The sequence below is a fragment of the Falco cherrug genome, chromosome W, assembly GCF_023634085.1.
Source record: "Falco cherrug isolate bFalChe1 chromosome W, bFalChe1.pri, whole genome shotgun sequence".
In the NCBI taxonomy this organism is placed as follows: Eukaryota; Metazoa; Chordata; class Aves; order Falconiformes; family Falconidae; genus Falco; species Falco cherrug.
Genome location: NC_073719.1, coordinates 17398014 through 17539307, shown reverse-complemented (window position 1 = coordinate 17539307; position 141294 = coordinate 17398014). Strand labels below are relative to the sequence as shown.

At 44.5% G+C, this 141294-nt stretch overlaps 4 protein-coding genes, 1 long non-coding RNA gene and 1 pseudogene across 7 annotated transcripts; all 6 read left to right on the top strand.

Annotated features, from left to right (window-relative positions):
* Positions 1-5956: 5956 nt before the first annotated feature.
* On the top strand, positions 5957-15313 carry LOC129734552 (translation initiation factor IF-2-like). Its single transcript, XM_055698164.1, has 4 exons — positions 5957-6050; positions 6708-7556; positions 14100-14326; positions 15168-15313. The coding sequence occupies exons 1-3, from the start codon at positions 5957-5959 to the stop codon at positions 14102-14104; spliced, it is 948 nt and encodes a 315-aa protein (XP_055554139.1). The 3' UTR covers positions 14105-14326; positions 15168-15313.
* A 5748-nt stretch (positions 15314-21061) lies between these two features.
* On the top strand, positions 21062-23597 carry LOC129734551 (ankyrin repeat domain-containing protein 26-like). Its single transcript, XM_055698163.1, has 3 exons — positions 21062-21241; positions 21700-21846; positions 22995-23597. Exons 1-3 carry the CDS (start codon positions 21161-21163, stop codon positions 23595-23597), a joined length of 831 nt encoding a protein of 276 aa, XP_055554138.1. The 5' UTR covers positions 21062-21160.
* Positions 23565-27709, top strand: LOC129734492 (ankyrin repeat domain-containing protein 26-like). Of its 3 annotated transcripts, none has more exons than XM_055698052.1 (4): positions 23565-23948; positions 25261-25416; positions 25838-25972; positions 27574-27709. In XM_055698052.1, exons 1-4 carry the CDS (start codon positions 23751-23753, stop codon positions 27619-27621), a joined length of 537 nt encoding a protein of 178 aa, XP_055554027.1. In that variant the 5' UTR covers positions 23565-23750; the 3' UTR covers positions 27622-27709. The 3 variants fall into 3 exon arrangements, with proteins under 3 accessions (XP_055554027.1, XP_055554025.1, XP_055554024.1); XM_055698050.1 differs by having other exon boundaries at positions 27562-27709; XM_055698049.1 differs by lacking the exon at positions 27574-27709 and adding an exon at positions 27046-27319.
* Positions 27710-29206: 1497 nt separating this feature from the next.
* On the top strand, positions 29207-30084 carry LOC129734518 (uncharacterized). Its single transcript, XR_008730090.1, has 3 exons — positions 29207-29387; positions 29808-29865; positions 29954-30084. It is a non-coding gene; the product is annotated as an uncharacterized LOC129734518 (long non-coding RNA).
* A 706-nt stretch (positions 30085-30790) lies between these two features.
* On the top strand, positions 30791-88220 carry LOC129734550 (ankyrin repeat domain-containing protein 26-like; annotated as a pseudogene).
* Positions 88221-116748: 28528 nt separating this feature from the next.
* LOC129734549 (heat shock factor protein 5-like) lies at positions 116749-140425 on the top strand. The gene is made up of 5 exons (XM_055698162.1): positions 116749-116959; positions 120143-120517; positions 123758-123855; positions 128875-129393; positions 140144-140425. The coding sequence occupies exons 1-5, from the start codon at positions 116749-116751 to the stop codon at positions 140195-140197; spliced, it is 1257 nt and encodes a 418-aa protein (XP_055554137.1). The 3' UTR covers positions 140198-140425.
* The last annotated feature ends 869 nt before the right edge of the window (positions 140426-141294 follow it).

The window sequence follows — 141294 nt, the reverse complement described above, 5'->3', positions numbered from 1 at the left end:
ACTTACTGAAGTCCTATCTCCTGTATTAAGAGAAATGTTGATACCGTGAAAACTTACTGTGTGACACCCTTGCCCTCATGAAAGAGGAGGCAGAGACTCGCCGGGCCGACCCTGTCTGTGATGCGGTGGATGTCTCTGTCCTGCAGGGCAGTGGGTGGGAGTGAGCCATCACCCCCCATCCCCCCCGGGCAGCAGGCAGGGAGCAGCAGGAGCAAAGGCATCTGGAGGGGCAGGAGAGGAGCAGCAGCGAACTGCTCTCCCTGCCTGAAATCCTGAGGCTGCAGAGCAGGCAGAGAGGCTCTGCAGGAGAGTTTTACTGCAGGTCGATGTTTGAGCGCATTCAGGTGAGAGAGTGGCTGGGGAAATGGTAGGTGAAGAACTAATTGCTTAGTGAAAAGGCTGCTTATTCCGTCTGACGTGCGGAATTAAACTGCGTAACTCGGGGTAAGTTATAAAGCGGGGTGTTTATTGCGGTGCCGGGTGCAAGGGGGGTCGCTCCTCCTGACTTGCACACGTAGTTTTACTCACAATACATGTTTACACAGTGAAGTTGGTTAGTTCCGCCCAAAGCCTACACCTACGAGCTAATTATTGGTTAGTTGCCTTCTCGCTGCAGTTTAAAGGTAGAGTTCATTTTAAATTTACTCCCCGTGCTCCCCGGGCGGGGGGATTCGCTCTCTTCGGGGGGCCCATTTGAGCAGGAGGTCGGGATCTCCCCCACCACAGTGATTGTACCCCGGTGTCCTTGAGCCTTACCCCTTCAGCAGCCCGTTTCTTCCAGCGGCTCGCAGGCCCCTGCAGCAGGCTCCGTATTCCCACGCCGGTGGGCTCAGCTCCCCCTGCCCTGGCTGCCCCCCGAGGCGCTGAGCGGGCCGAGCCCCAGCCCTTCTCTGCAGGCAGGGAGGCTCCTGCCCGCCTGCCGACGGCTGCTGGCCCCGGGGCGGCTCCTGCCTGCAGCCCGGCTTTCGGGGGGCACCGCGCGGTCTGGGGTCGGGGGGGCACAGCCCTGAGCGCGACAGCTTGCCTGCCGGAAGGCAGAGCCGCTCGGCGTTAAGGTCAGCGTCGGTTTTGCGTGTGTTTGGTCGTGATTTGGCTTCCGGAGAATAATGCTTTTGAGGTGTGATGGCATGAAATCATGACTGAAACAGAGTAGGCGTTTGCAGGAGAAATACCAGCTTGGGTGTAAGTCGCTGAGCTGTTTTGCCTCTCCCCAGCATTACCTTTAATGTTCGTTGTTGGAGGGAAATCGGTCGTGCCAGAGGTATTGTTAGAGTTTACCTGTCCAATGAAATGGCAGAGACTGGCCAATTAGAAAATGTGATTTATTAAAGCAAGCGACAAGTAAGCAAAACAGCGCTGGGCGGCCGGGGAGTCTCCTGCTCCACCAGCGGCGCGCAAATTCAAGCAAGCTGAGCAGCTCTTTTTCTCTTCCCCGAGGTCGCTTCTGACACCTTCAGTAGCCCCTCTGCTGCTTCTGTTATCCTGGTTTCTCGTCAGACAGGACGTTCCCATGTTTGGTGCAGCAAGATAACATTGTGGAAACGTCTCTTCTTGTTAAACAGGACGTTCTTAAGGCCACCACGATGGGTTCCTTCCTCTTGCTTACCTTGGTCGATCAGCAAATTACCTTTAGTTACTTATTACAATTCCCCCCTTCTTTTATTTATAAGTAATTTGCTGATCAAACCTAGACAATACCTCACAAGCTGCATCTAATTCAGGATTTTCATTTGGTATGATTTTCATCTCTAGTTCCGATTGCTTCATCACCATTAGCTGCACTTTTTCCAACCTGTTTTTCACAACAGTTACAAATTTATTAATGATACAGGGTCCGAAAGTCAGAACCAATAACAACATTATGAGGGGTCCCACCAAAGTAGAAATTAAAGTAGTCAGCCAGGGTGACTGTGGTTGTAAAAGTCTTTACCTTGAGCTTTTCCTTTTTACCTTTTTGTTCTTTAATAACTCTGTTGGGTCCCACTGCTTGTGGCGTTTTTAGTTCATGTTTCTGAATAAATATTAAGACCCCTCTATCAGCTCCAGGTTCCCAATATCTTATTCCCCAGGTTCGTCCTAATAGCCATCCGTGGTCATTAGGCTGCAGGATTTCTAGTACATAACGTGCTTACAGCTGCCAAGATGGGGGTCCTCTGTGTGTCTATCCCAGCTAGGAGCTGGCGGATTGCATCCTCTGGGTCCCCATGTGATATTTAAGAATCTATGTTTAATGGCTACGTCCCAGTTTGAAGCTATGGTTTCACATCCCCGATATGCACAGTAATAGTGACTAGGGAAATTGCAATAGCTTTTCCCTGGATTCGAACTGGAGCAGAGATAAAAAGGTTTTATTGTTCTTTCTTGTTGACTGGGTGGGTCTAGTTCATAAAAGACTAAATCTTCCAATTTAACTTGGAATTTTGGGGATCCGGCTGTCACGTTATACCGAACTTCTATTGAATCTTCCCATCAACCTATGGTCCAATTGAAGGGTAATGCTCATTTTCTTTTTTTTTTTTTAAAGTCATGGTAACCAATACCATTAATAGGATACTAGCTTTCATTTCCCCACTGTTCAGTACCTCTCTGCCTTCCTCGTCTACTCTTTTGCAGAGAGCAACGGGATATCAATATCTTCTCGGCAGCAGCAGGTAGTCTTGAGGGGAATTTTGCTGTTATCCTGTCAATAATTTCCAAGGTCTAAAGAGTTAGTTATCTCTTAAATATATTTCCGCCTGTTTGCTTGTTGTGCCCGTTTCCAGGCGAATCTTATAGTACACTGTCTTAAAACTCTGCACCAGTCTGTTTCATGTACTTCCCAAAGTTCAGGTACTGACAGTTCCCATCCACAAAATAATTTACGAATTTCCACTTGATCCTCTGGTCCCCTGGTACGTATCGAATCATTGTGACATTTCATACAGTAAGGTTATCTCTTAAATGAAACACAGGACCAATCCCTCTCACAATTTAGACATCGGCAAACAACCCAACATGAATGTCCGGAAGTGGGGTGTTTTAAGCAGGGTATTCCCCGGAGATCTCCTCTTCTGGGTGATTTGGGTATCTCCGTCTCTGTGTTGTTTTGCGGTCAGCCAGCAATGGTGAGACAGATAGCGATGTCCCAATAAGGTCCTTCACACCGCCCCGTGGCTCAACAGTGCTGCTCCGTGGGTGGCATAGATAGAGATAGAGAAAAGATTCTGCCAACTATACAAAGGAGGTTAACAATCTTTATCTAAGCATTAAACCCATTTGCCATTATCAATAAACAATAACAGGCAATAACTACAAATGACTAACAAGAACTACAAATCCCTAACAAACGTTAGCTAACAATTCAAAACTCAAACATGTCATAAGCTAGTTTCAAAACATTATCATAACAGGATGACATAACAAAACACAATACAACATTTCTTAGCATATATAAGGTTTGTTTGTGGGGGTTAAGAATCAAGAGCCAAGAGGGGCATTTAAAGGGGTAAATTTTCATGCCCCTTTAAGGTTAGGCTGCGCATGCGTTTTCATTGTGCAGTTTTGGTCAGGGCATTAGCCTGAATCTTGACCAGGAGGGTCACGGACCAATTTGTTTGTCTCGCCACAAACAATCCTTATCATTTTGGAAAGGATGGGAGCAGGAGACGACACGCTCTGTACGGTTTTGCTGTTCAGCCTTGGTCTCATCGTGACTACAGTAACCATCAGCATGTGCTTTTGTGAGTGTTTTTGGTCACGCCGGTACAGAAGAGTGGGATCTCTTCCTCGCAATCCGCCCCGAGTAGTGGAACCCATGGGATACCAAAGCAGAGTGCGAGAGACTGTTACATAAACAAAAGAAAACTGTTGATCTCCAGCAGTTACCACGTGACTTGTTATTTGTTTCTGTTCATCTTCGTTACCTCGTGAAGAAAATTACCAAGGACCAGACACAGACTATCGTGGAGGGAACAGAGGGAGTTACCACCCCGACATTATTCAGGACTGTGCTGGACTCACGAGTGAAGAAGCCTGTTTTCCACCTCACATGAGACTTTGCTGGACTGTTATTCTGTTATTCAACTTCTAGTTCATGTTTGTTAAGAAATTGTTATTTGTTGTTTACTGGTTGTCAAACGATTCATTGAATTTACTTTACATCTAACACACGGTTTTCAAAATAGATCAAAAGGGTTGGGTAATACATATAATAACCTACAAAAACAAAACCTATAAACAACACTTATAACTATACATGCCACTTAAGTAATAAATGAACTATAAATACTATAGTTTCTTTAAACATTCTTTTTTTATTAATATATATGCGTTACTATCATGGCTAGACTATAGGGATTTCGCATGCGCGGTCTTTCCAGATTGTTCCAGTACATTCTGTGGGGTTTAAAATTGCGCGTGCGCATGTTCAAAGGCATACACGATAAAAGATGGCTGCTGAGTGTCCAGATGAAGTCCTGGACCCATTTCCCGAGCTTACCACTCCGGTAAGTTTGTTAATGGTAACATTTGTGGCACTATGGCCAAATGACAGGTCCTTGCTTTCAATGCAATGTTTTCTCACCATCAGACCGCCACGTCACCTGCCAGGGAGGAAGGCTCTGGAGTGCGCATTTCCCCCTCTGAACATCCCGTAAGGTGAGTGTTTCTTAAACGTCTAACCTGTATGGTTCATTATAAAGGGGAATCAAACCCCTTTTTTTTTTTTTTTCTCGTTGTTTAGGCAGAGGGTGCGTTTTTCTACTGTCACACGTCAAGAACTTACGGCGGAGGTGGAAAAGTATAAAAGACGTTACCACATCCCCATCTGTGTGTTCCTGACGGTTGTTTTCTTTGCTATTCTACTTGTATTCTTCATCAGCCTACATTGTTGTATGAATTGTTAATAGTTAATTATTCCCAGATTCCTGTTTGCTATTAAATTGTTATTGTGCTAACTATATAATCTGTATTGTCGACTGTACATTTCGGCGTACTACTCGAATTTGTTTAACGCCATTGGGTGAAATCATAGTAGCAAATTGCATGTTAGTTATAACGTGTTGAATTAATCTTATAAAACGTGGAACAGCACATGGCAAAAACAATAAGGTGGCTAATCCACATAACAAATAAAATAGGATTCGTTTTACCCAGGGGCTCCCGAGAAGCCAGGAAAGCAAGTCAATGTTCCAGTCTTTCCAAGTTCGGACGGGAACATGGGCTAACTTCCCTGTCTCTGATGTGATTTGTTTAACTCCCTCACCATTGCCATCAATTTTCAAACAACAGTTGGAAACATTTCATTTACCACAAACACTTCCTTCTTCGGCTAGCAGGAAATCGAGAATCATTAGAATAGTTTGGCTCCTGATCTGTACTTACAGTTTGGATTTTACCATCTGGTATTAAGGATAATTCCTCCTTTCCTACCTCCTCTGCTGCTGCAGAGTTTCACCTGCACATCCCATAACAAGTCACCGTCATGGTAAAACACACAGATTTACATTAGTAGAACTGCTACAGAGTGTATTTTATTTCAGTTTTTCTGCCAATATTCCCCATAGCCTTGCTGAGCAAGGGATATTGTTTTACCTGAACTAGGCAGGCCTTCCCCTTATCATTTTTACTGTAACAGGTAAAGCATTTTTTCCTTACCTGGAATTTATTTCCAGATATACCTGGTTAAGGATGTCTTTTACTTCAGGGAGGTCCTCTTTTCCACTTAAAGATTTTGGTGAATTTGGCATTCTTACTTGTTTTCTTAGTTTGTGCTTTAAAGGTTTCAGGATGTTTTCCTGGTGGCCAGCAGCTGCCACAACTGTAACAAATTCTTTTCACTGAAGTTTAACACCAAATAAGTTCGTTTTGTATTCACAAAAATTCCACCTCATTTTTCCTAGTCCCTAGTTCACCAGAACCCCTTGCTGGTTCTTTAGCTCAGGGCAATCTCGCTTCCAGTGTCCACTTTCCCTACAATATGCTCATTCGCTTCTGCCTGATACTCCTCCTCGGCCTCTGCTTCATCTCCTCTACCAGTTTAGCACGACCCAGCTCTTCTTCTCTCACCTTCTGTACACGTCCCCTGTTCCTTCTATCAACTTTTCTACATCACGATTACCTTAGTAAAAATCAACTCAAACCTCTAGCCAGGCCTATTCACAACCAACTTTCCAACATCTAAATTTCCCCATCCATCCGAGATTCACCTCTACTCTCCTCAGACCCGCTGCCTGCCCTAGAGGGGCCGTTACCGGTCCTGTTGTGCTGCAAATGCTGCAGCAATCGGGGTGACATTGTCAGGTCCTTCTGCTCAATTGTCAGCAAGAGCAACCCCCTCCTCCCCACCAGCAGAAGGGTTCGGGGCAGGAGATGCTCTTCCTGCTCTGCAGGTTACACAAGCCTGCCTCTGCTACAGCACTTCTGTTTTAACTCTTTCTGACCCTGAATGCAAATCTGCTCCTTGTTGCTTTAAGTCTGCGTTCTTACATACCATGCCTTCGCAGGGGGCTGCGCTTTTCCAGCGCCGGGTGGGCACCGGGGCCCGGGGGGCAGCGATCTCGCTCGGGCTCTCGGCAGCGGAGCTCGGCAGCAGCCCGGGCTGCGAGAGGGGGGCGGCTCGGGGGGCGCGGGGCCACCCGGGGCGGGGGGACACCCCTCCCGGCCGGCGGGCGGTCCGGCACCGGTGCCGCGGGCTGGAGCGACCCCGCCCGCCCCTCCGTCGGGGCCAGCCGGCGGCTGGAAGCCGGTGGCCGCCCCCCGCCCCCCCGCGCCGCGGTGCGCTCGCTGCGGGGTGCGCCGGCGGGGCCGCTGTGCCCGGGCCGCAGAGCCCGCACGGCAGCCGGGGAGGGCTCCGCCGTCCCCCCCCGCCCTGCCCGGGGGCGGCTGCGGGAGCGGCGCGGGCGAGCCGGGGGAGCTGCGGGTGACGGGCGCCCCCCGAGCGGCTGCGGAGGACGGGCACGACCGCGGCAGAGGCCGCGAGTGCGGCGTGAAGGTGCCGGTCAGCCGGAGCCGCCTCCCGCGGGGGGCCCGGGCTCGCTGCCGGGTCTCCGCGCGGTCGGGGCTGTCGCTGCCGAGGTTCGAGACGTTTCGCCGCCGCCCCTCGGCCCGACACGCTCCTGCGACGGCGGCGCTGGCCGTGCCCGGCTCGGGGCAGGCGTTGGCCAGCCGGAGAGCGGACCCCTTCTCCGGGAGAGGCCGGAGCGAGGCGGCGAGCGCCGGGGAGCGCGCAGGGAAGGGAGCGGGCAGCCCTGCGCAGGGGGCGAACCCGGGGGCTGCGCCGCGGCTCCGCACTCGCGGCTCCGCCTCAGCCGCCGGCAGCCCCCGCAGAGCCGCCCCCGGCCCCGCACCGCGCCGCGCCGCAGGCAGCCCCCGGCGCCCCGGGAAGCGTTGCGGACCGACGGCTTGCACGTCGGTGGTCAGCAGAAGGCAGCTCTGCGCCTTAAGTGGCAGCGTAGAGGAAAGATGTGTCTGCAGCGAAGCAGCGGAGCGGGTCCGGAGGACAGCGCGTGTCGCAGGCGCTTGGCAGCACACGGCCTCGGGACGGGGAACAGACGCCATGGGGCAAGCTGGGGCACAAGGTAAGCTCAAGGAGAACCAGTTGGTTAATGGGACCAAACAGAAATTACTTGAACTGTGCATGAACACTTGAGTGAAAGTAAAGACCGCTGTGCCTTTAAATGGGGACGAGGCTCGTAAGACCCAGTGAGGATTAGGTGTGAGTAAAGGTCATCGTAAACGGTTTTTCCAGGGGTATAAAGTATTTTCCTGTCGCGAAGAGCTGTGCTAGCTTTGTGGGTTTGCCCCCCAGCTCCCGTCCCCGCAGACACGCGTAGCTGGTCCCTCGGCCGTGCGGGTGCTCGATCCGTTGCGCGGCGGGCGATGGGATCCGGCCGTTGGCCGGCAGCATCAGGTCCCGAGGAGACGGTCGCTGCCAGCCCCGGCCGGGCTCGGCGCTCGGAGGGGCTGCGCGACGTCCCGGTGCGGCAGCGGCCCTTCCCGGGGCTCGCCCCCCGTCTGGGTGCGAGGGGGGTGGCGGCCCGACGGGTGGCGGGCCTGCCGGGGTGGGAGATGCGGCTCCAGGTGCTTTGCCCGCCGGCCCGGACGGTGCTTTCGCCTCTCGTTACGCGTTCGGGGGAGGCAGGAGGGTCGCCGTTACCGTCAGCGAGCCCGTGCTGCCGCCGCTGCCCGGCGCCGGGGCTGTGTGGCATCCCGGGGTGGCGGGGAGCGGAGCGATGCGCCTCGTTCTTGCAGGGTGCTGAGCTGCCCTTCCCCGGGGCCAGGGCTCGCTGCCGCTTCCAGCTGCACAGGATTTGGTCCCGCAGCCTCAGGGTGAGGGCTGGATTTTCGCGAAACGAGGAGGAGCTGCTGGCACCTTCTGTACTGACGGGCGGCTTGATTTCTTGCTGTGCTTTTCATAGATTTTTAATAGCCCGGTGGAGTACAAATTGTAAAGGAAACTTGATACGCAGAGTTTTAGAGTTTGAAGAGAGATTATTCACCCTCCAGCTGTCGTGAGGTTTCACCTCTCCTTCCTGGCAGGACTGATCTTCCAGTTAGAAGTGAAACAAGGTCAAACGGTTAAGAAAAAAGGTTTCCTTCTGTCAGGGCGAATCTAAATCAATCAAATTCCCGGGCACCAAAGTGTGTTGTGTAACAAATGTGAGTGCAAAGGTAAGCACGTAGCTACCGGTAGCAGAAGAGCATGTGCGAGAGAAGTTGTGGGTCTTCTCTCTAAGTTCTAACACTTTGCGCTTCTACACTTCTAACTTCTAAGTTCTAACACTTCTCTTTGCGCTGTTCTGCAAATTTGCCTGGATTTTAAGTATGGACGGAAGAGGGAGAGACCGAACATATGCATTTGATTTACTTAATAGAAAATCTTGGCAGAAAGACATGCTTGTGCTGTGTATTCTGTTAGAGTTTGGCTTTTTAAAATACCCATATGTTCTGTCTAATGAAAAGCTGGTAGTATCTCCCATTCACCTAAGAATATATGTTCAAACATAGCTTGAGGTATGCTGCTAATCACGTTAAGAAAAATGTCTAGCTTAATATCAAACTGGCTAAAGTGCAGTCACTGGGGAATATCTCGGTGCTTGTAAACTTTAATTTAAAGAGTGCTATGAGGCTGGATTACCCGATAACCAGAACAATTGAAACAGCAGTATAAACCCTCTTTTTTGAAGGAAGACTGTAGGTCACTTTGAACAGCATAGAATCATAGAATCATTTAGGTTGGAAAAGTCCTTTAAGAAAAAGCCCTGTAAGATCATTGAGTCCAGCCATTAACCCAACACTGCCAAGTCCATCACTAAACTGTGTCCCTGAGCACCACATCTACACATCTTTGAAATGCCTCCGGGGATGGTGAGGCCACCCTGAAACTTCCCTGGGCAGCTGGTTCCAGTCCTTGACAACCCTTTCAGTGAAGAATTTTTTCCTAATGTCCAATCTAAACCTCCCCTGGGGCAGCCTGAGGCCGTTTCCTCTTGTCCTATCCCTTGTATCCTTGTTGGATCTGGTAGAAATGATCCCCAAATGGCAGTGTGTAAAGGATTAATTTAAATTCCAGATTCTGGTTGCCTGGCATTAGCAAAAATAAAGCTTTTGTGTTATTTCTCTTAACAGTTAAAAATTAGATGCAGGAAAAATAAAGAGAAACACCAAGTACTGCATTTCCACACACCCCCCCCCCATTTACCTTTTGGTAAGACAGAACTAATTTGCTCTCCTATCTGCTGTGCATCCTGGTGCTGAGCTAATCTTTTCTATGCCCTAGATTGTTATTAGCCTTGCTTGCTTATTACTGAAAGATTTACTTTCTAGGACTCCTTTTAATTCCATTTGGTCCTACACTGCCTTTTGTCTTAAATGTTATTTTTTTGTAGTGTCCTTTGAAAGATTCTTGGCCTTTTCTAACCTGGGACAAATTTATAGTAGCCGCGTCGAGTTTTCTAATCGTTAATGATCTTCCCAGCAGGATACGTTCTTGGTCTTCTTCCTAACTTGATTCAGGACACATTCTGTTTTAAAGTGCCCTTACCCTTGAGCCATTGTGCTGGGATTTAGTGTATTGACCCAAACTCTAGTAGATTTTTCTTGAGGCTTTTCTGTGTCACTTTGCACAGCACTGGTAAGATACCTGCTGTCAAAGTGCTTGCATTTTAGTAATAACTCCTTGGCGTTGTTAAAGTAAGTATGTTTAAATTTTCCTTTGGCCGACTCATCTGTTTTAATTCCTTAAGTATTCAGATTTGTTCTGAGACAGGTCGAGGAAAGGAGCACTTGTTCTTTACAGAGGATGAAATAGCAGAAATAAATGTGTAAATAGGCATGACCATTAGGCCGTTAGGGGTGTTTCTATGGGTGTGTCTGCTATGCCCAGAATGGTGTAAGAACAGTAATCCGCTTTGCAGATTTGGCTGTATGACCATATCACTATGTTTAGAGGTGCAGGCATCAATAGATGCAAGTGTTTTCACAGAATTAAGAAAACCATCTTGTCCATGCAGTCCAGCCATAAATGATGCCGAGAACAACAAATAATAGAAAAAAAAATGTCTTTTCAGAGGCATATGAGTAAATAGAGTATTCTGTGCTGTCCTGTACACGCATGTGTGTACATGCATTCGTAGCCAGTGAGTCGTGGCTCCTAAGCCTGATTTAAAAACTGAATGAGTTCATTATAATCCCCTCCTCCCCCGCCCTCCCCCCCCCCCCAAAAAAAAAAATCTCTGAGGAATCAATCTAATCTGCTTTGCTAAATGAACATGTGAAAGTGCTTACCAGGGATAAACCTGGGGACTCTACATACTTCTCTCTTTTTCCTCCAACAGAATGAAAACACCTTTGAGACAATAAAGGAGTTGGAAGAGGAGCCAGTGTGTCCCATTCAGTATTCTCTGTGTATCTGCATGCACCGCTTCCCCTGTTTGGTTTCTGATCGAGACGGGAAGGACAGGGAGGGTGTAAGGACATTGCAACTCTCAGAGAGAAGATAGGCTTTTGTGCTGGCTTCAGCCAGTTCTGAGCTCTTTGGGGCTTAAATCTCCCCAGGATGGGTGTAATGTTGAGTTCGTCTACTCCAGGGCACATGCAGAGGAGGAGGGGCGCCTGGAGGGAGGACCCAGGGCGCAGGGGACACCCTGAGCATCAGAAGTTGTTGGAACCAGTGATGACTAGAGCTGTGACCAGGGGGGACCTCTCAGATTTCTCTGCATGTGGTACCCCAGTTGCTGGGACATATATTAAGCAGAGGTTGTGTGGTGTGGCGGGAGGGTGACTTGGTTTGCAAAGGGGGAGCTCAGGCCAAGCCCCTGCAAGGCAGGTAGAACTGCAGATCCTCCCTGTGCTTCGTGTTCACCTTGCCTGTGACAACGTGCCGCAGAGAAGCTGAGCACAGCCCTTTGCTGACGCCCAGCAGCTTGTGCTCCCTGCTGTGCCCCTCTGAAATATTTTGGTTGATCGTCATTTCATGGCGAGCTCTATTGTCCCCACAGCCAGGGCTACTGCAGCAGTAGCAAACCAGGGCTTCTAGTTCCTCCCCGACGCCTGCCTTCCTCCCCCTCTGCATCTCCCCAGCTCTCACAGAGGAGGGGTTGCCAGTGGTGCCTTCTCCAGGCAGGGCACGTCTGCAGCTTCCATTGAATACCCTCCTTCCCTTTGAAAGCCCTGCCTCTTTCTGGCGGGTGGGGTTTGCTCATTTCCGTGAGCGCTTTTGCAGGTGGTGGTGACACGGGAAGGAAAGGGACATACAGTGCTGGAGGTAAAGAGCCGCTGCGCGTCTGTTTACACCGTGTTTGTACAGCTGAGGTGGGTACAAATCGGGGGTGGCTTTGCTGGAGAACTTTGCCAGGGCTATAACTGACCGCCTGTTTGGGAGTCCCAGAGCAGCACGTTCGGTAACAGGAGATCGCTGCGCTGCCTGCCCTTGCCGTTGCTGTTGCGCATGCGGCAGTAAACACCTCCTCTGCACAAAACTGAGTCCGGGTAGAGTCCACGGAGACAGTGTTGGTAAGAATCCCAGGTGCTGCAGAAAAGCAGTCTGAGGTCTCAGCTGAGCTGTACTGCTTCAGAAGGGAGATTAGCCATAGATAGGTACGTGCTTTCTTTCTCAGAGAGGGGGAGGATGGTGTGGGATAGTCCTTTGCTCGGTGGTCCTGTGGGCATGTGCACTGGAGAGGAGCCATCACAGGCCACCTCTTCCTGAGCAAGCCGCCACTGTGGGAGGCACCGAGATGCTCAGCAGAGGCAGTTTAGGAGCGACAGGGGTGATCTGTCCCGCTGCTTGGAGGTAATCCCCTCCATACAACCCTGAGATGCAACGTACCCAGCTAGAGGGAATCCCAGTAGAGGTGGACAAAAAGATGAACACGTGCAGGTATTGCTCCCCAGCAACATGCGGAAAAATTCATCAGCAGTACATATCCTGGCATGTACCCGTTCATATGGAAGGTGAAGATTTATGGTTTTTAGTGTAAGTCACAAGTTGTTGGACAGTCTGTTTTGCCTTGGAACGAAACCATACAATTAAGTTTCGTGAAGCAACCCGTGTTTCACATCCGTGGACAAGGTGAAATGCCATGTGCATGAGAGCGTTTCTCATCAGTGCAGATCTTTGCTGTCTCTAAAGCAGTGCAGGCTGGGGCTGTGGGTGCTACTGGAGATATGCAGCCCGCCTGCACTGCAGGAAGGTCATTCTGGTCTGACTGTCAGCTGGAGCTGTATGTTGTACAATATTGTACGTGTTGTGCCAAGCTTTCTGCAGGTAAAGAAAGCAGCAGTCATGTATTTGACAACAGCAATCATAGGTGACGCTGTGAAGAAATTCAGGGAAAATCTGCGGCGCATGTGATTTTGACTACAACCGAGCTGTAGTTCTGACTTGTCTTGGTCACTTTAATTAGTAATGTGTCATTAATTTAAAAATAACCGGTGCAGTTAAAGAGCATGGGTGTTGGTCAGAAAGGCCTGGTTTCTCATGTGTAAATTCACCAAGTCAGAGGCACTGATGCAAGTGCCTGGATGAATCGGTAAAACAGGGCTGGGCTAGCCAGGGCTGGCACGGGCAGCGTGTGCAGCCTGTAGTGGTTTAGGCAATAGCTCTAATTCAGAGTTATGGTGGAGGCGCTGAATGTGCTTGGGTTTGAAAGCACACAGTCTTCGTTAGCTTCAACGGAAACTGCAGGATTCTGCTGTGCAAATCAACGAAACTGTGAGATACAATCCGCTGTTCAGGAAAGTCAGAACATGTTTTTAAGGAAGTCTCTGTTGGGAGGTAAAACCGCTGCTGAAGCGATAGCAGCGATGGAGCGTGTGTAAAAGAGCCTGGGGAGACCCGCAGCCTTCTGGAGCCAGGCAGAGTATTTCCTGTTCACTTGAGCTATTGGTCACGATGGGAAGATGCTTCCTACAAACTGGGGTTTGTTCTAATGGGAATAGGTGACTTGTGAATAAAGAGGGCAGTGGAGAGTTGTCTTTTTCCCCATTTTTGGAAAACGGAATGCATTATTGTTCCAGTTTAACAATAGGTGGCACTTGGTTCCAGTGCAAGTAGTTATCTCTTCATTGCCATAAAAAGAAATCCATACAATTATATCAGTTCTGATTCTTAATCAAAGAATGAAAATAGCTTCTAAACAGGGTCTTGACTACTAATTCATGTGCTGTGCTATCTGCGTGGTGTGTCTTCATTGCCTTTCACTAAAATTCCTCTTTCCTGTGAAACCAGTTGTGTTTGTGGGTTTGGGATCTTTTTTTCTTTCCTCTCCTTGTTCACAGTTCCACTTGATTTTTTTCTGGTGGTGTTACAACGAACATTGTGCAGTCCTCCTAACGCTTTGTCCATCAGTAATGTTTTCACTTTTTTCTTGTTCCTGTTTTAAGAGACACTATTGTTTTCTTTCTAAGGGCTGTATTTTTGTTATGTCTTGCATGATGAGTGAATTCAAAGTACTTTCAATGGCATAATACACTTTGTAGTGTAATTTTGTGAAAATGCTTCTGTATGAATTAAAAAAAATAATTTTATATTATTTCAGGGGTAAACCCTGAATTAATCAATCTTGGATGTGGTGTTTCTGTCTTCTAGAAATACGTGAAGCTTAACTTTGTTTTTATAGGTTAAGAAGGAAAAAAGCAAACAAAGATGTTCAAAAGTGCAGGCGGTGGCAAAACAGGAATGTGTGGATAAATTAAATAACATCACTAATCAGCAAATGAAACAAAAGATTAGTGTAAGGAAGAATGACTGTTTGAAAATGGAGAGTGAAAACACAATAGAAGAAAAAGACAAAAGGAGTTTTTCATCTGGGGAGAGCTCAAAATTAATTAAAGTGCCAATGAAAGGGTAAGCTAAGGAGATAATCTCTAGCTCTTATATGTAGTGCTATGTAAGTGTCTTAGGTTTTCTGATACTGTGGTAGTTGAAGTAGTTTCCTCAGTGGTGAAAGCCATAGTGAGTAGTCCACTGCTTCTCAAAAAAAGAAGAAAAATTCTTTTTTGACAAAATGAAGCGCACGATGGAGGTTCAAATTTATTGCCTGCTCTAAAAAAAGAAAAGGGGAAACCAAAAGAAAACCCCCACCTAAATTCCTGTGATTTCCATGTCAACACTGAGGTAAAATGCATCTTCAAAACCAGAACTGAAGACTGGAGAAAGCAGTTATTTTTGTAGGAAAAGGCCACCTAGAAAAGAAAAGTAGGAACTTGGGGTTTGCTACTCCTCCCTTTTCTAGGTGATTTTAGTGATCTCCGTGCAGTTGGTGTTTTCCTTTTCATTAAGTTAATATGCCCTTTGTCAGGAGAGGGGAAAAGATGATATTACCAAACCAATCTCAAAAGTCTAAAGAAGGCACACGCATTTTTATGCAGACCTAAGCAGGAGCTTTTTCTGTCTGTCCTTCAAAGGAATCTCTGCTCTAGGTGCTTTCTGTACCGTGGCTATTGGATATAGTCCAGCTTAACCTGGATCTAGCTCAGATTCCACGTGTCCCCCTCACTCCTAGGGGAAGGGTTTTAAATACTTGGGCATATTCCACGATCTTTACAGTCAAGTCTGTGATTTTATCATAGATATTTTTTGTCTCTGTTGTTTCTGGACATCATCTTAAGTATGTCTGTTTCACAGAAATATTTTTTATAAACCTATTCACTTGGTGATTTTTTTTCTTTCTTTCTGTGTAATGCAGTAAAATTGCCCTGAATGCCAAAGGTGCAAAGAAAAGTAAAAGACAGCCTTCAAAGCAGAAGGCTCATCAGCAGATGAGCTCTTCCAGTGGCAATCATGGTCAAGTACCGGATGAGAGCACTTCCAGTGAAACATCTGAGGATGAAGGAAGGTATGCCTATAAGGAATGTTGAAAATAAAACTTACTTAATGACAAAAATTGGCCTGAGAGCTAGAGGCTAGTTTGGGTTTTTGTTGTGTGTTTAGGTTTTTTGTAAACCTGACGCCTATGAAGATTCTTGTTCTTTCATGTGACCACCTGATGTTCTTTCTTGTTCTTTCTTGTTCTTTCCTGTGACTACCTGATGCGCTTTGTGTTGACAAAGACTTCACTTTTGTTTAGAGTGCTTTTGAACATGCTGGCCAAGTCAACAACGAGGTCACGTGCACAAATTCTGATTAATTACATGAGTGTGTGCACAGGCATAGAAGTATTTCATGTGTTTAAAAAGGGTGAGGTATCTCAGTTTTTTTCACTGCAGGTACTCAGGATTTTTTGCCCTGCTCCCCGCTCCACCTTTTCTCTTGCAGCTGTTCCCTCCTGACTTCTTGCCCACCCTGAACTTACTTGTGTGGGTTGTGGCAAAGTGCGAAAGAGAAGTTGTTGACACTGTTCAGCCCTAGCTAAAAATCTGGTGTGTTAGCAACACTGTTTTGGTCAGAAATCTAACGCACAGCCCTGTGTGGGCTGCTGTGAAGAAAACAAACTGCATCCCAGCCAGACCCAGGACACCAGAGAATCCAAAATTACAGTTCTTTGACCTGTAGGAGAAGGATTCTCAGTACTGAAGGGAGCTGAACCCCTGGTATTAAACAGGGAATGCACGTAACCGTAGAGCTCCATGTCTGTAGCTGTAAGATTTCTGTCACTTTGCGTGAAGTTTAGGGAACAGTTATTTCAACTATTTGCTTAATATCTTGCGGAAAAATTAGCCTTCCAGTAGACATTAATAGCACACAATAATTGTTTCAGTCTTGAACTATATCTAGCAAAGTTACTATACCAGATTTTAGTTTAATTCAGTTCTGCAATTAAGTTTTCAAAGCTACGGTAGGTATTATTCATAATGCAAAGTAAGCATTTCAGTACTGAAATATATTTCTGTTTTCTAGACCTGCAGCAACAACCAGGAGTGAAAGGAACGAGGTACTGTAAAACTAGTTTCTTGGTAAACAGTCTCTATCAGCTTTTAATCACTTCGATGGGAGCAGTGTTTATGTAGTGATCAACCAGATGTACAAATTGCTGCTGGTACGCAGCTTTATTGTATTTGAGACAAATCTGTGGGCTGTGAAGGAGAGAATGAATCATTCCTGCATTTGTAATGGTCTGTAATACTAGACAGTGGAATTACAGAAAGTACTGTATTTTTTGTAGGTCAGCATACCAATGGAAGTAACTGATGGCCCTGGTTTAACTCACTCATCTGACCCAACTTCAGAGGATGTCCGGTTAGAAGCTTCAGCCTACAAGGAGACTATGCTGCTGTTGGAAGAGCTTAGCGTGGTTCATACGGGTATGTTTTCAAGTCTCTGTCTTCAGCTGTTACAAGTTCCCCTTAAAACATGATTTCTTTGTAGGCACTCCTAAGTATTTTAATTTCATATTTTGATATAGTATCTCTTTGTGACTAGAGATCCCCCTCAAAAGCTGTGAAACTGTCACCTAGCCTGAGATGTTGCCTGCATTACCAGCCGATGTGCCTTACGTTATCATTGGTTCTCTGTCTAGTCAGAGCTGGAGAAGCAGTTTCTTGCAAAGTACAGTTCAGCTCCTTCTAATGCGGTCATCAAAAGTCAGCAAGAGCTTTTTCTTCTTTATATCCCCTTGATGTGGTTTAACCCAGCCACACCTAAACACCTAAGCACCACACAGCCACTCACTTGTTCCACCCCAGTGGGGTGGGGGAGAGCATCGGAAAGGGAAAAGTGAGAAAACTCATGGGTCGGCATGAAAACAGTTTAATAGCAAAAGCCACGCACGCAAGCAAAGCAAAGCAAGGAATTCATCCAGCACGTCCCATGGGCAGGCGGGTGTTCAGCCATCTCCAGGACAGCAGGGCTCCGTCACGCATAACAAATACCTGGGAAGACAAAGTGCCGTCACTCTGGATGTCCCTCCCTTCCTTCGTCCTCCCCCAGCTTTATATGCTGAGCATGATGCCGCGTGGCATGGCACATCCCTTGGGTCAGCTGGGGTCAGCTGTCCCAGCCGTGTCCCGGCCCGGCTCCTTGCGTACCCCCAGCCTGCTGGCTGGTGGGGTGGGGTGAGGAGCAGGAAAGGCCTTGGCTCTGTGTGGGCACTGCTGGGCCATAAGGAACACATCCCCGTGCTACCAACCCTGTTTGCGGCACAACTGTAAAACATGGCCCCGTACCAGCGACTGCGAAGAAAATGAACACTATCCCAGCCACAACCAGCACACCCCTCAACAGCTAATGACAAAGAGTACAGCAAAATAATGGCTTTGCTTAAAAATAATAAGTACATATATATAACAAATTTCAACTGTCATAAGATGCTTGCGTATATGCACAAGGCATTATATAAACATAAGCATCACTTACTAGGGCTCTTAAACTATGCTAAAATTTCATTAGGCAAGTGTTAACATTGGCCGAAGGCCAAACTCCCCCCCCAGTGCTGCCACTGCCCCTCCTTGACAAAACGGGGCGAAAAAGCTTGTGGGTCAGTGTGAAGGCAGGGCTGTCACTTCCCAGTGACCGTCACTGGCAAAACAGACTCCGCCGATTAAAATACATTTGGATAGTGAGAAACAAAGACCCCAAACCTGAGAAGGACACGTCGGCACCCCCCCTGCTCAAGCTCTGCTGCGCTCCTTCCCTGCCACCTCCCCAGGCAGCGCGGGGAGGCTGCGGTCGGCAGTCGGGACGTAGCAGTTTCTCTGCTGCTCCGTCCTCGTCCCTTTTCCCTGCTCCAGTGTGAGTCCTCCCCCAGGCTGCAGTCCTTCGGGGAAAATCTCCTCCAGCCTGGGCCCTCCATGGGTCGCAGGTCCTTCGGGAAGGATCCGCCTGCTCTGGCACGGGGTCCTCCGCAGCACTGCGCTGTGGGTATCTGCTCCAGCATGGTTCTCTCCGGGGCTGCAGGGGAATCTCTGCTCTGGCACCTGGAGCAGCACCTCTCCCTCCTCCTTCGCTGACCTGGGTGTTCGTTTGCGGGGCTGGTTTTCACATGCTTTTCCCCTTCTCTGCCCGTGTGGTGGTTTCGCCCTTTCCTACGTTTGTTTTTCCTGAGGAGCTGCCAGCACGGCTGAGAGGCTCAGCTGTGCCCTGCGGTGGGTCCATTGAAACCGTCCATGGCCAGCACGGGGCGACCCCTGGCTTCTTCTCACAGGGACCTTCCCACTAACCTGCCACCTGCACCTAATGCAGCAAAGCACTGAACAGCTTATACATTGGGCAGTATTTGTGCAGCTTTGTGTCTTTTCTGTCTCAAAACAGGTTCTGCTACTTTGTTGAAAATGCAAAACATGCTTCTTGAATAGGAACAGAGAATAGAACGTCAGAAAAATCGGAATAAAGCGCTCTCAAGAGAAGTAAGGAAATTGGAAGATGAAAGGGAGGAGTCACAGTTCAGAGCGGAGAAGACTCGAGATTTGAAATCCGTGTTGGCTCACCAAGAAGCGGAATGGAAAAGGGGTATCCAAAGCCTTAGGTATGTAAATTGTGGTCTGATAATGTATTATCTTGTCAGTGGTTTTGTTCCGAAAGACACTGATGGTGCAGGCAACAGGATGAGAAGTTCCCAGTCTTTTGGGTTTGGGTTTTTTGAATCCCGTGGGCCAGTTATGCTATGAAGTACATAATGTGAGAGGGGAAAAACGTCCGGATACCAGCTCCATGTACAGTCTTCTGGATGTTGTTCTAACTTTGTTTTCTAGCAAGAAAAGAGCAAGAGAGTGTGTACGGGGAAATCAGATTTATAAGAGAGATTTGCGAGGTGGTTGGGTGTGGGTTTTTTTTTCATTTTGTCCTCGCAGCTTCAGTTGGCCTATAATACTAGGATTTCTGGTAACTCCACCCAGTGCAAGTCAAACCAGAGCTTAGAGCATTTGTTTGCTTACCTGTTTGTTTGTTGGAAAGGTCAAGTTTGGGATTGCCCCTTTCCCCACACTCCTGAGCTAGACCCGGAGGTGTGAGGTTTCTCATCGCTGTTGACATCACGTCCGACAGGGGTGGCCAGCAGGCACCGTAGGCAGTTGAGCAAGGACAACTGCAGAGCCCTGGCCTGGGAGGGGAGATCTCCTCGTGGTGATCCCCGGTGGGATGGCGTGGCTGGGGAGCTGGCCCAGCAGGGCCAGGCGGCCCAGGCAGAGCGCGAGCTCAGCAGGAGCCACCGTGAGCTGGCAGCTGGGGCGGCCCGCAGCGGCCTGGGCTGTCTGGGGGGCAGCAGTGCCAGGGCACTGGGGGCAGGGAGTGCCCACCCCTCCTCAGGGCTTGCTGAGCTGTGTCTCGAGCCCGGGGTCCGGTTTTTGGCCGCCCAGCCCAGGAGATCTTGCCCAGCCCGTGTGAGGTCGGCAGGGAGATGCCGGGCTGGCGCGGGGGCAGGAGCACCAGCCCTGTGAGGGGAGGCTGCGGGAGCTGGGCCTGGGGGAGTTGGGCCTCCCAGCGCGGGGGAGGGGAGTACGAGGAAGACGAGGCCGGTCCCAGCTTGGCCTGGGTTTGACTTCAGCAGGTGTTCAAAATCCTCAAGCATCTGTCAAGTATAAAGAAGTAGTATTTTCATTCTAAGTGAATTCTCCAAGCAGCGTTAATTTGTACTTTCGAAAGTTACACTTTTTATGAAATTACACTAGAAGTTATATGTAAAGCTTTTTCCTTGCAATATACGCCATTCAAATACAAACGTTTGTCAGTCTTTCAAGTAATTTTAGTGGTGGTTGATTCTTGTTTTGCAGAATTTCTAAAGCAGGCTTTCAATTGGCAGTTCTTCCCTTACGCTGACACTTGATTTTTTTTTTTTTTTTCTTGTTGACTGTTGCGAGTATATGGGAAAAAATAGTCAAAATAATGATCAAACACAAAGCTGCTTTCTTGTTTGGGTACCGTGGGCACACCATGGACCGTTTTTTACCATGTCAGTGCTTATTGCTGATTGTTTCAGTTGGTAAAGAAGCTGACCTTCCATAAGGCTTTCCTTGTAAGTCAGCTTCAAAATGAAATTGCTGTAGTTTCTCCCAGAGGTAGATCCGACTGGGGTTTAAAACTGTTTTTAATCGTATTCAGCTTAAACCCCATGCATTTCTGAATCTGGTTTTGAACACTGACATCCTTCTGGAGTAAACAGAAGCTGCTTGTTCTGCCTGTGGTCAGCAGTTGTTTTAGACTTACAGAAGGCTTGCTGAAAAATTGTTGGGTCTGCCATAGGTAAGTGGCGTGCTGATTCACCAGTATTGCTTCTGGTCACTGAATCCGTAATGTGTAGGCAATGCTCAGTATACTAAGAAAATGTATACTAACCATAGTAAAAGTTTACGATGCTTTGATCTGATGAGACAACAAACTCCTTTTTCAGCAAAATGGCTGTAATATGAAGATGGATTTTTTAAATTTTATTATAGAAGTGTGCACACTGGTGTGTGTTTCCCTATACAAATTTAAAAATAACTGATAAATCACTCAAAGGTTTTTTTCTGTATCTTGTACAACTGATACCATGCACAATGGCATGAAGTTAGAATTCTTTAAAAAGTTGAAAAGTACAGTAAAAATATGAACTCTGAAAACGTTTAACATTTTTTATGGTTTGAGTTGTCTCTGCAAGTTCATCATGTGGAATATCTACTTTTATATCAGTGCTTTTATTTCTCAAATACTCCGTTAAATCCCAGATCTTCTTTGAAACAAGAAGAAGAAAAGAGGCTCAGAGTAGAAGTGCTGTGTGAGAAAAGGAGAGAAGACCTCCGAAGGAAAGAAGATCAATGTTGTAAAGAGATGGAGGAGAAACAGAAACTTGAGTTACAGTCTAGGAATTTAGAAATGGAGTTAAGAACACTGAGAAAGCTCTTGAAACAGGTATATTAAATAATGAATTAAACTCTTTGTCTTATTTTCTGCTTCTTTTCAATTGTATTCCAGTATGCCTAGAGAAGGAGGCGCTTTGTTCACGGAAGAGGCGTTGGATAACAGTTGTCAAATTTTGAGGACAGTAGAGTACAGTTGGTTCACAATTGGGCTGTTCTTTTTTTTTTTTTTTTTTGCTTTGCAGTTTATTATTCCTTTTTTCCTTTTTCAAAATTTAGGTTTCATTTGTATTTCAGGCAAAGCCTGACCTTTTTTTGAATTACTACAAAACATCCTGTATTTCGCCTTCTTAAATTTTCATAAGAAAATTTAAATTTATTTATTTATAGGTGGATTATCATAACGGTGGGGAATCAAAAATGTTTTCAAGTATGCAAGGGAGAATGGGAAGATGTATTGCTAGCTCTGTTTTTTCTTAAGATGCAAGCAGTTTTATTGTATTACTGTAGGTTGAAGAGGAACGTGATGAAACACAGAGACAGCGCTCTCAGGAAAAGAGGGCCAGAGCCCTTCAAGAAGGAATTTTGAACAACCACCTTGGGAGACAAAAGGAACTAGAAGAAGAGACAAGAAGATCTATAGGAAAAAATTCAGAGGTAAGCAGATTTTTTTTCTAAGAAATTAAATTTCACCATGTTTGTTTTAAAGTCATAATAAATCTTACATAACTTTTTCTGTTTCTTGATGTTTATTTACTGTTTACCAGTGTAACTTATCTGGGTAAATACCTTTCTTGTTTTCTCTTATGTCTAAAAGTTCTGGAAAGCAGCATCACTCCTGTATGTACCTGAATTACTTGTGCAAGTCGGAAGCTAATAGAAGACACTATTTACCCCGTTTCTTAACCTATCTGTTATTTTCCATTTCATAGACATTTTGTCATCGCTTTTTAGGCTTTCTAGCAGTGAAACACCTAGCTACCTATGGCAAGGTTGACCAGGAAGAAAGTTGTTTGACAGTGTGTTTCCATTGCTTTTATTTTTTAATTAGTTATTCCCTTATTGAACTTACTTCAAGTATGCCTTTCTTTGCCACCTCCACATAACTAAAATTTTATGATCGACTATCAGCAACGAATTCAACTCTCTGTAAGAGTTAGAGTCACTGGAGGAGAAAAAGCAATCATAAACACTGTATTAAAAACGATCTTGAAAAGAGTTTACTGAATTTCCTAAAGAATGTGCAGTGCCTTGAAGCCTTTTTGTTCTTGGCTGTGCTGCCCAATAAATGTAGGGTGAATGTGTTTAAGTGGGAAAAAGTTATACATACAATAAAGAGGAAATATACAGGACTATTGCATTCCGGGGGTGATTGAGTCTTACAGCTAACTTTCAGTAATACAAAAGGATAAGTGTTCAGAAGACATTTGAGAAGGAAAATACCCTTTCTGGCCTTGTTTTTACCAGATCTGTAGCACAACTAATTCAACCTTAAAGGCAGTATTATAAAGGCATGCACATACAAGAAAGCGCTGTCACTTTAAAAGCTTTGGTTGCTGGTTTAAGGGGGGAAAAAACCGTAACTGTATATTTGGGATGTTCATTTAGGTTTTAAGGCTATGTTGCACTTCCGTTGGGTACGTACGTTGTACATGTGCATGGGTTCACAGAGTAGCTTATTGCCTGAAACTTCATCTTTGAAGTCATGCTTCGGTACTAGAAATGTTAAAATGCAGTTTATTGCTGCAGGTTTTTTGTAGATTCATTTCCCAACTGGCTCTTTATTCATTTTCCCTGTCATTCAGGAATCCCGCACTGATAGAGAACAGGATCTGTTGTACAAGAATCAGTTACTACAAGATGAGATTGCTATGCTAAGGCTAGAACTCACTCAAGTAAGACTTAGGCACCAGGAGGAACAAGGGAAATATTTAAAGGAAAATGAGACCTTGAAAGAAAAAAATGAAGCTCTCAAAAAGGAACTTAAACTGCACAAGGAAGCATTAAGACAAATGTTTTTTCAGTTCAACGCGGAGCTGGACTTAGTAAAGAGAGAATCTGCAGTGCTGACTTCCAAACTTGAGCAGACAAACAAAAGCAAAGACAGACTAGAGACAGAAATTGAGTCATTGCGTTCCTCCCTGAACGCTGCAGTTCAAGAACTTGAACTTCATTTGTCATCAGAAAGCAATGCTGAACGAAGATTTCCCAGAGAACGTGATGAATGCCTTTGCTTGCAAGTCGAGCTCCATCGTGACCTCTCTGACGTGCAAGAAACCAACAAGAGCTTGTCTCTGCAGCTGTGTAAAGCTAAAAGCAAAGCTAATAGGCTAGAAAATGAGCTCCACCAGTTGAAGCAACTGCTCGGAGAAAAAGCTTTGCTTTTAGAAATGACAAAAAAGAATTAAGTCAAGGCCAGTGTCGGGCAAAGGAATGTGATCATGCTCGACAACTTGAGAAAGATCCAGTAAGCAAACTTGTAATAAAACAGGAGTCCCTGCAGGAGCGATTGGCCCAGCTCCAGAGTGAAAACCTTTTTACTCCATCAGCAATGGGAAGAGATGCAGAACAAGAGGATCATGAAAGAAAAAATAGCGGATTATGGGCAGGAGCGTTTTAAAGACATTTTCAACAAACTTAGAGCTGATACAGAAAAGCAAGTTTATCTAATAGAAGAGCGAAACAAGGATTTAAATGCCAAGCGTACTGATTTAAGGGAACAAGTCTTTAAATACGAGACTGACGTAGTAGAAAGACAGGTAAAGTATATGCGTAGAAAGAACAATTTAAAGTTTGTCCGTTCTTGAAATTAGTTTGTTCCTCCAATGTATCCGGTGCAAGTTACATGCATGGGACCAAAGAATACTCATTTGTTCTGGTTTGTTATGTTTCCCTCGGAATTGCGGAAAGTTTTGGCAACGGGGATATTAGTCCTCAGATCTAAGCAGAGAACAGAAAAAAGGTATCCAAGTCTAAGCTTTGATCAAGAAAGGTGATTCTTCTCTAGAACTTTTTTCCATCTATTTTCCTTAGTCCATGTTATGCCCTATAGAATAGTCTAAAGTATTTGATGGTTTTGATGTAAGTATTGCACTGATGACATGAATGAGAGTGGTATAAAAGGAGGAACCATCCAATACACGAGGGCTGAGAAATGAAGATGCAGAGAAGTGAAGTGGTTGGGGACAGATTTATATGAAGCTTCTATAGAGGGGAAAAAAGAGGTTCTCTGTAAGCTGCTGTCAAGATTGAAGAGTATTAGTAATGTCCAGCTGTTGATTTCTGTATGTGTTTTGAGGGTTCTGAGGGGCCTGCCTGTTCCTCAAAGTTCATGTCAGACGGTGACCTTAAGCTTTCTCTTCTATGATGTGTAGCCACACTCCAGCAGTACTGTCAATCATTGTAAACTGTGACTTGCTTTGTATTCTTACTACCAAAACAATGGGTTCCTTTTGAAGATCATGTGAGAGAGTGTGTGTGTGTATATGTATATAGCTATATATATATATATGAGCTATCCAGATTTTTGTAAACCTAATCTATCAGTATTTCTAAAACGAGCTGAGTAAGAAGACTACAAGAGGATGTGATTCAACATACCCTTAAAGTGTATCTCAAAGGAGCTTTCAGATATTTGTATTCATTTAATTGTATTTGTATAGTGAAGAAACAGAAGAAAGAACAATCTAACACAAAGTCCTGCCTTCAGTCACCAGAGTAATATTTGCAGTCAAACTGTGGCTCTTAGATCACAACAGATTTCTTTGGGTTTTGTTAGAAAAAAATACCCGATTGCAGTGTGTTCCTGTGTATTGTTCAAGGAAGAACAATACCTGAGCCTTTTTTATGTGTTAGGAAACAGGAATCCTCATGAACAGCTGCTGATAGTCAAAGGTGCTCAGCTGAGAAAGATGACGAGAGGTCATCATCTGTGCAGATGCCTGCTGGTGGCAGGCAAAATTTCATACTTTTGGGTTCAATCTAGACAGGTCTAACCGTATAACAAAATAAGTTAAAGGCGTATTTCGTGTTCTTAGAACTTTCTTCATGCTAATTTAACTGTTTCGTTAGGGCATGTTTGGACAACTGCAGCAGGAGCTTGCTGCTGCACTTAAAAAGCAATCTATGCCAGAAGCTTCACTTGAAGTTACTACACGCTACCACAGTGACCTGGAGAGAGACAAGCTGCGCTTGCAAAAGGAGTTGGAAAAAACGGTGAAAACTAAGGTAGTTAATGTCTGTAACTATATGAATAAATCTGAGCGTAGCTGTTGAAAGCAGGAGCGAATGTTGTCCTTTTGCACCACCTTTTGCAGTGTTCTTACGAAAACTGAAGTATAGAGGGAACCAGAGGAGCTTTGCAGGAAAGCTGTAGGGTGATTCTGTGTGTGTGTGCATGTCATCTTATCCCCCAAAGTTGTAACCTCATCCTGTCGCTTCTAGAGTATTCCTTCTTCCCACCAGCTCCAGCTGCTGTTCTTGGTTATGGTTCCTAAGGTGTGTTTTACACTCCACACCAACCTTGGCCATAGGTCTTGGATGGGTGGAGGAGAGCTTAGGCCTGTTTCTGTGTAAGTTACTGCATTCTCCTGCGCTCTTGTCTTTTCCGGCCACCTTACTTTTTCTTCTGCCACTGTTGCTTTCACAGACGCAGAAGCAGAACATGCTGGCTCTGACATCCAAGGACTTGCACAGCACGTGGGAGGAGCACTTGAAGTCAAGATCCCACCTTGAAGAGCGCGTTGCTCAGCTGGACGAGGAGAAGGCTGAACTGTTGCAACAGGTGAGCCCAGAAAATTCTCCAGGCACCGAGCCAATACCCAGGAGAACCACATGCACCTTCTGGTCAGGTTCTTACGTATCATTGTTTTCTGTTATCCCTGCCATTCAGGCTGCGAGTACCTTATCGTTTGGGGGTCATGGAGGAAGCAAATAAAAGCTAGATGGGTATCCTTGTGTAAGTTCTGGAGTGGCTCTGTTGGGAAGAGTTCCCAGTGTGGTTTGCTATCAGTTGAGCACATCGAGCAAGGCCACAGTTCCCAATTCTTCCTTGGATTTTGTGTGGTCATCTTCTGACCCCTTGGTTTCTGGGCAGGTTTAAAATGCTTGATGTTTCCAGTGCGTGTGTGGAGGAGCTGCTGTATGTTTTCAGCGTAGCGGGAGCTTAAAAGCCTTGCCGAAAAACATACTGAAGGAATGCTGGGTAAATGAACGAGTGCTTGGGAAACAAGCAGCGCCTGCCAGTTGCCAAGGGACAGCCTTCCCCTTTTCTCCTTTTCTGTAGAGGGAAAATGGAAGTACAAAGTGAAAACAGCTGCCAGCTCTCCTCTGGTGTGGCTGAGAAAACACCAAGAGGAGGAAAACCAGCATGTGGCTAAGTAAATGGCCACACAGAAGAGGTGGAGGTAATGGCCGAGGGGAATAAAATGTTGAAGAACTCCAAAAGATCAGATTCCTCCACAAGCCCCTGCCTGCTGGTTGCTGGAAGATCCCAGGAAAGCTTTGGATGGATCCATGTTCTCCCATGAAGTGCATACCTACGTAATCCCTACTACGAGCAGAGGCACTGCCAAAAGTGTTCTCCAGCATCTTTTCCACCTGTTATGTCTAGAAGAGGATGGCCTTTGCTTCAGCGAGGGCATCTGTTTCTGTAGTTACGTATTGGTCTGTTTGATGTGAAACCTGAAGGGATGGAATATCCTCAGGAATTCCGTCCCGTGGCATTCTGTGGAACGTGGCTAACGGATAGAGACGTCCGGCAGCTTCTCTGTGGAGAGCGCTAGATGCACAGACTGTACGTAGGTATTTTTCCTGTGCTCTGTGTGTGTGATAAATCTTTCTTTTCTCTTTTGAAAGTGCGAGAGTGAAAGAAAGGAAGTGAAGAAGCTGGTAGAGTTGAAACGCCCAGCTGAACTACGTCTGGCCCAAGAAATGAAAAGAAACCTCGATCTGCAGAAAGACTGTAAGAGGGACGGCTTTTTAGCATGGTGAAGAGGTATCCCTGCGTAGAAGTCATGTTTTATTAAACTTTAGTGTAAAAATAGGTGTACCTAACTGTGAGCAGATGCCGGCCTCGTGTTAGTTCTTGCAAGGTACTTCTGTACACCAGCCCCTAGTTTTCACTAGCTGCCAAAACAACTGCAGGTGCAGGTAGCCCTGCAGTTCTCCTGGGAAAAAGGGAGTCTTTCATTCCTCTTTTCAGGTGAAATCTGGACTCTCCAAGTGTATGTGGCGCAGGAATACTGGTTTTTCCTGGTAATTCCTAGTGTGTCAAGCACGTTAAAGATGAAGCAAGCTGTGTCTGTGCTGTTTACATGAGAGTATGTGAAAAAGTCCAGTTTTGTTCCTTTGCTTCATTGTTTTCATGACTAGTTTGCTGTGCAGGTTGAAGAGGCTGCTGAGCAGAGCTACGAAGGAACTAAGGGTGTATGAGGAGAGAGGGGGACTGTCCCAGCTTAATTTGCAGGGAGAAGTGAAGAACAGGTATTCTGAAGTGGTCAATGAAATTGGCAGATTAAGAACAAAGGTGAGCTTTGCTTTGTTTGGGTTATTGTGGTGTTTTTTCTTGTGAAACCTTTGTTCTTTCTTTATACTTCTTTTCATATTGTTGACTTTTTTTCTTGGCTGTATTTCTGAAATTATTTGGCTGTTTTTTGATGTTCCTTCTATGGTCACAGTAGTAGGCGACTGTAATACTGTTGTAGCTCTTAGGGGTAAAGACGGAAGTGTTACGTACACAGCAGTATCTGCGAGGGCACATCAGGGGTAGGCTGTCCTGCAGAGGAAGGGCAAAGCAAGAGCCACAGCAAGGCTGGCAGGGTCTGTGACCACACAGGCCAGGGATCAGCCCCACAGGCCCTCACCAAGAAGAGCAGAAGAGTTCTGGGGACAGTAAGCAGAGTGCGCCAAGAGTGCAGATCACCAGGCCGGTCCATAGGGATGGGCAGGTCTGCAGTCCTACTGGGCCGTCACGTCCATGGGTGAGGGTCAGGGCTGAGAGCAGTGAAGGCCCAGCACAGGCCTGGCTGCAGCTTGAGGCCGTGGCAGCATCGTCGGGCTCCGACGGATGCATTCCCTCTCGGAAGAGAGGGGAGTAACGCCACCATCACTCGGAACAGCTCTGTGCAGTTGGCCTTGCCCAAGGTCACCCCCTGAAGGCTGTCTCGGGCACGAGTTGAGCAGGAGGCAGGTGGGGGTTTGCTTTTCGGAATGGTGTCTTTGCTTCCCAGGGCACAATGCAGTGTGAGGTGGTGCGGAAAAAACCCTGTAACTTGTTGCTTACTAGTAGCTGACTCAGTCCGTCTTTCCCTTGTCATGGAGGCCCAGAAGTAGAGTTCCCAGAAGTGCTTCTGAGGTTGCTCTGGGTGATAGATTCTGGTTTTTAATTTTGCATCCTTTCTGTCTAATAATAAACAAACAGTTCCTGTTGTGCCCTTAACACTATATCCACAGGACCCATCAGCACTCCCTTATCTTCCAAGCCTGAAACTGAATTTCAGCCCAGGCAGCTACCAAAGTCCCTACCAACTAAAACTGGGTAATCACGGGGGGGTTTAATACCATTCTGAAACATTTGACATTGCACAGGAACTGTAGGGTCTCCTGGTCTTGGCTGGGGAATGACCTGTAAAAAACCCAAGTTTTTGTGGCTGAGCATGCGTGCACTTGAAAAAGGACTAGAGAAGAAATACTTCCTCCTGGAAAGAGCACAGAGATGGATTGTGTTTACTCTGTATTGCCACCTTGTAAATAAATTCCTGCCTTTCTTCTAATGTTTGGAAGAAAACAAATACACCCAATTAAAAAATGCATTTTGCTCTCCATTCCCCCATTAAATGGTCAGACTGATTACAGAGGTGCTCTTGAAATGGCTGCTGCTCATAGCCATTTCCCAAAACTCATAGAATTCAGGTTTTGCAACCTGAATTTACTTGGCTGTGTTTTCAACAAAAGTCTTTTTTCTGTCTTTTTAAAATTATTATTTATTATAGCTTTTCCTTCTAGGGATCACATCTACAATAACAGAACGCTGCTAATACACTGAGGATCAGCTAAGGAAAGTGACTGTACATCAGCCACTTTGGTCGGCGAGAACACTGCCAGAGCGAACAGGCTTGATAAAGCTGTGAAGGCTCATTCCAGAAAGCAAAATGAAGGTTTTAGGAGCTGTACCATTATTAGCGATGAAGAAAAAGAAGGTATTTCAAAGGGCTGAATCTTCTCCCTAAAAAGTGGTACCAGATTCCTGTCCTGTTGTCATCAATATTTTCACTGCTAATCACAGTGAAGTGTGTCCCTCTCTCTGATTGAGGATTTCTTTCCCATCTCTCTGTTTTTCACAAACTCATTGGCAAGAGACAGTTTCTAATAGGAAGAAGTGTGCTGCCAAGGTGTTCCATGAGTCAAACCATCTAGGGTATACTGGACTGTGACATCACCCCAAAACCTTATGGTACTTATAATAAGGTTTCACCACGCTGAACTACCTAGCGGCATCACCGCAGCAGTAGAATAGGAGGATGGTTCCCAACTTATCTACACCAAAGGCGTGACCTGTCTTTTGGTTTCTGGACCACGTTTCCATACCCTCAGTGCGCGTTTGTGTTCTTTTGTGGCAGTGCCAGCTCGGCCACATTTACTGGAAAGTAACTTTCTGACCCTGTCATGGCAAGGCAGGTAACTAGATGGTGCCTACAGCCCCCCCCAGCCCCCCTCCCGCTGTATTAACCCTTGCTGTTTGTTCCTTTGGCATCCATTTGCCCAGGGCTAACGATGGCACACAAGCAGGACTGCTCAACAAGCTAGGAGGCAAATTGCTCGCAGAGCTGTTTTGGCCATAACTCCCTGACGAGATGCCCTTGCCCTGAACGACAAGCGCTTTCCCAGTTGGAGCCATTTGCTTTTAAAACCGACTCGCCCGAGCCGCCCCGCGAGCTCGCAGCGCGGGCCCCGCCGGGGCCAGCGGGGAGCTGCTGCTGCCCGGTACGCCGGCACCCCCCGGGCTTCCCGGCAGCGGCCCGAGTGCTCTGCGGGGGGCGCAGCGCCGCCGCCACCCGCCGCGCCTCTCGCTGCCCCCGGCCCCGCTCGGCAGCGCCGCGGCCGGGCACCGCGCAGGAGCCGCCGGGCACCGCGGGGCAGGAAGTGACGTCACTCGCGCTGGACACGCGCCGGAGCAGACCCCGCCCCCGCCAGCAGAGCCCGCCGGCCGTTTAACCGCCGCGCTCGCCGCTGAGGGAGGCGCTGTCCGCCGCTGCCGCGCTGAGGAGCAGCCTGTGCGCTCGGCTTCCCGCCCTCTGGTGGTTCGCTCCGTAGACAGCCGTACCGGGCCGCTGCCCGGGGCCCCGACCCCCCGATCCCCCTGCCCCGGGGTCCCCCCCGATCCCCCGTCCCTGCCCCGGGGTCCCCCCCGATCCCCCGTCCCTGCCCCGGGGTCCCCCCCGATCCCCCTGCCCCGGGGCCCCCCCCCGATCCCCCTGCCCCGGAGGCCCCCCCCGATCCCCCTGCCCCGGGGGCCCCCCCCGATCCCCCGATCCCCCTGCCCCGGGGGCCCCCCCCGATCCCCCGATCCCCCTGCCCCGGGGGCCCCCCCCGATCCCCCGTCCCTGCCCCGGGGGCCCCCCCGATCCCCCGTCCCTGCCCCGGCCCACCGGCTGCCTCCCGCCGTCCCTTCCCTGAGGCGGGACCGTGCCCGCGCCCCTGCCGCGGGATGAAGAGGTTTTTCGGGTTCGGGAGGAAGAAGAAGGGGCGTCCGGCAGCGTCCGGCAGCGCCGCCAAGCCCTTCCCCACCGGTGCCTACGAGCTCCGGCTGCAGGAGCTGGGCAAGCTGCACCGTGCGGCCGCCCGTGGCGACCTGGGTCAGGTGCGGCAGAGACTGAAGAAATGCGGCATCGACGAGCGGGACACGGCGGAGCGGTAAGCGGCGGGGGGCAGCAGCGCCGGGCGGTGCTGGGGCGGGGTGCGGGGGGGTTGCGGGCAGCGCCGGGACCCGCAGGTGCAGCTGCAGCCGCCGGCAGCTCAAGGGCGCTGGGAGCGAACGGCAGCATCGCCGCGGGGAGCCTCAGCCTGGGCGGGGAGCCAGGCCTGTGCTGCCAGGAGCCCTTGGAGTCGGCCGAGCATCCCCCGTCTTGCCCCGGCCCCCTCCGTGCCCTCGTTCCCGGGGGTGCTGCCTTGCCTGGGGGCGCAGGAGCGGCAGGGGGCCGGCAGCAGCCTGGCCGGGGGGGTTGCAGAAGGAGCCTCAGGGCCATTCTCCAGGCTCGCTTGGAAGGCAGAGTGCATGCACCTCCGAGGCCTCGGCGTGCGGGGTTAGTAGTTGAGCTGAGCAAGCTGCACTGCCTCAGCTGGAGTAAAAGAGGGTAAGCACTGCGTTTAGGAAAGGGTAAGTGTGCTGTGTATTGGTGCTGTGTGGACGGTTGCCTGATGTGCCTTTTGTGACTGTGATGTTGCAGCCAAAGCAACATCAGTCTGATTTTAGGTGGCAGTTACTTTGCTGTTTGCTCTGTGGCCTTGGTACAGCTAATTAGTGCCTTGGATTGGAAAATCTGGGCAGTGCCATGCAGAGGGAGCTGCTGCTTCTGGCAGGTGGTGTGATGTGTGCTTTTGAGTCAAGCACAGCAAGTACTTGGCAGTTATATTTTAGGGAGAAGCCCTGGGCTGCAGCATAGCTCCTCATGATCCACCGTAAGCATAAGGGAATCAGCTGAAGTTTTTGGGTCTTGGATGTGTCGAGCTGTTAATGCCTTTTCTGAAAAGACTCTGAGTCAAAACATCCATGACATTCAGAGGAGATGCTGGTTTAATCAGAGTACTTCAGCATCCTGGGCTGTCTTTTTCTGAAGACTGGACTTTTGCCAGCCAGCTAGCTTATTGCCCTGAAAACACCTGAAACTGTCTAGATTTGTAGGAAGGCGATGAAGAGTGCAGTCAGCACGTGGGCTGTGTGCCTGAGTGTTGCCAGCCAGTATTTGTTTATGCAGCTGCAGGTGGGGGATGCCATTTAAGGTGGCTTGAGTGCACTTTTGTGCATAATTCAGCTGCCAGAGTCAAGGTGCCCGATGGCATTTATGGAAATAGTTCGGAAAGTTTCTCTCTTTTTCTTCTTACTGCTTCCTGATTCAGTCAGCAGTCAGTCACCAGCTCTTAGCAGACCCTGGTACGAAATTTCGCTAGTTTTTGCGTTTCAAGTTCATCTTGTCTAGAAAGCTTCTTTTCCTCTGAAGGGTTTCCTTCTGTGTGCCAGGCAAGTATCAGTGTTATAACAGGACAAATAAAGTCACAAACTGTAAAAAACCAAGCCGGGGGCGGGGGGGGGGGAGAGGGAGGGAAGAAAGAAAAGGCAGCATACTATGATGAGCACGGTGGTGGTTTTGCCGTGATAATGCCCAGTGCTGAAAAGCGAGGCTGAGAGCAATTTGGTGGCCAGAGCCTGCCTACTTGCTGCAGCCACTGCCCTCTGTACCAGCCATGAGGGTTGCAAGGCCACCTGTGCCCTCTTAGTGCTTGTGGGTGTGATGTGTGTTGTGAGTGACCACCAGATGCAGTTGCGTTTCAGGGCTTCGTGTTGGAAGACTTGGTATCATTGGAAATAGAGGTGAAGAGTAGGAAATAATGCAAAGTAACGGCAACAATGTGTGCGTTGGTTGTATGAATATCTCAGGTTTGCTGCTCAGGATTTCCAAAAGCAAAATCCTGCACCAGGAGCATGGCAAGGATCACACCAACAGGTTCCTTCCATAAAGTGGGTCCTGTAGCCCATAAGACCTCCCGAAAGTACGCTTGATACAGCATCAGTTAGGAGCAGGCAGCTTTCAGAGGTGGTCTAGCAAAACCTTCAGCCTCACTGACAGAGAGACGGGCACAACTCTGTAGTTGGAAGCACTGTGGGCACAATGCCAGCTAGTCATGGATCCTGGGTCAGAGCCCATCGCTAAGGGAGATTGACCCTGTCAGCTGCCTGTCAGACTGAACTCCAGCGCTTTCATTGCTTGGCTTGTAGCTGCTGGGTTGTCGGCTCAAGGGCCATTCAAAGTGTGTACTGCCAGCCTGCTGTTTCCCAGTGGGGTTGTTTCGTGGCTGCTCAGGCATCAGCAGTTCTCTTCTACTCTGTAGGTGATCAGCGTAGCAGCAGCAGGAGCAGGAACAGAATCTGGGCAGTGTCCCCAGGGCTGGGTGGCAAAAGAACTTCGGTGTTACTGGAGGCCTCTTGCAGGGACAGGCAACCCTGAGCACTGGTGTTCTCTGCCAGCCTGTTCCCTGAAGCGGATCTTCTGTGGAGCACATCAGGCCTCGCTCCAAGCAGAGCTGTCTCCTGTTGACAAACTGAGAGGCTTGGTTGAGGAGGACAGCAACAAGTCCAAGTTTTCTGAAGGCTTTTCTGTTTGCAGAACTGATAGTGACTACTTGACGTCTGTCATGCTTCCTAGTGGTTGGTAGTAGCAGCTTTCAGATGATTGTGGACTCCTGAAAGCTAACCAGGACCGGTTATGAAGATAATCTCAGTCAGTCGTTTCTTCAGAGATGAAGAATCCCGCATGTTTCCATGGGAATTTCTCAAAAAGTGGTGGTAGTTGCTCTTGAGCTACTCCTCTGTCAGTGCTCCAGTCTGTTCCCTGTCTGTAGCAAGACATTCCAAATTCTTTGAAGTTTTCTGTATTTCTCTCATCCTCATCTTTGTTGCAGTGGAGGAGGATGTCAGCTGCCCTGTAGCAAGTATCTGTGTTACAGATTACTGTGTTTCTGCATCACCTGCCACTGCATTTGTGTACCTCTCCCTTTGCATTCCCCCTTAGCCAGGGAGCTGTTGTGCTCCTGTCTCAGCAAGGTACCCAAACAATTGCAAGGCTAGTTGAGCTTTCCTAAATACAGAGAAGGACCTGCCTGCAGCGATGTGGTTCAGAACCAGTGCTGGTGTTCCCCTCAGTTCTTGAGGAACTGTGGGATTGTTACTGCATCACCTTCAAGGGAGGAAGGTCCCAGCTGTTTTCTAGCTTGTCTTCTGCTCTGTTGGGACAGGTGTCCTGCAGAGCAGCAGGTGCTTTGCTTCTGCACAGAGTGAAGCTTGTGCTGATTTGTGCCTCTGATTTAGGGGGAAACACATGCAAGGACTTTCTGGGCAATTTCTTTCAGTATAAGTAGGCTGGTTAATTGACATCAGACCTAAGATGTTCTGTGGTTTGAAGGAGGGGTTTTTTGTTTGTTTTTTTTTCCTCTGGCAAGGCTTTAACTTGAAGAAAAGAGTTTCATTTTCTTATGCTGGTCGTGTATTATGGAAACACAGTATTCCCTCCCTGGAGAGGACTTCCTCTGTAGTAGGCTTATTATGACTATCGTAGTTACACGTGTCTGAAGGGTCGGGTATTACTTTCCTGTACTCAGGCTTACAGTGTTCTGCTGTCTGGTTTGCTGCATGTAATGGGGGGCACTTTGGTGCAAGTGAGTACTTGGTTTTGTTGCAGTAGTAAGCAAGCTAGAGAAAAAGCAGAAATCCTCGAAGTGCAGGGAAACGCTGATACTCTTTATATAAAGCCCATCTACATCTCTGAGACACTTCTGGCACGTGAATAATCCTAGAACGTAGAGGGTTGCTTGCCATAGTTCTCAGATTCCCAAGCTTTGGTCTTTTTTGCTGTGCCACAGGCGTAGTCCTGCTGGAGGCAGTGACCACCACCTGGGCACGGGAATCTGTGCAGATTAAGTTCTAGAGTGAAGGAAATGGCAGCTTACTAAGCAGATGCTGCGGAGGGGTTTTGCTGGCCAGTCTCGGGTGTTTGGTGCGCAACTGCTGTTACTGGTAACGGAATGAGAAATCTTTCCTTAAGCTTGCTTTGTGCAAAGTGAAACTTGTGGTCATAACAATTTACCACAGCCTGAAATTATTTCTCTAGTTGTCTGTTTGTGCTAATTTAATATGTTTTACTTTTAGGACACCTCTGCATCTCGCTTCTGCGAATGGCCATGTGAATGTTGTTACATATCTCATAGAAAACAAGTGTAAACTAAACCTTACTGACAGTGACAACAGATCACCACTGATGAAGGTATGTGGAATATGTTATGCTCTTTCAAGTGGGGCTTGTCAACTGTGCATTAAATGAGAGGTGGCTGGAAGGATTCTTTACACAGCTCTGCGTAGAAGCATGCATGTTGTAATCAGCGTGGAATAGGCATATGTTAGCTCAGCTTTGAAGGTGCTCTTATTTTCCAGCATTGGGAAGCTGGGGCAATTGTAACAGAGTGCTGGCAGTTCTTCCTTTTTTGCGTGTTGTTCCCAGGCTGTACAGTGCCAGCAAGAAGAATGTGTAGCTATTCTGCTAGAGCACGGTGCCAACCCCCATCTGGCGGATGCTGACGGCAACACTGCCCTTCACCTTGCTGTCCGATCTCCTAATACAACCGTAGCGGGGCTGTTACTTGAGCATAATGCCAATATTGATGCTCGGAATAAGGTAAATTTTTGTATTTGTTGAAGAAGTTCTTTCAAAAAGTTGTACTAGTATTTCTCTTGTAGGGTTTTTTTTCTTTTATTTTTAAATGTATTTATCTGTCCTTTCAGGAGGGAAACACTCCGCTTATTCTTGCTATCTCTGAACGTCATGAAGATATAGCAGAGTTTCTTCTGCAGAGAGGAGCTGATGTGCATGCTCGAGATCACTGTGAAAGGTGAGTGGTTTGTCAAAACTCTGCATGGGTCTCTTTAGTATTCTTTAGGTTGGATTAATCAGAGGCATGAGAGTGAGCTCTGAAAAAACCGGGGGAGCCACATAGCAGCTATTTCTGTGTGACTTGTGAAAGCACATCTGCGCTTGGCTGTTGTCATACCTCAGTGGGTGCTTTCCTCGTTGAGGGTTACAAGAAGGCATTGTCTGTGGTGGCCCTTCTGGCAGGAAACATGCTGTTAGCTCAGCAGCACTGCCTCGATTTGAAAAAACATCTCCTGCATAGTGGCGTAGTTTGTACGTGAGTGTTGTCTATGTGGAAGCTTTGTCTGAAGATTGAACGTTTGCTTGTTTTGACTCCCTCTTGCATTTTATGGTTGCTCTTAATATTTAATGAAAACTGCTTTTTCTTTTGCTCATTCAGTAATGAGGAAAGTAGTTTTTGAGAGCAAACAGGAATAAAAATAATTACAGTGTCTGTGTCAAATGATCTACTTCATAACATATTTTTGGTGTTTCAGAACCCCACTTATGACTGCAGCATCTGGTGGACAGCTTAATTTAATAAAAGTTCTTCTTCGATATGGTGCTGATCTTTTCCATAAAGACAGTAACGGATGGACAGCTGAGGATTATGCTGTTACTCATGGATATTCTAGGTAAATTTTTGACTTTATTGTTAGAATAGGTTGTCAGTTGTCAGTGTGGCTTTTGAATGTTTTTGGTAATAGCAGCAAGGTTTAATGGTGTGTTGAAAGCTTCAGGACAGACAGTGCTCGGTGACGTCTTCTGATACGTATTGTTCCCTGTGTCTACTATTAATCTGGATGTTGAAGAAAATTTCCGCCCCGAATTGTCTGTTAGATTTCAAGTTTTGATGCTAAACTTGCACCTGCCCAATACAAACTCTAAAACATGTCTGCATCCTACAGTTACCCAGAGGTAGAATGTGGCAAACTGAAATGCATGTCGGTCCTCTCCTCAGACCAGCACCATTGTCCTTACTGACTTCCACTACAATGAGCAGGAACTACCAGCCTTTTCTTTCAGAGATCTAACATATCCCTTTTGTTAAAATCTTAAGCAGTTTCACCCCTCTTATGGATAGCTTTGTACCTGTGCGTATCCCTTCTCTAAGGTGGTTATGTGTGCTTAACAGCTAGGCTGAAAATATTGTGCCGAGCTGGAGCTAATAGCTTCGTAGGTGTGGATATGCACCTCTAGAGTGAACGTGACTGTAGTGAATATTGAAGTAGGTAGTAGCCGTGCAGTAAGTTCTGTGTGTATTACTCTCAGTGAATGCATACAAGTATATGAATTCCTACGGCTATGAATACGTGTAGGGTGGATAAGTGGCTGTTAACTGTGCTATTAAACTGTATAAGCAAGTATGTGGTTGTTTTTACCAAATACGTTTCTTCTCTTTCCCTATATAGTCTTTGTAAACAACTGGTGGCATACGCATTCTGGGGAGACAGAGATGAAGGTGGTGCACAAGGCAACACAGTACCTGGCATTCCTCACCGGGCCGGAGCTGCTGGCTTGACGTTGGGTGCACCTGCTGTGGACAGAGGAGGTAGGATCTTTAATCACGCAGGAGCTCACGAGGAAAATCACTGTGGCCTTTTCTTTAGGGGGTTTGTGTTGTCAGCGCTCGCTGTGTTCGCCGTTGACTTTAGTGGAGGCATCAGGTGGGGTAGCGCAAGAAGCTTTGTGAATATGCTGACTTGTTGCTGGTTGGAGGTGCTTCTTGTCAGGGGTGAGGACAGCTGCGGTTTGTGTGCTACGGGCCCACGTACCGGGTTGTTGCGTTCTGCCTGCCAGATTGCCCATCTGTCTAGGTTTTCATACCGAGAGAGAAGGGGGACAGGGAAGGAACTAGGTGAGTGGTTTTGGGTTTGGGGTGTGTACTTGTACCTGTAGATGGCCATTCAGATTGTGAAAACAAATTGCAAAAGGTTCATCCTGAGTAGTTGTGCATCTTCCTGTGGTTGGGAAGCAACAGATGAGTTAGCAGGACTGTACATGTCTTGTTGATTTCCACTGAGTTTGTGCAGTGGTGTTTTAATATTAATAGTTTCACCTGCACTAAGCTGCTTTTAGTGAGTTGTCTTATTTCTCAGCATCAGTTACGGTTGTTTCTGTGTAGGTGCTGTAGAGACATACTTAGGAAAAATCGTCTTGGAAAAGTCACTTGGTTAGAAACAATAATGCAACTTCTGTGTGTACTGTATCTTCATGGACATAGTTTGATTCCAGTAAAAATAAATAGCACTTCTACTTCCAGTAATTTTATGAAATAAACGTTAAAAAGTCCATATTAACTTGTGATCCAGAAAAAAAATTGAATTGCCTTGTTATCAAAAAATTAGCTCCTTCAGTGAGTTCATTTTAAATTAAAAAAACCAACCAAACAACTCCTTAATTTTTAAGATCCAGTCTATGCTTATGAGCTCATATAGCCCTAGAGGAATCTTAGAAAACTAATCTTTTAATATAGATCGAACTTCTTGTACTTTACATCTCAGGCCCTACAGTGGGAAGTTCTATCCTTTCTGGTTTTTTTAAGGGTGTTACATGAGAACTTTGTGGCAAATGGGCAGCAGACAGTGTTCAAACACAGTTTATTACTCCTTTTTTAAATATGTCGTGAAATATGAGCAAAACATGGGCTATTTTTCCGAGTTCACTTTTCCCAGATAGGGGAATTTAATTTAGAGCCAAACTTTGTTCCTTTGACTTAGGACTAGTTATTTTGATCTAGTCAGCGATGTGTAAAGTTTCTTGATAGACTGAAGGAAGATGCGGAGGTTTTTATATTTTATTTTATTTTTGGAAAGGGCTTGGTACAGGTAGTTTAATCAACAAAATGTTGCTTTTACCCAAACAGCACTCTGTGGCTGCCTCCTGTGCACATAGATAATTGCTGTGGTACCACATTGTGATGACTGACAGGCCCGGGTTATTTTAAAATATGTGGCTTGAAGAAGAATACTGTTGTGTGATTCCAAAATTGATATGCCCTCAGGGAAATAGGGGTTCTTGAACCAAGTGATTTGCTCGGTTCCTTGAAGACAGTAATACTACTAGCATAAGTCCACAATGTTATGGGAAATCCTCACTTGAAGAGGCATAGTAAGTGTGAAGAGCATATTTACGTGGGTTAAGGACTTGGGAAGAGAAAGTGTGCTGTGTTCTCAAACTGTTCATAGTAGGGCTTGTTTTTCTTGAGTAGTACGAATCTTTTTCTCCTTGTGCTCAGTCTCCTGGAAAATGACCCCGGCCTGTTGAGTGAGAGGGATTAGTAGCATGCAGGGAACACTTGGTGGCATTGATTCTGCGGTCTCTTGCTTGCACCCACAAAGCACAGGTCCTGCATCCTGAGTCCCTTTGACAGGCTGCAGTAAAAGCTTTGAAGCCCCTGTTAGAGGAGAAGCTAGACTGATCTTGAGACAACGGAGGAATACCCACTTTGAATTCTTTGTTTTAATCTTGCTCTTCATTCCTATTTTTCTGGGATCTTCAATGTAGTCCTTCCTCCTTTTGCTACTTTTGCACTTGTTGAACATTGTTCAAAATACTCGCCTCTAGTGAGCAAGTCGGTATATTTAAGAAGTTGGCTCATGCTTATTTGAGTGTATACTTTTTGTCAGAACACGAACCTTTTTGTTGATTACAGACAGACTTGCAAAAACCTCCAAATGAATGGCTTCCACCTCTAGCATATCGAATGACAGACTTTTCAGATTTGAAGTTGAAATTTCTTTGGCAAAAAGTAATTATGCATTTTTTCTAAAAGCGAGGGTTCAGATTTCTAGTAGGTCTTCAGTGGCAGCTTTTTTTAGCTGCTGCACTGTGTATTGGTGTATTGTTCCTACAGAAACCATTGGTTTTTCGTCATAGAGCTCTTGGAAAAGAAACGGGTGCTTCAGTGTGCTTTATATCTGCTGTATCACCTTTTAAGAAAATTGAGAAATAGAGAAGGAATGAGAAACAATCTTGAGGTCCTTTTTTTCACTCTTACATGTGTGTTTTTGATAGGAGTCCTCTTGCCACGTCCATTCCATGTATTTGTGGTAACATCAATATAAGCAGGACTCCCTGTTGCTCTGAGGCAAATGTTATGGCCTTGTCACACAGACGTTTGGTGTTGGGTAGCTGCAATAACAGAACCACACCATTCTTACTAAGTAGGATGGGTAGAGCAGGCAGATGGTGATTTGTATTCTAAAGCTTCTGTTCCACAACATAGACATGCGTACACACACAAGCACACATGCATGACACTCACAGCAGTCAGTGCACCCGTTCTGGTCCAGTTGTGGCCTGCCCTATAGCCCTGGGGGAACAGGGTATTCACTCTGACTGCTTGTCATGCCTGCGTTCTGGCTGGTGGCGTAGCTTCTCTCTGTGAACAGTTCAGCATGGTCAAATCAATATATGCAGGGCTTTTACCTCAAACTGAGGTAGGAGGGGGCTGTGTCTGCATCAGGCACCATCTGACACAACTGGCTAGCATATCTCCAAAGTTTGTTGGCACCTACAGATTTTTGGGATGCTTAGACGGAGGGATTTTAAGTGTGCTGTATGTATAAAACACTCTACAAATACGAAGGAATTGCATTGGTAGTCAGTGCTGGGCAAGGACTAGTCAAGCTGAGAGAAATGCAAAGTTGGCAGGACAGTAAACTGCCAAGAATCTGTTTCGGTGTTTCAAAATATTGGAATATATGTTTTCTACAATGGAGCAAGTAAATGAAGTTACACTGTTTGACACTGTCCCTTAAGAGTAGAGTTCTGTAGGTTGTGATAGGTTTGGCTTCTACTTCTTGTAACTGTAGAGTAGGCTGATGGTCACAGTACATTCTCCCATTGCTACAGCTTTGTTAATGTACTGGTTAGGTTTTCTGAATTTCTGGGAATTCACATTTATTCTGGTGTCCTTGTTTGGTCTGTCCTTGACATGGCTTTCCCTAAATGGATATAGGAATGCCACAATCTCCTAGCCAGACATCAAGAACGGGAAAACCAAAGAAAGGTATTCTATACAGTAGCATTTCAACTGTGAAACATGTTGCGTGATGTACAAATACTAACACACCTGTGATGTTTATTATCTTGGAGGTCTCTATTCTGATGGTTTTGGTTTTATAAATTAGGTTTGAGAGCAGGCTTGGGGTGCTTTTTGTTGGCATGTTTTGCACAGGTCCTTTATTACTGAATTGAGTGATTGCTTTGTGTCATTAGTGATAGTAAATAATATTATTTAAAAAAAAAAAAAAGCTCTTCTGTTACTCCAAAATGAAAATGGACTTCAATTAAAGTAGAAACAAGTGATCCCTAGATACTACTTTTCTAGATCCCACTTCTACGGTAGGGCATCAAGATCTGTCTGAAAACTATCTCATAAACTTTCTCTCTTGCTTTTTAAAGGAGAATGGGAACTGGTTTTGATCATTGCTTGAAGTTACTATACATGGAAAGCAAAAGTTCAGATAACTTACTCAACATGATATGCCCTTTGTTTTCTTTTCCTTTTAATGATTTTGTCTAAGACCTCGGTTTGGCTGTCATCATACAACTTTATAGAAGGCTACCAATCTCCTATTTATAAGCAACTTCATTTTGTGATGATAGTTAACGAGAACTAATTATCGAGGACTTGAGGAGTGCTGAAATAGATACGATGTGGAGGCTCTATTTGTTTTTTTCCTTTCTGTCCTGGGAATTGAAGAGGCCTTTTATTTCATCTTAGTTGTTGATAATTGAGAGGTTTTCGCACTCTTCAGGCTGGATTCCTAGAGTTCAGGTTTCTTTAGTACATCGGTGGTGTGCTAGAGTGCGCTATGGTTGAGTTTGCAACATGTGCATCTGGGCCACGCTGCCGTTCAGAGGGATCTTGACAAGCTGGGTAAATGGGCTGTCAGGCCTGTCTTAACAGAATTCAGCAAGGGCAGATGCCAAGTCCTGCACATGGAAAGGAACAACCATCTGCTACAGCACGTGCTGGAGCTGCCTGGCTGGAGAGCTGCTTTGCTGGGAATAGCCAGAGGGTCTTGGCAGAAAGTGAGCTGAGAATGAGCCAGCAGGGTGCCCTGCCGGCTGAGAGGGTTAACGGTGTCCTGGGCGGTATGAAGAGCAGCGTAGCCAGGAGACTGAGGGAGGGGATTGTACGCTGCTACCTGGCCGTCCCTGGCTTGTGTCCAGCTCCCTGGGTATAATTTTGAGCCCCCAGTGCAAGAGAGAGTGGTCTTTCATCCGTGAGCGAGTTCAGTGGAGGGCCATCAGACTTTGCCAGGAGCAGGACTCCTTGCCTTTTGGGGAGAGACTGGGGGAACTGGGCTTGTTCAGTGTAGAGAGGAGATGACTTTGAAGGGGACCCAGCAGCAGCTTGCAGCACGTGTAAGGAGAAGCCGGAGACAGGTGCCTCCCAGTGGTGCGTGACAGGAAGCAAAGGTACAAGAGGCATAAATGGAAACAAGAGAATTTCTAATGGAATGTGGGCAGCTTCACCATGGTGAGAACAGTAAAACAGAGAGGTTGTGCAGTCTCCCTCCTTGAATGGTTCAAGATCAGACTGGAGAATTCCTGTGAGCCTAGTCTGACCTCAGAGCTGAGTCCGCTTTGAGGAGGCGGTTGGCTGAGAGACTTGCCGAGGTCCCTTGTGACCTGATTTATCCTGTGGTCCTGTGTGCCAGTTGCTTTCTTAATTGATGAAAGCTTGGAGCGTAGTATAGATTGCCCTGGTTGCGCCTGTCTTGCCTGTTGACTATCCTTTTTGGTGCAGCATAGAGACCTGCTGGGGATTTTTCTACCTGAGGATAGGCATTAGATCTTGGTTATGCTTTTTGATGTTTTTTACCTTTTCAGGATAACCTGTAAGTGGGTAGAGCACCAGCTAGTAGAGTATATAAACCAGTAAAATCTCTGTCAACAGTGTGTGCTTGTGTGTGCAGTATGAGTACTTCAGCAGTTCATTTATTTACTGTCTTGCTAAAGCACCAGTATTTTGTTAACTGTTTATTAACGTAGCCTATTCATGCTATGCTGGGCTTTTTTTAGTTTAGAGGTAGTTCTTAAACTTTTAGGTATAAAAGTTCAAAGGAGATATAACTCTAGTCTTTTTTGTTTTGTCAATTCAGTGTGACTTGAAAAAGCAGTTGTTTGGAAATGCATGCATTCATTCATGCTGTCTTACGTAAAGTTGACTCCCCAAAGTTTCATTCTGCTATGACATGTAGAGTTGTCCAGGTTAAATGTTTGTATGTGCTGGTTGGTTTTTAGCATGCCAAATCTAATTTCAACATGTCAATTAATGTTTGAACAGCAATAGACGACTTGTCGCAAGGAGACTCAATCGGGTAAGACTTTAAACATACCCAGCACATACCTGAGGAATGATTGGAGAGACACGGTACTCATTTTGCTTTACTTTTTAAGAAGCTTGGAGAAAGAGGGGAGCGATGTCAGTTGGCGTGCTTCTGAGGAAGAGCTCGATTTTTCTCCCAAGGTACGGTGTATTTACAGTAAATGTCCTGTAAAAATAAGTGATCTGAAGGCAAGTTTTCTGGGGGATTGAAAGAAACTACAGTTCTAGCCAATATTGTTTTCTCCTTAGAAGCAGTCTCTGACCTGCCAGCCTTCTTTCTGCTGTGAGTTTTTCCTAAAAGACCTGTAGCTGTGGCAGAGCATGCAGCAGATTTGTGGTTTGAGGCAAAAGAGCCATAGGCGACGAGATAAACCCCCACAGTTTTGTTTGTTCTTGGTCATTTGAGTCAGATTTTAAGTTTGTAAGTTACTAATATAACCTGCTCTGTTCTTCCTCAAACACTGTTAATGTTTCCTGTAGATTTCGTGATAGAATCCTAACTGATAAAGGGCACTTTTTAATGAAGATGTACTGAAATTCTTCATCACCTAGTTCTCCTCTCCTCCTCCTCAGGTTACTCAAGAGTGCTCAGCGGATGAGTTACTCAAACGGGTCATCTTTTTTTCTTCTATTGAGATGGCATTCTGTGCTTGCATGTAATCTCACACTGCATGTTTTCCCTCTTTTTTTTTTTTTTTTTTTTGAATATACTTAGGCAGTATTCTTTTTGTCAGCTACAAGCTCTCAGGCCTATTTTTTTTTTTGCTAGTGTTCTGAAGAATTATTAACTTCTGCAGTGATGTCTGGAGCATCAGTTCTGTTGCTCTGGGATTCTGCAGCGATGAGGAACCGGTGTTCTAATTCAACCTACTCTGCAATACTGGAGATGCAAGCATGTTTAGTTTTAACATGATTTCATTTTCTTGCACTGATTTAAATATAAATTATGCATTTTTTGGGCATGTTTTTGAAATTTCAGGATATTCTGGTGAGTGTACTTGCAGGGACTAATTAACGCAGTAAGTCTAGGGTTCTTAACAGTTACTTCCCTTGTGCACACTTGCAAGTAAGCATCCAGAAGCTGCGATCTTAAATATAACTGAATTTTACTGAAGTACTACAAATATTAAACCCAGATTTTTTAGAACTGCTATGCATGTAACCATAGTTTTGGGCACAATTTTCAGAAGGGTGCCTGCACGGTATTTTGGGGGGTGAAATACTCACTGAATTGCATACGTGAGGAGTGTTTTTGTACTTAGAAGTACAGGATGGAGCCAGCACCTGACCATTATCAAAAGGACAGCCTGATGACATTTAGTGTTCAAGATTTGATGTGAACAAAAGATTTGTTGTTGTCGTTAGTGGTTTTTTTTAAAAAAAATAATTGTTTTTTGGCTTCTTTATTTACAGAAGCTGCAGAAGCCAAACTTGACATTCTTAATGAATGTTTCCCAGCAGTTCAGGAAAAACAGTAAGCTATTTGGAAAAGATTGCATAGTATGCTAATATATAAAAGTAGATTTGCTAAGTAGTTTTTTAAACATTTCTTTTCCTATGGTAAATGAGAAAAGTAGCATTTTGAAAACACAGCACTTAGTCACTTCAGAAAACATAAGTCATGTTGTTAAAACGAAGCTATTAATCCCCTCCTAAGCCTTTGTCCCTGGCCAAGTCCTTCCTCCATCCTGCCCATCCTTGACTTGGTTCCTTTTCCAGACATTCCCAGGTTACTCCATTAATCTGGTAACATGCCTGTTGCCATTTCCATAACTCCTTTTGTTGTTTTGACATAACTGCCATGTCTCCAAAGACGGTGAATAATGAAGTATCTTGCAAGTCGGTACCAAAGCAAACTGTCTTTCAAAATCTAAATAATTTGCAAGATAAACAAGAAAGTTGGAACAAGAAAAGCATGATTCGGGTGAAGTTTCACAGAAATGATGACTCTGAGATGACAAACTGGAAAAAAGAGACACCTCAGCTTCTCTCAGATAGTTGTGGTCTTAAGGAGAAAAAGTCAAGCTTCAGTAATGGCTTTGAAAGTGATAATAGTTCTTTGTCAGCAGGAAAAAAACCAATGCTTGAAAGTCAAAGACCAAACTCTGTCTTTCTTGAACATGTGGATGATGAAGATACAGAAGAAGAGCAATGTGAAGTAGATAATAAAGTGTGTGAAGCGCCGAAACAAGGAAGTGAACACTTGTGCTTGAATAGGCATGAAGAAAACGTAAGAGCAGCATTTCACTCGAGCACCAAAGTAAGTTATATAAGGATGATTCAATCACAAAGGTATTTTCTAAGGGTAATAAAGGTAAGAACCAAAAGGTAAACTGGATTTCTGTTAATACTTCACGTATATCCATCTTTTGATCTTCCTTTTTTTATATTAGAAAATGCCTTTACTCCTAGCCAAAGCAGTTTCTTAGGTATAAGAACAGCGTTGGGCAGTATTTTCAATATTTTTTTAATTGGTTGCAGTGGTTTTGCAGGAAAACAAATAGGCAGTATAATTTTTCTGAAATAAATTCAGTTTTTCTCAGCTGTATGTACAGTTTTTTATCTGTCAAGATTTATTGCCATTTAGTAAAATACCTGGTGTGATGGCTGAAAGTGAGGAACCAACAAGTTTGAGTCAGATTGAGAGCAGGAAGTTAGTGATTTTCCTGGAGCAAAGTAGAGGAAAAGGAGCGTGTTCCAAAACAATGTAACTGAAATGAAAGCTAGAGTTAGGCTGACAGGAAGAATTGCTTCTCAGGAGCTTTGCAGAGCCAGGGCTAATGACTTAGGGCTAATGTCATTGCTGTCTCCTCAGAGATTCCCATGGAAAAACTGAAGGTGTTGTAAAACAAAGCTCGACAAAGTTTCCCTGTTGTCTTACACAGGAAAAGCATTTTTAAAGTTGTCGATGGGTGGCTAAGAAGGTGCTTGTTTCTGCTATTTCCAGCTGTTTGGTCAATCTCTTCTAGGAAAAATCACCTGAACGGGAAGAAGAGGAGAAGGAGCAGGAAAAGGAAAACACTGGTGAAGAGCTACGAACTGCAGTTGTTGAGGGTGTGAAAAATTCTATTTGTAATGATAGCCATCAAGTCCACAGTGCTTCCAAAGACGACACTGGTGAGAGAAGTGAGTTAGTAAATACTGATCCCAGTTCTTCCTCTATAAATATTAATGCACAGTAAATGAACTGAAATGGTGCTTGACTTCTGAAACAGTAAGTTTTTCCCTTGCCTGTGAACCCTAGTGGGCATTGGCAAGGAGGAAAGTAGCTTTTGTTCCTTTTCGTTCGTTCCTGAAGAACAAATTGTGGCCTTGGATTCCAAACGATGCTAAATGGAGCAGGTGTCATTCTTGGTTTTGTTGCTGTGTTCTCCCTGAAGCGATCAGAACAAAACGCACGGTTGAAAAAGAGGAGGATTAGAGAGTCTTGGTGTGACAGTAGTATTGCCCTTTCTGGCCCGTACTGTCAGACTGAAAAGTTGTGATTGCTCTTGGCTGAAGCCTGGGAAAGATTTGAGTCAATCTGAGAGAGAGCTGTTCTGTTCCAGTGCCTCACCTTGTCCAGTTTTAAAACGTAGAAAGTCTCTCCAGTGCCACGCTTGTGTGTGCTCGAAAGCATTGCCCCGTCAGTCAGGGCTGAGCACTCCGGTACTCACCTCGGGTCTTGGAGAGGAGGAGAAGGCACACTTTGCATTGTCTGTCTCCAGAGAGTAGAGTGGTGTGGTAGATGTTACCAGAGCGTGTGTAGCTGCTGATCAAATGCTACAGAGCGGGCCTGGCAGAACCTGCTGTATTCCAGGTGTTGTGCCTATACGTGCTCTTCTGTCGGTGCATTTTACCATAAGCCTGCATTTGGCACAGTGTAAGTAGTCCTAGCTGAGGCTGGAACCAGCAGTTCCCCTCTGCTAGGACGGGTGCCCTCACTGGTCTCTAGCTCCTTTCCCGTTTTTGTGTGCGTGTCTCCACAAGAGCGAATCCTGAATCCGTTTTACCTAACGGACTAGCTTAAAACAGAGAAATGAAGATAGTTTAATCTGGCCGGGAACCTACTGAGACTGAGCCTTGCGTGTGCCTAGTAGAGAAGAGATTGGGATGTTGGCCCCTGAGACAGAGACAAGTTGTGTGTTTGGGGTGAGATTTTGGGCTGTGAGCCTCTCCTCTTTTTAAATGGCAATGCTTAGGTGTCTACCTTCTGGGAAGGTGCAGGGTAAAAACTGCTAGGCAAGGAAGATCTTTTCTGGTAGCGCTACAAAAGGAGCATTGTTTCTTGCTGATCTTAGCGTGAAGATGTGTCGGGTGGTGTTTCTATGGTACTTCTTGTACAGTGGATAGTGGTAGTCAGTGGAAAATTCTGGAGCTGTAGACTGGAGAGCAGGTGACCTAGAACACTATGCCACAGGGCTGCAGCGTGGGGGAGCCTTTTCCTGAGCGTGACACAAACCCGTGTTCACTGCTGCTTGTAGCTGTGTCAGCTGTTGTGCATAGCCATCTCCTGCTGGAGAGGAGGCAAGAGAGGTGGCGATCCAAAGGAAATAGCGTGGTATGTTGTGTGCTGGGTGTGAAGAAACCCTCGAATTCAACACTCGCTCCTTAGTTTGTCCTCGGCAACAGAACCGCTGTGCACCTTTTGGGCGCAGGGGTGATGGGGAAAAGCAGAGTGAAATAGAAGGGCTCAGTGTCTCCCCTCTTCCTGCATTTGTAGGTGCCCTGACTGCAGTGGGAGCAGAGGAAGAGGAAGATGCTGAATCTCCCTGGGATTCTGAGGTATTCCCTGCGAAGGACACCGGGGTTCCCAGTGGGGCGGGGGTGGGGAGCGAGATCCAGAAGCACTCGGAGCTTGGGCTCTGCCGCGGCTGAGGCTTATTTCCCCTTCTCCTGGTTCTGCTGTATGTTTGTAACTGGGGGCCCTTGAAATACTTGTGCTGTGTGCTAGCTGCTCAGCGAGGCTTGGGGTGAAGGTAGGTCGAGCTAATGATTTGGGTCTCGTGGCAACTGGCCCTTGCAGTTGGGTTTCTAGTACAGTATTGCGGCAGTGAAGTTTCTTGCTGCTTAAAATAGCCTGAGCTTCTCAGCGGGGCTGGCGGGATTGTTGCTTTTTCACCACACAACTCTGTTCCGCTGACGTGTTCAGTGGTTGCCCTTAGGGTCTGCAGCCTAGACGATGAGCTGCTTTGGGAAAGAGCCTTTCTACCTTTTTGGCCCTTTTTGAGAGTAATGTTCAACAGAGATACCGCACGTGCTGGCTGTGTTTGCCCTTTTAGTTCTTCCTGTCTGTGGTAATGGGTTAGAAGAAAGCGAGCAGAGTCTGTAGCTTACGCCCTCTGACTTTTCTTGTGAGGAAGAAGGAACTCTTCCCCACCCGCTTCTTAAAAATACAAGGCTCAAATGCTGCTGGGTTGTTTTGGGTTTTTTTTTTTTTGTAGAGCCTTGGTTTCTGTAAGCTTTGTCTTGCTTGTCTTTGTTCAGCCCTTGCAACCGGGAGTAGCAATGTGTTCGCTCCCCACTGCAGGACGTGTGCCTGGGGAACATCAGCACAAATTTGAGTATCGGGTACGAGTTCAGTCGAAAGTTGGGCCCCCCCCAGACCTGCGGTTACGGGTTTGCAACCCACAGCTCGAGTTACCGTGTTAATTCTCTCTTGCGGCTGTGCAGTTTGCCAGCGTGACAGACTAGTTTAGATGAGTTGTGAGGTTTTTGCCCAAGATCTGAAAACACACAAGTCTGCTGTGATTTTCCAATATACTGTGCCTTGACGTGCCCTTTCCAAGGGGCTGATCAAAGGCTTTTGTGATTCCATGCTGTGCGAGTTGGCTTAGCAGGAACATTTTGCGTAGAAATGAGTTGAGAATTTGTACCGATGCTCACGCCCGTGTGTTATGCTCTACAGACGGATTCTGAAAGCCCGGAAGAAGGATCACCTGGTGTGTTGCTTCCAGCTGCAGACAGACATGGAGCACGCTCGCGGATTGTTTCAGGGGAGCGCCACACTGGTAACTTCGTGGTGGACTAAATGTTTGTCTGTAAACACGTATAGGCTGAAGTGAGCTTTTATCGATGTCTGCCTTAGGAATGCGCTTACGGTGTGGGTGCGCGCTATAGCAGTGAAGTGCTTAGTATTTGTTAATTAACACCAGCTCTCACGGCGCTTGCTGGCAAGTTGTAAGGGAAGTTACCTTGTTTGCGTTGCGTGTGTCCTTTGGATGTGTTTGTATCTCCTTGGGTTCGGGTTCTTGTGGCATAGTGCTGAAAGTGTATGTGGTTTAGGGCTGACCTGTCTGAACACCTGAACGTTCTTGGATGATAACGTAGCAGGAGAAAGCTATGATCTGGCCAAGCACTTTCCCCCCGTCTTAATTTTTGATACCTTGCTGTTATGCTTTGCCTAGGAGCTAAAATGTGACTGAAAGTTCAGGGTTTGTTGTGAAGGGCTTCTGCCTGTAGTTTGTGCCGCTGTCTCCTGAGCATCTGGAGTGTAGAATGGCAGGGAAGTTTTGCTGTTGGCATAGAACTCTCATCTGAAGGATTTCTCCTTTACTAAACGGTCAGTCCTGCTTGTAGTGTAAGTATGATAGAATAGCTGAAGAAGCGTGTCCAGTTTTAGTTTAGTAAGCTGGAAGCAAAACTTTAAAAGCTCCTGGGAGCTTGTAAATCCCCTTGCTGAGTAGTTGTCATGCTTTGTATGATTCTACTAAGAGAAGTTTAAAGTCAGCGTAAAAAGGAGGTAAAAGGTGATTACGCTAATCTTTCTAAGGTTTTTCTGTACTGCTAGACCACCAAGTTTACTGAAATCAAATGCTGTTTGCTTTTTAACCGCTTTTGTAAACATGAAAATTTTGCTGTGGAGCCCTTCTTAGTAACATTTCGTGCACTTCTTTCATGAGAGGACTCAAACTGTAAGATGACTAAAGCAGAGGACTTGAGAAATATAGGTGGGCCAGTAGATTGTGTGGGTTTGTAAATGATTTCCATGTTGGACAAAAAATTTTTTAAAAAATACATATTTGGAACTGTGCTATAAATGCAGATTACAACCAAGTGTAAGGTGTTGGTTTTTTTCCTTTCCACACAAGCTAGACCCGAACAACCTGATAAGAACTAGTTTGCTTCTACCTCATTGAATGATGTGTATGAGGTGTCTGTGTCCGCACCCACGTTTCCTCTGTCCCATCAATGGAAAGGAAAATACTCCTCAACATTAAACACTTGTGGGATAATCGCAGTCGTAGTGCTGCTGGCCTGTTTTATGGTAATTCGTTACAGCAGACCAGCTTTGGCTTTTGAAATAATCTTTGTAGAAGGCAGGATTCAGCTCCTCAAAATAAGTATTTTGATCTTGTTGTTGTGTTAACAAGCATGTCCTTCCTGCTTCCTATGGATTGTCCTAGTTCTGTGAGTATTATTTCTTAAATCCAAGGCGCACGATGGGAAGCGTGCGTTGTCCATTTCTTGTATACCGATACAAATGCTGGATGTTGAAGTGGATTGAATGTTAAGTATCGCAGTCTCGATGGAATAAAGCTTGCGAGTAATACTTAGTTGTAGAAACTGCTGATGTTGAATGGAGTGAAAGGTACCTTCAATTAAATGAAGTAACACTTCCCAAAACATTTTTTTACCTCCAGGCATTTTGGAGAACCCCGACAATTCCCAGGTAAGTATTTGTTTGTGTCAGACCGACTACTTGTCCTGCTCGTTAAATATTATGTAGTTACTTTAAGTTTGATTTGATTTTTTTTTTTTTTTTTTTTTTTTTGGTCGTCATTGGGTTGTCTTTCATAGCTGAAGACCCCTGCACCTGTTTTGGAAATGAATGAAACCTCTCCTAAAAAAATGCAGCAGAAATCAGGTAATGTTCACGGCATGTAGTTCTGGGTTTAGCTTCGTAATCTTTCTAGACGGGAGTATTTAATAAAGCATCTGATTGATTTGTTTTGCGGATCTGTTGGAGGAATTTGGTTTAGGACACGCAGAAGATGTTGAAGGTGTTCATAACAATCTCTTCGTAGTGTTCTTTTATGAACAGAGCCATTGTACTTGCAATTTTCTTTCTAATATGAAATTAATGGCTCTAGCAAGGCATCCCGGGAGCAGGTGGTGTGCTGAAATATACCTCGGTGTATGCGTTTGCTCCCTCCTCTAGCCTGCTGTTCAGCACTGTCCACACCCTTCCATGATGTACGCTTCCTACACCGTACTTGCTGTCATCTCCCCTTTTCAGGCAGTCCTGAAAGTCTGCTTTTCTTTCAGGGGCTCAGACCCCCCCCCCCCCCCCCCGTTCCTGATTGTCTTGGTCCTTTGAGCATGTGCTGTGGCTGATTCCAGGCTAGGGGGCTGTAGGCTAGGCTGTCCAGGAGCTGCAGGTGAGCCACAAAGGGGAATTCTTGGGCTCGTGCCGTAGCTGTAGTTTGCAGGAATTATTACTTGCCTGGCTTTATCTCTACCTGTCTGGCAGTCGTTTTGAAACATGTACAAACACGTTCCTCTGAGGCTTCCCTCTCTTGTTTCATGGAGAATGACCAGCAGGCTCAGAGGCAGGGGAGGGAGGTGAGGAAGAGAGGCAAGATGGGAGGAAATGAGTGTCAGCGTGTTGTCAGGAATTCTTTTTTCTTTGGAAACAAGGCTAAAGTTGAGGCGGCTAGCTGGTCGGCTATGTATTGGGGAGAGGGTATGTAACCTTAATGGGGTTTTTTTGTTTCTTTGTTCTGAGGTTTATTGGTTTGTATAGTTGATAATTTGTGTTGTATTTTGTATTAATCGCGCTTGTTAATCGGATGAGAAACAATTTGCCATTCAGGTTTTAGAGTTTCTACAATTGGCTATTGACAATATAAACCAGAGAGAGGTGAACAGATATGCAGAAAAGTAAGCGGACTTGGAACTCTTTGTATTCTCTACTTAGAAGTTACAAGTTCTTTGGCATCTGTGCTTTAGGCGAAGAAAAAACCCAGTATTGTTGTTCTTTTGACAATAATAGAGATGAAACTTCTCTCTAGGAGATGTATCTTCCTCCTTCTCCTCTCGCTCTTCTCCCTCTCCTGTATTTGCAATGGGTAAGCGACAGGTCCTCTCTTGCCCTTTATTTTGCAGTGACGGTGTTCTGGTAAGACACAGAAATACTTGTTAGAGGTTGTTCAGTTAAAACTTGAGTTTTGGTTATGCGTGTATTCCACAGTAATGTGAAGCGTAGCCCCACAACGGACCAGTATGTTACGATATTCCCGACACAGAAAGGTTGCCTTTTCGTGGCTCATTTCATGTCGGCTGTTCTTCCTGCGTGGCTTTATTCAGCTGCGTCATGCTGGTTTTTAGCCATATGTTACCTTGAAGGTCAGGTGCCAAGAAGTAGGTGTAGATGTAAAAATTTCTTTCTTTCAAACATTTTATGTTTGGATTTGGGTTTAAGGAATTTAGGTTGCTTCGGCAAAGCATCGTGATTCCTGCAGCACAAATATTTCTGACTCTAAAAGGGTTGAAATGCCATCCTTGACAACTTGATTTCATAAATCTGGAGAACAGGTACAGTATCTTTCACAATTAAATGTTCAGTGAGGGCTGGAATTTCCCATTCTATTTACTTTGTTACTGTCGCATAGTAATACATTCTTAAAATCTATTTTTGAGGCAAAGTAGTGGTGTTCTCGTGTTTTCTGTATAGAAGAGTAGCTGCTGTCCACTGCAATCTGCAAAAAGTCATTATGTAAGAGAGTTTATGAGGAGGGAAGCCTCAGAATAGAGTGGAGAGGTGAGGACTAATTGGAAAGAACTCAGATGACCAGAAGTCATTTTTCAATGCTAGCTAGAAGAGCAGACAGAGTAAAAGGTGGGGGATTCGCATCTTTTTGTGTGCGCTGCACTGCAGGCATCCGTTAATAAAAATGCATGGTAGCAATAGATGACAGGCAACAATACTGGAATCTGGTTTACCCTGTGAATTTTTTATATACGTTTTTTTGAATGGTGGTCTCTTCAGAAGCCTTGGAGTAGGGTTCTGCCAGTGTTCTAACTAAGAATTTCTCCCTGTGCTAAAAGTGAAGAACTCTTGACAGCGAGGAGTCATCCTCTTTCACAATGTTGACAGAAGCCAGTGTTGGCAGAAAATAGACTCGTGAATTACTGCTCCAAGGAAAGAAGAAATTTTACTTGCAACAGCTAATGGGAGAAGTCCTTATCTTTTTAGCTGATGTTTTTGAGTTATTTTTCCAGTGGTTGGAGAAAATAATTACGGACTGGAGTTACTGACACGATGAGAACTGGAATTTTGCAGGTAGAAGAACACTGTAGCCTTTCATCTTTCCTGCTTCTTCCTTGTTCTGTACCCATCATACAGAAATGTCAAGATTGATTAAACCCTATGGAAAAGGGTTCTTAGGGGCTCCAACGTTGTTAAAATCTTACCTAAAAAGGGAGACTTCAGGCTCAGATAGCTGCTGCTGAAAACTTTCCCGTTGACCGTGATGGGCAAGGCTGCAGAGGAGTTAAGGGTTGCTTTTCATTCTAGCAGCATGGCGCCTAATTTTGAAGTGACTGCACTCTGAAACAGAATCCGAAAGACGAAGACACCTACGTACTCTGAACAGAGAATGTGACTTGCATCCTTAGAAGGCCCGTACAAAAGAAAACCCTGGGTGCTCGCAGGTCTGCTTTTATCCAGCTTTCAGGCAGATACGGTTGACCAGAAAAGCTGGTCATTCAGCCTGTGCTGTGCACAGGGGAGGTGTCACAGCTCTCCTGCATCCACAAAATATCTAAGTCTATCTTCTAAGCAAAATTGTGGTGCCCATGTTACATGATGGGAGTGATGGCGCATATCAAGTTGTATGGTAGGAAGCTGCCTGCATTTTTCTGTTTGTGACCTGAGTGAACACTGGTGAAGTGACAGAAGAAGTCTGGTAAGCGTACCTTCATGGAAGCAGAGTAGGAGCAGCCCCATCTGTCTGACCGACTGACCACCCGCTGCTGTCCTTGGGTGGAGAGGCTTCTAGGAGTAGCACATAGACAATGAAAGTTTGTGAAAGGAGTCACCTACAGGAGAAAATGCCAAAAGCGAGGTTGGCCCTGTGATTCATCAATAGTAGACCCTTTTGTATTTTTATGATCATCTGGATTTTCTTCCTGTCTTGCTCGCTTTTCTTGTGCGAAGAATGTTGCGTCCCTCTCTAGCAGCAAAGCTTTGTGCATAGCCGTCTCCTGCTGGAGAGGAGGCAAGAGAGGTGGCGATCCAAAGGAAATAGCGTGGTATGTTGTGTGCTGGGTGTGAAGAAACCCTCGAATTCAACACTCGCTCCTTAGTTTGTCCTCGGCAACAGAACCGCTGTGCACCTTTTGGGCGCAGGGGTGATGGGGAAAAGCAGAGTGAAATAGAAGGGCTCAGTGTCTCCCCTCTTCCTGCATTTGTAGGTGCCCTGACTGCAGTGGGAGCAGAGGAAGAGGAAGATGCTGAATCTCCCTGGGATTCTGAGGTATTCCCTGCGAAGGACACCGGGGTTCCCAGTGGGGCGGGGGTGGGGAGCGAGATCCAGAAGCACTCGGAGCTTGGGCCCTGCCGCGGCTGAGGCTTATTTCCCCTTCTCCTGGTTCTGCTGTATGTTTGTAACTGGGGGCCCTTGAAATACTTGTGCTGTGTGCTAGCTGCTCAGCGAGGCTTGGGGTGAAGGTAGGTCGAGCTAATGATTTGGGTCTCGTGGCAGCTGGCCCTTGCAGTTGGGTTTCTAGTACAGTATTGCGGCAGTGAAGTTTCTTGCTGCTTAAAATAGCCTGAGCTTCTCAGCGGGGCTGGCGGGATTGTTGCTTTTTCACCACACAACTCTGTTCCGCTGACGTGTTCAGTGGTTGCCCTTAGGGTCTGCAGCCTAGACGATGAGCTGCTTTGGGAAAGAGCCTTTCTACCTTTTTGGCCCTTTTTGAGAGTAATGTTCAACAGAGATACCGCACGTGCTGGCTGTGTTTGCCCTTTTAGTTCTTCCTGTCTGTGGTAATGGGTTAGAAGAAAGCGAGCAGAGTCTGTAGCTTACGCCCTCTGACTTTTCTTGTGAGGAAGAAGGAACTCTTCCCCACCCGCTTCTTAAAGATACAAGGCTCAAATGCTGCTGGGTTGTTTTGGGGTTTGTTTTTTTTTGTAGAGCCTTGGTTTCTGTAAGCTTTGTCTTGCTTGTCTTTGTTCAGCCCTTGCAACCGGGAGTAGCAATGTGTTCGCTCCCCACTGCAGGACGTGTGCCTGGGGAACATCAGCACAAATTTGAGTATCGGGTACGAGTTCAGTCGAAAGTTGGGCCCCCCCCAGACCTGCGGTTACGGGTTCGCAACCCACAGCTCGAGTTACCGTGTTAATTCTCTCTTGCGGCTGTGCAGTTTGCCAGCGTGACAGACTAGTTTAGATGAGTTGTGAGGTTTTTGCCCAAGATCTGAAAACACACAAGTCTGCTGTGATTTTCCAATATACTGTGCCTTGACGTGCCCTTTCCAAGGGGCTGATCAAAGGCTTTTGTGATTCCATGCTGTGCGAGTTGGCTTAGCAGGAACATTTTGCGTAGAAATGAGTTGAGAATTTGTACCGATGCTCACGCCCGTGTGTTATGCTCTACAGACGGATTCTGAAAGCCCGGAGGAAGGATCACCTGGTGTGTTGCTTCCAGCTGCAGACAGACACGGAGCACGCTCGCGGATTGTTTCAGGGGAGCGCCACACTGGTAACTTCGTGGTGGACTAAATGTTTGTCTGTAAACACGTATAGGCTGAAGTGAGCTTTTATCGATGTCTGCCTGAGGAATGCGCTTACGGTGTGGGTGCGCGCTATAGCAGTGAAGTGCTTAGTATTTGTTAATTAACACCAGCTCTCACGGCGCTTGCTGGCAAGTTGTAAGGGAAGTTACCTTGTTTGCGTTGCGTGTGTCCTTTGGATGTGTTTGTATCTCCTTGGGTTCGGGTCCTTGTGGCATAGTGCTGAAAGTGTATGTGGTTTAGGGCTGACCTGTCTGAACACCTGAACGTTCTTGGATGATAACGTAGCAGGAGAAAGCTATGATCTGGCCAAGCACTTTCCCCCCGTCTTAATTTTTGATACCTTGCTGTTATGCTTTGCCTAGGAGCTAAAATGTGACTGAAAGTTCAGGGTTTGTTGTGAAGGGCTTCTGCCTGTAGTTTGTGCCGCTGTCTCTTGAGCATCTGGAGTGTAGAATGGCAGGGAAGTTTTGCTGTTGGCATAGAACTCTCATCTGAAGGATTTCTCCTTTACTAAATGGTCAGTCCTGCATGTAGTTTTTTTCTTATTTTGTGTTAAGATTGTTGTCACAAGTAGGGTGATTCAAGATGCACTTTAGGTGTAAGTAAGTAATATGAAGTCATGCTGTTTATAAAAATGTGTGGTTTTTCACTGCAGGTGAGAACTCAGGATCTACCTTTCATATGTCATCATCAGGTGAAAAAGAAGACATGAAGGATGGCATTGAATATTATGGTGTGCAGGTATGTAAACCCAAATATTTTGGATTGCAGTCTGATTCAGTAAGTTGTACTATACACTAAGGTAAAGAAAACTTACCAGTCAGTGAATAATGCTGAAGGGAGAGTCCTGTAGGTGAAGGCTGTATTACAGTCTGAAGGAAAGCTGGATACAGTCTTCTTATGGTGGGGTAAAATCCTTGTCACTATGCCGGATGCTTGCTGTTACACTGATTTTTTTTCAGTTGGTTTGCTTAAATTTTGAGGGGTGTTTTTCCTCTTGTGCACTGCTGAGAAACAGTGCGGGCAAATGCGGGTTTTATTGCCTGTGCAAAATGCACGTTCAAGTGAAGAGGGAGATTTGTCTGTAATAGGCTGATCTGTTTGATGAAACATGCCGGTCTTCCTCTTTGTAAGACAAGGATCAAAGAGAACACCTTGAAATGTGGTGACCTTTCTGAGGCTTCCCCAGCCTCTGCAAAATACGCTCTTGTTTGGCCACGCGAAGTGTTTGAAAAGGGTTTCTCAGAGGGTATCCTAGAGGGGAATAAGGCAGGCGTCCTGCTTGTGTTGGGCGTGCGGGGCAGGGCTGCACAGCGGGGTCTGGCGTCCTCTGGAACACCCGAAGGGACAGCGTAGCAAATGATTTCCACCCCACAGCCGGGCATCACGAGAGAGGGACGTGCCTAATTCTAGCAGGCAAAGCGCAGGACTTAAGGCTGTTGCAAGGTGGTAGTAGTTGGCCAGTGAGCTTGGGAAGGGGGAGGGTGAGACAGGTGGTGGCTGGCTGAGGTGCTCCTTCCCTCTTGTGAGCGGAGGGGTCTTTGCCGCGGGGGAACAGGGCCTGGCTGACGAGAGGAGCGCGAGGAGCGTGAGGGTCTCAGCCCGCTGGGACACCAGGGCTGCAGGCCCTGTTCAGAAGGCACCACGAGCCGAGGAGGCGTGTGGGCAGGACTGTGACACGGGGCAGAAGCAGTCGGAGCTGTTGAGAAACAGCGTGGGGACAGGGGCTTGAGGGGGCTGGGTAGGGTTAAGGCGTGGTGCGGTTTTCCTGCGAGCTTGGGTTCCTGATTCCTGGGATGAGGGCAGGAGCAGGCAGGTTTCCCTAATAAATCCTTTCCTTTGCACCTTGGAGTGGAATTTATTATTTCTGAAGCTTGGGTGAAGAAATAATCCTCCCTTAGCCAGTTCTCTGTGTGGTGAACGGTAAGAAGCTTGTCATGTTCATTCCCCTTGGGTTAGCTTAGACGGCCGGGGACTGTGCAATGCCAGACGGTAGAGCGCGATGGAGGGAGGAGGGTGGGTGAGGAAAATGTTGGCAGTTTAATGAAAAATGGTATTAAAGCAATAAACCGTGAAAAATAAACATGCTCTGTGACAAATGCCGGCGGTTACAGAAAGCAAGCAGGCTAAAAGGTAAAAGCAACCCTAATGCCTAGGCAAACCTAACCCAAGAAACTGCTGTCTCTGAGTCCTTCTCTTGTTAAGAAGATGGTGTGCAGTGAACCTTTCATTTAGTGTCCCTTGATTTTTGTAGTGAAAATGGCTTTCAAAATGCCTTATTTCTATTATAGGATGAGTTTGCAACAGAAATTGCATAGATTAACTGTAACATTTTTTCTTGATAATCTTTCTGTCTGTACCTGTTTACTTAAGGATAAATATATTTTAGAAACTACCAACTTGATAGAAAAAACCAGCACATGAAAATCACACTGATAAGGCAGAAATTTTACATCAGAAATTTCACAGCAGAAAATGAGGAATTGCACAGTGCTGACAAGCAGTTAAGTCCAAAACCTTGGGAAGAAAGATATGCAAGAATGTGAGTTGAAAATGAGAAAAGGGAATTGAAAACAAATTGTAAAAATGTTACAGCAGAGCTAAAGCAGCTGCCTAGTGAAATTCATGAAACTGGGAAAACTCCTTCCCTTGTGGAAGAAATGTCAGAAGATGGCTTCAGTGCTGAGCTGAAGAGTTCTCATGTTGTTTTGTCTCATGCAACAGAATCAAGTAACAACTTAGAAAGTAAAGGTGAATTTGGAGATACTAAACTTATGCTAGGTGGAAAAGTACCCAAAATGGAAACTGTAATCCGAGTCTTGGTGTCCTTTCTGATCAAGATAACTGAAATGCAAACATGGAAGATACCTGGAGTACAGATGAAGAAGATTGCACAACCAATATCAGTGATACAAAGATGCCTCTAGCAAAAGGAGAGAGAGAAAAAAAGCGCCTCCTATGGAAACGGAAGAGAATGAAAATGGAAGTAGTAGAAATGCAGTGGGAGGTCCTGAATACTCCCCGAGATACAGCTTTAAAACAAGTCTTTTGGATGACATTTCTAATATTATTCCTAAAATAAGACAGTTCCTACACGTGGTGAAAATGCACTTCTTGTAACAGAGAGGGAACTTGGAAAAGACTCTGGATTTAGTGATGATGTTCCCAGGGACTGCTTTATCGACAACAAAATAGGAGAAACAGAAATGGAAAGTCTTTTTGCAAGTGCTCAGCAATCATGTGTCATGCTGAAAAGGAATCTTGATGAAGAACTAAACCAAGATACGGGAAGATTTAAGGGTAAGGTAGGAATGCTGCAAATAGTATTCCTGGCTTTGGAGAAAGAGAAGGTACAGCTGCCAGAAGAGGTGGTTCACCTGCTACTCTTTAATCTCGCTCCGGATCAACGGTGCTGCTCACTTTAGCTATTCGTCACGAAGGGGAGATGGTTCCTACAAACTGGGGTTTGTTCTAATTAAATTGGTGACTGGTGAATAAAGAGGGCAGTGGAGAGTTGTCTTTTCCCCCATTTTTGGAAAACGGAATGCATTATTGTTCCAGTTTAACAATAGGTGGCACTTGGTTCCAGTGCAAGTAGTTATCTCTTCATTGCCATAAAAAGAAATCCATACAATTATATCAGTTCTGATTCTGAATCAAAGAATGAAAATAGCTTCTGGACAGGGTCCTGACTACTAATTCATGTGCTGTGCTATCTGCGTGGTGTGTCTTCATTGCCTTTCACTAAAATTCCTCTTTCCTGTGAAACCAGTTGTGTTTGTGGGTTTGGGATCTTTTTTTCTTTCCTCTCCTTGTTCGCAGATCCACTTGATTTTTTTCTGGTGGTGTTACAACGAACATTGTGCAGTCCTCCTAACGCTTTGTCCATCAGTAATGTTTTCACTTTTTTGTTGTTCCTGTTTTAAGAGACACTATTGTTTTCTTTCTAAGGGCTGTATTTTTGTTATGCCTTGCATGATGAGTGAATTCAAAGTACTTTCAATGGCATAATACACTTTGTAGTGTAATTTTGTGAAAATGCTTCTGTATGAATTACAAAAAAGATCATTTTATATTATTTCAGGGGTAAACCCTGAATTAATCAATCTTGGATGTGGTGTTTCTGTCTTCTAGAAATACGTGAAGCTTAACTTTGTTTTTATAGGTTAAGAAGGAAAAAAGCAAACAAAGATGTTCAAAAGTGCAGACCGTGGCAAAACAGGAGTGTGTGGATAAATTAATTAACATCACTAATCGGCAAATGAAACAAAAGATTACTGTAAGGAAGAATGACTGTTTGAAAATGGAGAGTGAAAACACGATAGAAGAAAAAGACAAAAGGAGTTTTTCATCTGGGGAGAGCTCAAAATTGATTAAAGTGCCAATGAAAGGGTAAGCTAAGGAAATAATCTCTAGCTCTTATTTGTAGTGCTATGTAAGTGTCTTAGGTTTTCTGATACTGTGGTAGTTGAAGTAGTTTCCTCAGTGGTGAAAGCCATAGTGAGTAGTCCACTGCTTCTCAAAAAAAGAAGAAAAATTCTTTTTTGACAAAATGAAGCGCACGATGGAGGTTCAAATTTATTGCCTGCTCTAAAAAAAGAAAAGGGGAAACCAAAAGAAAACCCCCACCTAAATTCCTGTGATTTCCATGTCAACACTGAGGTAAAATGCATCTTCAAAACCAGAACTGAAGACTGGAGAAAGCAGTTATTTTTGTAGGAAAAGGCCACCTAGAAAAGAAAAGTAGGAACTTGGGGTTTGCTACTCCTCCCTTTTCTAGGTGATTTTAGTGATCTCCGTGCAGTTGGTGTTTTCCTTTTCATTAAGTTAATATGCCCTTTGTCAGGAGAGGGGAAAAGATGATATTACCAAACCAATCTCAAAAGTCTAAAGAAGGCACACGCATTTTTATGCAGACCTAAGCAGGAGCTTTTTCTGTCTGTCCTTCAAAGGAATCTCTGCTCTAGGTGCTTTCTGTACCGTGGCTATTGGGTATAGTCCAGCTTAACCTGGATCTAGCTCAGATTCCACGTGTCCCCCTCACTCCTAGGGGAAGGGTTTTAAATACTTGGGCATATTCCACGATCTTTACAGTCAAGTCTGTGATTTTATCATAGATATTTTTTGTCTCTGTTGTTTCTGGACATCATCTTAAGTATGTCTGTTTCACAGAAATATTTTTTATAAACCTATTCACTTGGTGATTTTTTTTCTTTCTTTCTGTGTAATGCAGTAAAATTGCCCTGAATGCCAAAGGTGCAAAGAAAAGTAAAAGACAGCCTTCAAAGCAGAAGGCTCATCAGCAGATGAGCTCTTCCAGTGGCAATCATGGTCAAGTACCGGATGAGAGCACTTCCAGTGAAACATCTGAGGATGAAGGAAGGTATGCCTATAAGGAATGTTGAAAATAAAACTTACTTAATGATAAAAATTGGCCTGAGAGCTAGAGGCTAGTTTGGGTTTTTGTTGTGTGTTTAGGTTTTTTGTAAACCTGACGCCTATGAAGATTCTTGTTCTTTCATGTGACCACCTGATGTTCTTTCTTGTTCTTTCTTGTTCTTTCCTGTGACTACCTGATGCGCTTTGTGTTGACAAACACTTCACTTTTGTTTAGAGTGCTTTTGAACATGCTGGCCAAGTCAACAATGAGGTCACGTGCACAAATTCTGATTAATTACATGAGTGTGTGCACAGGCATAGAAGTATTTCATGTGTTTAAAAAGGGTGAGGTATCTCAGTTTTTTTCACTGCAGGTACCTCAGGATTTTTTGCCCTGCTCCCCGCTCCACCTTTTCTCTTGCAGCTGTTCCCTCCTGACTTCTTGCCCACCCTGAACTTACTTGTGTGGGTTGTGGCAAAGTGCGAAAGAGAAGTTGTTGACACTGTTCAGCCCTAGCTAAAAATCTGGTGTGTTAGCAACACTGTTTTGGTCAGAAATCTAACGCACAGCCCTGTGTGGGCTGCTGTGAAGAAAATAAACTGCATCCCAGCCAGACGCAGGACACCAGAGAATCCAAAATTACAGTTCTTTGACCTGTAGGAGAAGGATTCTCAGTACTGAAGGGAGCTGAACCCCTGGTATTAAACAGGGAATGCACGTAACCGTAGAGCTCCATGTCTGTAGCTGTAAGATTTCTGTCACTTTGCGTGAAGTTTAGGGAACAGTTATTTCAACCGTTTGCTTAATATCTTGCGGAAAAATTAGCCTTCCAGTAGACATTAATAGCACACAATAATTGTTTCAGTCTTGAACTATATCTAGCAAAGTTACTATACCAGATTTTAGTTTAATTCAGTTCTGCAATTAAGTTTTCAAAGCTACAGTAGGTATTATTCATAATGCAAAGTAAGCATTTCAGTACTGAAATATATTTCTGTTTTCTAGACCTGCAGCAACAACCAGGAGTGAAAGGAACGAGGTACTGTAAAACTAGTTTCTTGGTAAACAGTCTCTATCAGCTTTTAATCACTTCGATGGGAGCAGTGTTTATGTAGTGATCAACCAGATGTACAAATTGCTGCTGGTACGCAGCTTTATTGTATTTGAGACAAATCTGTGGGCTGTGAAGGAGAGAATGAATCATTCCTGCATTTGTAATGGTCTGTAATACTAGACAGTGGAATTACAGAAAGTACTGTATTTTTTGTAGGTCAGCATACCAATGGAAGTAACTGATGGCCCTGGTTTAACTCACTCATCTGACCCAACTTCAGAGGATGTCCGGTTAGAAGCTTCAGCCTACAAGGAGACTATGCTGCTGTTGGAAGAGCTTAGCGTGGTTCATACGGGTATGTTTTCAAGTCTCTGTCTTCAGCTGTTACAAGTTCCCCTTAAAACATGATTTCTTTGTAGGCACTCCTAAGTATTTTAATTTCATATTTTGATATAGTATCTCTTTGTGACTAGAGATCCCCCTCAAAAGCTGTGAAACTGTCACCTAACCTGAGATGTTGCCTGCATTACCAGCCGATGTGCCTTACGTTATCATTGGTTCTCTGTCTAGTCAGAGCTGGAGAAGCAGTTTCTTGCAAAGTACAGTTCAGCTCCTTCTAATGCGGTCATCAAAAGTCAGCAAGAGCTTTTTCTTCTTTATATCCCCTTGATGTGGTTTAACCCAGCCACACCTAAACACCTAAGCACCACACAGCCACTCACTTGTTCCACCCCAGTGGGGTGGGGGAGAGCATCGGAAAGGGAAAAGTGAGAAAACTCATGGGTCGGCATGAAAACAGTTTAATAGCAAAAGCCACGCACGCAAGCAAAGCAAAGCAAGGAATTCATCCAGCACGTCCCATGGGCAGGCGGGTGTTCAGCCATCTCCAGGACAGCAGGGCTCCGTCACGCATAACAAATACTTGGGAAGACAAAGTGCCGTCACTCTGGATGTCCCTCCCTTCCTTCGTCCTCCCCCAGCTTTATATGCTGAGCATGATGCCGCGTGGCATGGCACATCCCTTGGGTCAGCTGGGGTCAGCTGTCCCAGCCGTGTCCCGGCCCGGCTCCTTGCGTACCCCCAGCCTGCTCGCTGGTGGGGTGGGGTGAGGAGCAGGAAAGGCCTTGGCTCTGTGTGGGCACTGCTGGGCCATAAGGAACACATCCCCGTGCTACCAACCCTGTTTGCGGCACAACTGTAAAACATGGCCCCGTACCAGCGACTGCGAAGAAAATGAACACTATCCCAGCCACAACCAGCACACCCCTCAACAGCTAATGACAAAGAGTACAGCAAAATAATGGCTTTGCTTAAAAATAATAAGTACATATATATAACAAATTTCAACTGTCATAAGATGCTTGCATATGTGCACAAGGCATTATATAAACATAAGCATCACTTACTAGGGCTCTTAAACTATGCTAAAATTTCATTAGGCAAGTGTTAACCTTGGCCGAAGGCCAAACTCCCCCCCCAGTGCTGCCACTGCCCCTCCTTGACAAAACGGGGCGAAAAAGCTGGTGGGTCAGTGTGAAGGCAGGGCTGTCACTTCCCAGTGACTGTCACTGGCAAAACAGACTCCACCGATTAAAATACATTTGGATAGTGAGAAACAAAGACCCCAAACCTGAGAAGGACACGTCGGCACCCCCCCTGCTCAAGCTCTGCTGCGCTCCTTCCCTGCCACCTCCCCAGGCAGCGCGGGGAGGCTGCGGTCAGCAGTCGGGACGTAGCAGTTTCTCTGCTGCTCCTTCCTCGTCCCTTTTCCCTGCTCCAGTGTGAGTCCTCCCCCAGGCTGCAGTCCTTCGGGGAAAATCTCCTCCAGCCTGGGCCCTCCATGGGTCGCAGGTCCTTCGGGAAGGATCCGCCTGCTCTGGCACGGGGTCCTCCGCAGCACTGCGCTGTGGGTATCTGCTCCAGCATGGTTCTCTCCGGGGCTGCAGGGGAATCTCTGCTCTGGCACCTGGAGCAGCACCTCTCCCTCCTCCTTCGCTGACCTGGGTGTTCGTTTGCGGGGCTGGTTTTCACATGCTTTTCCCCTTCTCTGCCCGTGTGGTGGTTTCGCCCTTTCCTACATTTGTTTTTCCTGAGGTGCTGCCAGCACGGCTGAGAGGCTCAGCTGTGCCCTGCGGTGGGTCCATCGAAACCGTCCATGGCCAGCACGGGGCGACCCCTGGCTTCTTCTCACAGGGACCTTCCCACTAACCTGCCACCTGCACCTAATACAGCAAAGCACTGAACAGCTTATACATTGGGCAGTATTTGTGCAGCTTTGTGTCTTTTCTGTCTCAAAACAGGTTCTGCTACTTTGTTGAAAATGCAAAACATACTTCTTGAATATGAACGGAGAATAGAACGTCAGAAAAATCGGTATAAAGCGCTCTCAAGAGAAGTAAGGAAATTGGAAGATGAAAGGGAGGAGTCACAGTTCAGAGCGGAGAAGACTCAAGATTTGAAATCCGTGTTGGCTCACCAAGAAGCGGAATGGAAAAGGGGTATCCAAAGCCTTAGGTATGTAAATTGTGGTCTGATAATGTATTATCTTGTCAGTGGTTTTGTTCCGAAAGACACTGATGGTGCAGGCAACAGGATGAGAAGTTCCCAGTCTTTTGGGTTTGGGTTTTTTGAATCCCGTGGGCCAGTTATGCTATGAAGTACATAATGTGAGAGGGGAAAAACGTCCGGATACCAGCTCCATGTACAGTCTTCTGGATGTTGTTCTAACTTTGTTTTCTAGCAAGAAAAGAGCAAGAGAGTGTGTACGGGGAAATCAGATTTATAAGAGAGATTTGCGAGGTGGTTGGGTGTGGGTTTTTTTTTCATTTTGTCCTCGCAGCTTCAGTTGGCCTATAATACTAGGATTTCTGGTAACTCCACCCAGTGCAAGTCAAACCAGAGCTTAGAGCATTTGTTTGCTTACCTGTTTGTTTGTTGGAAAGGTCAAGTTTGGGATTGCCCCTTTCCCCACACTCCTGAGCTAGACCCGGAGGTGTGAGGTTTCTCATCGCTGTTGACATCACGTCCGACAGGGGTGGCCAGCAGGCACCGTAGGCAGTTGAGCAAGGACAACTGCAGAGCCCTGGCCTGGGAGGGGAGATCTCCTCGTGGTGATCCCCGGTGGGATGGCGTGGCTGGGGAGCTGGCCCAGCAGGGCCAGGCGGCCCAGGCAGAGCGCGAGCTCAGCAGGAGCCACCGTGAGCTGGCAGCTGGGGCGGCCCGCAGCGGCCTGGGCTGTCTGGGGGGCAGCAGTGCCAGGGCACTGGGGGCAGGGAGTGCCCACCCCTCCTCAGGGCTTGCTGAGCTGTGTCTCGAGCCCGGGGTCCGGTTTTTGGCCGCCCAGCCCAGGAGATCTTGCCCAGCCCGTGTGAGGTCGGCAGGGAGATGCCGGGCTGGCGCGGGGGCAGGAGCACCAGCCCTGTGAGGGGAGGCTGCGGGAGCTGGGCCTGGGGGAGTTGGGCCTCCCAGCGCGGGGGAGGGGAGTACGAGGAAGACGAGGCCGGTCCCAGCTTGGCCTGGGTTTGACTTCAGCAGGTGTTCAAAATCCTCAAGCATCTGTCAAGTATAAAGAAGTAGTATTTTCATTCTAAGTGAATTCTCCAAGCAGCGTTAAATTTATACTTTAAAAGTTACACTTTTTGCGAAATTACCCTAGAAATTACATGTAAAGCTTTTTCCTTGCAATATACGCCATTCAAATACAAACGTTTGTCAGTCTTTCAAGTAATTTTAGTGGTGGTTGATTCTTGTTTTGCAGAATTTCTAAAGCAGGCTTTCAATTGGCAGTTCTTCCCTTACGCTGACACTTGATTTTTTTTTTTTTTTTTTTTTTTCTTGTTGACTGTTGCGAGTATATGGGAAAAAATAGTCAAAATAATGATCAAACACAAAGCTGCTTTCTTGTTTGGGTACCGTGGGCACACCATGGACCGTTTTTTACCATGTCAGTGCTTATTGCTGATTGTTTCAGTTGGTAAAGAAGCTGACCTTCCATAAGGCTTTCCTTGTAAGTCAGCTTCAAAATGAAATTGCTGTAGTTTCTCCCAGAGGTAGATCCGACTGGGGTTTAAAACTGTTTTTAATCGTATTCAGCTTAAACCCCATGCATTTCTGAATCTGGTTTTGAACACTGACATCCTTCTGGAGTAAACAGAAGCTGCTTGTTCTGCCTGTGGTCAGCAGTTGTTTTAGACTTACAGAAGGCTTGCTGAAAAATTGTTGGGTCTGCCATAGATAAGTGGCGTGCTGATTCACCAGTATTGCTTCTGGTCACTGAATCCGTAATGTGTAGGCACTGCTCAGTATACTAAGAAAATGTATACTAACCATAGTAAAAGTTTACGATGCTTTGATCTGATGAGACAACAAACTCCTTTTTCAGCAAAATGGCTGTAATATGAAGATGGATTTTTTTAATTTTATTATAGAAGTGTGCACACTGGTGTGTGTTTCCCTATACAAATTTAAAAATAACTGATAAATCACTCAACGTTTTTTTTCTGTATCTTGTACAACTGATACCATGCACAATGGAATGAAGTTAGAATTCTTTAAAAAGTTGAAAAGTACAGTAAAAATATGAACTCTGAAAACGTTTAACATTTTTTATGGTTTGAGTTGTCTCTGCAAGTTCATCATGTGGAATATCTACTTTTATATCAGTGCTTTTATTTCTCAAATACTCCGTTAAATCCCAGATCTTCTTTGAAACAAGAAGAAGAAAAGAGGCTCAGAGTAGAAGTGCTGTGTGAGAAAAGGAGAGAAGACCTCCGAAGGAAAGAAGATCAATGTTGTAAAGAGATGGAGGAGAAACAGAAACTTGAGTTACAGTCTAGGAATTTAGAAATGGAGTTAAGAACACTGAGAAAGCTCTTGAAACAGGTCTATTAAATAATGAATTAAACTCTTTGTCTTATTTTCTGCTTCTTTTCAATTGAATTGTATTCCAGTATGCCTAGAGAAGGAGGCGCTTTGTTCACGGAAGAGGCGTTGGATAACAGTTGTCAAATTTTGAGGACAGTAGAGTACAGTTGGTTCACAATTGGGTGGTTGTTTTTTGTTTTTTTTTTGCTTTGCAGTTTATTATTCCCTTTTTCCTTTTTCAAAATTTAGGTTTCATTTGTATTTCAGGCAAAGCCTGACCTTTTTTTGAATTACTACAAAACATCCTGTATTTCGCCTTCTTAAATTTTCATAAGAAAATTTAAATTTATTTATTTATAGGTGGATTATCATAACGGTGGGGAATCAAAAATGTTTTCAAGTATGCAAGGGAGAATGGGAAGATGTATTGCTAGCTCTGTTTTTTCTTAAGATGCAAGCAGTTTTATTGTATTACTGCAGGTTGAAGAGGAACGTGATGAAACACAGAGACAGCGCTCTCAGGAAAAGAGGGCCAGAGCCCTTCAAGAAGGAATTTTGAACAACCACCTTGGGAGACAAAAGGAACTAGAAGAAGAGACAAGAAGATCTATCGGAAAAAAATCAGAGGTAAGCAGATTTTTTTTCTAAGAAATTAAATTTCACCATGTTTGTTTTAAAGTCATAATAAATCTTACATAACTTTTTCTGTTTCTTGATGTTTATTTACTGTTTACCAGTGTAACTTATCTGGGTAAATACCTTTCTTGTTTTCTCTTATGTCTAAAAGTTCTGGAAAGCAGCATCACTCCTGTATGTACCTGAATTACTTGTGCAAGTCGGAAGCTAATAGAAGACACTATTTACACCGTTTCTTAACCTATCTGTTATTTTCCATTTCATAGACATTTTGTCATCGCTTTTTAGGCTTTCTAGCAGTGAAACACCTAGCTACCTATGGCAAGGTTGACCAGGAAGAAAGTTGTTTGACAGTGTTTGTGTTTCCATTGCTTTTATTTTTTAATTAGTTATTCCCTTATTGAACTTACTTCAAGTATGCCTTTCTTTGCCACCTCCACATAACTAAAATTTTATGATCGACTCTCAGCAATGAATTCAACTCTCTGTAAGAGTTAGAGTAACTGGAGGAGAAAAAGCAATCATAAACACTGTATTAAAAAAGATCTTGAAAAGAGTTTACTGAATTTCCTAAAGAATGTGCAGTGCCTTGAAGCCTTTTTGTTCTTGGCTGTGCTGCCCAATAAATGTAGGGTGAATGTGTTTAAGTGGGAAAAAGTTATACATACAATAAAGAGGAAATATACAGGACTATTGCATTCCGGGGGTGATTGAGTCTTACAGCTAACTTTCAGTAATACAAAAGGATAAGTGTTCAGAAGACATTTGAGAAGGAAAATACCCTTTCTGGCCTTGTTTTTACCAGATCTGTAGCACAACTAATTCAACCTTAAAGGCAGTATTATAAAGGCATGCACATACAAGAAAGCGCTGTCATTTTAAAAGCTTTGGTTGCTGGTTTAAGGGGGGAAAAAACCGTAACTGTATATTTGGGATGTTCATTTAGGTTTTAAGGCTATGTTGCACTTCCGTTGGGTACGTACGTTGTACATGTGCATGGGTTCACAGAGTAGCTTATTGCCTGAAACTTCATCTTTGAAGTCATGCTTCGGTACTAGAAATGTTAAAATGCAGTTTATTGCTGCAGGTTTTTTGTAGATTCATTTCCCAATTGGCTCTTTATTCATTTTCCCTGTCATTCAGGAATCCCGCACTGATAGAGAACAGGATCTGTTGTACAAGAATCAGTTACTACAAGATGAGATTGCTATGCTAAGGCTAGAACTCACTCAAGTAAGACTTAGGCACCAGGAGGAACAAGGAAAATATTTAAAGGAAAATGAGACCTTGAAAGAAAAAAATGAAGCTCTCAAAAAGGAACTTAAACTGCACAAGGAAGCATTAAGACAAATGTTTTTTCAGTTCAACGCGGAGCTGGACTTAGTAAAGAGAGAATCTGCAGTGCTGACTTCCAAACTTGAGCAGACAAACAAAAGCAAAGACAGACTAGAGACAGAAATTGAGTCATTGCGTTCCTCCCTGAACGCTGCAGTTCAAGAACTTGAACTTCATTTGTCATCAAAAAGCAATGCTGAACGAAGATTTCCCAGAGAACGTGATGAATGCCTTTGCTTGCAAGTCGAGCTCCATCGTGACCTCTCTGACGTGCAAGAAACCAACAAGAGCTTGTCTCTGCAGCTGTGTAAAGCTAAAAGCAAAGCTAATAGGCTAGAAAATGAGCTCCACCAGTTGAAGCAACTGCTCGGAGAAAAAGCTTTGCTTTTAGAAATGACAAAAAAGAATTAAGTCAAGGCCAGTGTCGGGCAAAGGAATGTGGTCATGCTCGACAACTTGAGAAAGATCCAGTAAGCAAACTTGTAATAAAACAGGAGTCCCTGCAGGAGCGATTGGCCCAGCTCCAGAGTGAAAACCTTTTTACTCCATCAGCAATGGGAAGAGATGCAGAACAAGAGGATCATGAAAGAAAAAATAGCGGATTATGGGCAGGAGCGTTTTAAAGACATTTTCAACAAACTTAGAGCTGATACAGAAAAGCAAGTTTATCTAATAGAAGAGCGAAACAAGGATTTAAATGCCAAGCGTACTGATTTAAGGGAACAAGTCTTTAAATACGAGACTGACGTAGTAGAAGGACAGGTAAAGTATATGCGTAGAAAGAACAATTTAAAGTTTGTCTGTTCTTGAAATTAGTTTGTTCCTCCAATGTATCCGGTGCAAGTTACATGCATGGGACCAAAGAATACTCATTTGTTCTGGTTTGTTATGTTTCCCTCGGAATTGCGGAAAGTTTTGGCAACGGGGATATTAGTCCTCAGATCTAAGCAGAGAACAGAAAAAAGGTATCCAAGTCTAAGCTTTGATCAAGAAAGGTGATTCTTCTCTAGAACTTTTTTCCATCTATTTTCCTTAGTCCATGTTATGCCCTATAGAATAGTCTAAAGTATTTGATGGTTTTGATGTAAGTATTGCACTGATGACATGAATGAGAGTGGTATAAAAGGAGGAACCATCCAATACACGAGGGCTGAGAAATGAAGATGCAGAGAAGTGAAGTGGTTGGGGACAGATTTATATGAAGCTTCTATAGAGGGGAAAAAAGAGGTTCTCTGTAAGCTGCTGTCAAGATTGAAGAGTATTAGTAATGTCCAGCTGTTGATTTCTGTATGTGTTTTGAGGGTTCTGAGGGGCCTGCCTGTTCCTCAAAGTTCATGTCAGACGGTGACCTTAAGCTTTCTCTTCTATGATGTGTAGCCACACTCCAGCAGTACTGTCAATCATTGTAAACTGTGACTTGCTTTGTATTCTTACTACCAAAACAATGGGTTCCTTTTGAAGATCATGTGAGAGAGTGTGTGTGTGTATATGTATATAGCTATATATATATATGAGCTATCCAGATTTTTGTAAACCTAATCTATCAGTATTTCTAAAACGAGCTGAGTAAGAAGACTACAAGAGGATGTGATTCAACATACCCTTAAAGTGTATCTCAAAGGAGCTTTCAGATATTTGTATTCATTTAATTGTATTTGTATAGTGAAGAAACAGAAGAAAGAACAATCTAACACAAAGTCCTGCCTTCAGTCACCGGAGTAATATTTGCAGTCAAACTGTGGCTCTTAGATCACAACAGATTTCTTTGGGTTTTGTTAGAAAAAAATACCCGATTGCAGTGTGTTCCTGTGTATTGTTCAAGGAAGAACAATACCTGAGCCTTTTTTATGTGTTAGGAAACAGAAATCCTCATGAACAGCTGCTGATAGTCAAAGGTGCTCAGCTGAGAAAGATGACGAGAGGTCATCATCTGTGCAGATGCCTGCTGGTGGCAGGCAAAATTTCATACTTTTGGGTTCAATCTAGACAGGTCTAACCGTATAACAAAATAAGTTAAAGGCGTATTTCGTGTTCTTAGAACTTTCTTCATGCTAATTTAACTGTTTCGTTAGGGCATGTTTGGACAACTGCAGCAGGAGCTTGCTGCTGCACTTAAAAAGCAATCTATGCCAGAAGCTTCACTTGAAGTTACTACGCGCTACCACAGTGACCTGGAGAGAGACAAGCTGCGCTTGCAAAAGGAGTTGGAAAAAAAGGTGAAAACTAAGGTAGTTAATGTCTGTAACTATATGAATAAATCTGAGTGTAGCTGTTGAAAGCAGGAGCGAATGTTGTCCTTTTGCACCACCTTACGAAAACTGAAGTATAGAGGGAACCAGAGGAGCTTTGCAGGAAAGCTGTAGGGTGATTCTGTGTGTGTGTGCATGTCATCTTATCCCCCAAAGTTGTAACCTCATCCTGTCGCTTCTAGAGTATTCCTTCTTCCCACCAGCTCCAGCTGCTGTTCTTGGTTATGGTTCCTAAGGTGTGTTTTACACTCCACACCAACCTTGGCCATAGGTCTTGGATGGGTGGAGGAGAGCTTAGGCCTGTTTCTGTGGAAGTTACTGCATTCTCCTGCGCTCTTGTCTTTTCCGGCCACCTTACTTTTTCTTCTGCCACTGTTGCTTTCACAGACGCAGAAGCAGAACATGCTGGCTCTGACATCCAAGGACTTGCACAGCACGTGGGAGGAGCACTTGAAGTCAAGATCCCACCTTGAAGAGCGCGTTGCTCAGCTGGACGAGGAGAAGGCTGAACTCTTGCAACAGGTGAGCCCAGAAAATTCTCCAGGCACCGAGCCAATACCCAGGAGAACCACATGCACCTTCTGGTCAGGTTCTTACGTATCATTGTTTTCTGTTATCCCTGCCATTCAGGCTGCGAGTACCTTATCGTTTGGGGGTCATGGAGGAAGCAAATAAAAGCTAGATGGGTATCCTTGTGTAAGTTCTGGAGTGGCTCTGTTGGGAAGAGTTCCCAGTGTGGTTTGCTATCAGTTGAGCACATCGAGCAAGGCCACAGTTCCCAATTCTTCCTTGGATTTTGTGTGGTCATCTTCTGACCCCTTGGTTTCTGGGCAGGTTTAAAATGCTTGATGTTTCCAGTGCGTGTGTGGAGGAGCTGCTGTATGTTTTCAGCGTAGCGGGAGCTTAAAAGCCTTGCCGAAAAACATACTGAAGGAATGCTGGGTAAATGAACGAGTGCTTGGGAAACAAGCAGCGCCTGCCAGTTGCCAAGGGACAGCCTTCCCCTTTTCTCCTTTTCTGTAGAGGGAAAATGGAAGTACAAAGTGAAAACAGCTGCCAGCTCTCCTCTGGTGTGGCTGAGAAAACACCAAGAGGAGGAAAACCAGCATGTGGCTAAGTAAATGGCCACACAGAAGAGGTGGAGGTAATGGCCGAGGGGAATAAAATGTTGAAGAACTCCAAAAGATCAGATTCCTCCACAAGCCCCTGCCTGCTGGTTGCTGGAAGATCCCAGGAAAGCTTTGGATGGATCCATGTTCTCCCATGAAGTGCATACCTACGTAATCCCTACTACGAGCAGAGGCACTGCCAAAAGTGTTCTCCAGCATCTTTTCCACCTGTTATGTCTAGAAGAGGATGGCCTTTGCTTCAGCGAGGGCATCTGTTTCTGTAGTTACGTATTGGTCTGTTTGATGTGAAACCTGAAGGGATGGAATATCCTCAGGAATTCCGTCCCGTGGCATTCTGTGGAACGTGGCTAACGGATAGAGACGTCCGGCAGCTTCTCTGTGGAGAGCGCTAGATGCACAGACTGTACGTAGGTATTTTTCCTGTGCTCTGTGTGTGTGATACACTTTCAAAAGAGAAAAGAAAGATGTGAGAGTGAAAGAAAGGAAGTGAAGAAGCTGGTAGAGTTGAAACGCCCAGCTGAACTACGTCTGGCCCAAGAAATGAAAAGAAACCTCGATCTGCAGAAAGACTGTAAGAGGGACGGCTTTTTAGCGTGGTGAAGAGGTATCCCTGCGTAGAAGTCATGTTTTATTAAACTTTAGTGTAAAAATAGGTGTACCTAACTGTGAGCAGATGCCGGCCTCGTGTTAGTTCTTGCAAGGTACTTCTGTACACCAGCCCCTAGTTTTCACTAGCTGCCAAAACAACTGCAGGTGCAGGTAGCCCTGCAGTTCTCCTGGGAAAAAGGGAGTCTTTCATTCCTCTTTTCAGGTGAAATCTGGACTCTCCAAGTGTATGTGGCGCAGGAATACTGGTTTTTCCTGGTAATTCCTGGTGTGTCAAGCACGTTAAAGATGAAGCAAGCTGTGTCTGTGCTGTTTACATGAGAGTATGTGAAAAAGTCCAGTTTTGTTCCTTTGCTTCATTGTTTTCATGACTAGTTTGCTGTGCAGGTTGAAGAGGCTGCTGAGCAGAGCTACGAAGGAACTAAGGGTGTATGAGGAGAGAGGGGGACTGTCCCAGCTTAATTTGCAGGGAGAAGTGAAGAACAGGTATTCTGAAGTGGTCAATGAAATTGGCAGATTAAGAACAAAGGTGAGCTTTGCTTTGTTTGGGTTATTGTGGTGTTTTTTCTTGTGAAACCTTTGTTCTTTCTTTATACTTCTTTTCATATTGTTGACTTTTTTTCTTGGCTGTATTTCTGAAATTATTTGGCTGTTTTTTGATGTTCCTTCTATGGTCACAGTAGTAGGCGACTGTAATACTGTTGTAGCTCTTAGGGGTAAAGACGGAAGTGTTACGTACACAGCAGTATCTGCGAGGGCACATCAGGGGTAGGCTGTCCTGCAGAGGAAGGGCAAAGCAAGAGCCACAGCAAGGCTGGCAGGGTCTGTGACCACACAGGCCAGGGATCAGCCCCACAGGCCCTCACCAAGAAGAGCAGAAGAGTTCTGGGGACAGTAAGCAGAGTGCGCCAAGAGTGCAGATCACCAGGCCGGTCCATAGGGATGGGCAGGTCTGCAGTCCTACTGGGCCGTCACGTCCATGGGTGAGGGTCAGGGCTGAGAGCAGTGAAGGCCCAGCACAGGCCTGGCTGCAGCTTGAGGCCGTGGCAGCATCGTCGGGCTCCGACGGATGCATTCCCTCTCGGAAGAGAGGGGAGTAACGCCACCATCACTCGGAACAGCTCTGTGCAGTTGGCCTTGCCCAAGGTCACCCCCTGAAGGCTGTCTCGGGCACGAGTTGAGCAGGAGGCAGGTGGGGGTTTGCTTTTCGGAATGGTGTCTTTGCTTCCCAGGGCACAATGCAGTGTGAGGTGGTGCGGAAGAAACCCTGTAACTTGTTGCTTACTAGTAGCTGACTCAGTCCGTCTTTCCTGGTCTTAGAGACCCACAAATGGTTTTGAGGTTGCTCTGCGGCGAATGAAGAGACGGGACGCAGCTTGATGCAAGCAAATGTCAATTTATTGTACAGAAGCACACGTTTTTATACACTTTCAGAAGCTGCGCGTTTTAAACTAATTGGTTCTTGAAGCTAAGCCTTGCATACTAGGCAATCCCTGATTGGTGGTTAACTGCCATCAATTAACAGCAAGGTGTTACCTTTCCCTGGCGCCATCCGTCTCCCACTCCCCTGTGCTCTGCAAACATGCCTCATCATGTTACTTGTTGTCTAGACAAGCTCGAGCACATTCCCCTCAGCTAACCGATTGCCGCGCATGGTCCTAGTTTCCAGCCCGCTCCTGCATTGCTCTGGCCGTTCGGTAGCATGTGACCTTTTAGCTGCTTCTCCGCTCATTACTGAGATAGCTGTGTTTCAAAGTTATGCTCCTTTTTAGAAGATATTATTGTAGAACGAGTCAACTGCCTTGAGAGTGGCTCATTTTTAGTTCACAGGTTAGCAGCATATTTGTGTTCCTGTTGGAAGAGTTATTTTGAATGACAGGGAATGGAATTACGTTTGGGCAATTTTAAATAAGTGTAAAGTTTCTACGTATTTTAGAGACTTTCAAGTGTTGACTCTGCTGGTTTCCCCCACTTTTTTAAAAATAAAAGATGATGGGATATCATGTTTTATGGTTAATAGGTATAGACGATGGATGTTTCTGGAGGGGGAAAGAAGGGGATAGAGCTGTAGTTGACCATTGGGACCTATGGGAAGTCTGATATTTCCTGGAAATCTTTTGAAAACAAACTGCAGCTTTGACCTAAAGAGACTGTCTTCTGCCACCACTGCTGCAAAAGCGGTGTTCTGAACTGCTACTTCCAGATCCATTAGCGTAATGGAAGAGAAGGGTACCCGTTTCTTGCCTTGTCAGTTCTGTGACAAAGCTTTGACCGTGTGACAGCATGTGACAGTTCCTCTGAAGCGTGACACATGGTTCTTTTTCTGATGAAACCAGAATGTGGCTGTGATGTAACTGGGTATGGGTGTGTTTGATTTCCTATGATCGTATGAACATCTCGCAGAAGAATAGCCCTGGTGCTTTTCAGCCTAGCCCTGCGGGTGTCATGCCGCTGGTTTGGTACCTCTCGGTCCGTGACCCACTGCAGAACTGAGGAAGGATGGGAACCTGAGGAATGCTGTCAGAAATTATGTGAAAGCTGTTCTTGTTTTAAAAGAAGAGCCTGGTTTCACTTTTGTTTTAACACTGAATCAGCAGATGGTAAATACAGTGTTGATGGCCAACTCCTTTACCAATTTTCACAGATTTGACTAATTTTAGATCCCTCTGAGTTCCCTGTTTTTTTCCCCTTTCCTGTCTACAGGTTGATGAACTTTCCCAGCAGCTGGAGATAGAGCCTAAAAAAGGCATGCAGCTAGAAGCACAAAATCATGATTTGCGAGAGGAGTTGTCCACCATGCGTGGGAACCATGAAAACCTGGAGAAGAGCAAAAGCCAGCTGAAAGAAGAGGTGGCTAATCTCAAACACCATATGGAGACTAACATGGTGGATCGCAGCCAAATAGAACAATCCAAAAGAGAGGTGGAAGAGTGAGCTGAACAAGAAATAAGACAAAAACTGCAAGAAGTCAACCTGATTTTGCAGGTAAGTTCATTTCTTATGTGTGTCTGTTATAGACTTCTGTTTTGGTTGTCATTTTTAGGGGCGGGGGGCGGTGCCTGATTCCATGTGTTACGCTGTACTTCTGTTTTTCCTGAAGGGCAGTGGGAGAAGGGAATATGGTTGGGCAAGATGCTTTCATGTGCGTGCAGTGTGCCTGCAGGCCCTGAATCAAAAACTTGCCAAGGTAGAATTTCATTTTGCAGTTCTTGGAGGGGTATCACTGTCCACTGGTCTTGTTCTCATTGTTTATCCTTGAATGGGTATTGCAACTTAGAGTTGTCACAGCCAGGCATACGCATCTTCCTTAGTCATTGCACAAGGGGCAACGCTCAGAAAAGAAGTCACCAAAGCTGCAGGGTGGGGGCTGGGGGTGCGGCATCTCCATAATTTCTTTGAGGAATGCTATGCCCTGTCCTACAGAGATTGTGTTCTTCCATCAGTAGCTTTGATGAAGAATAGTGCTAAGATGGGGGTTCTTTCTGAATGAAAAGAATCATTCAGTGTGGTAGTTCCAGGGTTCTGCCCTGGTCGCTGATGGCAGTGAGGAGGCACAGTTGCCTCGCTGAATAGAGCTGGGCCCTTGAAACTGGGTACGTGCAATTGACTGCCGAGGGGAGTTCTCTTTTTCTTTGCGGTGGTTGAAAGTGTGTATCTACTTCAGATGCAGGCAGCCTCCCAGGACAGATTAGAACAAATCAGAGCCAGTCGTCATGCTTTGCTGACAAGCCAGCTAGAACACAGAATTGGAGACCTCGAACGTGAATTGGACAGGATAAAAAATACCCAACGAGACAGTATTTTTCAAAAAGAATCTGTACAGGCAGAAGCGGAAAAGTACAAAGACCTGTATCTGGAGGAAGTTAAAAATGGAAGGTGCCTAGGAAATAAACTGGAAGGGTAAGTCCATGCATTTTTGGCGTGATAATAAGATACTACTTTTTCCTCAAGCAGTTTTCTTCGTTAAATACCTTTTCTACATCTGGTCAGCATTATGCATAAGATAGCATACTTGTGATGAAAGTACCTTAAGGCTCCCCCCTGTTCATTGGAACTATCTTCGTTTCTCTTCAGTGTTCCAGCAGTAACACCACCGATCATGGGCATTAATAGGATATTTTTGAAGTTGAGTTTGTTTTAACAGGCAGCCTTTTTGCCAGTCTCTAATCTCCTCTTCTTATTCTAAGTACGGCAGAAAAGAGAATGTCATGTCCTTTACTGCTTGAATAAGGATAGGCCCTTCAGAGAACGGCATTTGGTGCTATGAAGAAGAACAACAAAAATCTTTTGGCTTCCATTTTAGCCGCATGTCATAGGTTTCAGCTTGCTTTGGGAAAGGAAGGGAAGCCCAGAGTTCTTACGCCGGTGATGTACCTTTCAGGAAGAGCTATGTAAACACACGGTGTGCACAGACTGCTTTGAGGCCTTAATGCTGAGAAGTCCAAAGAATTGGTTAACTCTTGCTGCTTCCTGCAGGTAGTGTGGCTACCTAGAAATAGGCTCTTCAAAAAACCTCAGATCAAATTATGGACATTTTTTTTTGAACTCTCTTAATCCCTTCCACTTTCAGAAGTCAGATAATAGTCAAAGACCTGGAGGGTAACTTTGCGGAAGTGTTATTACCAAAGATAATTCTTTGTATGCTTCTGAATGTTTCAGAGCTAATGAGAGATGAGCAGAAGCCAACGCTAAGCTCCTTCAGGAGTGCCATGGAAGCAAACCTTTAATTGCAAGCAGCGCTGTCAGTGGTCCAGTTCTGTATTCTACTGAACTGGGACATATTAGCAACAATCCGGCACTGAATAGAAGTCTAAATCTAGGAGGAAGCTTCCTAACCCCGACCGTGAATACGTTACCATCAAGAAACAGAGTTGAAGCCTATGTGGCTAAGGTAAGCGTTTTTAAATACTGGTCTCAACTAGTGTTGAAGAGTATCTGTAAGCAAGGTTGTGCTTTTCAGTCTAAAGTTAGAATCCATTTCTAGTTCCAAACCATATGCTCTAATACGCTAAACCAAATTGCTCATCAAACCAGTATACAACTAGGTGGTAGAAATGAAGACTTCTGGTCATTAGGGTTATAAAATTTCCAGAAGCGCTCAAAGACCAAAAAATACTGAGTTCTAAATGATGAACTGCGTAACAGGTTTTTTTTGCAAGTTCTCTTTTGCAAGAGAAACTGTGGTGAAGAATACTGTGGCATAGGAAGCTCCCAAATAAGCTCTTCAGTAAAATTTAATGCGGATGCCCCATCCCTGGCAGTGCTCAAGGCCAGGCTGGGTGGGGCTTGGAGCAACCCGGTCTAGTGGAAGGTGTCCCTGCCCATGGCAGGGGGGCTGGAACTGGATGATCTTTAAGGTCCCTTCCAACCCAAGCCATTCTGTGGATGACCTTTTTTAAAACAGCTATCTTTATGATGAGTGCAAAATCCCATCAGACTTCTTTGTTTGAGACACCTTTTCCCCCTTCACTGATGTTCATGCTAGCAGTTTCTTCACCGGAACTGGTTTTAGTACAATACCAACAAAGGGATGCTTCAAAACTAGGATGGTATGAACAGGGCACGTTACTTCTCACTTGAGTGCGGGACGAATGCTGTGCCTCGGAGGCATTTGATTTTGTGGGTCCTGCTATGTGGTGTTATATGTAACTGCTCCTCAGGAAGTCTACAGAGCTTTCTAATTTGGTAAAAAGCTGCAACCTCTGCAATACCTCTGGTCAAAATATGCCCTGTAATTAGCAGTCAGCATGATAGCACATCCCTCACAGAATGGTAAACGTGATATCATGAGACTTGGAAACAGATGTCAGTAGTTGTAATCGGTTTCCCACCTAGCATAGGACTGAGGCATGGGCAAGCTTGCCTGTTCAGTCAGTGTCTGTCCCTCGCACATTCTGTTGTTGAATGGATGTGAGAAGCATTTGGTCACCTTTAAGCCTTACCCTGGTTCAGTGGTCCCACCTACATTGGAAAGAATCCATTTAAAATAACGTGTCTACATACTGCACCTGGTTTAAGAAAAAGAAAAAACCAAACCAAACAACAAAACAAAAATGGACAAAGCAGTGTGTAGGTAGTGCGTAGCAGCGGCAGTTAAGAGATGAACTTTTCTGTATCGTTGTGAATGTGGTTTTTGTGTCAGAGGGGTGGACATAACACTACCTAAAGAACGTGGGAGGCAATTAGTACTGTACCACCTGCAGGGATTATTCTGCACGCAAGCAGCAGAAAGGAGGCGAAATTCAGGGATCCACTGCAAAACTGAAGTAAGAAGAAAGCCAGGACAAGGGAACAAGAGGGACAGGGAGCAGGGAGCAAGTGAGGGCAGGGAAAAAAGAGAGAGAGACGGGAGCGAGATGTTACAAGAAGAAAAAGGCAAAGGAGGAAACCATCCCACTTCTAGGAAAAAAGCTGTCCTAGTTTAAAAGAAAAGGGTTTAACAGTTGTGGTTTCTTTTTTTGAAGAAGAAACAGGAAAAAAAAATAACCTCCCTGTTACTAAATCCAGCTGCACATCTTTTTATGATATTTCTTCCTGTAATCACCAGTTAGGGAACGACTGAGACTAATTGTAGTGTCACTGCTTGTAGCCTCGAGTCACCTGACGTTCAGTGTATTCAGGGAAGTCTTAAAACCTGATCTTCTCTGGAGTCCTTCAGAAGAAAGGAACTGAGTTCTCAGAGGTGCAGTAGTTGCTAGAGGACTAGGCGAGTATTTCGCTTAGAACTGCGGGCTTAATTGTTCTCAGTCGGGTGCAGTATGTCATGTGCATAACATGCATCTGAGAAAAGAGGATTGAATTGCAACATAAGACTTTGAAGTCAGGAAGTAACAAAAGGGAAAAACTGCAAGTATCCCTCTGCATACAATAATGGGTGGCAAATCTCAATCAGTTTCCAAATGCAAAATCACCAGATGCACAGTCTGTGCTGTCATTTCCGCAGGAGTCCCGTGCCATTCAGGAGGCAAGTTGGAGCATGAGGGAAGAAATCAGAGATTATAGTGTTAGTCTATTTTGAAATGCTTTGCTGGTTGTGCTGCCTGGTATTCTGTCTGTTCACCAGACTGTTTCAAAGCAGAAGAATTTCTCTGACTCTAAGCCTTTTCTTCACTTCACTGTTTACTTCAGTTATGCCTCAGCTTTGTTTTCCCACTAACCTGGTTCCCTTCTACAGAATTTGCCTTGCCTTTAAATTCAGGATGCGCAGTGCTGCCTTGGCTGGAGATGACAAATGTTTCTGCCACTGAAGCTCTAAATGACAGGGAGTTAAGAAGCTGAAATTGCAGTGTGCCTCAGGCAGTCCTTTTGCACTACTTTTTTTAGTCAAAGCTCTCTGCAGATTTGGTGTTCCTTGTAGTAGCTTCCTCAAGGTGAGAAGGGCTATTGGAAGTAGGGAACATGCCAGCCATTCTGAAGAGGAAGATGTTTGTGTAAATTTCGTTTGTGCACAAGCTTTGAAATAGCTTCAGGGGCAAAGAGGTGAAAATAGTTCACACTGCTATTATTCAGAATGATGGTGTTCATTGGTCCTGCAGCTGTTGGAAAAAACACTGGTAAATGATGCTGACAAGAGGAAGGAGTGCTCCACTAGCAAGTGGACACAGTTTCTTCTTTAGACTTAACTAAGGAATTTGGTGTTTAAAGGCTTGAAAGATTGCACCGTTTTCCTAAACATGAGGCATGACTATCAGTGATTACACATAGAGCCGTACATGTTGAAGATGGTAATATCACAAGTTCAGCAAAAAATGAGCGTGTTATTCTTAAAAGAGCATAAAGAAATGTGTTCCATTCCAGTATAGCCCCTTCCCCTTTATCAAATATATACGCTACAGAAATGAATAACCTTGAAGTGCAAAAGGATCTTTAAAAATAGAAAAAAGTTCATATTGGCACAAGCTTATTAACCAGTAGAATCCCAATCCCATGCAAATGTCTTCGGGGTTTTTTGGTGGTTTTTATTTGTATTAGAGCTTCAGTAATGTGGAATAAATTACAAGTACTTGACAAATTCTGTGCATGTCATTAGACAGTGACTGTAGCAACTAGCAATTCAGCATTTCAGACCTGCTCCCTTAGTCCATAGACTAAGGCAAGGAATGTCTCCTGCAAGTGCTGCAAGGAGGTTTTGGGACTGGAGTCCTGCTGTTAGGTTTAACAAATGTCAAGCTTAAATCCTAACAGCTGTGCCAAAGGCTGGTGAAAATGAACGTGCGTGTCTTGACAGACAAGAACAGTGAACTCTGCAACCAGGGTGAATCAGTGGATAAATGAAACCAGTTTAATGTGGGAAGGGAAATGTCTGCTTCCTCTTCATCTTTCAATTTCTGTTCCATTTCTGATTTGGCTTTCTGCACTCTTGTAGCAGTCTTTGTTGTTAGCTTTTTTACTTGCTTCATTTACATGTAGGCCACGTTCTTGTTTCTCACTGAAGACCTGTGAACATAAGGCCATTTTTCTTCCTTCTTCAGCTCCTTCATCAAAAATCTGTCCCTCTCTCTTCTCTGCAGCCAGATACATGGCAAGGTTTGCAGCCAGCATTGTTTAATGTTGGGATGGTATTTTATACTGGAAATGTTGTCTGTTTACGCTGTTAGGTTTTGATTAAAACTTACTGATGTATTCACATTTTCCTAACACTGCGCATATTTTGAACTTTAGTTTGTCCAAGTGAAAGAATGACTGCTGCAGGGGACTTCTCTGCTTTATGTATTTGTAGTGCAAGGGCTTCGGTGGTAGTTAACCGTCTGTGAGAGGTAGCGCAAGGGCTTCGGTGGTAGTTAACCGTCTGTGAGGTGTAGCGCAAGGGCTTCGGTGGTAGTTAACCGTCTGTGAGGTGTAGCGCAAGGGCTTCGGTGGTAGTTAACCGTCTGTGAGGTGTAGCGCAAGGGCTTCGGTGGTAGTTAACCGTCTGTGAGGTGTAGCGCAAGGGCTTCGGTGGTAGTTAACCGTCTGTGAGGTGTAGCGCAAGGGCTTCGGTGGTAGTTAACCGTCTGTGAGGTGTAGCGCAAGGGCTTCGGTGGTAGTTAACCGTCTGTGAGGTGTAGCGCAAGGGCTTCGGTGGTAGTTAACCGTCTGTGAGGTGTAGCGCAAGGGCTTCGGTGGTAGTTAACCGTCTGTGAGGTGTAGCGCAAGGGCTTCGGTGGTAGTTAACCGTCTGTGAGGTGTAGCGCAAGGGCTTCGGTGGTAGTTAACCGTCTGTGAGGTGTAGCGCAAGGGCTTCGGTGGTAGTTAACCGTCTGTGAGATGATAGTCTATGGATTTAATCTGTTATAATGGAACTTTGAGCTCTAGGAGTAGGCTGGTTTACCCTCCTTGCCACTTCTGATATACAAAAAGTTCTTGGTGGTCGCAGCAGTTGTGTCTAGGAACTCAACTTCAGAACAGTACTGGTACTCCAGACTCGGAGCATCATTTCACGGAGTCTTACAGGATCCAGCTTACTCTGTGCTAAAGCAGCCTGTGTGGATAAGTAGTAAGTCAACACCACTTTCTGAAAAAGAACTGTTGAGAAGGTGCCTGCTGCAAATGAACACCTGGTGTGTTACCGCCTGAAGAGATGTGCAGTGAGGTGAGAAGTACCTGCTCAGGAGGTTTGGGACACTCAGCTGTGATGCCTTTCCCAGGGGTTTGGGGGGAAGGAGAAAACTGGAGGCAAGTTAAGGTCCTCGGAGGTGTATTTTGCCTGGCTCTTCATTCATTCCCTTTTCAGAAATCAGTGTGTTGGCTTTATTTCCACCTATTTCTCTTCCCTCAGACATGGATGAGAATCACAAAGACGTTGATGGAATGAATAAGAGGAAAACAAGACCTTTTTCTTCTCTTGATTGATTTGTACATGTTGCGGAGGGTCCTGTGGACCTTCTAGTCATTGTGAAGACTCAGGAAACCAGGGAAAGTGGTTTCTTCTAACACCACTAAGTACTACGACTTTGCTTGGGCTTGGTCCTGGGTTTGGGCCGTATTTTGGTCTAGGCATTAGTTTTCCTGCTTTTCTCTGTTACCTGTGTCTCGTCTCAGGAGTTAGGGGGTCCTTTCTCCCCAGGATTTTGCTTCTGCTTGTACCTGCTTGAAAACAATTAGAGATTTGGGGGGTCCTTTTCCATTGTTCATGCAGCTCTGTTGGCACAGAGTATTTCAATGAAGTATCACAGAGTGGTGCTTCTCCTGCAGGATCCGGTGAATTTGGTCCCAGCTTTCCCTGTGTTCCTGGAGAGAGAGCCCTTCCCTCCGCTTCGCTGGTTTACAGCCCTGCTCCTCTGACCCTTGCAGTTACTGCCTGTTACTGCTGCTCTTGTGAGGGTAAGCAGAGTGGTTTCCTTCCTGAGGCTCTTGCTCTCTCTGTCCTGTTGAGTACCCTGTGCAGTGTTTCCGTTCTTCTTGTTGTTGTTACGCTGCTAGGTGGGTCTGCTCATTTCATAAAATAAATGCTCCTTCCCCCAGGAATTCAGTACTAAAATCAAGAGAGTCACAGAAGGAGTGAGGGTGGAAAGGGGCCTCTAGAGATGATCTAGTCCGACCTCACCCCTGCTCAAAGCAGGGTCAGCCGTAGCAGGTTTCTCACTGTTCTGTCCAGCCAGGTGTTGTACATCTCCAAGGATGGACCCTCCACAACCTTTTCTGAGCAACTTGTTCCAGTGGCTGTCCATGCTTACAATTTTTTAAAAAATAATAATTATAAAAATCCTTGTGTTAAAATTTCCTCTATCTGGATTTGTGCCTATTCCTCTTGTTCTTTTGCTTGGCACCGCTGAGAAGAGTCTGGCTCCATCTTCTGTACTCCCCCCACCAGGTACTTATACGCATAGATAAGGTCCCCCTGAGCTTTCCTGTTCTCCAGCAAAGAAACAGTTGCAGCTCTCAGCCTCTGCATATAGCTCACAAGGTCCAAGCCCTGCAGCATCTTCATGGCCGTCGTAGCCCTGGAAGCTGTATGACACGTGTTTGGAAATTCACTCCTGTGTGTCACAAATTTGATGGGAAAAATGTAGGAGTAGCAAGTACCATCAAACGTAAACAACAGCATATAGCGCTTGGACTGTGACTCTTAAATTAGGAGATGTGATTCCTTCTTGTGAAGGCTTCTGAAGGCAGAATCATAAGTGAGAATAACTTAATTGGTAACAATACCCACTTTCTAGGGGAGAAGAGGCGTAAGTGCTCCTTTGCAGTGATCCAGGCTGATTCCAGCTACATAATAAACCCCACAGCACTCGCTGCGTAGAAGCTGTAGCTGCGGTTGTTTTTCTTAGTACACAGTTTGCAAGAAAAAATTGTGTGTGCTTTTATATTTTTATAAATGTGTGTCGTGGTATTTGCAATAACAATAAAGAAGTTTTGGCGTCATCTGTAGGAGCTCTTTCAATTTCCCATCTTAAGGTGGAGAAAAGAAGAATATTGGCACACGCTTTTTTCTATACAAATGGTGTATGTCAATCCTGCAGCAGCTGCTGGTGCAGCTCTTCTCTCTGTGAAGTTGCAGAAGCCAGCCTCAACTGGCTGATTTGTCCCTGTGGGTGGCATCTGTACATATCTCGGCGTGTAGCTGACATCCTGTTCGTGTGTTTGATGATAAACTTCAGCCGTACCTTCACTGCTATAACTGCGCTAGGCTTTCTTGCTTTCTTCCTGTGTATTTTGTTAAATGCCCAGTAATAATCCAGCTGGCGAGTTACAAATTGTTTTGTTAACGTTGCTGAGCAATGAGGCAGCTGCAGCCCGACTGACCAAAAGTTTCTCTTCAAGAAAAATCAAACCCCAAACCAAGGTGTGTCTACTTGGAATTATATTTTTAGGTTTTCTCTCATTATGTGTGGATTTTAAGAATGTTTTAGAAGTTTAATATTAGAAAAATGTGACTGTTAAAGTATTAACTATATTTTCTGTATAATTCTAGGTACGGCAGGAACTAGATGAAAGAATCGCTAAAGAACTTAAACAAGGTAATGTGTCACTGTTAGGGGCATTTTTAAGGAAAAAGAGGAGTGTTCCTAACTCCTGAATGTAATGGCTTGAAAGCTGTCAAGTTCCTGTGCTAAGCACAGGGAGGTTTTTCTGCTAGCTTTCCAGTTTAGACTTGAATGTGAAAATTTCCTGCTTACCAAAAGATTGTGTAGAATGTTATGCAGTTGCCTGAAAAAGACAAGTGCAGAGGAAACTAACCCGCTTCCTCTACACGGGTGCACTTGGCTTAAGCTGAAGTCACGTTTTTCTAGAGTGAATCCTTGAGCACAAACATCAAACGTAAAAGAAGCCCTGAGAGAAGACGTTTATAGACTTCAGCCATCGCTGCTTCTTCCATGTGCGTCGGTTGCATTCCGCACTACATCATACCGCGCCCATTCTCTGCTGTTGGGTCTGGATTTTTGCTGTTTCTTGTCCATTGCTTGTATTTGTAGCTTATATGTTGCAGTCTTTTTTGAATAAGCAAGAAAAATATAATCAGTGATGAAAGATACCCTTTCTTTGGGAAAAGATCATTTAGTAGCACTTAGGCAAACATCAGATGAGTTGAATGCTTTTAACACATAGCATGAAACATGCTCTATAATATGAGGCCAGGTGTCGAAAGAGGAATTCCACCTGTTTCAGGGTAGTCGTTCCTCCAGAGTCACTGCTTTGCTTTGCAGTGACTGGTGCTATTTCAAAGCAGGAAGCCCCTGCGAGAATTTCCTTCTGTTCCTGCATGCTTTTGGTAATACAGAGAGTGTTCAGCTGTAGCTTCACAGCTCGTTCCATGTGTCCGAATGGACACAAAGCCGTTGCATTTCATCCGTGTGCATTTTGAACCTGACTGTGCATCTGCTAGGTGTCATAGAGTGCGCTTGGTTTCAGGACCTTGTCTGAAAAATGTGGCTGGAGAAGAACAGGAAAGGTGGGCTTGCTTTCCTTGAGTATGTGTTTTTGTGGAGGAAGGAGGGTTTTGCCAGGGTGAGTTACAAAGACGCCCCTCAAAGAAAGTGCCAGGCTAGGAGACTTGTCCTGGCCTGACTGCATTGCAAAGGCGTTTGCGTTTTCACCGGCGGATTCTTTTTAAGTTTGTCACAGAGAAGGCAGAAGCTGGTTTTTAGGAGCAGAGTTCCAATAAATCACTGCTTTGAACATTCAAGGAAAACAGATACTGGAGGTTCGTGAGGTCTGCAGGGGGGCTCAGTTTAGCACTGGTGCAAGCAGGAGTCATTTGTGGATTCCCTGAAGATGTTCAATGTGTAGCCTATAGAATTTCTGTCACTGGCTTTAGAAATACTGTTGGCTGGTAGGCAAATGTGGAAAAAGATTGTTTCTCCCTTTGTGCCTAGCCCTTTGATTGTTATGTCCCCTTGGAAGTTTTTAAATCTCTTTCTGGACTGTAGTCTCTCCAGTTATCCATGATGTTTTCATAGTGACTGATTTGGCCCTGTCTAGTGTAAAAGCAACACCGGAATGTTGTTTCTCTTCTCCCTAGCCACTGCTGAACTTGAAGCTGGATCTGCTGGAGCTTCTCCCATGGTATCTTCTGACGGATCTTCAAAAAGTATCCACGTTGACAGGATCCCCTTTGCAGGGCAGTACAGGAGCACCGCGATGTTTTAACCAAAAATTACCTGATTTGAACAAAATGCTGGGAAAAAAGCTCTGGAAATCATTTTGTTTACATAGTGCGTCTATAGTTTCTCATCCCACAGTTCAGATGGGAAAATGTGTTTATTGCAGTCCGAATGTGAATTCTATTAAATGGATGTCAAGCACATTGACCTTGCCTGTTGGTTTATTGATGCATAGGTGTTTTATCTTGCACTCGCCACGAGAAGCACACCTATTTTTGTCGGACTAGCAGAATGACTCACCTTGATTCTTGAGCGTGACAGAATTGTCAAAATGTTTCTTGTTAACGTAGAAGCATTATTTTTTTCTCCACTGATGTTCTGTGTTTTAACAAAAGCATTCCCTTTGTTCTGCTTAATCCTTTCACCCTATGTGTTTTTAATGTTTCCAGTGTTACTTTAATGCTTAGGACATCGTTTGATGTGATTTGAGCCTGCTGCTTCAGTCCAGATGCCGTGACTGCTTCTGCCGATAAAGTGAAATCTTTACCAGTGGTCATGCTGGAGGACGGGGCACTTCACGTTGCTGTCACCTTATGCGCCTTAGGTTTAACATTACTGTGAGTGTGTAGCAGTGCAGAGAGAGCTATGTGGTGGGTTTGGTATGTTTGTTTTGGATCACAGGACCACGGAACGGGTGAGGTTGGAAGGGACCTCTGGAGGTCATCCGTTCTAGCTCCCCTGCTCAGGGAAGGCCGCCCAGAGCTGGTTGCCCAGGACCATGCTGGCTTTTGAGTATCTCCCAGGATGGAGCCTCCATGGGCAGCCTGTGCCAGTGCCCAGTCACCCTGATCGGAAAGAGGCATTTCCTGACGTTCAGCCCCAGCCCTCTGTGTTTCCGTTTGTGCCCGTGGCCCCTCACGGTATTCATCGTGGGGTTTGTGTTAAAGGCCGCTGCAGCTGTAGACGTTCCCAGTTACTACATCGGCAGCTGCGCTGTACCTGAAACACTTCATGTGCGGGAAAAATGAATGTTAAAATATTAACTTCCAGTCTCCTCAGTACTTTCCAAACCTTGTATGATAGGGCAGCCAATCTTTTTGTTGCTGCTAGCAGCTGACGATACGGTGGCGGTAGCCCAGATGGTAGCCAGTGTTCTGGGACATTTGTGTCAATAAAAGAAGCAGGTTTACTTATTTCAGGGAGTTACCTGTTACTGAAGATCTGCGTTGTCATTTCCTGTGCACAGAAGTCAGTAGTGATCAGAAGATGACAGAACAAAGTCCCAGTTCTGGGAAAGGAAGAATGGTTGTCCCGAGATCAATTAAGACTGGAAAAATCTGGGGGGTTTACCCACTAATTCAAGGACCTGAGTTAACAGGCAGTGAGGAAAGCAATGAATGTTGCTGTGACGCTGTTCCTTTTTATATGAATACATATTTGTGAAGTTAATATACTGTATTTAATTACAGGTATTCTGTTTCAGCTTGAAATTTAATAAACTTTGTCATCTAATATATGTCTTTGTTTTATCGTTCCCCTTCTTGACATCGCGTTCTACCCCTTTCCCTAACCGTACAGCTCTCCAGAGCGCTCTGCTCCTTTCAGCTCTGTTCGCCGCTGCACCTTCAGCCTGTCCTGGAGGCCAGGCAAAAGGCCAGCATGTGTGTATGTCCTTTTCCACAACTGTGTTAAGACCACAGGCTGGTGTTGGGGTACTCGTGATCAGTTCCCAGACTTTCCCTGTATTTTAGAGCAGTCCTCCTTGTGGTTTGGGCAGAAGGTAGCAGGTGAGCTTCTGGTGGCCGTGGAACGCTGGGAAATCGCACAGGTTTTGATCCCCTGCAAAGGAAAAAGGTGTAAAGAAACTTCTCCAGCCTGCACCAGAGTGGTCAAAGAGAAGTTCAGCTTTTGCCGCTTTCTAGTGTGTCTCCACAGAGGAAGCAGGGACAGAACATGTTGACGTTCACGTTGTGTTGTCAGTCACTGTGATAAACTCAGACGTGGCCTGTGCTCAAGTTTCTTCACCGCTCTCTGCTGCCAGCTCTTAGTGAGAGGGGAGAGCTCTTGGCTGGTGGAGCAGCAGAGCAGAAATTCGGTGTTGGCATCTGCCATAACCGGCATTGATGGCAGTTATGGTGAGGCGTGAGGGGGGTACAGAGAAGGCCAGGCAATTCCTGCGCTCGAAAGTCCATCCCCAGTGTCACTGTGGGGACACTCCTGATGAAGCAGGAGAGGGCATGGCACTTAGGGGAGGCTCTGAGGCCTGGAAGACAGGGAATGTCTGTCCCATCTTCAAGAAGGGCAAGCCCGAGGAGCTGGGAACTGCAGCCTCACCGTGCTGCCTGGGAAGGTGGCGGAGCACGTACTCTGGAAGCCGTTTCCAAAGACTGGGGACAAGAAGTTGGTAGGGAGGAGTCAGCATGGGTTTGCACAGGGTGAAATCATGCCGCACTAACCTGGTACCTTTCTAGCGATGTGTGAGTAACTGAGTGGACAGAGGAAGAGCAGTGCGTGCTGCTTACCTTGGCTTTAGCAAGGCTTTCTCTGGCTTGTGCCCTAACAGTCAAGTTCAGGTTCAGGAGCTTCCTGATCTCTTTCCAAAGGAGAAAGCAAGCGTGTTTCTTGATTTCTTTGCTCAGGTACATTAGAAACCCTTTGGGGTCAGTAGCTACAAGCAGGTTGCAGATCTTTGCAGTCAGTTGTATGGAATAAACAACTCTGTTTCAGAAAACCTTACTATGCCAGTTGCTTTTTCCTCATGAGCAAATGTGTCAGGAGTTTCCCAGGTTTTGCTGTCTTCAAAATACCACGTTGAATCGTGGCTACAAAACATGAGTTTTTCAGTTTCTCATTGGCAGAGCAGTGGTTGAGTAGTGCTGCTGCAGCACTAGTATGTCTACCCAGCAAGGCCTGACTCCTGAAACATCCAGGCATTTGCTTATGATTCATTGCTGATCGCTGCCACTCCGTTCCACTGATGCTCTGCAGAGGGAACAGTTTAGAAAAGCCTTGAAAACAATTCATTAATGCAATAAACATAAAGGACAAATCAGAGACAGGGCAGCTGTCTTCTCCTTTTTGATGTTCCAGCACAGGCACTAGAAATGGGTAAGCCCTTGCTGAATGAGGGATGGGTGAGCTGCAGCTGCTTGTATTGTCTGTGACAGCCATGAAACACTACATTCTTGAAATACAAACGTGGAAATCTGGTAACTCATTTCTTTTTTTCTCTATAAACCGACACCTTCCTGCTGAAGTTCATCATTTTCATATTGGCCATCTTTGTGATAATAGAACCATGAACTTGACCTGTCTTTGCCGTGTTTGATCACACAGTCTTATGATTGGATGCGAAGAAAAATCACGGTTACCTCAGTCATAACCAGTGGGGATTAATGAAAGGGGAAAAGATCAGGTTATTGTATTTTCTTGAAGAGAAACCTTGGGTCGTTCTCTGCTTTCTGTTGCAATACAAAGATTCCACGAAAAAAAAATCTCGGGAGGGGTGGAGAGAGGAAAACTTTGAGCTCATGCAGTTGGTAGGACAGCTTGACCTACATACCACTGAATACTCCGTTGGAAAACTCAGGAGAACCGTCTATTGCTAGAATTCTCAGTTATAGTAGCTGAAATACTTCTGTGACTTTGAAAATGATAAAATAATTCTTGAACATAAACCAGAATTTAGCTGAGAGAAGGAAAGATTTACACAGTTAATTTACTACTTCCGTTTATGATACCTGCTTGTGTATCTTTTAGCTACGTAAGGGTACCAGAATGGGTTTGACTTTTACATAGCAGCTGGGGGGGAGGCAGCGGTGTGTTTTGCCAGAACATATTTTTCATTGGTAAAGCTGCTCTGCTCAATGAGAGACTATCACCAGAGCTGTCCGTTGTGTTGGGTTTTTTAAAGTGATTTATTAATCAAAGATGTATTGTCTGGCAATTTTTTATAGTTATGTGTTGGCTGCAGCAAGTGCTTTTGGACAAAAAAGGAACAAGAATATTTTTTCATTCTCCATTTTATTTTCAAGACTAGAATTCTTCAAAGCTAATTTTGGTATTTTTAGTTTCAAATCAACATTTTCAGAGCAAATTAAGTTGTGTAAAATTAAGCAAACGGGAAAGCAAAACTGTTTGCAGTAGTTTGCTGCTTTTCTTGGTGTGGTTTTGGCTTTGGGCAGCCTCAAAACTGTTTGGGTTTGCTTTGTATTGTTCTCCACCTCTTACTTTCCCCCAGACATACTCATTGAGCTTGGACAATCCGTGACTCCTACTGCTCAAAGGCTGTTGTCTTACGCAAGCAGCTTCTTTCTTACAGACTTCCATGAAACTCAATTTTATCTTTTTTTCTTTGTCAGTACTCCAGATTAAAAGGTTAACAGGAACTGTAGAGTTACATATAGCTTTACAAGCAAGAACTTAAATAGTTAGGCATACTGACTGCAAGGGGGAAGTCAGGATAAAAAAAAATGTAAACCAAATAATACTGTGGCTAAGAGATGAAAAACATATTGCTGTTACTGCATTTGCGAAAATGGTAGCAATTTTTATGGTAAGTAATATTTTTTTCTCAAAGTGACTACAGTTGAATGTGATTTACAGAAATGAGCTGTGGTGTTTTGTTGGGTTTTTTCCCCTTTTCCCTGTTAGTGGGCAGGAAAGAATCAAAGTGCAGGGAGTTTTTTATTGCTGCATTTGAGTATGGTCTTTTCGAACAATCTGCCTGCCAAGTTTGTTAGGAATCTTGCTTAGATGGCACTGTTTGCTACACTTGCTAATAAAATATTGCCAAATAGTAGCTTGAAATGTGTAGGTGAAGTTGCCCTGATAGCTGAGCTGATTTAACAGCTCAACAGTGCCAAACAAAACTCTTCCTCTTTTCTGCCGGTGTGCCTTCCACCTCCCCTTGTATAAGCTTCGTTCAGAATGCTCTGAGATGCTGCAGCTCGCTAGACTGTTGGACCAAAGAAAAGTTCTTTGCCAGATTGTGGAGCTGGATCAGCTTAGCGGAAGGGCTAAAGAGCACCAAAAATGGCTTAATGCTGGGAGGGATCATGGAACTGAAAGTTGGTGCATGGGGACGAAGGAGGGGTTTAGGTTTTGAAGAGGATCTGATTCTTCATCCTTTAGTGGACCTGAGCTATTAAGTTGGCTCCAAGGTATGTAATGCTACCGTTTGAGAAGCTGAATTGTACAACATGTTTTTCAGGAAAAAATGTTGTGCCCAGAAGTTGTGGTAAATTCTTCTGAGTCCCTGTCATGTGTCCGCCTGCCCCCCCGTCAAAACTAAATGCATGATCTGAGTCGATCTGTCCTCTTTAAGACTATACGTATTTTCTTCTGATCTGTTTCTGTTATTTTTTAGAAAGTCTTGTCTTTTTTTGTTGTTGTTGTTTGAATTGCTGATGCAGTAGCTACCAGAAGGCGGAAGATGACCTCACCAAAAGCCAAGAAAGGCACAGCATCCAGAAGGGGAGTCCAGAAGTAAATTATAGATGGAACAACAAATTAAGTTGCTCTTTGCCTTACCTCTGGGTTGTCTTTTTTTTTCAGTTACTGTAGCACTGGAATCTATTTCTTTCCTTTTAAAGTGATGAATCCTGAAATGTTGTTTGTACCTGTTTTGAAGAATACATGTTTTATTAAAATAGATGTTTATTAAATAGCTGTTTTATTAAAATATTTGCATGATTTATGAATACTTCAATACGAATGCAAAGTTTTGCCAACTTTGAAGTGAGGATGTGTTTTCTTTATATACACAAATTCATGTCTTAAAGGCAAACTAAAGTGCTTTTTTCTGCTTTATAATGTAGAAATAAAGCTTTATTTACTTTTGTTGTGGGTACTTTATAAAGAACAGTGGTGTTGCATCTGATTTCTTCTAATTTTGAGTAAGTCCTATTGAGGGCCACTTAGATGTACACCAAGAGGAAGTCTGAAATGGTAGAGACACCTTTCAAATATTTTTCAAGCGTTTGAATTAAAAAAAGAGAATGTAAGACAAAAGTCACGTCCTTGCATTCCAGTTTGTTACAAAATATGTGTAAACAATTATTTGGAGAACAGGTAGTGAATGTTAGTTATTTTTTTCATAGTATTTGTGTTTGTGTCACTTTTCTAATTACTCAGATTTTCTCTGGAAAGGAGGAGACCAGCATTTCAGACATAGGGCCCAGGGCAAAGAAAAGCACAAACCAAAACCCAAGGTCCATTCTCAACTGCCCCCTCAGGTTTTCTTTTTATGTTAGTGAAAAGCTGTAATTATTAATAATTTTGTAAAGTGTCTAGTTCCAGTGGAAGCTTGACTCACATGTGCTTCTCATAACAAAATAATGGTTTACCTTTTTTTCATAGTTGAGAAGCATGTAACCTTCCAAAAACTTTCTTAAAAGTACTTCCTTGCCTGGCTTTGAGTCGTTTTCAGAGTTGTAAGTAAAAAAATGCAGTGTTTAATTTTGGTGTGAAATATCACTACTTTACATTTAGATACTGCAAAAAAAAAAAAAAAAAAAGTTAGGGCATGAACATTATTCTTATCAGGGAGAGTGCTTTATGAAGTTCGGCAAACCAAAATGAATGCATGTGAGCCAGTGGGTGGTGTATTTGTCTGGATGTCCAGTGCTCTGCTAGCTTGATTTTATGTCTGAATCGTTACTGAAATAAATATGTTGTAGCATAAAATGTTGAATGAATGCTGAGGTTGTGTTTTGAAAACAAGGGAATCCATTTTTTCTAAATAAAACTGGAATAACATATTTAAAAGTTCGTTTCTACTCTGACCGCTATACAGACTCAATCAGCAAAGTGTGGCTGGTGACTTTAAGCATAGCATTCTTTTCATTTCAGATGCAAAAACAGGACTGCTAAAGCCTCTCTCATATTTAAAACTCCTCAAACCAAACTATCATTTTAATGACTTCGTTTAATCATTTTGTTCAAAAAGTATGTTACACTCTTCCGAAGAACTGTTGTCAGGAAAGCATATGGTCTTCTCTTGCTGTCTTGCATACTCAAAGTTAATGTCATCCTTTTGTACTTTAGTTGTTTGACATTTTAATTGTTTTAGTAACTTATTTACCAGTAAACTTTCTCTTTATTTTGAAGTTTACAAGGAGTGTGTTTTCTTTTGAGACTGCCAAAGCCAAATGCAGGAAGCACAGATATTTCCATATATTTGAAATGTATGTTCTGAGGTGCAGATTTCGTAAGCCATCCCTGCCTCTTCCCACCCCAAAAAAGTCCTGGAAAAAGTTTGTACTGGCAAGTGTTCTGCAAAGAAAAAGGGTGCTTTCCATCCGAGGTGAATGTTGTTTCAGGGCTTGCCGTTGCTCACAAGAGACTGCAAAACTACAGTCGTGGCAAGCAAGAACGCCTTTGGCTCACTGTGAACTGCAATGATGTTTTAAAGCGTGGGATGGTCAGGATAAGCGAAGCGGAAGGCTGTGATAATCCCTGTAGTGCTACTGTACATACCGCGTGCTGTATGTGCTTGCACACGTGTGTGTTGTTTTGCAGAACAGGGATAGGGAAACAGTAGGATTTTGTTGCCATCCCTGTTTGAAAGTGAAGCCCCCAACACAAAAGAAGCAAGCTGCCTTTAGACTGCATCTGCTGCTCCTGATGGCTCCAGGTGTGTGTAAATATTAGAGAACAGCAGGGTCCTGCATTCCCAGAGCCACGTGAGCAGTGCCGTGAAGACAAGTGTCCTTACTGGTATTGCAGTCATACTCCCAAGCTCTCCTGCTGTTTCCAATCTGCGCGCACAGCCGTGAAGAAACCGGACTGACATTTCCAGCACAGCAGGGAGACTCTTGAGTAGGGAATGTAAAAGACTCCGCTACCTATGTTTCAGAGTGGCCACTATACATGATAAATCTTCACAGGAGAGCTAGTCGGCACTTCAGCTGATGGTGTAATGAGGCTATTGATAATGAAGCACGGAATGCTTCTTTCAGTGCTTGAACGCTTTGCAGACATTGTTTCTATATTTTTTTTCCTTAATCTAAAATATCTGGCGAGAGAGTCAAATTCAGGATGGGTATAAGATATTTTTTAGATGGTGCTGCTTTGCTAATTTTTACAGGAATATTTCCCAATAAGTTAATCTAAAATGATAATGTAATTCCCGATGTCTGTTACAGCTAGCATTAAGAAGGGGGTCAGTTGCTTTCCTGAGTAGTTTGACAGACTTTACTCACTGTTTTATCCTGGTGAGCTGCCAGATTTGGGATGCCATAATAACAGTAATGCAATTAGGTTTTCCGCACGTTGTCTGGTTGACTTCTTAGTTAAGAGTTTCTTTCCCTTTGGGAATAAGACTAGACAGACTGTCATTTGCTACTACTAATTCTGCTTAGCATTATCACTGGAGCTTTTTTTGCAATTAGCTGTCTTAGTTGGCTCTTAAATTTTAATAGCCAATTGAAGCTACATTTTAGCCAAGTTCCCTATCTAAATTGCATTCAGTCCATTAACAAAGTTGGTTCAAAGGCTCTTAAAACAAAAGCCAATAGATGGTGGTTGGCACTCCCATGTTTGCAGCAGTAGCAGTACCAGCCTCCAATGAACATTCTCAAGAAATGGCACTTCCTTCTAGCAAAGGAAGTGAACAAAGAATGACCAAAGTTTGTTTTGGGAAAAAAGGCTGATTATGCAGAATACTTGTAGAAAAAAAATAAAATTGAAGTGCGTCATTTCTGGAAGAAGGTGGGGGAGATGCAGAAGGGGGAAATTAATGGTTCTGCTCAGACTTGACAGGTTCTGGAAAAGCCAAATAAACGAAGTTATGTTTTTCTCCATTTCAGCTGATCAAAATTATTAGCAAAACCATCTGAAGCACCTTCTGGTGGAATCGTCATCTTGCTGAGTTTAGTTTGTAAAACATCCTGCCAGACATTAAAAAAACCTGTAAGCATGCCAGCACATAGGCTCAGAGCACCGCTTCTCTAGTTGATAGACCCTATAATTTTCTTTTATACTGAAGACCATGGCTGGATACCTCAGCCTCCCAAATAATTTAACGTAACATCAGTCTGAATTTTTTATCCCTAATAACACTTGTTTAAATTAGATTTTTCTCCTCTTTTCTTTCTTTAAGGTGTAGACAGGAGATTAACAGCCTTTGGATCATCCCGTGACAAATAATGGCTTTCTCAGACTTTTCTGCTTTTAAAAAAATAAATAAATCTTTACTGCTGTGAAGACATCAAATATTAATACTGCTACAGTTTTAATACAGAGTCTACTAGTTGCTGATGAGTTGTTTCAAGGATGGTTTGGTTTGCAATGCCCTGTATGTGTGATGATAGGTAAGTATCAGTGGCTTCATTGCAGGAGGTGTGAGGCAAACCCCAGATTATGTCTGAATAATCAGTGCGTGTGTGTGTATATATATGTGTGTGTATATATATATATGTATATATATATATATATATATGCTTTTACCAGCATATATAGTGGGACCTAAAGTAGAGTTTCCAGAGTGCACCACTTCCATTGTTCAATAAGACGTAGAGCTGGAGCTCTTTGAACGTGAGTTGGATCCTGTTGCTTGTAGCTGACCTGCAGTATCAAACCGACTGGAAATGCTCTGTGGCAGTAAGTGCCGGTTCCTTCATCTCTCTTGCTGTTCTGGGGGTGCTGGGCTCTCTGTGGTGATGCAGTGCTCAAAGGGAGAAGGAATCTCATCTGTCTGACGGTTGATTTTCATGATGTCCTTTCTCACAGGTAGGGAGAAAGCAGATGTGGTGGGATCAGCTTCTCTGGAAATTCCTAGAGTCCTAGTTGATCTCATGGATAGCTTTATGCAACCGCATGCTAACTCACATGCATTTCAGTTTTCTTCCCCCATATTTTCAAGACTGAGCAGCTGAAGATTTAGAAAGGTGATTCTATGAATTCTTGCTTCATTTTCGGCCTTCTTTATCTCTGTAGATGATACCTCTATAGCAACAGTTTTGGGGGTTTGTGTGTCTTGTTGTCTGTTTTTTTTTTTTTTTCCTTTTCTCCTGAAGTGATACATAAAAAAGGGAATATACTATTTCTGTGAACTGTTTTGCCTGGATGCAGAGTAAGCCGGACAGCTTAGAAAAATGCAGCAGCTCTAATTGGATGCTACAGACTAGTTTTTCTCTGCACTGATGTGCCATGTTTTTAAACGTGAAGTCAACCAGCTGTATTGCACTTGTACTTCTTTCTGGTTGTCTGTGTTTCATCTTATCTCAATCAAAACCTGTCTTCTTTCAGACTAGAGCATATCCTGCTCATATAGGCTTTCATGCCAGATTTTAATGCCCTTGCATCTAGGTCTACTGCATACAAATAACTGAACTATTTTCAAATGGACCTCAAGTTCCACAACTGCCTAAGCTGCTGACAAGTGAATCCTGACAGCTTTTTCTCCATCACTGTGAATGCTGCAACAAGCCAAAATTGAGGCTTTGCATTTTCTCAGGGATATCCCAAACAGTAAAAGGGTTGTGGAGGAACTGTTATTTGATGGGAGAAAGATTGCCTCCCGTATTTCTGCCCCTTGTGTTGGCAGGTCAGCTTTCCAACCCTGCAGACCTTAGCTGCTGTGATGGGTTTTCATAAGTATACTCGAAAGAAAAGTGACAAGAGCACAGTGAGACAGCTGTGGAGTGTAGTAGAAGTGAAAAGAAAATAGACGTTTATGAACTTTCCGGAACTAATTCCTTTTGCCGAACCACTCCAGACAGGAAGAAGCTGGCACAGTGGTAATCTGCATCTGCAGCTCCTGAGAGAAGGAAAATGCTTCTTTGGCAAATGGAGCAAGAAACCTAGAAAATTAAGGATTAATATGTTCATTTATAGAGAAGCAGTGAGAACACAGTAACATGAAATACAACCAAGGAGGATGCATTTAGAAGACAAAAGAGCCCTGGAAGGGAAGGTACTTAGCTTTGTTAGAATGCAAAGTATAACACACAGTCCTTGGAACTGGTGAGTTGCACAGCTGAATGTTAAAAGAAATTAGTTCATACCACAAGAAATACACAATCTGTGCCTTGAAAACCTGAAGGTACTTTTCTTTTCTGCCAGGAGAGGAGTGGAACACTGGATCTACTTGAAAGTAAGTAACCCTCCAGCTAATTTTATCTATCTGCTGCTAAACTTCAACAAAAATAGTCTTACTAATAAACTGAATTCCTTTCTGAAAACAGATATATCTATAAAAATGCCTTTATTCCTGCATTCTCACTAATCTGTCATTATGGAAATGTTTCCTTTGGAATGGTGAAGGTGGATCTGCACTAGCACATGTGCAGTCCCTGACTCACTTCTAATAATGCTTGGTGATAGCCATAGAGAAAGGTATAGAGTAAACGGCACCACATTCAGAAGACAACATGGTGCTGAAAATATCTGGACATGGTCTAACAGCTAGTTCCTTTTGTCACTGATGGAGCTGATGATCAGTAATTTGTAGGATTTGGGGCTTTTTTAATCAGTGTTGTCAAACCTGGGATGAGGTGGAATTTAAAACTCTCTCTTACCCAGACCAAATGTTATTTGATACACCACTTTAGAGACTGACGACATTTTTTGCCTCTGTTATCTTCATACATTAGCTGGTTCCATGTGTGGCAGTGAGTTACCTCACTGATTGCTTATTTCCTTTCCTCAAGTCCAAGCCCTCCTAAAAACAGCTTTGAAACTTGTCATCCATTTCTGGTGTAAGTGCAACACAAGGTTTTCTCTAAATCTGACCAGAATACTTTTTTCTCTGTGTGGAAACTATTCTGGTTTGGGGATGAATTCCATTGTTTCTATGGAAAGCTTGAGTTTTCTGAGGTGGTAGCGCCCAAGATATCATTTGAAGCCAGTAAGAGCTGCAATTATCCGGTATCACTGAAAATCAGGTTTATGTTCCTCTAAAAATACACCCCTTGCCTGCAAGAAAGATGATGATATTTTTGGCTGTTTAGCACACTGCTGATGTATCTTTAAGAGCAGTGATAGAAGCAAAATTGCAAGAGAGGCCCTAACAAAGAATGAGCAATTTGTTAATGAAATTGCAGGCTGCAAGACTGTAACTCTTAAGCTAACCCACAGAACTTGTGCTTGAACTTGACATTCCAAAATTAAAGGTACTGTGAGCAAGGCAATGAGGAACCACAGGCATGAGAAACAAATGTATTGAAATGTGTCATGTTTGTGCTGTGTTCTTCACAGTTTTTGCCTGTTGGCTTTGTTTTAAGCTCTTTCAAGAGGTGGTTGTCTTCTTACCCATGTGCATAGTACCTCGGGTACTAGGATGTGAGATGTTGAGTGCTGATGGTGAAGGGAATTTTCTTTTATCAGGTATTTTGCTTACTTCATGTCAATATACTTCTTCCTTCTGCCTTCCAAGAGAATTTTTTGGTTAGTCCAACCAGTAGTTTAGCTTTATTAGACTAATTATTTAGCCTCATTAAGCTAATTATTAGCTTTATTGAAATTGGCATTGCCCTGAAGAGCACTGAAAATGAGAGGAGCCATAGCAGACCTGAGGCACTGGCAGGCATTGAAACAGGCCAGGGCACACCAGAGCGATGTGCTTAGAGCTGAGGAAATGGAATTGCTTTCCTGGACAGGCTCTCTGATTCTTGCCTAGGGTTGAAGTTCCAAGGTGTGGGCCTTTCCCACAGCAATGGTTGCCTTGTTGCTTCCTCTTCACCACAAAACAAGACAGAGCCATCCACCTTGGGTCTTCCCTTCATCTCTGTCAGTTCTATTCAACCTCATTTCTTCCCCCTTTAAGTGCAGACAATGTTAACTGCTAGTTGATGCACTTGTGATCGTACAACTGATGTCTAATCAGAGCCGTGCTTGCAGTGTTCAGAGCCCTGGGACCAGAAGTAAGAGTCCTGCACAGGTACTGGGGAAAAAAGGTGGAGGAATTAAACTTCGATATGTCTTTGATCATTCAGACTCTGAAGAAACTCGGAACAAATCATCGCTGCATCTTTCTGTTTTCAGAACGAGGTTTTTGAGAGCAGTCAAATTCAACAATTACTGTTCTGGAAATTTAAACAGATCACTAAAATACATTAATATTTTTGCTTCCTCCTCATCAAAGTATTTGATTACCATTTGATGGTTGGAGGACTTCACAGTCAGAAACCTTTTGCCTCTCACTGTTGTATCGTTTGCAAAGAAAAAGTAGAGTTCAAGACCTGCCCCAGCATTCATGCCTACTTTCTAGCTCCTTTTGAGAGGTCGAGGGGTGTTAAGAGTAGCACATAGCCTACAGAGGGCATACACAGAAGTGATACCAAATGGAATGTGAACTGTTTCTGAAATGTCTAAGAGCACCTCTGATGCGGAGCACAGTTCTGAGAATTAGGGCATGCTCTTCCTCTACAGTTCTTTGCTGTGGAAGAAATGGACAAGTCAGTGGATTAATTATGTAAAACTTGTATTTAGTTTTGCTTCCCATTAATGATGAGGATAGCATGCATGGGAATTTATTTTTACATTCAGGATGTCTTACAGTTAGCCGATTTTACCAAAGTTAAGATTCAGTCCATTCTCCATCTGACTTTTCTGTTCTTATCAGCAATCCTGACACTTTACTGATGAGATATAAATATGAAATGGAAGACTCTACAAGCTCAAATGCAGCAAAAGAGCTTTTTATAGGGCTCTTTTCCCCCTTAAGCTGCTCTGTTCTGCCTACCCTAAAAAACAAGCAAGCACCAGAAGAGAAGAATTAACAGCAAACAAAATGATATAAAGGGAGACATTTTTCACCTGTCCTTTTTAGAGGGGTAATTGAAAGAGACAGAAGTCAACTAAATTTAGTACACTAAACCAATGTACAGTGCTGTGAGTTCCTCAACCTACTGGATCAAATACAGTTCTTTAAATCCTTCCCATTGCAAATGCAAGGAGAGAGAATAAAAAGAGGCTTTGTTTTCAGAGTTGTTATTCAGTTAACTGTAAAATAATTTCCAAAGATAAAAAGATGTCCTTAATGCTTTACACAGTGTGGATTCAGGTTGGAATCTTTTTGTTCTGCAAAAAGTTTCCATCACCAGAATCTCTTTTCTTCCTTGTTCAGGCATTTGAAACCCACATTCAGACCTGTCAAGTCTTACACTTGGAGAATGAGACTCATTCAGTTGATTCCTGTCTCACATGTTTCTATAGATAGCCTGGATACCAGTCAGAGAGCAGATTCGCTTTACAACAAAGTTAATCTAATGGGTTCATGGGGTCAGTAGCACAATCCTGCTTCCTTTTGCTGCTCCCTAGTTACGTGTTCCTGCCCCCTTTACCGTGCCAGTGTTGCTCATTCGAGCCTGTGGTGAGCTGGCTAAACCTGCTGAGTGTACATCCCTTTTTTTAAACAGGGGTCAGGGTGGTGGTGGTCTTTGTTTTCAGAAGGAAATTTTAAAGGCCCTTTTTATCTAAGAAATAAGTATTTTTCCCTGGCCCGTAATACTTTAATGTCATCTGTTACTGGACTGGACGTGAACCATTCTGGTACTGGCCAAAAGTAGTTGTTGGGCAGCTCTGAATACATGTTCTGTCCTAAGAGCCCTACACTCTCTGAGAAATTCCCTTCTGCCTTCAGACAGTAGAGAATTAGCCAAATACCTGATCAAGCTGCATCATTGCCCCTCATCACTGGTATTTTCCTATTGAGAAATACACATCATAAGTTGCATGTGAAAGTCAATTATGGAAAGCAAACTTAGGAAGGCCGAAAGAAGAAATGAAATCCCCTCAATTACCTCCATTTTCTGGCATTGCTTGTAGTACTGGAGCCTCAAGCATCACTAGGTGTTGTCACTCTCAGCATGGCACTCGCACCACACTTTGCTGCTCTTCTGCTAAGCAGGTCACAGGGTTAACTCCAGAATGTCCATTTCAAGCTATTAACTTTGTAATCAGAAGTGTTGGGGAATATGATGAACTGGTTTAGAGTAATTTCCAGGGCTGTCAAGATGCACTTGGCTTGCCCCATGACTCCAAGAGACATGCAGTGGAAGCTGAATGATTGGGAGGGACAAACTGGAACCAGTTTGCTTCCTGGCTACCCTGTATGGGTTCTTGTATTATAATAAATGTATGCTTATACAGTGGGTGGATTTGATTTTTCATGAAATGGATTACCAGTAAGTCTATGAGGTGGTCATGACATTATCTTTTACAGTAACATTGAAAGGAAACAAAATACACATCCCTTCACAGAAAAGCAGTGGTCCCCAGGAAAGTCTTTTTGTGTTGGAAGGATAATGAGATCCTTCAGAATTTTAGGCCTTCACCTGAAATGTGCGTGCCTGAAGCTTTGTGTGTTATAATTATGAAGGGAAGGCATTCTTCCCACAAGTGTACTACCTGTTGGAGAGAAAGAGAAATTACAAAGAATGTGGAGTGTAAAATCAGTCTTGATGTTTTAAATAGTATTGACCGGGGACTCTAAAGATTTCCATGGACTGCTTGATAGAGTAGAAAGAGACAATAGAGAATTTTCTGCATGCTGGCTTTGCAGAAACATGTTCTATATTTGAGTGTTTTATTGAGTGCAGCAACAGAGTATACAAAACATTTGGGATCAATAATGATTTCGTACACCTTTCTTCCAACGTTCCTAAGCTATTTTTCAAACATTGGGCCTTATGGCCTTAGGAGGAGGAACTCATATCTAGGTCCCAGGTACCCTCTTCCTTTTAAAGGCAGGGAAACGGGACCAGCAACACTGTTCATATTGCACAGCACTACATGCTAAGTCAAGTGGTAAACTGCATATGAAATCCCCACCCAGCACATGCCACTTCATCTCCTGGTCCTTCATACAAGTCCTGAAAAGCATTTGTTCCTTGTTCACTGACCAGCTAAATTATTTAGGAGCAAAGTTAATGCCCTGTGGAGGCCTTGTGGAGTAAAACAGCCTCAGTCTGTTCAGTCAAAGCTAAGGAGCTATCTGTAGTGGAAGTTATACAGGTTCTTCTCTAAACTCCTTTATCTGCCACAAATGAAGAGCAGTGTGGGTATGTCCTGCATTATTTCTCTTGGTCAGTTGCTCTTAAATACCAGGGGTTGCATTGAACTCATCATTTGGCCTCCCCTGGGCTGGGAATGACATTAATCACCTTAAGATAGTAAATGCATGTGCTGCATCAACCAAGCATTCACGTGGCTGACAATTTCCCTTTACAAAAGCCCTTTAACAGTTAAAATATAATTACCTGGGCAGACATGAGATGATTGACTGACTAGGTTGTATCATCACCTTAACTGTAATTCTAGGACTCCGCTAGCGTTATGAAGGGCAGAAATCAGCACATTTCTGCCTCTTTATCTGAGGAAACTTCCTAATGCTTACAGCGGGGTGCTGGGAGTCAGCATGGTGCTGGTTTCAGTGTCTGCCTCTGTTGCTGAGACTGGATTTGGTTTGGAGCTTTTCTCAACTCTCTTTAAGAAACAGGGAAAACTCAATAGTCTGTTTCCAATAACTTTGTACTTTATAGTGCAAAAGCAAATTCTGATTCTTTAATTATTTGCAACAATAAGTGCAATCTCTCTCATTACATTCTTGAAACCTTCCTCTTTGTATGAGTATGGACATTGAGCTGGTATATATTTTCTTGGCATTTTGAGGATCTAGTCTTTTCAAAATGATAGCTGTTATTTTATAGGAAGCTGCTAGTACATCATTAATAAAAGATCAGGTATGTTTACCTTTCGAAATATTTGTTTAAAATTTGTCAGTTTTCTAGTAATTCTATGATTGCAATAGGTTCATAAGTTTGTGGGAAGAATTCTAAATATATATTTATAGAGGATGTTTTCTCAAAAAGGGAAATAACAATGCTCAGCATAAGGTTAAAAAGCAATAAAGGTCTTCCGTTGTTTTTACAAGTCTGATTTAAATGAAAGGTGTTTTGTAATGCTAGTAAAAATAGCTTGAGATGTACGCAGTCTGAGCCTCCTTCTCCACAAGGAGCATTTACAAAAATGTAGCCGTGGGCCTTTGCCTGCATAAAGAAATTTCTGTCATTGCTGGACTACTCGCTGACCTTGTAGTCTTCTGTGCCACATTGCAGAAAAGCAGTGTGCTTATTTAATAAATCTTCACGTGTATTCAGGACTTAAAGCCAGGTCCCGCCAATAAACCACAGGCCTCGACTGACTCCGGTGGGGACCAGTGGTGTAGTGGAAAGACCTTTCAGTAAGCTGAGAAGAGCCCAGAGCGGGGGTCAGGGCCGAGTGGTTGTACTGACGGGAGTCTACATAAAGCTGTAGAGATGTGCCACGAGTCGGGTCTGCAGAGAACTCCACTTGCAGCCAGTTTGTGGCAACGAAGAAGAGGAATTTTGCTAGCAAGTAGGTAAGAAAGGAGCTACAAACTGTTTTCAAAAGAAAAGCAAGCTTTAAGCAAGAGGTCTTAGTCCTCCGCCAGAAGGAAGAGGGCTCGGTACTGGGTTGGCCCAAGGCCTCAGGCCGGGCTGCGCCCCCCTGGCACGGGGCAGTAAGGGGGCACACAGCTGCAGTCAGGAGCTTCTTGCAGGCCTGGACCTGTCGTGGTTTGAAGGTGTGTTTTTGAAAGAATATTTGTGCTCTCAATTAACCTTCTCAGCTTCTTGCTTCTCTGTTGCGTTACCTCTGAAAGGGTTAACAGGGGAAGGAGCTACACAGCTGGGAGACTTCAGAGGGAAGGGGGCCCCAGGGCTGGGAAGGGCTGTGCCCCCCAGGAGGGCCTGGGCAGAGGTGGGGCTCTGCCAGCTGGGTCACTCATCTGGGAGTATGGTTCAGAGGCCCCAGGCCAGAAAGAATAACCGACTGCTCGTCCCGTACCCCCTCCTTTTGCCTTTTCAGTGGCGCTAGGGACCTGTTGAAGCCCTGGAGACTGAGGGGTGTCAGCGCAGAAGCCCGTGGGCTGAGCGACGCCATAGGCGGGCAGCATCAGAGGCCTTTCAGCCTTACCCCGCACACATCCATGGAAGAGCTCCTTCTCTGAGGCCCTCTGCACCCTCCCTGTGCCATGGGTCCCGCCACCCTGCCATCGGCCCTGGACACCGTGTGGGAGAGCCAGGCTCATGGGGGGACTGCTGCGCCCACAGCCCCTGCCAGCTGCTCACTGGTCCCTTGGCAAGCACTGCTGTTCTGGAGCTAGTTTGGGGGGTTTGGGGTTTTTTTTTCTTTTGTCTTCAAATGCCTTCAAAAGATAATTACAAGGAGTTAAGGCCATTCGCTCAAGTTACTTTTAATCCTCACAGTGGTTATAATGAAGTGAGTACTGCACATCCATTTTACTAAAACAGGGTACGAGGACACACTTGACTTTCTCTCTGCAGACGAAAAAGGACAGATCGTTAAGAAAACAGATCTGCTTTGGAAGAGCTGCAGACTGAGTCTTTTAGATCAGCTGAGATCTTCGGTAAAGGGCTTTTGGATGCTTCCTTTCCCCCAGTTTGGTGCTGATCCCAGAGTCATTGCAGGTTTTATCTCAAAGCAGACGGGCTTACTTCCACAAGAACACCAGTAAAAGCGTGCTAGTGAATAGGAGAGATGTCCATAAGAGAAAAGGAGGTAGAAACATCCCTTACCATGAACAAACACTTTTCTGAAGATTTCCACTTTGCAATACTGGCAGGTGCCATTCCCTCATGGTTCAGGTGAGTGTTGGGGATTTGGGCGTTTAGGTGCTGGCTGGCTTGCCTCAAGCTGAGTGCCCAAGGTACTGGTAGAGGACAGATGTTTTCACATTCAGATCCTCCTTTCCCAGTTCTTGACTGCTCAGAAGTGGCAGCACACACGCAGATGCACACTCACTCACTATTTCCTGAAAAATTGGCTTCTCAGAGCTGCTCTTGAAGGAAGCGTTGTCGTGCAGTCTCTTACAGAGGAACCAACGACAGGGATTTAAATCAAGCCCTTCCTGTGTGTCGGAAGAGTATGTAACTCCCTATCCAGAGTGCATTTTGAAGCTGAGATTACATTGCAGCTTTCAAGCTAGATATGTTTTATATAAAATAATTATGCGGTCTTGTGTTTAAGATACTCAAGTTTCAGCCTTTGGTCTAGGAAATGCTTATTTCCCAAAGTGGAACAATGTCCCTAGGAGAGATTCATACCTCAAATAGCCTTATTGCTTCAGGGCTGGGGTGCTGTCCTGGGAGACTGAAAACAGGGCTGTTCCATTCCAAGTGATCTACCCAAGCACTGCAATTTGTGAATAGAAGTCAGAGGTGACAATGGGGCAGGTTGGCATCAGCACTTTTGTAACAATTTAGACTTTCATTTTCTCTGCTTTTTTTTTTTTTTTTTTTTTTTTTTTAGGGGGGTGGCAGGAAGTTACCAAAATGATTCATTTCAATCCAAACAAAATGCAGTGATTTTATCTTTGCTACAGAAAACACAAAAATATATTTGGTTCGGATGCATTTGATTTTTGTCTATTTATTCTTTTGTTTTGGTTCACCTGGTAAATAATATTCTCAAATATGATTAGAGGAGTTATGCAGAGATTCATTGAGCAGAAACTGGTTCATAATTTCATAAATCTTTGCTCAATTGACTTGGAATTGTCTGTCAAAGCTTTGATTGACATGACAACATTATGATGCATTTTTGTCCATGGTGACTCATCCAACATCCTTTGCTAGGATGGAAGAGAATTACATTGCTTTTTCATATCTACTGAGGGGTACAAACACCAGGAAGGGATGGGGATAAATTACTAATATGCATGAATCTTTTGCTTTTGTGTCATCCTGCCATCCATCATGTCTTTCCCCAAGTTTCTTAATGTCAGGACTCACTAGGATGAAAGTCTTAAGTTAAAGGTAACTGGGGATTGAAGCTCTTGCATCACCTTAACACAAAAGCACCATCGATAAGGTTTTGCTTCACTGTTCTGCAATTCAAGGGGACTTTGAAGTCCACATATGTAAATGACCTAAGTAAACTCTGAATGACCACTAAAAATAAACCTGTTTGCTATTTATTATTTTATAGCACTACTGAATATGTTTGTTACTTCAGAGATGTGAAAAGAGAAGACCTCATCCTTAGTTGTCTCTGCAGAGCATTTGCAGACAAAGAAGTCAGCATGCACTGGTACGATCCTTATTATAATCATACTACTACTCCACTACATTTTCAGAGTAATGAAAATATATTCTCCTTTTGGAATTACGGGATTCAATCCTTTGCCCTGTGTTAAACAGATAGTAGCTCAGACTAAGTGGTTTTAGTAATCCTTCATCCTTTGAAAAATGTTAACCAAATCTACTACTACGAGTTACAAAAAATGCCATGGCTGTATTAAGGTGTTTCACAAAAGAACTTTTGAACTCTGGATTATCATGAAAAGCTCATTCAGAAAAGAGCAAAATAGTTAATTTTGTAGTGAGAGTGAAACACGTTCTTTGAATTTCCCAAAGAAGGTTTTCCTGTGGTAAACTCAGCCAGGTGAGATCTCAGGAGGAATAGTAACCAGAAATTGATTCCGGTGATGTTTAGACTTGCAGTTTGCTGTTTTGAAATGTGCCACATAAACTGACTGACAAAAATGTTTATTTTCAATTAGGTGTCACTGATGGAGCATCTGTACTTCTTTGAGAGGGTGCAGTGCACTCCAGTCCTGCATTGTTATGTTCTGCCACCGTTAATTCAGAAGTCAGTGCTGATTTCTGCTTCACGTTCTCCTATGGCAGCCTATTTAAGGCTTTAATTTGCCATGACACAAGACAGGTATCAGTCTGTTTCCTTTCCTTTCTCACTGTATCCCAACTTGAACTGAGCTTTTGGTGGGCTCACCCCGTGCTTCCCTTATTATCACATTTAAGGCATCCAGGTGGGGAGACAGAATGGAATAAGGCACCAGCCCTCCATCTGTTAAAAAACAAGAAAAAAAAGAGAAATGAAATACAAGGTTTTATTGTTCTTTAAGTAAGAACAGATACTGTCTGCATGTCAAGGCCAAACTATATGCTACTAAATCTATCCTTTGAAGTCTTCCATTGGGCTGACCAAGGATAGATGGTAAACTGTTACCATTCGATATGGGATTAGGTCAAGTCAAAGTTCAAGTTTGAAGGTAACAGCGAGAGTCTCAGTTCAGCTGTCAAATGTATTAGTTTATATAATGAATAGCACATAGTCAGCATCTTTGCTACTGTTCTGCTAGTGGGGAGATTCATTTAGCCACAGATCTCCACACTCTTTAGAAGTCTAAAATGGCAATACGTATCTGTTCTAACTTAGTATCTGAATATCAATGCAATCTTTATTCTTTTGGAGAAGAAAAGAATTTAGGTCTAGGATGTACTGGCCTAAAATATAAGACAATTATTTTTTGATGCATTTTCATCAATTGCCTCTGTGTTTCTGTTTTCTTTGCATATTTGCCAAACGCCTATCACGTGAATTTATCAGGACATTTAAGCTTTTGAAGATACTTCAAGGACAAAATGCTTAAAAGTTTTTATGATGGCTGGATGAAAAGTGGGATGATGCAAAAAACAAGGGTTCCTTTTGTCACTTTTCACTAAGCTTGTAGAATGTAAGTTATACAGAGATATTATAAAATGGCGCATATGCATAGCGTCTTAACCATAATGGAAAATGTGTGTCAAGGTAACACAGTTGATTTGGTAACACATCTGTAGCAAGAATGATGTTGCTGTCTGCTGGGAGAGGGAGGGAGTAAGACATTCTGCCCCTCTACCCCTTGCCCTTAACATATTCTTATCATGTCTGAGACATGACCTCTCCAGAGGGATTCAGGTAAATCTTTGCATTTAATAGCTCAACAGGATTTCCTGTCCAGGCTTTTACACAGTGTCCTCTTGAGATCGTGTAAATGGCCATCATTCATAACATCCTACAGCAAGGCTTTCCACCAGTTTAAGTACATATTGTATAAAGATTCACCCTGTTTTGGTCAGTGTGAACTTGCCTCCTGCAAGCTTCATTGGCTGAACCCTAATTGTCCCACAGGGAAAGAAAATAAACGATAAGCTTCTCTGGCTATTTATGCTTTTATATGCCTCTGTCACATATTGGAGCTTTCCTGGGCTGAAGAGTCCTGGTCTGCACAGTCTTCCTTCACATGGAAGATACTCCATACCCGTGATCTTTGCTGTTCTCCTATGAGCTTTTTCCCACTCTGTCTTTATGAGATGAGGCAAATAAAGCAACACATTTAATAACTGGGTGCAAAATACATCTAAACAGTTTCTCAGTTTTGTTAGCAGCTTCTGCAGTTCTTGACAGTTGCTCCATCCTGAATAACTTCATATTATTTGTAAAGATTGATACCTCATCTGTCATTGATACCTACTCCTAAGTTGCTCGTGAAGGCGAAAAACGGCCTTCTGACCATTTACTGAACGTTTACCCTTATCTTCTGTTCCCTGTCTTTTACCCAGTTATTTAACCATGCAACTGCCTTCCTCCTTGTAATGTCTGAATTTCCTTAAGAGCCTTTGGTGAAGGACCTTGCCAAAAGCCTTCTGGAAAACCAGCAGTCAAGCCCGTATCAATATGCTTGTCAACTCCTAGAACCTGCAGGTTGGTGAGACAGGACCGCTCATCACAAAAGCCACACGACTCTGGCTCAGTATCTGATATAATGGTCCAAATCTGCATTAGATACAAACTAAACTTCTAATATAAAACCAAAAAGTCCCAGACATTTGATGTGCGGAAGGAAGAAGACAAAACAGGGCAGTCGGTAATCCTATTGGAGAAGAGTGCTTCAGCAGAGATGGTGACAAATTATGGAGGATTAAGAAATATTTCAGAGGGAAATAGAAGTAGCAGTGATGAAATTTAACTTGGAGTAAGCAAACACACATTAGCCTAAAATAATCCCATACTTCAATTACTAAGCACAACTACTGTGCTCTGAGTAGGCAGAACCTTTCCACAGGAGCAACATAAATAGCAATATCAATTTCTGCCCAGCCTCCACCAGAAGTTAACAATACAGGTAACGTATTTTTTAAATGAGCAGAGCAAAATCAAACATATGACATCTTTATATTCTTCAATGCTACTGTTGTATTTGAAATTATTTGCTAAAGCAAAGATTTTAAGACAAAGGGACTAGCTGAAATGGTAGCAGGAAAAATAAGCTTTAGAGGTCCTTTTACTGTAATATTTAGCAGTGTGAATGGAGGGAAAGAAAAGGAAGGATGCAGCGTGTTTTACAATTATTGGGAAATATATTTAACATGTGTAAGTAAACTGTGGGATTCACTGCTGCAGGAGGCAAAATGTCTGTGATGACCTTGAATGATTAAATGACACATCCCAAAATATTGTGAAGGAAATCATATGGGCAAGGCCACAAACAGGAGTCAGAAAAAATTATTCCACATTAATCTGTAATACTAGAGAACTGACTAACAACAATAGGAATTATTGGTCTTTGAAGAACTTTTCACTGGATGGATCAGAACATGGTGGGGGGGTATTGCAAAGTAATAAATATGAAATGTAAAAAAAGTTTCTATTTTTCAAATGCTAACTTAATCCCCCCTAAATTATAGAAGCAGCTAAGCCAAGCAATGTGTGATCAGCCAGCTAGCTGTCTGCAATATTTATGGGTGTCATGGGAATAACAGTAAATGTCAGAACTGAATGTATGCTGTCATGGCCACTAATGCAAAGTCACAGCAACTTAAATTTTTCCGGTCTTCTTTTTGGTGATACAAGGCTTTAAATGGTTTTAAAAGCATTTAGAGAGTTCTTTGTTAAAAACCTTATAAATGTCCAAATTCTGGCATGTTTAAAAGATTTTGCATTAACGTATTATGCTAAACTGTCTGAGAACGGCTATGCATCATTGTAAGTATCAGCCTGGCTTATTCATCTCCCAGACACTGTGAATTTGGACAATGAAGCCAAATCCAGATTTCTCATTTTGTTGTACCTGCCCTGACTTCAGTGGAGGACCTTCTTGAGCATGATCACAGGATTAACTGAATACAGGAACTTAAGAGCACATTCTGTGCAACACACACACACACACACACACACACACACACACACCACATCCCTCAAAATACAAAATCAGACAAAATTCCTGGCAATGTGTGCAGAAGTCCTGATTTGGTCATTCTACAACCTTGGCGAAGAGTGAGCTACCAACTCTTCCTTGAAGATGATCATACTCTGATCTTACAGTCATTGATACATGAGAGTTTCAAAGATGTGTAAAGAGAACAATGAATTTCACTGCAACAATGATGTAGCCAGGAGATAGCTTTTAAGGACCAGATTATATGAGCATGTAACAAAGCCACTGACTTCCCTATTGTCATATTTTGTTTGTCATTTTACATATTGTCATATTAAAATAATGTTATCGATTTGTTAATAAGTTAAGATTGATTGACTTTGATTGATTAATTGATTTTATAAAATCATTTTATAAAATTGAAATATAGAAGGATAAGAAATATTTTTAATGAAACTTATAGTTGCACAGTAAAAGCCACTATGAGATCTTCTGTACATCCTGTACCAAGGCTAGAAGAAGGGGCTGGAACCATTGTTAAAACTTAGGTAATGACTTTAGGGTTGAAAGGTTTCTTTGTATTTAACCAGTCTTCTGTATGCAGAGGTGTATTGAAATGTCAGAATATGAGATGAATGGAAACTGGGGAGAGTCGACTGGAACAGCTTGTGGTTACCTGCCAAGAAACCGTGAACTTTAGTAAAAGGTAATTCCGGCAGGGGGAGATCGCGACCACCGACTCACACACCACCTACCCAAATCGTACCCCAGACCCATTTCTAGACCTTTCTAAGCTCTACTGCGCAGAATCGGATATAGGAGGAGAATATGTTAATGCTTTATGGGAAATATCAGGGTTATGCATGAATACTTAATGAATATGTATGAATAAGTTCTATATATGGTGTCTGATTTTGAGACCTGGCGTGCGTTGATCGTGAGAGGACTCGCTCACGCACCCGGCCGTCAATAAAGAAGTGTCTGCTTATCTACATCACATTGGTGTCGATAAGTTCTTCATTCCGAGATTTCGGTAACAATAACAGTAATTTTTCATTTCTGTGATTGGTTTGTAAGGAACAAAACTTTGGGTTTATCTTGCCTGAGGTAATTCAGATATTTACCCACCTGGATCTGAAATACCTGTGTTCTTATGATCCAGCCACTTGTCCTACTCTTGGGAACACTTCAAAATTTTGCCAAAGTATGTCAAAAAAGATGATCTGTTTGAATGAATAATTACAAGAGACAGTCATGTAAGGCTTGTCCTACCCTTAAAACTTTTTGTATCAGAAGATGCTTATCTAGCCAAATTGCCTTGCAACTCTGGCTGACCAGAACACACCTGTGGCTACCGTAGCCAGCTGACAGATAGTATCTTATTAAGCTGCATTAGCTTGGTGGATTAGGACAACCGACTAAATTCCTGCGCTCCGCACCCAAAAATCATGATAGTAGTGCATGAATTTTTGGGAGCATGAATTTATAGAGCACTCGTCCTGATAAACATCAAAGTCATCAACCCTCTTTCCTCCACAGACAATGGAGTAGAGCCCTATGCTGGGAGCCCTCACCAGCATCTTCTGGTTCTCAAATGCTGACTTAGGGGGGCTGCCTGTCCTTGGAGTGAGTGTGCCCTGGGCTTGGGGGGTGTCACCTCGGTACCCTTCCTGCCCCCCCCCCCCCTCGCAGACTGCTCACCCATCAGACCCCAATTCACAGCACAGAAGGGTGCTGTCTGCATCCTGCTGACCCCCCACCAGGGAACAGCAGGGAGTGAAATTAAACCAGTTTTATAGGGAGTGCAATTAAAGGAAGCAAGAAGTTCATCATCCCCCTTTAACAGGTGGTGAGTTTAGGTAAGCTGCTCTGATGACAGAACTGCTGTGCAGCTGGATAGCCACAGACTTCTGAACTTTGTGGAAGATAGGTCTTTGGTTTACATTTTGGTCACAAAGGATTTTTCTTCCCACTGAAAAAACACCTCAGTTACTTGTAATATTATTTAAATGCAGTCATTTTAGTACTGGCGAACACTGCAACAGACTGACAGCATGATAGTCTTAACAGGTTATCCTGTAGAAATCTTTCTAATTTCTCAGAATATATTTTACAGTATTTCTTAGTGTAATAATATCATCTTAAACCTCAGCTTTTAAAAAGTTTTTTTTTTAAAAGAAAAAAATAAGGAAAAAAAATCCTGCCACAAAAATAGAGAATCCTAACATGTTTTATGGCAACAGTTTTAAATTAAACTGTTTCAGCATTAAAAATCCATTAAAAGTGGAACAAAACCTCCCAGCGTAAAGACAATTATCTAGGGATTCAACTACTGAAACTGCTTGCAATCAACTTATTTCAGTGGAATATCCTTTTTTCAAGCTTACAAGAAAAAAAAAATATTGAAATAAATCAGAGAAGTCAACACCAAAGTTTCTCTACATCACAAAGCAATAAGGCAATTTAATATGGTATTAACACATGAAACAGAGGTTAACTATGCTTTTCAAAGATCACTTAAAACAGAACTGAGAAAAATGGGCTGATGATATGTTCTTAGGCTTCTGTTCTAAAATTGTCATGTTCCATAGTTTCAGATGAGTCAGCTGAGTAGGAAAGTTGGTTGTCTTGTACTGTGCTTGTGCTTCCAGACCTAATCCCATCCGTAATTAAAAATAGATGATTTGCCAAAATTTGTCAGATCTGAAAACAGTTTTGAGTTTCGCCTTATCTGACTTATTAGCAAAGCATCTAGGTCCTTCTTTCCTTCCTAACTAAGATGACATGGATAGAAATATTCAATGTTTACTTATGTTGACTCAGAACAAATTAAAATGTAGTAGTATGAGACTCTGCCTTAGCTGTGTTACGGGAGGTCTGGAGCTCAAAGATTTGTACTGCTATACATGAACAAGAAAATAATATCCATCCTACTGTACTAGCTGATTATTTTTTTAGCTAGAAAAAAAAATGTAAGAAAAATCACGTTTTCTTCCAAAATGTTAATTCTCTAGGGAATGTTTTTCAACGGTTCTTTGTTATCTTCCTAACAAAACTGAAAATAATTACAGCAACACTTCTTACCACTCACAAATCTAACATGCATATAATCATGGTAAGAGCAGTTATTTTCCAGCTTTATATTATATATGTACATTCCTCTTATGCATTTAGAGGTGGACTTTTTCAGCCCAGGAAGGGTGACTGTACGTAGCGTGTCTGGCCTTCTTCAAATTACAGGCTTGATAATGTAAACTGGTCGCTTCCTCAACCAACTGGTAGCTGAACAAAAGCACACATTGATTTAAATTTTCCAGGTGATGAAAAATCCTCCACTTAACCTGGTAAGACCTTCCAGGGATTAAGTGCTGCCTTTACTAACAGTAGTATGTCCTTGGATGGTAGTCAGGGTCAGCACACCGCATGGAAATGCAGCTGTCCTTGCCCTGACATACAGTAGACAAGCTAACAATAACATTTTTGTTCAGCTCTGCAGAATCAGTTTGCAAAATGTATAATTTACATCGTTAAGTTGGTAGGGTTTTTTTGTACTATATATATGTATAAGCAAGAGAAATGTAGAAAACTAGGAGGTTATTACAAAAGGTTGGAATGGAGGTTAAGTACTGGCAGAAGAGGATTATGAATTTCTGGCAAAGGCCCACCTTCTCGTCTGTAAAATGGACACATCGCTGGTGTCCCGCAGCAGGGAAGGAGGAAGAAAGCTAGCTGCAGAGAAAGGCACAGCTGTGAGAGAGGCACACACCAGGGAGTAACTGCCATGGTACATGGCAAATAGGGGCGTGCGGGCTAACAGCTATTTGAGTTCACGTGGGTGAAAAAGAAGGAAAGCACTGAGTTCATATGTCAATGACACAAATTAGTAATAAGCTATTCATTCTTGCAGCTCCCATCACCCTTGGCTAATAACAATCTTTGACGATTAAAGTAACGATTAAAGTCCTCAGGACCAAATTTAACCCACTGACCAAGAAGTGGCAAATGAATCCGCTCTTGTGGCTGAAGTCAAGAATGGCCGGTGGTACCAAAGGGACCGATGTTTCTGTGTGTTAGTTTTAGGGAATCATGCTCTGCATTTCAGTTATGGACTACGTATTGCTGGCTCTGCCCTGAGTTACGGATGATACACTAAAAACCTCACCTGTCCCACCATCAGGTAGTCATGGTCTTCTGGCACTCTTGCTGCACAGGGAGAGAGAAACCCAGATTCATTTCACTGAAGTAATGCAAAAGACAACCTCAGGAATGCCAAGAAGAATTTTTTGTGAAATGGACATTTTTCTGGATTTTTCAGATTTGCATTCAGTATGCTTTACTTAAGTTTTAGCTGTTTACACTGAGCAACATAATTCTTAATAAATTATTACCTAGGGGAAAAAAATTGCAAAGCCTCTTGGGAAGACGACAGCATGAGCTTATTAGAATCGCAGGCCATTAATTCCTTGGGTAAAGCAGCATCCTTCTGTGGTGCTGGATTTAGCTTTGATGACAACATTGACAAAATTTCTGCTTCTGGTTTAATTTGAAGTGTGAAACTCTGTTAAGCAACCCAACCCAAACATCATTTTCCTCACTTCAGCTATGCAGAAGAGCAGAGGGATTTTGCTTTCAGTTTAAAAACAGGAACAGTTTCCCATCAGTTTATTCAGTTTTGCCCCCTTTCTGGAACTTACTGCGCTTTTACTTGCCTTGGTGGTTAGGGGCTGTGCTGTAAACCAAAGCAATAAGGATGACTTTAGTTAAAGAAGAGGTTTGGTTTTGTACCTTCTTGCTAGAAATCTTACGACAACTCCAAGATAATGTATTTTGAGGTCACGAAACACACAGGTGCTCAGTCTTCTCACTACTGCCTTGCTTTGAGGGCAGCCAAGACAGAGGAATGTCATTTTCTTCTGCCACTGCTGGTGACCTGTGGGCAAGATGCAAGCAGAGAGAGAGATCACCGCACTCTTCCTTCCCCGGCTCCCTGCTCTTCTTTGCCTTTCGGTTCATAGCAGATTCCTGTTCTGCAGCGCTAAGGATGGTTCTGCTGGTTCCTGCAGTCTGCCTGCAGTCACAGCTGGCAGCACAAGGCTGAGGAGAGGGCAGATCTGCACCAGTGCAGCTCAGGCACCGCCTCAGAGCTGTGCCAGCGCTCAGTGCAAGCACTCGCAGTGACAAAGGTGCCGCTTTAAGAGTTCTAGTCTTTGTGAATATAGTTAATCTTGTTCTTTTTCTTTTTTCCTCTCTTATTTCTTCACACACACGCACCCTCCCCAACACCCTCCCTTAGCCAAGTAACATTGTGGTACCCAAAACATCCTGTGGCAATTAGTTTCCCTGGTCCCTGTGATTAAGTACCTGATTTGATTTCTCCTATTTGAAATCCTCCATTAGTCGTGCTTGCCTCCTTTACACTAACTACAACTTTACTACCTGTATTTTTATATAATAACCGCGCCTCTGAAGATTCCTTCTTCAGTATTTCCTTCCGCTGAAGCTAGTTCTTACCCTCGCTGCTGATTTTCTCTGCCCCATTTTAACTCCACCTGATCTGTTCTGGCGTGGGGATCAGAGCTGCACAGGTCTGCGGGTTTTTAGGGCAAATGTGACACAATTCCCGATTTGTTCCGCGTTCCTCTGCACTCCTTATAAATTTGCTTTTCCTTTTGTGAACTGCCAGTGGTTTTTAAGCCGACACTTTGCAACACCTGCTCTGCCGGCTGCATTCCTCCCGGCGGGGTACGCAGCAGCCCGGGGTGCCCCTGGCACATGGAGCAGCTCCCCAGCCCCCGCCGCCCGCGCCCCGCTCTGTCCCCTCCGTCCCCGCCCCCCTCCGTCCCCGCCGCCCGCGCCCTGCGGCAGCCGCAGCGGCCCGGGCAGGTCCGGCTGCTCAGCACAACCCGCCCCCGCCCCGCCCCGCCCCGCCCCTCCCCTCCCCTCCCCTCCCCTCCCCTCCCGAGATCGCCCCTCCCTGGGATTCGATTTGTGTCACGTGGCCATGCGGCCCCGCCCCCTTTCCCGCGCGCGGTCCCGGTGCGGCGGGCAGCCATGGCGGGGCGCGGGGCACGTGCTCCCCGCTCTGCCCGCCTGCAGCCGCTTTCCACGGCCCGGCGCCCGCCCGCGCCGTGGTTCAAGGACCTCCAGGCTGCCGCCGGGACGGCTCCGGGCTGGCGGCGGGGCCGCCCCGAGCTTCAGCCGCCCGGTCGCTCACGGAAACTACGGGGGATGCTGGTGGCAGCGGAGCTGAGGGGTCGGCGAGGTGAGGGGACCGGCGGGGCGGAGGGGGTGGCCGAGGGGACCGGCGGGGCGGAGGGGGTGGCCGAGGGGACCGGCGGGGCGGAGGGGGTGGCCGAGGAGACCGGCGGGGCAGAGGGGGTGGCCGAGGGGACCGGCGGGGAGACATGGCCCGGCTGAGGGGACTTGGGGAGCTGAATGGACGAGGGGAGCCGAGGGGGACGGCGGGGCTGAGGGGGGGCTGAGGGCACCGGGGAGCCGAGGGCGACGGCGGGGCTGCGCGGACCAGCGCCGCGGCGGGGCTGAGGGCCGGGGGCCGCGCGCGGCGGGCGGCGCCTCGCAGGCGGGGCACGTGCCGTTCGGCGCGTGGCGGGGGGAGCGGAGGCCGCGCGGGCGGCGGTTGAGCGCGGCGTTGGTGCCACCTACCGACACGGACGCGTCGCAGCAGCCCGGCCCCGTCGGTGCCGACACCTTCCCCGCCAGGCTGCGGCGGCTGGTCAAGAGCCCGCGCTGCCGCTCCGTTCGCTGGGGCGCCTCCGGCCGGGGGCTGGTCATCAACCAGCCGCGCTGTGAGTGCGAGCTGCTGGGCGCCGGCATGGGATTTGAAAATCAGCACTCCCCTGAGGGAGAAGGGTTACCTGTCCTTGCCGGTGGCATCTCAGTTCACCTGGTGTAGGGAAGCTGTTGTTGTTTATGCAGGTAGATGTATTTCAGGCTGCCTGTAGACTATAGTACAGTCTCCATTGCGTACTACACTAAGAACACCCTTGCCCGATCTCTGTGGAGCTGGCACAGCTCTACCAGATGAACGTTACCGCTTCTTGCCCGTCGGTAAGGATGCCCATCAGTAGGGGTGCTTAATAAGCTGTCATTAAATGTGTGCGAGACAGTGAGTCATGTGAAGTGATAACTAGAGCATCCTGTTAGTTTTGTGCAAAGGAGGCAAGACCTGGTAGTAAGATTTTTGTCGGTTGTCTCCTGAAAAAGAATTCACAAGTTTTTAAAACGGATTGCAAGAGTAGGTGAGAGCTAATTAGAAAATAATACTGCTGAAAAGCCCTAGAACGTGTTTTCTTTCTTTCTAACCCTCTTTGAGAGGATCTGAGTTTTCCCAAGACAAGTCTGAGCCCTCAGGATTATTCCACACATTTTGTATCGGCCCGAAAGCTTTGTAGCTGGCGCTGTGTAAGGCAGATGTGAATATCTCGCTTTGCAGTGCTCTTGGGCTGCTCTAACTGTGGGCTGCTGCCAGAAGAGCACTCCGGCTTCCCATTCCCTTGGTGGCGTGTTAACTGTCATCTTCCTTGCAGCTGATACAGCAACGTGTTGGTTCAGCGCAACGATCGGAGAAGACTTCAACAGCCTTTTTGTGGCTGGCTCTTGGACCCGGGTGATGCACCCCATGGGTGCAGAGCTGTAAGGCGCGGTGTAGGAGGAGCGGCAGGACTGTGCGACCAGGAGAAGGGGAGAAGCAGCTGACGGTACTGCTCTCTGCAGCACCGGCTGGCATTTAGAGCAGAGTAGGGTATCCCCATGCTCGTGGTTACTGTGTCAGGGTAGGAACTGTCATCTAATTCAAGTGGTGTTTTCCGTGATGTGTGTGGAACTGCACGTGCAATACCAAGAAAACAAAATGAAGCATCGGAGAAGGGATGGAACTTATTTCAGTAGGGAGGCTAGGAAGCATTTAAATTAATGATTTGATGTGAACGTTGTTAATGCTAAGATGAGTCATTGCAGACTTCAATGACATGTGGTTTGTCTGATGTAATGCAGACCACTGGTAAAGGAAATTATGAGAAAGAGATGACCTGTTCATTTTTTGTCCTCTGTTTTGATGGCTGCAGTTTCAGAGTTTTTGCTCTAGGAGTCTCATTTTTCTAGAAAGACAGAACAAGGAAAACATTGGGGTTTCTATGCGGTCAAGTTCTGACAGGCTGACGATGCACTGTTGCGCTCTGTACTGACTATTTAGGGACACGTCTTTGCTGTAAATGTGAGGTGATTTGATAGATAAGAGATACTTGTGTTTGCAAAGCGTCAGTCTGTTCCCAGTGTCTTGCAGCATGTAACGCTGTGTTAAACATTCAGGAGCAATTCCTGTACAGCAACGGGAGGTGGGTAACTTGGCATCCTGTGGTGTCTTGTTTACGTGTTAGAACTAGATAGTCTTCATGTCCCTATCCAAAGGTAAAATATAAACAAAAGGATTTTCATACCCCTGTTCCTTCTCTGTTTATAAATGGTGAAAGTACTGAACAGGGAATAAACAGTCCTATACGTTAAGTCTTAGCAAATTTTCAGGGTCAGCTGGTATTTATTTAGTGATTCTTAACGGTTAAATGTGAACTTGCAGAATAATGACTGTATGTTACTGATTTCTTGAATTAGCTTTCATCAGAGGAGTGCCAGAGGTAAATGTGAGGCTATTTTTAAAAAAAGTCCTTTTGAGCGAGAATTGGAAACTACAGGTCTGAGAAAGCCTGGCTTCTAGATCAACCCTATTGACGTGAACCATCCTGAAACTTGTAATTCTCATGGCTAAATGCAATCCTGCAGGGGAGTCACAAATGCAGTAGTTCTTAGAGAAATCAATGAGCACAGGCGTTCGGGGTGTTACTGTCAGTGTTTCAAGAAAGCCACCAAAACAGAAATTGGGCTGTCATGGTATAAAAGCAAATACCATTTCATGAAACAGTAACTGTCTGAGAGAGGAAACTATAAAATAATAGAGAAGAATAAAAGGACTATCTAGGAAATAACAAAATGGCAAAGTCTGGGATATTTTAGTCTGCACTGAACTAGTTGAGCTGACTGAGGAAAAACTGGCTTTGAATTTTTTTTCTTGACCAAATAAATGACTTGTCATAAAGTACTTGCAAAGTCCATTGGAGGATTTTGACATTGCCCTTCCCTTAGCTGTTTGTGAGCTGTCAGTAGTGGAGTTTGGTCAAATCTTGCTTTATGATGTCCCTTTTTTAGAATGTATTGTCTGATTTAACTTTGTGTTGGCGCTTCGCTCGTGTGCCACACAGCAGTTACTGCATGCTCGGGTCTAAGAGTACAGTCTTTCTGGATTAAGTACGCTGGAGCAAAGGCGGTCTTCCCAAATAATGTTGTAGAGCCTTGGCTCCTCATATTGCCTTTCTTTGCCTGTGAAAACTCCTTTTCTTAACAGTTGTTTCACTTTATTTTGTACCCACTGCAGGACTGCTGACTGTAGGACGGTTTCATCAACTTTACGGTCAAGGTGTTTTCCCTCCTTACTCCTACACGGCAACCTCGTGCCGAGCCCCCAGCACTTCACCAGCACAAAGATTAGGTCCGACTCCAGTCCCTTCCACTTGGATCCAGCAGGGACCACTTGGGTTGCTGCCAGGGCAAGGGGCTTCCCCAGCTTTTCCAGATAAAGGGGCTGCCTTTCCGGTACTCCAGACGCTTCCAACGGGAGCCACGTACACACTCCAGCCTGTGGCTTCTCTTCCGCCACTTCAGCAAGGGACTCAAAGCGTTGCCGCATCCATTGCAAATTGTAGCAGCTCTGCATCTTCAGTGCCGTACTCACAAGCCTGCTGTCCAACAGGTATGAAAAAAAAGTTCTGCATTTGCTTTTCAAAAAAGGATTTTAAAGTGAGACTTTCAAATATTTTTCTACAATACTCTGCCATGTGCATATCTCAAGTGAGAATTAGAAAGTGTCCAGTCTAAAAGGAAGATGGACCTTTAAAGCAAAAGGAGTTTCTGTTTGGTATTCGTGTCCTTCCTCCAGATTTTGTGTGTCCCCTGGTGATTTTCTGGATAGCCTTTCTGTTGAGGTGAAAGGGCGAGGAGAAGAACATTTGTCCAAAACTGGTCGGTGTGAGGCTAACGTTAATTTTTGTTTTTTTTAATTAAGCAAAACTTGGACAATGATATTAAAGCACTGAGACTTTGTTAAGAAGTAGTATCCTAGGCCTTGGTCTCATGTTTTTCCAGGTTGAGGTTTTAAACTCAAAGATCAGTCAAAAGTATTGTGCAGAACAGGGGTCCTCAAACTTTCTAAACAGGGGGCTGGCGCGCGGATTAGGTGGCCGGCAGTCATCTGCGGCTGCTTGGTTTCCCCCCCCAACCCCCAGCAGGGTGGTGGTGGTGTGGGGCTTCTGTAAATACGGGGGAGCGGATTGAGGACCCCGGGGGGCCATATCCAGCCTGTGGGCCGTAGTTTGAGGACTCCTGGTGTAGAATATTTCATTCTGCTCATACTATTTTTGTATCTATTTTTTTTTTCTTGCTTAGCTTCTTTATGTTGTATTTTTTTATGCACTGAAGACTAGAAAGTACAAAAGTCTTGGCTCCTTTTTTTTTTCGAAATTATTTCTGCTGTAATTGTCAGTCTCACTTAATCACTTGATTACAAAATAAATCAGTCTCAGTTAAGTGTTTTTATTCTTCAGAAGAGGAGTCGAAGCAAATTACTGTTCTTTTCCTTGCCCTTACCTTGAATTGGAAAAATCACGTGATAGGGTATTTTCTGGGGAGTGGTGGTGTATTTGTTGTGGTTTTGTGGTGTTTTTGTTTAATTTCCGTAAAACTTCTGAAATTCAGAACAGTGACTCTTTCCTTGAACAAACTAAAGCTCAGTTATCATTCTTTCCTTCTGCCTGCTCCTCCTTTGGCAGCCGCACCTTCACAGAGACAGCTAGCTATCCCTGTTTAGAAATCCTACACAGTGAAATCATTACATCTTTTGTGCATCTCTTCTGAGACCTCTGCTGAGAACATTTCAGACAATAATCAACAGTTTCCATAACGTCATTTTTCTCAAGGAAGGGTTCTGAGGAGCTGGGCATTTCTTGTAGACACACTTAAATGTTTGAGACAGGCAACTTCTGCCACGTGCTCCTTATGCAGAGACTACTGTGGTGGCCAGAGTGTGGAGCCTGCCTCACCAGCTGCTAACTATCAAGTCTTCTCCCAGGAGTAGGTGTCCTGAGAATCACAGAATGGTTTGGGTTGGAAGGGACCTTAAAGATCAGCAAGTTCCCACCCCCCTGCCGTGGGCAGGGACACCTTCTATTAGACCAGGTAGCTCCAAGCCTCATCCAGAATACTTGCTTCATTAAGGTGGGAGGTGGGAGGTGGTCCCCGCTTTGCGTTTCTATTGGTTACAGAGCATAGGCTGAAACTCATCATGATGAATTGTAGTTGTCTCTGTCTCAGCTAAGGCCCCAGCCCTCTTCCGTAGTCAAGGGAAGGAAAGGGGCGTCTCGGGCGCGATTCACGTTGCTCGGTTTAGAGTTTGTCTTGGGGTAAGATTACTGGTGTCCTGGAAGTGCCTGTTTTGAAGTACTGCCTGTAGGGGAGCTGAGGGAGACCAGCGTAGATTTAGACATGAATATGGAGATCTCTCTCACTGGATGACGCTTGTTGCTTTAAGTTTAAAGGATAACTTGGCTATGTTGCTCAGGTAGAATCTTCTGGGGTGGGAGGTGGGTGTGAGAACGCGGTGAAAACATACCAAATTTTGCAAGCTGTAATCAAAACTAAAATACAGAAACTTAGGGAGTCTGAGGCGTTCGAAAACTCCAGTGAATTAATCAGCGTTTCTGAGAGCGTAAGTGACATTTCACTGGAGTATGATAAATCTTTTAATTTTCACTCTCACTCTAGGACTGTCTCAGTGGTTTTACTTCTGTGCCTGTGTATCTCTTAATCTCTCCGCTATCCTTTCTTCTGTATATTATAACATACAGAATTCTGTCTATTATACAGCATGCTGAAAGCGTGTTTCTTCAGATGTCCACATGAAAAAGTGGTTTCCTTCATCATGAGAGCACAGCAGTAAGATTAGTTTGTTTGGAAAGTGATAGTTAATTTTAAGATACGTATTTAATAAGTGAGAGAACTGAAGAATGTATGTTCAATCTTATTCTTGACTCTTTTCATTTCACTTTTGAAGTCCCATTAAATAAAATCAAAGTAGAACTTTGTCAAAAGATTTCTTTTTGTGTGTATTCAAACTTGTTTGTTAACTTCCATGACAAAAAGGTTTTCCTGGTTTTTCATTATGATTCTTATTGAAAAGTCAGTAAAATAAAATATGCTCATCTAAGTTTTTCCCCACTAGCCTTAGACCATAATTAGTTTAAGGATTTAGTTCTGTTTACTTTCAACTGTCTGCAAAACCTTTGACAGTAGTAGAATCGCATCAAAGAAATGCGTTGAAGCTTTGTTATCAGAGAGTGTCTAATAATGAAAAATCAGTCATGGAGACCATGTGAGAAATATTAGTTATTGGTGCCACCTGACAGTGTAAGTCCAGTCGCGCCTTTTGAACACGTCTGTGCCTGTAGGGTTCATTTACCTATGAAGACCTTTCTGGTGAGTGGTAGTTTAGGAGTAGTCATGATATTCTTCGGAATGATACACTCTTGGTTAAGAGAATTCATTTTCTTTGTAAGTCTTAAAATTCACATGGTCACAAGTGTGTGTGAGCACCTAGGCTCAGCTATGTGAATACGCTTTCTGTGGTGTATTGTGACAAGAAACTCAAGCAGCCAAATCAGAGAGGTGATACTAAGACACAAAAGACTCTGATTATGAAGTTTCTGCATGTATGTGTGTGTGTTACCAGTTTTACAATATATATTTTTAATATATCTATACATATCTTAAATATTTTTAAGGTTAAGAAATTGGTCTTAAAATGACTTGGGAGGTAACAATAAATTTCTGGAATGTAGTTTACTGTGTGATTATTGAAATGTTTAATCAAAGTAAGCAATAGAACTGCACACCAGACACAAGTTCCGGCAGTCTGATAGCTGTGTTTGAATTCCTGCAGCCACACCACAGAGCTGTTCAGCAGCAGCCCACACAGATCCTCTGGCTGGCTGTGCTGGTCCTACTGCTTCAGCGTGCACCCACGACAGCTTTCTCCAGGTGAGCGTAGCCTACTGAAAGGAGGTGAAAGCGAAGGAGACTGTATGAATGAACTGCAGGTTTATACACTTGTGAAATTAAGGATATAAATTTGAAAATTGATCTGCTTGATAAAGTGAAAGTGATGTGGTTTACAAATACCTATTTCAAAGAACCACTGAATGTTAAACGGGTAGTTTTGTAATTCAGGTTGGGTTTCAGGGTAGCAGCATAGTGGGTGTCCTCATCAGTGGAGTGGTTTTGCTTGACTTCACCAGAATCACTTTTAGTTAATGAGCCTGCATTTGTATTTGAAGAATGTTCTTGCCTGGACAAAAAGAGATTCTTTAATATTATGAAAATACTGAGAAGCAGCTCCACTTCTTTGTCCCGGACAGCTTCCTGCAGTCCTGAGTTTCATTTGATGAACGAGAAAAACTAAGGTGACTTTGTGGAATGGGCCCCACCTCGGAGATCTCTTATTAAAGATAACTCCAGTACTTCCTGTAAATGCTTTATGTAATTTTAGTGGAAACTGCGCCTTATTTGGAGGGCCTGGCTTATCAGATATCAGAAGATCTGAAGTAAAAATGCAAGAGCTTCCTTTTTTATTACAGCATAACGCATATACTTTTTTCCCCCTCACAGAGGACAAGCGAAGCAAGTTATGCTTATGCGTGTTGAAAAAGGGTTGACCTACCCAAGCTTGATCATCCAGTTTCCTGTCTTGCAAATATCAACCTTTCTCTTTTATTCATGACTTCTTTTAAAAAATAAGCTTATCCAAGATGGGCAGGTTATGGCCAGGATAACACGTTAGTGTAAGGCTATAAATAGCCAACAGCCAGTCATGCCGTCGATATTGTAGTATTTATTTTTCGCACAGTGCATCTTTGTCCTCTCACTTTCATTGTGAGCTGCTTTTTTCATCCAGGACGCGAGGATCCGTCTGAGCGATGGGCAGTCACAATTAAATAGCTTATCTCGGAAGGCCGAGATCCATGGGGTAGTAAATCATTCCAAAGGAGTTGTCAAAGGTGGTGTTGTGGCTAGATTGAAGGATAATATACAGTCCAAAGGGTCTATTAAAAATCAGTTGTTTGGAGAAGCGAGTCCGTGGGCAGTGTGTGGAGTCAGAAGAGCTTTAGGCCACTTGCTAGTGGTTGCTTTGTTTCCTGGAAACCCCCAGCAAAAAGCTGCCGAGCATCTGGGCAGACTGCGGGAAGGCGATCCTCTGCGTGAGAAGGCCAAAGGCGAGCAGTGCCCTGTATCAGTTCCACCAGGTCAGTAACCGGCTGTCTCTGAGCAGGGTAACACAGCTATCGTACCGCGTGGATCAACGGGACTTCTAGAGATTTCCGAGTCTTAGCATAGCATAGGTCATTTCTCCTGGAACGTGGTGACAGGCTGTGCAGGTGGTACAGAAGACAGCAGTTTGCCTGTGGTTCTTGCTGAGCTGTGGGGAATAATCAGTTTGCCTTTTGTGTGTTCTGGGGCATATACTTCCCCAAACGTCTGCTGGGGGATGTGGCAAGCTGCAGTATTGAGCATCCTGCCCTGCTGGTGTATTGATCATCCATCAGTAACCACTTGCACAAATCCTCAAAAGCGGTAAAATTCATCAGCCCTGGCTGACTAAGCATTTTTGTTGTTCCTCACAAAAAATAGAACTATTGCATGGTGTATTTCCTATCGTTCCACTCAATACCTTCCACCAGTTGCAGGAATTCAGTGCGATGCTGTTGAAGCGTGGTTTGCGGGGCGTTTTAGGCTGTTTGGTCCCGCTGTGTGCTGCTAGGTAGGAGTGGCAAAGCCTATACGAAACTGCTGGACCAGTCCCGAAGACAGCGAACCGTGTCGGCGCACTAGCAGTCAGCAAGCTGGTTACCAGCCCCGTTTCTGTTGGATCCAGACGGTGCTTTGTGGTCTCAGAAGGAAAAGCTGGCACTCTTGGACAAGGAAGCCTAAACCTTGTGCTGTTCCTTACTGGGTCTTGCAGAGAGCATCACTTTTAAGTTGAGGAGAGATTAAGACAGGCGGAGTTTCTGGGTCTTGGAGGCCAGCTGCTGGGCTTGTACAGTACGCACCTGAGCTGCTGAAAGTGTTAGGTGACCCTGCCTGGAACACGGGCAGACCAGGCCGGTAACTAACTGGTTGGTTGGCTGCAGTTTGCTCTCCAGGAAAAGCTACAGAGAATTACTGCGTGGAATGGCAAGGGGACATAGGTGGTTATACCCAGACATGGTGGCTGATGATGGTGTATCTCACCAGGTTTCTGAAATCGGGGTTTCAGAGGTTTGTATTACACTCTCATCATGGTTGGTTACAAAACAGGGAGCTCAGGTACAACTTCTTACCCATTTTTCATTTGGGTTCTCTTAAGCGGGGTTTGGATTAGTGTGATGAATCAGTATCCTTGGGTAGGAACGAGTCTTTTGAGAGACCTCCTGCTATCTTCTGCAACAGCAGTGCTGGCAGCTCACAACCATTAGCTCAATACTTCCCCGCTGCTTTATCATAGATGTGAACTGAGGCTACATATTGGATTTCAGCGATTTTTAAAAATTTTTTTTTCCTGCCCCCACCTCGTTTTGTTTTTTTTAATAGCAGCCCTGCCGTTTGATTATTGCTATTACCGTGGTTATTAAGCTGTCGGTATTTCCTTGTGGAACTGAAGCAAGAGGTAACGGGAAATGGAAGAAATAGACGTGCAAGAAAAAAGAACAACTTTCTGACCTTAAAAGCAGTCCTAAGTAGTTTGCTTTTATTTGTAATAAGGAATGATAATCAGCCATGTTATTTCAAAAAGAAATCAAGTCTGAACTAATTCCGATTGCCCAAGCACTCAAGCCAGATTTGTGTAGTCCTAGCGGTCCCTGAAAAGGTGTGGTTGTGCTTTAATTCCTGCACACGCTACACTAATCTTATAAGTGAAATGCCCATCTTCTCTTTCACCACTTCTGCTAAGTCAGACCATTTTTCCTCTTGAGCTTGCATGACCAGCAAGCTATTAGTCTTTCAGGCCCTGACTTCTCAATCTTTTATCAGTTTTCCTTGTTTCGTTGCTGCCTCCCCCCCATCCTTCTCCAGGTGAACTAAAAGGATTTAAATTGTACCTTTGCGTGGCCCCTTTCTCCTGTTGGAAATACACACGAGATCCTGTAGTGCATCCAAGAGGACAATATGTGCTGTAACAGCTTCAAGCTGAGGTCCCCTAAGAAGAGGCAGAAAAAGCTTCAGTATGGGTGGGTTGGTTGGTCGGTTTTTGGCAGGGATGATCTTATTCCTGGACGGTTTGGTAACCCAGATCTTACTTAGAATCCTGACTACTTATGACACTAAACAAGCAATGCAACAGAAATGAAACACCTTGTTAACATTTTAAAAAAATAGAACTGAAAAAAAAATCAAATGAGAGGAATAATGTTTGAACCTATCTCATAAAAACATAAAGGTGGCTTAGCCTTTAATGAAAAGATTTTGCTTAACTTAACCTAAATTTCTCAAATTCCAGGTTTTGTTTTCCCCTCCGTTTCCCCCCACCCTCCACAGTTTGTGGCTATCTGCAAACTGGCACATCTACACGAATCCACACTAGGACTTGCCTTCACACACCCAGGAGACAGGATCTCATCTCTTTGTGGTATCTCCATCAGGGAGAGGCCAAGTCCTTCACTGGCATTTGGTCTGATACAGCTTTCCTAGGAGGTGATCCTGTAGCTTCCTGTTCTCTAATTTACTTGTCTCTGGAAGTAGCTTTTCATTAACCATGACCTCAGCTAGAAGGTCTAAGGATAGTCAGGCACTAAGGACTAATCCTTCACACTGGATCTCTTCCAAAAGAAGGCTGTATTTTAAATAGACCTGAGTTTCTGTTCAACATCATTGTATGACTTGTATTTGTCAGAAGAAATGACCCTTCTAGTGTCCTTTGACTGAGTCACCTCCAGAAGAAGTAGCAGTACAGACACTGGCTGTTAAAATGCCATCTATCATTTCACTTGGGCAGGACTTGCTGCTTTGGAAAAACTCTTTCATTGTCTTCATTCTGTTTTAAAGGTTATTCGATATATAGGAATGCTACTAAAAAAATCATCACTGGATTGCTGATTGTGTCCTGTCATCCTGTGATGTCATTACAGTGAAAAATTTTAGTAGTGTTCAGACGTGATCTGTGATGGCAAAGGCAGTCTCTGTAGGTTCTACAAGAAGGGTTTCTGACCTGAAATTCTGTCGGGTTTTTACGCAGATCGATGCAGACTTTGAGTTGTGCCTTTGTGGGACCCTGTCATGACAGGAGAGTCCAGATGTGAGGCTGTGACAGGCAGGGCAGTTTTACAGTATTTGCTGTCACCGGTATTTGAACTCCCACTCCTCCTGGGACTGGGGCATCCCTGGGGGGCACCCCTTGTGTAGATGTGCCTATATAGGGACAATCACTTGAGGAGGAAAATGGTATTATTGGTTAAGAAGCGGTGAGTTCCTCAAGTTGTGTTGTCCATATGCACATTTACAGCACGTGGACCTTTTTCTTTTGCTTAAAAATGTTGTGGTTTATACTGATTTTTTTATACTACAACAACAGGAATGCTTGAGTTTCAGAAGGAACTGAAGGCAGGTGGATTTTCTCTCTCATTTTCTATTACGTATGTGGCATGTGAAGAGGGTGGTTCTAATGTACCCCCACAGGTCCTACTAAGACCAGAAGTCTCTGATTTGAATGCTTGGGTATATTTAACACCTGCGGTGCAAAGGGTGTGCAGACAATGCATCTGCAGGCATACACCAGCTCCTGGTAAGTAACCTTCTCTCCAGGATAGACCATGAATAGAAGAAAGGAAGCGTGCCAAGAGTAAGGTGGTTAATGAAAACCAAGACAAAGTAGCAGTTGGTTTTTTTTTCTTCTGGTTAAACTTGCTATTTTAACTGAGAATAACAGACAATCTTTCAAGCTTTTGGATAAATGGATAAACAGAATCAATACACATCCTGTCATGGTAATTTTTTATACAAAAGTTCACTGTATTTTGTTTTTTCCAGAATCCTCCAATGCAGTCATCTTATGAAGCTGAACTGATGCCGTCTGACTGGCTATGTAATACATCTGAAGAAAACAAGAAGGCAGAAGTCAGTCTTGAAGCCACGTTTCAGGTTGCCGCTGAGGTGCATTCATCCTGCAAAGCTGAAAAGGTGGGAGTGGCACCTGTAGAGAGCCAGTATTCGATCCTGGAGTTTAATGGAAATCAGGCACCGCCTGTTAATAGTTACACACCTTCTTCAACTGAGGAAAGCCAGCTGGAATGTCTCACTCCTGTAACTTCAGACACATCATTTCTGGTGGCAGCAGATGGAGCACTGAATTTGTCTCCATTACAGCCTTCTGACATTCTTTGTGCTGCTGATACCACTCTGTCTATAGAAACTGCTGCTGCTGCTAAAATACTACAAGAACTTCTGACCACACAGGAAGCAGATGAAGAACGGAGCAAAGAACCAGATCACCGCCCAGCTGAGTTCTCCCTCATGTTTTTTCAGGAAGAATTGTTCAGTCCAGAGCAGGTAAGGGGTAAGGGGAGGTAAACCAACATCTTTCTTGAGCTAACTATATTTGATAGTAATGCTAGGGTCTGGACCGGTAGCTTTTCAATATTCTTGCCTGCTTAAGAACTGAAGGCTTTTAATGGACAGTGAAGGGTTTGCTTGGTAAAGCAAGATATAAAAAAGAAGACGGAATGAAAAAGTATCCCATGTTTCCCATGTTAATGAGCATGACATGTGTCAGCCTGTTGGCCAAGTTAGGGTGCTCATTTGCATGGGAAACATGCGTAGTGCAGGTGTATTCGTGGTGATGAAGTGGATGCTTTTTTAGGTTGTAACATACCATCTTTAATCTCCAACAAAGAAAGAGTATTTTGAGAATTGCTGCTGGAGGCAGATTTTTGCTTAAATTTAGATAAACGGTTAGATTGTTTCTGATAAATAGTTGTAAGTTCTGTTTTCTGTGGAAAGTATAGTTTATTGACATTTGACTGGTATAAAGCATCTTCATTGGTTTATACCTTGTGGTGTACAACAAGTTGTAATTGTACTTCGGTCTACCTGTACCTGGTCTTCCCGGTATGTAAAATTGTAAGTCTCATGAGGGGTGAGGGGCATTCTACATGTTACTCTGTTAAGGCAGCAAATGTGTGCTCTGCTTTTTTTTTGTGTTTTGTTTTGAAAACAAGGTAAGCTCAGGAGATTGACTGCATCTGTTTCTGCTGCATGAGACCTACCTTGCATGTAGGCACTCAATCTCATTTTTGTGTGTGCATTGAAGCTACTGTCTTATTGTTCTGTCGGTAGCTTGACGCCTTCACTGAAGTTTCTAGATCGGAAATCATCAGCTGGCGCAAACCTCCCATTGTTGCTTTCAGCGTTATAAAGATTAGTCATCTTCCTCTTGGGTATCTTTCTAGAAAGGGCTGTGTATTCTGATCAAGCCTCTGCATAGCTCAAGCCTAGACTAGACTGTTCTGCTCAGTACCGTGTAGGGAAGAGCACATCCCTGCGCTAGTGCATAGAGTTGGCAGCACTCCTTAATTGGTGCCCACTCATTATATTAAGTGTTGACCGCACTTTAAATGTTGTCAGTTTTGAGAATTTTTGAACTGCATTTTTAGAATGATAGGTTGTCCCTTGTTGAAGGCCTTTGGAGTCCGTGACCCGAACCTCCTTGTCAAGAACTGGGGGAATTAAGCACATGAACCACGTAGTTGTTTGGGAGGGAGGTTTTGTATATTTGTGAGAATCCTGATGTTGGTCCTGGACTGTAACGGGTTAAATAACTGGCCTCATTTTTTGAGCAATTGAAAAGCAATTCAGGGACTGTTCAGCGTTTTGTTTGACAGATTCCCTCTTTCTGTTAGAACTACTCTTCAACTAGTCTCCTCCTCCCAAACTTGGGAGAGGGAAGGTTAACTTAACACCCTACTTGTCCAGAGCCTGGGGTCATGGCAGGTGCAGAACTCTCCAGAGGAGGCTTCTGTGCCTGTACTCCTCACATCAGGCTCCAGCACAGTTTTCTTCCTCATCCCTGAATCTGGAAGCACTCAGGCTTTCAGCGGCTGTTGGTACCATGTGTTTTAGAGCAAGCTTGTGACAGAATAGTGGGCGTGCACAGAAGACCGCTCTGTTCCTCCCTATACGAGCAGAGGGGGAGCAAATTCCTCCACTGTTCTTACAAGAGCATCAAAACAGCTCTGCTGGGTCAGATCAAAGGTTTGTCTTGCCCAGCGTCAAGTCTCAAAACAACCGCTGTAACCTGATGTGTAGGGAAGAGCAAGAACAAGGAGCGCAAACAGAGCAGGGCATTCCTGCTTACACATTCCAGCTACTTTCAGCCCGAGGACTTGCGATGATACTGTGTACTTCATCTTGGGTTTCTGCTCTGTGGACTGAAGTCAGCCCTTGAAACCGTCGGTTTTAGCATACGGGACCTTTTCACGAAGCTGGTACTGTTTTGTTTTCTGTTTCGTTCACAGTATTTCCCAGCATTTAATTACTCTTGTGACCAGCACTGAGCCTTGAACTGTCTTCCTCATAGAAGTAACAGTTTAGTAGAAACCTGCTTTATTCTGCTTTCCCGATTTCCTAAAAGACAGCAAATTAAAGAGCAGCTCTTTACATGAAAAGAGTTAGTACATTCAACAGTTCAGATCCAGCGTTGTCCTCTCAGCCTCAGTGAATTTCTGTCCTAGACTTTTAGAGGCTTTGGCCTTCAATGGGCATCTCTTATTCCACTCCTACTCCTAAGAAATGTTTTGTTTTCTTCTTAAAGTGGAAATAGAACATTTCTGTAATGCTTGATCAGGAGGAATTTGCCTCCGATTTCGTTCAGTCTCCTTGGCAGCATACCTATGTGAAGGCTGAAACGCTTGCTTTCTTTGGGGAAGGTGAATCCAGCAAACCCCATTCATGCGAGTTGCTAATTTTAGTACCTCAGCTTCCCATCATGGTTCCAGCTGGGTATAGGTATAGTCCAGTCAGTGTCTCGTAAGTCGTGTAAGTAGTGAGATGCAGCAGTTTTGGCGTTTTTCAGTAACTGAAGTGAAAAGGCAAAACTTTCACGTCTGTCAGCTTTGGTAGCTTTGCTTGATTCTCCGCCAAACAATGTTTTGGACTCTGAAGTTGCAGAGTATCAGACCTGAGTGGAGGGTCTGTCCACAGGTGCGGTGAATCCGTGGTCAGAAACATGTTCGCTTAAAAGACCAAACAATAAAAAAAAGGGATAGCTTGGGAACCAGACTTGTGTGGGCTAGGCTGATGCTGTTAGGCTGAAAATGGTGTTATTACCTATTACATTAGATTACTGAAGAGTTGGTGTGTAAGAGTCTATAAACACAGTGATAAAAAGAAATCTGAAAGGGGTGCTGTGCAGTATGACTGCTCTTCAGTTTCCTCACACGCAGCTGTAAGGGTTAAAATTGGACACAGCGTTGGAAGTACAGGTTCACCAGTGAGGGGGAATGAAATTTCCTCAGTTTGCTGGCCACGCTCATCCCGGTGTAGCCCAAGGTGTCGTTAGCCTTACTGGGCACTGCAGCATCCCCAGGTCCTTTGCAGAACTGCTAGTTAGAGTGTCTAGACTACTTTCACCACGTAGGCTAGTAACAGTTTCTTAATAATGGTGATCCCAATATGCATGTTATTTGTTTTTTCTTTATCAAACACTGCAATTTGGTTTCTACATCCCCTGCCTGGTATTGCTCTTCATTAGTCTCTTCTTTTTAAATAATGAAGTTTGCAGAATTGTTTCTAGAGCAGTTGTCCGGTGGAATATCCGGTTTAGAATGCTTACCTGAGAAATCTTCCCTTCTCTCACTACTTGATGAAGGCTGCTCACTGATTTTTCTAGAACTTGCTATTATGTAAATGTCACCAGGAATAGAGAAGTCATCATCACTCGTGAGACTTGGATTCTAGCTGGTGAAGGTAGTGACCTACAGCCTGCCTGCCTTCTTTGTTTTTGTGCCTGGGAAGGAGTTGTGGTTCAGACATCAGACAAAAGGCACTGCTAGCCACGTGTTTTTCACATGGCCTTGTTAACAGTACTGAAGCAGTACATCCAGACAGCACATTTCAAAGAGGAAAAAACAAGTCAAATGGGTATCCAGCAAGTGCAGGAGGTGTGTGGGAGGGAACTAGTTCTCCCTGGAGTACTCCATTATTGTATTTGCACAGGCCTTTTTGAATGTGATTATGTATGTGTGTTTCTATTGATACATATACACATAGCCTGTTATATACTCAACACTGAGTAATGACAGACTCAAGGTGGTGAGCGTGATTTTTGGAAAGCCTATCTTATTACCAAGTGTGACCTCTTGTCTTCTGTAAACTCACACATAATGGTTTTCAAAAGCTTTTTTTCCCCTTAATAGAAGGAAACATTGCAGGCTCTGAGCAGTCATTCATCTTTAGGTTATTGATGGATAAGATATTTGCAGAAGAGATGACTATTCTAGAACAGGTGATACTGTGAAAATTTTTCTGTCTAAAGGTAGATTCCAGGTGCTTAACTTTGGGCCTGTACTGCCTCAGTGAAATAGAAACAGAACTTGGTTGCCTTTTTTTTTTTTTTTTTTTTTTTAGCTACAGGTTTTTGCCACATGATCATGGAAATGTACCAGTTTGCCAAATGGTTGCCTGCAAAATACATGTAGAGCAGCAGCAGAGGGCTCTAAAAAGCAAGCAACACGTTATAACTTAATGTCTTAACGACTGGATGGGGTGGGGTGAGATTCCCAACCAGAAATGTGTGGTTCACGTGTGGTTCTGCATCACACAGCTCTGTCAAGTTGTTTGAGCTAGATCTGTCGTTACTATTACACGTGCTGGTAAGAATGAGTGCACCTGTATTTCTTCTGGCTTATTTCTTCTAGCTAGTTTAATAACTGAGGGAAAAGTTCAGACTGTGGGGACATGTACCCTAACTTTGTGTATTCTAGTTTTCTGATCTCATATTTTGCTTAATATGATGTTTTGTAAGAGGTTGTTTCAATTTAGCAGCCTTAATTCTGAGTTAAAAACACTTACTGTGTCAACTGTCTAGGCAGTGTTCACCACCTGTTAGATGCCCTTTTGGAGTGGAGAAGAATAGCTTTTATTTTGTTTTATTGGTTATATATTAGTTTTATTATAAGATAACATTGAGTGATCTTTGGTTTTATTTCTTTTGTTGTTGTGTTGTGTTTTTTTAAGGAGAATAGTAGTGTTAAAAGTGAATCCAGGACATCGGAGACAGAAGAGAGACAATTCACTTCAGGAGCTGAGCCTGTGAACGAATCTGTAGAACAGACAGATTCATCTGTAAAATCTTTCTCCCGGAAAAGACGCAGTTCAGACACAGGCAACTCTCTTGGTAAGAAAGATTCTACGTTTTCTCAGAGATTACGGTGACAGCTACTCTGAAACTAACTATTACAGAAAGGGGAGAGTAGAAGAATTGTTGTCTGCCGTGTAAATACCTCATTGTTCCTTCAGTTAAAATACTAAACTTGTACAACCTCTTAGTGTACTTATCAACACACTTCAATAGAGACACGTATGCTAATTACTCTGATGTGGGAAAGGGTATAAATTATGTAAGTAAATAAAACTTGGAGTTCTGGGAGTTGTGCCAGAAACCTGGATGTCACAATATTGAGATTAAGTCCATAGACGTGTTCGCTGGAGGGCGACAGTGCTGTGAAGGAGACACTGAGTAATGAGGTAACTATGGAAGTTCCAGGGGCAAAACCCACCAAACTGATGAAGCTAGTGTAGAAGTCTGAACTCTTTGTCTCGGATCACTTAACACATTGTACCAGTCTGGTAGTGTCCTGAAGCACATGAGAAAAACAAGCCGCAGAGTATCTGAGGCTAAAAACTTCACAAATCTAGTAACTGAAGGGAAAACCTAAATGCCCACAGATTAGAGAGACATAAGAGGACACAAAAAGTACTTGGGATCCATTCTAGAGGGGAATTTGGTTCAGCCTGCAAGTCTCTAAGAAGCTGTTTCCCTCACAGCTGTTCATCAAAGAGCCGATGGTGGGGTTTGAAGAGCTGTTGCTCACTTCAAAGGGTGGTTTCTAGATTCCAGATCATGATGCTAGTTAATAGTTCAGCTCATAATGCCCATCAGTTTCAAACATTTAAGTAAGGAATAAAGTCTTTTTGTCAGGAAGCTGAGAAAAAAGGTGGGATGCCACCTTGAAAGAAGACAAGCTTTTGTTTAAAACACATAATCAAGAGTTCTTGTTCAATTACTTCCTGGTATCACAGATAACTAGCAAACTTCTCAGCTTTCATATCTGAAGCAAAACATTTGCTTAACGTGCCAGTTGTAAAGTTATGTACAGGAACATGTTGGAAAGCATTCCCATGGGATTGTTCCACAGGGATGAAACACTGTTACGCTAACGCTAATTAGCAACGATTGGCATAGTCTACTCTCTGGGAAATGTGACGGTCATCCAGGTCTGCATTTCCACTGTTGTACCTTTGGGGCTTGGTGTGCGTGTTAAGGGTAGAGATAGACAGCACACCTGAGCCAAACGTGATCAGGCTCAAGCTAGCCCAAAGTCAGTTGGGTGCGTGATAGAAGCCTCCAAGCTGGCATAGCCTGTCGGCTGCATGTCAGCTGTAAGCCTGAAGCAGGCAGGCTCAAGTGCGAGCTGACTTCTGCTGCTCTGACTACACCTTTGTCTGTCAGCACCTCCCGTCCTCTGTGAGACTTTGGAAACAACTTCTTTTTTAATCTCTCTGTGCTAAAATGCATCACGATGATTTCCAGGTGTTTCTTGGCAACTTGCCCTCTGAGTGTGATGGAGTCCTCTCTGTTTTCCTGTTTTCCTTTGGGCACTCCTTTGCAAGTTTTCTGAGCCTGCAGTTTGACACATGCACCCTGCTGTGAAAAAGGCTCTTCTTCCATCTATTTCAGTAGGCTGGTTTTTTCTATGTTAATGTCACTTTTCTTTAACATCACTTTTCTTTGTTACGCGGTGACACCAAGTTCTAGATACCACACAGCGAGAGCCAATATAATGTGGTACATTTCAGTGACTGGGAGCAGCTCTGAGCCCAACCCGAGGTGTTAATCTGTAAAAATGCACCAAGAATCAAACCTGCCTTTGTGGAGAAGGCATTGCTTCCCTCCAAAGAGTGGACTGGACTTCTTTGCATTTCACAGCTGTTCTGTAGCAAGAAAAGACGAGCGTCCTTTCCCTAAAACACCGTCCCCAGGGTTTCCCTCCATAGCTGCCAGCCCATCTCTGCAGCACCATAAATCACTGAGATGGGTTATCTGCTTCCTTCAAATGGAAAACCAATGTATTTAACCAGCCTTCTCAGCTAAATTCTAGTTTACCAGTTTTAAGAACATTCTGCCCAGCAGAATCTAGATGAAAGGTGTCTCTAGTTCATTGTCCTGTCTCCAACAGTGTCTTCGGCATTTCTGTACCATTAAGCAGAAAAGGCCTCAGTAACCTTCAGTTGATTTTTAGAGTCCCTTTTTGAAGCTGTGCAAACATTTAGCACCCACTGTGGTTTTTGTAAGTTAATGTCATTAATGCAGATTAACTACGCAGCGGGTGAAGAACCCTCCTCTTCAACTACTTCTGAGTCCTCCCGGGAGCCAGAGTCTGCTACAAAGGGTGCAGAACTTAACTCGGCGCTAAGATACATCATTGCAAGTGATTACGGGCTGTGTCATCTGTTCCCTTCCCACTCTTTTTCTTGAGAGGCGATGGGTATGGTGCTCTAGCTCCTGCTGTGTTTATCACACGGAGGTGCAAGGAATAAATAGTTCACCTTTCAGGGACTGCTTTTTTTCAGCCCCAAGCTCGCTCTTAGGACATAGATTTGAAGGTGCTGATGATGCATCTGCTTTTCCCACTACTTTCTAGCTGAGCTTGTCTGTTAAAATGGGAGTTTTGAAATAAATCTGTCCGCTTTTGTTGGCAGCATACACACTTGCAACAGGAGTCCTTTTGGACTTCACAAAGGATTGAGAGGAACTCTGTAAATACTTTGAGTCTCCTTCCCCATCTCCTCTGCATTGTGCTCCACAGGCACACTCAGCTAGTGAGCACAGCTGTACTGGACCTAATATCTGTGGCTTGTGCTTCCTCTTCTAAAAGAGCATGGGAGAAGGACCAGATTCTGATGGGAGGAATTTTTGTTTGCAGCCCGTCTTTCTGGAAATAGGCATCTCAGAATGGAGCAGGGGGAATTTGTTACTTCTGGATTGAAGCATTTAAGCTGATGCTGAGACATTAAGCAAAAAAACTTTATTTCTCGATGGCTGACCATATATTTTCTGTGAGCCGTCTAGTCCTGCAAAATCTGAAGACTGTCTCTGACTTTTTTTCTTTTTTATGCTGCAAGGTGCCCTAGACATTTACCACCCACTCCCATGCCGCTGCAGTTGTGTCACTGTGTGTTCTCTCTCATTCCCTCCAAGGTAAATAGATTTCTAGGTGCAATTGCTAAGGGCAAATCTTCATTCAGGCAAGGTCTCCCATGCTGTCGTCTGTTCCCTTGAACTGTTTCCTGCACCTTCCAGCCAAAAATATTGTTAATGTTCATTTAGTTTTCCTATCCGGTCACAGTGAGATCTCTTCCTACAAAGGTGTTAAAAGTTAATGTGGGGACAGGCCTGGCCCTGAGCTCTTGAACATCTGTGTGAAGCCCAAAGCGAAGCTGCTCTCGGGAGTCCGAGCGGCAGCTGCTTGCTCCAGCTCAGTTGCCATTACCTTGACGTCATTATATATTCATTGAAGGCATTTCAAATTGCCTGTCCTGGCAGTCTGCTCTTTGGGATGAGTGGGTGTCATACCCTGTGTCTTAACTTGCCATAATTTAGAGGTGCATTGTTACAAGCCCCCTCATTTCTCCATCCCTATGCGTTTTCAAGATGTGTTCCCAACAGAGTCTGCTTTGGCAGGAGGCAGGTGTCAGAAAGTGCAAAAGTGGTGCCTATTGGGCAGGAACTTTGTAGTACAGAGAACGAACAGAGGCTGGAAGATGTGAATGTGTTTGTTTAGAGGTTACATTTCTTGTGGGTGATGTTTGCAGTGGTAGCGCTGTTGTGACTTTATCGGGGTACTTGTTCGCTTTCTTGACCTGCAAGATCTGGCCATACGTGGGAAGTATCTCTGTTTTGCTGTGGATCGAGGTAACTGTCAAAAAAGGAGCCTCTTGTCTGTCCTCTCTGTGACGCCACGAGTTTTTTCTGGGATCCTGGCGCTGGCTGTGGTGTGCTTCGAGGCAATTGTGCCTTTTCTGGGTAAACAAAGGGATATGGCACAGGCAGGTCAGGCCTTTCTGTAGATACTGCCAGGGGCTTATAGTAATTAATGTTTGGCTTTTGGTATCCATGGTGGCAAAGGCATTTCTAAATAATACGCACTGAGGAATGGGAGCACTTTTCTTATAATCTGCTTTGGGTTTTTATATTTAAATTTTTGAAAAATTGGAAGAATTCCTGTTTTTTTAAACAGTAGGCCTCAGGTGATCTGACATTGAAAGCATATTTTATAGTACCTGATAGAAATGCAATTGCTCTGTATGCTGCCAAGGGAAACATATCCAAGCACTGATACGTACTCAGTGTTCCCTTTTCTTCCTAGATCTCCGTCTACCGGTGGATGTACCTCGGAAGCGGGGGTGCTTTCTGGAGGATGAAATAAGAGAGTGAGAAGTGGGTGACAAATGTGCAGCAGCTGCCAGCTGGATTCCCCTGTCAGACTCCAGCAGCAGTGGAGCTTTGCCCACAACAGCCACTTTGGATCATTTCAGCTGTGTTTAAAAAAAAAAACAACAAACCAAAAAACCTCCAACAAAACACCAAAGACCACACACACAAAAGCCCAAAACAAAACAACAAAAAACCAACAACAAAACCAGCCCCACACCACTCTTATTTTGTGCTTTCTTTTTAACTTGGTAGGGTATTGTTTAGTAGGCCTCTTTCATTACATTTTCTACCTGTCAAGTTATAAAGCACCGAGTGGTCAGAGTAATTAATATGAAGTAATTCCTTAGCTGTTTGTATTCTTTAGATTTGGAAAGTCTGAACTTTACAGGAACCCTTAAACACTTTCTTGAGACATCCTTACTGGGAAGCAAATGGGTTTTAGTGCTCTGTTAGGAATCTGTTTCACTTATTTATTTTTCTATTTAACGTTGTTGGGAGCTACAGTATGCTCGGCATAGGTGGTGGTTGGTGCTCTCGCTGCCTTTGCTTGCAGTCGTACCGTGGCCCTTTACTGGGGATCGTGTATGAAACAAAAGCATTGGAAAGTCGCAAGATTCTGGGTCTGAATGGGTCTGAGATTTCAGGAGAGCAGCTAAAGGAAAGATGAGCTAATTTTCTAAGTGATTAACCAGGAAACCTTCTTCCTTCCTGAACCAGCTCTCTGTTTCACCAGCAAGTGTATGTATGTCACAGCTGCTGATCTTTTACGTTCCTGGGGAATTCTTCTGGTTTAATAATTTCCTTTTGATGCTAATGGTATCTGTAATGATAAGTTATTTATTATTCTAGTACTCTGTTCTAATTATGTCTTGAAAATATTTTTTAAATTTTTAGAGGAAGATTGTACTTATGTTGATAGCAGATCTTAAGTTTTTAATAGCTATACATTTGTGTTCATGTTAAAATACTGTTTGAAGGATAAAGGGGGCACATCCTCTACTTGTGGTGTTCAGGAGATCCATGTGGAAGAGCACCTAAACCATCCATGTAATGGCTTCATGCGTGTTCATACGAGCCAGCCCTGAGCAAAACGCATGAGAAGGGAGCAGAGAAGCTGTCAGGACCGCCTCGGCTTGTGTGGCTCCCAGCTGTGGCCGGGACGTGCTAAGGGAGCACCGGGCAGTAAGATGAACTGAGGCGAAACCTTTCCTTACAGCTTCTGTAATAACATCTTTCTTAACCAGTAGTAACTTCTGTAATAAGGTGGTTTGTAACAAGATACTACTTTTTTAAAAATAACTTTTGTAATAAGATGTTTTGTAATAAGGTATTTTAAATAAGTAGCACCTTCTGTAATGAAGGTGTTTTTACCGATAGTCTTGTTACCGGGAGCAGGGTGGGATGTGGTTTCCCATGTGTGCCCTGTTGTACCCCTGCCCAGGCAGGGTTGGCCTCAGGTGATCAGGTTCTAGTCTGCCGTTGGAAGCGTATTTTGTAGTGCCCGACAGAAATGCGGTTGCTCTGTACGCTGCCGAGGGAAACATACCCGAGCCCTGCTGTGTACTCAGCGTTCCCTTTTCTTCCTAGATCTCCGTCTGCTGGTGGACGCCCCTTGGAAGCGGGGGTGCTTTCTGGCGGTGACAGATGCGCAGCAGCTGCCAGCTGGCTTCCCTTGTCAGACGTGTAGCGGTGTTGCAAGAAATGGAGCTTTGGCACGGCAACGGGTGTCGCATCGGTGTTCTCTCCGTGTTCTCGATGACCAGGGGTGAGCGTGTCACAGCTGGAAGAAACAGCTGCTTCCTGTTCCAGCGGTTCTCGCTGACACGTGTATCACCCAGCGGCCGCTGCCCGGCAGAGCAGTTCCCAAGCTGGCGGCCCGCTCTTCCTTTGTGCCATGTCCCAGTTCCTGCGGGGCGGCTGCAGGGGCGAGCCTGGCTGCGCGGCAGCGAGCCGCCCCGGCCCCTGGCCCTTCTCCGGGAGCCGCGGCAGTGGCGGTGGCTCCCAGCGCCGCGCCGGCCCGTGCGTGCCTGCAGCGGTGCTGCCCTTGATGCTGCTGGGGGCTCTGGGCTCTGCTCGCACCTGCCTGCTGCCTGCGCGCTGCGGGGACTGCCTGTGCTGGCTTTTAACCCTTTGTTATTAGAAATACCGACTCGGGGTGTGTGTGTGTGTGTGTTTTAAAGACAGCGACCAGACATCACCAGACCCACGCAGTTTTCTTAAGCTGCAGGAAATAACTCTGGCCCAGGATTTACAGCCCAGTTTCCACCTGCCCCGGCCCTGGGCTTCCCGGGCTGCAAGCACACGTTGCTGGGCCAAGTTGAGCTTCTCATCCACCAACACCCCACAGTCCTTCTCCTCAGGGCTGCTCTCCGTCTGTTCTCTGCCCAGCCTGTGCTTGTGCTTGGTGTTGCCCCAGCCCACATGCAGAACCTTGCACTTGGTGCTTCTTTCCTACTTTCCGTTAGATCTAAAGATGTGGGTGACCTCCCTTCTACGGAACATGCAGCAAGAGCACTATGTCAAATCAAGGTTCTCTCTCTTTGAGTTTCAGATTTTTTTCACAGATTGGTACTTGCGTAATGGCTGCTTAGAAAAGAAATCTTTGCCCAGAGGAGCCTGCTGTGTGGCCCAGCTCCCAACGAGGTGTTCAGGCCTGGACATAACTTTTAATACCAAAGTGCAAACCAGTTCTGTTTTGATGGAGTTCTGAGAGTTCTGACACCGTTTAGGTAACAGCA

Excerpts from the sequence above, each read along its gene's own strand:
- LOC129734552 (XM_055698164.1), top strand. The coding sequence starts at position 5,957 with ATGCTCATTCGCTTCTGCCTGATACTCCTCCTCGGCCTCTGCTTCATC. Across the intron at positions 6,051-6,707 it reads CTCTTCTTCTCTCACCTTCT|CCGGCGGCTGGAAGCCGGTG; the intron begins GTACACGTCCCC and ends CGTCGGGGCCAG.
- LOC129734551 (XM_055698163.1), top strand. The coding sequence starts at position 21,161 with ATGGAGGAGAAACAGAAACTTGAGTTACAGTCTAGGAATTTAGAAATG. Across the intron at positions 21,242-21,699 it reads TGAGAAAGCTCTTGAAACAG|GTTGAAGAGGAACGTGATGA; the intron begins GTATATTAAATA and ends GTATTACTGTAG. Across the intron at positions 21,847-22,994 it reads CTATAGGAAAAAATTCAGAG|GAATCCCGCACTGATAGAGA; the intron begins GTAAGCAGATTT and ends CCTGTCATTCAG.
- LOC129734492 (XM_055698049.1), top strand. The coding sequence starts at position 23,751 with ATGCAGAACAAGAGGATCATGAAAGAAAAAATAGCGGATTATGGGCAG. Across the intron at positions 23,949-25,260 it reads CTGACGTAGTAGAAAGACAG|GGCATGTTTGGACAACTGCA; the intron begins GTAAAGTATATG and ends CTGTTTCGTTAG. Across the intron at positions 25,973-27,045 it reads AGGCTGAACTGTTGCAACAG|TGCGAGAGTGAAAGAAAGGA; the intron begins GTGAGCCCAGAA and ends CTCTTTTGAAAG.
- LOC129734549 (XM_055698162.1), top strand. The coding sequence starts at position 116,749 with ATGGCGGGGCGCGGGGCACGTGCTCCCCGCTCTGCCCGCCTGCAGCCG. Across the intron at positions 116,960-120,142 it reads GGAGCTGAGGGGTCGGCGAG|GACTGCTGACTGTAGGACGG; the intron begins GTGAGGGGACCG and ends TACCCACTGCAG. Across the intron at positions 120,518-123,757 it reads ACAAGCCTGCTGTCCAACAG|CCACACCACAGAGCTGTTCA; the intron begins GTATGAAAAAAA and ends GAATTCCTGCAG.